Source organism: Ochotona princeps, chromosome 26 (assembly GCF_030435755.1).
Source record: "Ochotona princeps isolate mOchPri1 chromosome 26, mOchPri1.hap1, whole genome shotgun sequence".
Classification (NCBI taxonomy): Eukaryota; Metazoa; Chordata; class Mammalia; order Lagomorpha; family Ochotonidae; genus Ochotona; species Ochotona princeps.
The window spans coordinates 7,408,492-7,538,464 of NC_080857.1; the positions used below are offsets into that span (position 1 = coordinate 7,408,492).

A 129,973-nucleotide genomic window follows, 5' to 3' on the forward strand; every position below is an offset into this window, starting at 1 on the left:
CGCTGAGTGTAATCAAGGCTTGAACACAAGCCCTGGGGTATTGCAGCAGTGGCTGTGGTAGCCGAGACAGCCTCCAGATAAATCCAAGGCAGGGAGTGTATACTGCATGGAAACTGAGCAGAGCCATAAGTCACGATTCCTTACCGGATGGATGCCAGACAGGACTCCAGTTTCAAACTTACAAGTGGATTTCCGAAGTTTTCCACTTAATCTTTTCTGACCCTGGATAACAGGGGAACAGTACAGGCAAAGGGTTCAAGGTGGTTTCCGCGGGCTAAAACCTTGTCAGGTGGGAGAGGGAGACATGAGCGACTGTGCAAGGAGGAGAATCAGGGTTGGTGGAAGGTAGCCTTATCAAGAAGCCCACCGCAGAGGTTCATGGCCGCACAGTGCTTGGAGTAGGCATCCAGCCGGGCACGGAGTACCACATCCCACATCGGAGTACCTGGATTCAGTCCCTGGCTCAGCTTCCTGACTGCTGCTTCCTGCACGCAGACCCTGGGAAGCAGGGACAGTGGCTCACGCCAGTGTCCTGATGTCCCCTCTCCACCACCATCTTGCAGGAAGTGAGGGAAACGCAGAAGGTGAGTTAGTGTGTTTACTGATCCTGCGCCTGCAACCCCTCCGAGGTAACACACAGTCCGGGTATAATACGCAAAGTTTCCTGAGCCGAGCAGGGAGCAGCGGCCAGTTCCCAGCCTTCTCGCCTGGGCCACAGGTGGGAATGTCCCCAGGGTGACAGGCAGACGTGGAGATGTGGGCGAGAAAGCCACTGAAGAGTCATGTTTTAAAGAAGGTAGGGCCCGGGGAGAGTTGGGCACACACACCCTGGCCTCCCTTCTCCTCCCTGTGCGCCCCGGGCCCCAGCCCGCCCGCGCCCCCTGGCCACCCCTCGCACCCCGGGCCCCAGGCCCGCCCGCCCCCCTGGTCCCCCTTGCGCCCAGCACGCCCCGAGCCACGCGGCGCGCGCGTGACAGCCCCGCCCCGGCCCGCCCCCGGCCGGGCGCTCGCAGCCCCGCGCAGCAGGGCCGGGCTCGGCTCCCAGCGCCGCGGAGCACTCGGCCCTGGCAGACGCCCCGAGATTGTTGTGAGGAGTCGCGCCAGTGGGTGAGCGCCGTAATCTGAACCAGCTGCGTCCAGACCGAGGCCCCATTTGCATTGTTTAACATACTTCGAAAATGAAGTGTTCATTTTTAACATTCCTCCTCCAATTGGTTTAATGCTGAATTACTGAAGAGGGCTAAGCGAAACCAGGTGCCTGCGGCCAGGGCTTGCAGTGGCTCCCAGCAACCCCGGCGCGCTCCCCGAGTCCGCGCCGCCCGCCCGCCCGCCCGCCACTCGCTCGGCCCCTCTGGAATAGAAATTCCCGCGAGCCCCAGGGGCCCCGCGCAGGCCGCCGCGCCGCCGCTCCTCCGAGGGTCCCGCCGGGGAGAGCCCTCCAGACTCCGCGCCTTGGCCTCTCCGCGCGCGCCTCCGGACATGCCCGGCTTCGGAAGGTGAGCTCCGACCGCCGCGCTTTGCTTTGCTCCAGGGGTCTGGAAACTTTACTGCAAGACCTGACGGATTGGAAAAATAGCTGTGGCTGGGATTCAGGCAGTGTCAGGATATTGGAAAAGGCATTGGCTAGTGATGCAATGATACCGTTAATTATAAAAAGCTGCGTCTGTGTGATTCGCATCTTGAAGCCTTGTTGAGGGAGTGGGTGTTTTTCTCACACCGTTTCGGGACCGGGAGATTCTCAGGGCTTTGCATCTTCCTTCTTTGGGTAGGGGGCGGTGGGGGTGGTGGTAGTCAGGCAGCAACTTGGTGCGCCTTTTTAGACTTTTTAAAAACTATGTCTATATACATATAAATAAATTTGGGAGCCCAATTTCTAGTTCCCTAGAGATGATCTTGTGTATCAGCCGTTGCTCAAGCCGCCGGGCTCGCTGCTCGCCGCGGGAGTGCCTCTGCTCCGTGTCTGTGTGGGACCCTGGAGTTTCCAGCAGAGGTGCATGGGGGCTCCTCTCGGCTGCTTCTAGGGACACCGCAGTCACAGCGCAGTCACCCTGCAACCTGGACAGGCTTGATTTAGGTGGCATCTACGCTGTCCCTTCTGTGGACTCGTGAAGACATAGCTGCCATTGGCAAGCAAACTGCCTGTGCCCCAGTGTGTGTATGTGTGTGCGTGCGCACGCAAGCAGACCACTGAGATGTCTCCGTGTCGTCTTGGCCCCGGGATCAGACCTTGTCTGGCTGGAAGTTCTGAACTCTGCTGTCCTCCTTCTGTAGGGTGGCGTGCAAAACCAGTGATCTCACCTGCTTTACAAACCTCTTGGGACCACCCTTCCCGCCCCCGGGGTCCTGCTCTTGGTGCTTTTTTTTTTTTTTTTTTCTTTTTGGGTTTTTCCTGACAAGGTGCAGCTCTTGGTCCAATCGCAAGAACAGTGGTGTTGGCTATTTATTTCCTTTTTGGAAAACCTTCTCTGTGAGCCTGGAGCTGAGTTGGCCCCCAGCACCCAGCTGTAGCTCTTCCAGGAGGTCGGGCTTGCGAACTGGCCCCGGCCAGTCCCTGGGGCTGCTTCCAGCCAAGGGAGCAGGGAGAAAGGGGGAGACGCGGGGTTAGCATGCCTTTCCCACCAGCTCTCAAAGCCCACTGCATGCAGTCAGTCTGTTCTGTCTCCAACATAAACGAGACAGGATTTTATAACCCACCAAAAGGAAACTTCATGTGAAGAAACAGGAAAACATTGAAATTCATAATATACAGACTGGAAAATAAATTTGTTACTGTTCTTTCATTCCTTCCAGATAGAAATCTCACTTTTGCAAAAAAATCAAAAAGTCTTGGGATTTGGCTCTGCGCTCTATAAGGTCAAGGCTGTCTCCAGTCTTCTAGAACCTGGCTCATGCGGGAGTGTAGATGGGATGGAAGCCTGTGGGTGCGCCGTCTGTGTTTGGTTTGGTGGGGACCAGAAGCATGAATGGGCTTGCAACTCTCACTCAGCCTCAAGGCTCTGGTCCCTCTGGATGGCTCCTGACTCCAGTGTTTCAAGTACCCCCTCCCCGGGGTGCCAGCTCAGGCAGGCTGTATGTCTCAGACATGAGGAAGCTGTGTACTGTGGTAGAAATTCTTAGAGAGAGAGAGAGATTGCAGAGGGCCCTGGCTGCTTTTGGCAGACATAGGCCACTGAAGCCAACCAGGACCCAATCTACTGCCCCACTGAAAAAGTCTGTGATGTCACCTCCAGCAGGAAGTCTTCCCTGATTTGTCTGGTGGCAGTTCTACCTAGCTCTCTCAGCATCCAGTGGGCATTTCTGTCCGTGCCCTCCCTGGGATGTAGGCACATGATCCGTCCATGTGGCCCTGGAGCACAGTGGCCAGGTCCTGCTTTTGTAGCTCTCTGCCCAGTGTCCTTGGCTACAAGAGGTGCTTGCTTGGATCAGTCACCACTGACCCCAGCAGAAGTTATACTAGACAGCGTAGCATTTTGCATCTTAACCACTCTGAAGCAGCCAGCTCAGTGGTCACTAACAGCCAGCACTGTTTCCATCTTGTAAAACTAGAACTCTAGTCCCTGTACACAGAAGTTCCTGCCTTCTCTCTGCTGAGCTCCTGGCAGTCACCACTCTCCTCTCTCCACCTGCTCCACATACCATGTGAGGAGTCAGACAGTGCCCGCCGATGGCTGTGTGCTGCATGTGGCATAGCGTCCTCTGAGTTCCCTATGCGGTCGCCTGTGCCAGGATGTCCTGCCTCTTGAAGTCTGTGTCTTGTCCCCTCAGATGTGTAGACCACAGTTACCCTTCCCTCTGGCTGTGTGTTGGCCTTGCGGCCGTTGAGACTGTCTCTGCTTTCTGATCTTGGGAGCGTGTCCCTTGAGGTCAACTTGCTGGATTTCATGTTGCTTCCATGCTTAAGTTGGGGAGGACTCCTTCGTCTTTTCCGTAGTAGCTGCATTGTCTACCTACCCATCATCACATTAAAATGACAGTTTCTCTCCATTGTCTCCAACACTTGTCATCGTTGCATGACCATTGTAACAGGCACGAGGAGGTACAGGTTTATATTTTTCTGGCATATCAGTGGCCACGATCTCACTGGACGAAAGCCTGTGGATGAGACAGGGCAAGGGGACAGGCTTAGGGAGGGTTAGAGGCTTGGGACGGCCAGCACCAATGGCCCGTGGTTTCCAGACCACTCTGCCTACGGGATTTGTTCCTCTTCCATCTGCATGGGGTCTCTGCATGCTCCCCTCCATTGGAACTTGCTGGGGCAGCGTGTTCTGGCCATATCCAGAAGAACCGCACTGGGGGATTGGGCTGTCCCAGCCCACCCATGGTCATGAACATGGCCTGAGGGGTACAGCTCTGGCCAGGTCACACCTCTCTCCATTTTCCACTTTTCCTTTCACAGTATGAGGTGTGGTTTGAGAAGTTTGCCATGACCATTGCCAAGCAGAGGGGTTCAAAATGCAGAGAGATCTTGCATGAGGAATGGGCACTAACAACACATTGTGAAGCCGACAGTATGACTTTCAGACTTTTTGGTGGGAAGAGAGGAAGAAGTTAAACCCTTTATTTAAAATTTCATTCAACTCCTTACTGTAGCATATGAAGCCAGCAGAAGATAAGAGGCTGTGTGGGATGGTCAGGGTATCTGGAAGTCCCTTTGTCCTCCTGGGAGAGTGTCACCCCTCCCACGTGGTGACATTGCCACTGTAAAATCATGGCTCTCCTGACAGGGAAGCTTCCCCAGCCCTGAAGAAGCCATAGGACTCACATCTGATTTCTCGCTCTCTGCAGGATACTCACTGTCACTATTCTGGCGCTCTGGGTGCCCAGTCCCGGGAAGGCTCAGGTAAGCATTCTGTGGTTTTGGATTGTCTGGGGATCTGATCGGAAGCCAGGCCAGGGGACACCAACCTTGCTTGTGGGAGATCCAGGATGGCAGAGGCCGGGGGCCTTGGCAGGGTACCTAACCCGAGCCCTTGATTGTACAGAAATGACAGTGGTGTTTCAGACAGATGCAGACTTGGTCCAGGAGACACAATTTCTGAGTGGCAGGGCTCACAGCAGGACTCAGGATTTTGACTCCCAAATCCAAGGCTGTCTTAGTCAAGGTCATGGGCAGGTTGTGGGCACAGCAGCTAAGATGCTGGTTGGAACACCTGCACTCCTCACCCAAGTGCTTGGATGGGAGTCTGATTCCACAGCAGGCCTGGCTCAAGTTCTTGGATTCTTGCCACCAATGTGGGAGACCTGGGTGGAGTCCCTGATGCCCAGATTCAGCCTGGCTCAGCCCCCGCTGCAATGGGCATTTGGGGAATGAACCAGCTCTAAGTGATTTTTCTTACACGTTCAAACCAAGACATGATCTGGTATTTCTGGGCCATGATGTCCCCAGGCTGACTGCTGAAGATACTTGGTGGCTCTGTGTCTATTCCTACACATGTCCCCTACTGCAGCAGGGGTAGTAGGGTGGGGCACACTGAGTAATGCAGCTCTAGGGCTGGGAGTGCTCTTTGAAGGTTGGGGGCCCCAGGGAGGAGTGTGAAGGGGGTGGGTGGGCCTTGTTCAGGGCAAGGGTTTAGAAGCACCTGCAACAGCCTAGTCTTTGTAATGTGGTGGGAGAGGGAATCCAGGTGGGCCAGGCCCCTCCTGCAGGCTCAGGGTGCCCCACCCCATCTATGTCCCCAGTCTGAGGAAGCCACAAGAGGAGCCCCATGTCAGAGCAGCGCCAGGCTCTGGACAGGAGGGGACACCTTTCCCCCCATGCTGGGAGGCTGAAGCAGGTGCAGGTCATTGGAAATGGCAGGGCTCTTGGAAAGAGAAACGTGGGCTGTTAGTCCTCGGAGGACCCATAGAGCTGCCCCCTCCAGCCCGTGAGACACCTTTGAAGGCACTGAGTGGGGCTCAGATTGGGCAGCAGTCACAGGTGTGTGTGTGTGTGTGTGTGTGTGTGTGCTGTGGGTGGCCACGTTGCGCGTAGTAATACATTGAGTACTTACGCTGCTTAGAAGTGAAGACCATCATCCCATTTTATAGACAGGGAGGCTGAGGCATGGGAAAGTTCTGCAGAGGGTATGGATGAGAGCTGATTATGATGTCAGGTAACCCAGTGGACTTTTTAATAATTTGACAGGCAGTGAGAAAGACAGAGTGAGGGACAGTGCTTCCACACACTGGTTCACTGCCCGAATAGCCACAATGGCTGGAGCTGGCCTGGTCTACAGCTGGAAGCCAGGAGCTTCTTCCAAGTGCAGGAGCCCAAGCATGTGGGCCATCCTCTGCTGCTGCCCCAAGCACGTTAGCAGGAAGCTGGATTGGAAGTGGAGCAGCTGGTACTCAAACCAGTGCCCACAGGGGATACTGACGCCATGTTCCAGCTTTATCCACTGCATCGTGAGGCCTGGCACCCTGAGAGTGAGGACCTGTGATGCCCAGAGCCCTGGCCCTTCAGTGCAGTCTGTCCATTCCCAAAAAGAACGGACACCTGGAACATGTGGTGCCTGGATGTGGGCAGCATCACTTCTCCTGAGAAAGAATGAATAGCCTGAGGAGATGCAGCTATGTTCTGGGCTGTGAAGGCTCCATTCCCACATCTGTGTGCCCAGACTGCCTGGCTCCTGACGGATTAGCTTCCTGCTAATGCAGACTATGGGGGCAACAGACTGGCTCAAGTGCTCGGGTCCCTGCTGCCCACGTGGGAGCCCCGTATTGAGCTCCTGCCTCCCAGTGTGGGCCTCTGGGGAGTGAACCAGAGAGTGGTGGTTGTCCGTCTGCCCCTTCTAAACATCTTTTTCTAAAGATGATTTGTTGTATTTGAGAGAGGGAAAGAGAGTGAGGGAAATTAAGATAATGATCAATCAGTTGACTAATCTTTCATCCTCTGGTCCCCGAATGCCTGCGGTAGCAGATGGCCAGAGCTGGGCAGGAGCCAGGAGCTCCATCAGGGTCTCCCACATCGGTGGCAGGGCTCCACCTCCTGGGGCATTCCAGGTGCATGAATGTGGAACTGGGTCAGAAGTGGCACAGTCAGCACTCAAGCTCTGATAGGGGAGCCTGATGTGACAGCTGGTGGCTTGACCTGCCGTGCCACGATGCAGGCCCCTGCAAAAATCTCTTTTTGAAAAGTGATAAAAATGGGGAGTGAGGAGCAACGATGTGGAGGCTGGAGGGTGATGCTAAGGATGGAACGCCTGTAAGGGGAAAGTGTAAGAAGAGTCCGTGGGAGCTGTAGTGCGGAGTGGGGGTTTTAAACTCCATCCCCTGGATGCTCCGCCATGCAGCCCGGATGCTCTGGTAGCAGAGGACGGCAGGACATGGCGAACTGACCTTGCGTGTCTCCTCTCTCTTCTTTCCCACAGCAACAATGCACTAACGGCTTTGACCTGGACCGCCAGTCGGGACAGTGTTTAGGTAGGAGCCCACGCAGATCTCTCTCTGGGCTGGGGCGGGGGAGGGACAGGACTCAGGGCCAGCCTGTGGTGGCTGAGCAGGGGTCAGGTGTGTGCATTCTTTCCTCAGTTGTTCCATCTTGTCCAGTCCTTGATGGCCTTGCCCATGGCCACCCCGGCGACATGCAGGGATGGAAAGCAGAGGTGCCTTTCCCTCCTTTACCCGCTGAGCGCAGTGGGGGCTGGGAGAGCTGACCCCTGCCTGCAAGGGGCTCTCTGGCTGGTACTGCCACTGTACCATGATCACAGACTTGGTGGCTTGGTCAATACCCACATTAATGACCTCTTAGTTTCCTAGGCAGGGAGTTCAACCTGGGTGTACCACGCTGACCATAGCAGGTGTCAGCGTGGCTGTGTTGTTCTCTGGGGGAGAAACAGAGGCTCCACTGCCCCACTCACTCAGGGAAGCTTGGTGTGGCTGGAGCTGAGTCCCTCTTTTCTCACTGAGGATCCCTCCCAGCTTCCCCTCTTTCTTTGCTGGTGGTCCCCTGGTCCATCCTGAAAAAGACTCATAATGAATCAAATATACTTTGCATATCCACTCTCTTTTTCTTCCCCCTTGGAGCACCTCTCTGGCCAATCCTCTGCCGTGTCTGCTGCTTTTAAGGACTTGGATTCCTTAGGGCCCCCCAACCTCTGAATTGGTACAGGATAAGCTCCCCAGCTCCAGGGCAGCTGACTAACAACCTAAATTTAGACCGCTGCCTTCATTCCCCTTTGCCTTGTCACTTTAACCTACTCACAGGGAACAGGATGGTTTGGGTACACGTGTCTCCGGGGTGGGACTCAGCATGGCATGGGTTTCTTAGGCAGGAGGGCTGGTGGACAGAGCTTCTGTCAGGCCTCCTCTGCCCAGGAAGCAGCCTCTGAGGCTGGCCACTGGGCCCAGGTTTTGGAAGGGGCTCAGCTGCTGTTTGTCTCCCCCATCCCCCGCATGCCCCTGCCAAGCCAACATCATTTTCCCGGCACCACTGGGGACTGTAGGTGCTGCCTTGTGGGGCCCAGTGGATGCTGCCTTGAAAGCAAGGCTTTGGGAGCTCCTGTCTGTCACCTGTGGGTAGCAGGTGCTGACTGGCTGGCCTGGCGTGTCTTGAGGTCTTCCTCACGCATGGCTGTTGGTCTTTGGAGCTCCCTTGCCATGCACACGCATGTGTATGGCGTGTCTTTGGGGCCAGCTAACACAGGGTCCCCGTGTGTGGCCTCAGCAGATGTGGACGAATGCCGGACCATCCCCGAGGCGTGCCGCGGAGACATGATGTGTGTGAACCAGAATGGTGGCTACCTGTGCATCCCGCGGACGAACCCTGTGTACCGCGGGCCCTATTCCAACCCCTATTCCACGTCCTACTCGGGACCCTATCCAGCAGCTGCCCCACCTCTCTCAGCACCCAACTACCCCACGATTTCCAGGCCTCTCATCTGCCGCTTCGGGTACCAGATGGATGAAGGCAACCAGTGTGTGGGTGAGTAGCTGCCATCTTCCTTCCTCCCCGGGGTGTGACCTCAGCCCAGGGTGACACGTTCTTCCCATGGGCACCTGTCACCCTGATAGACTGTATTGCTGCTCCTGTCCCATCCCTCAGGTGCACTTTGCTGTGTCAGTCACAGCCCTCCAAAGGCCACTTGTCCTCTGTCTCCTGACTCCCCTCTGTATACTCAGAAACTACGCTCAGGCTTTTCCCAGTTAACCGACACTTGTGTCTGCTCAAACTTGGTACGTGAATTCTCTAGAGTTCTAGAAAGGGCCAGAGCTCCATCTTCCCCTCTCCCTTGCTTGATGTCCACCTGCAAAAGAAGCCTGGAAGGCCCAGGTCAACTGCCCTGGAAGGAAAGCTGGTTCTTTTGGTGGGAGTCAAAGTAGTTCTGATCAAAAGAGGTCGCTTTGATGGGAATTCACAGCAAGAGACCCCAGGAAGTGGCCAGGATGTACTAGCACCCACTGACCACTGTGGCCCTCGCTGTGGTCCCGTTGGCTGTGATCAAAGCCTTGTAGCCTTGAGTGGCATTGGGACATGTTCTCAATGAAGGCTGTGGCCTTTTTGGATCACATACTCCCATCTGCAAAGTCTCTCTGTGCTTGCATTCCCATTCTGTGCGTATCCTATTATCCGTATCATAACATCTGTGCGTATCCTGTGATACTCTACGGTTCAGAGCACAGAGCACTTACGAAAAATAGAAAATTTAAAAGAATTTGACAAAATAAATCTGAAGTTCTGTTATTTTCCTTCCTATAGCCCTAATCTTGGGGTGACCATTGGTTTGTCTCTGACTTCAGGGAGTATTTGTTGGTTTTAGGGTTCTGAGGGTTCTGCAGTAACCAGCAGGTAGAGACCATGTTAGCTACATCATGAGGCCCTCTTGTATAAATGTGTACTCACACTCACATGCATGTGGATGAGATGTAGAGCATAGGGAAGATCCATACACACACCCGGACCCCCAGGATCTGCTTGCACTAGTCTGCAGTGTGTGTGTGTGTGAGGGTGTAAGGGTGTGGAGAGTGAATGTGTGTGTATATGGGTGTGTGTGGATGAGAATGCGTGAGGGTGTGTATGGAAGAGTTGTGAGGCTGAGTGTGAGTGTGTAAGAATGCTGCGTGTGTGTGTGGGAGAATGTCTATGTGTGTGTGTGAATGGTGCTGGTTGGTGTTCACCCTGAACACAGATGCATGTGTGAAGGGCTGAGCGGATCTGGTTTGCCTGTAAGCCGCTGCAGCCTTGTGGGGCAGCAGGGACCATGGCCATTGTAAGTGGCAGGGGTTTTTCAGCCTGTTGGCCCTTAGCCTCTTAAGCCCCTGAGAGTGGCGAGTGATCCCACAGGCGGGAGGCAGGTCCAGCCCCACCTCTCCAAGTAGCATCCCCTTTCCCATCAGGTGGAAACCATCCCCAAAGATAATGTGGCTTAAGATGGGGTGGGGGTAGGGTAGAGGCACCACCCCTCCAGGGCTCAGGGCCTGGCACCCACACACCTTGGGTGCCAGGCTTTAGGGCAAGGCCTTGGGGGCTGGCAGGGCAGGCCATGCTGGCTGTCTCGGCCCTCCTGCTGGCTGCTTTTGCACAGCAGTTGGGAGCTGTTGCTGCCAAGCCTTCCCTCTTGCTAGGGTCCCCAGTGCCCTTGGCCATGAGGACATGTCTGGGACATCTATTCATACCCGCTCCCTGTGACGTCATGCCATCGAGGGCTCCGAACCTGTCCCCGAGGAGATGCCAGGCCTTCATAATGGCCCTTTTGTAATGAAAACACAGCCCAGGAACCCCGGGCGAGGACTGGCACTGGGCCGTCCATTGCAGAAATGCCCAGCGTTATGCTTTCACGAGTTGCAGCTCCTGCTGACTTCCCTCCGGCCCACCCCAGCTTCCTGCCCGGCCTGAGGAGGTCCCTCAGGGCATTGTGAGAGGGGCCCCAGGGGGCAGAGCGCAAGAGCAGGGGGCAGAGCTTTCACCCTGTTCTTCCAGGGACTGGGCTGGGATGGGAACAGGCCATGGGCAAGCAAGGCACCGAGGGGGCAGAAGAGAGCAGGGGAAGATGGGGCATGGGGGCATGCCAAGGGAAGCCAAGGAGGTGAGCCCCGAGGGGTCACTGCTCCCACAGGAGGGGGCCAGGCTGTCCCGGATGCAGCTCTGGGTGTGGTGTGGCAGCACCCTGTGAGCCCTGAGAGAGTTTGGGAAGCCTTGCTCCTCCCCCATTTCCTCCTCCAAGTTGAAGCCAACCCTCAGCAGTGACTGCAACAGCATTAATGGTGACTGCGGGGACTGTTTGATGGGAAGGGGGGGATGCGTCAATTACTGACCTTATTGTGTTGATTTAGTGCAAGGTGCCTCGTTCCTCGAACATGTCTCTTGTTCCTGCCGTAAGACCCCTTACAGCCCTCACCCTCTGGCTCCCTTCTGTCCCTTGAAATGAGCTTTCATATTACCAACCTTGTAGAGGAGTTGGGGTTTGTTTTAGTTAATTAATTATTTGAAAGGCAGGGCCTGGTGCAATGGTTCAGTGGTTAAATCCTTGCCTTGCATATGCCGAGATCCCATATGGGCGCCAGTTCGTGTCCTGCTGTTCCACTTCCCATCCAGCTCCCTGCTTGTGGCCTGGGAAAGCAAAGAAGGCCCAAACCCTTGGGACCCTACACCTGTGTGGGAGACTCTGGAAGAAGTTCCTGGCTCCTGCTTTGGCTTAGCTCAGCTCCGGGCATTGTGGCCACTTGGGGAGTGACCAGCGGATGGAAGATCTTTGTCTCTCCTTCTCTTTGTAAAGCTGTCTTTCAAATAAAAATAAACTTTTTTTTTTTTCAAAAAAGAAGCAGTTACCGAAAGAGAGAGAGCGAGTTTCTATTCTCTGAATTTCTTCCCAAATAATCACAGTAGCCAGTATTGGGCCAGGGCTGAGGCGAGGTGTGGGGAACTCCAGCTGGGTCTCCTATGAGGGTGCTTGGGCTATCCTTTGCTGCACGCCCAGGTGGATTAGCAAGGATCTAGATCAGGAATGGAGCAGCGTGGACGCAAACCAGTTCTGCAATATGGAATGCTAGCATTGCAGGTAACCCACTGTGCCACGTAGCTTGCCCCAAGGGTTGACTTTCTTGCTGCTTTCCAGCAGTAGAAATTGGGGGCCAACCTGTGCTTCCAGGGAACCTCAACAGAGAGGCACCACAGGAAGTTGCTGAGAAGAGCTGTCCTCAAATGCCAGTGTGTGGGGGACTCGCCAGGAGAAAGATTCCAACTCCAGGGACCTGGCGAGTCATCTCACAGGTGAGGTGGAGCCGCTGGCTTGGGGACCACACCTTGAGTAGTAGGTCCTGCTCCATCCAAGTCTCAGAACTGCACTTAAAGAGAAACAGAAGGCTTACTTTGTGTATGTAAGTCCTGAACTGCTTGAGCTTGTTAGTAGAACAAAACACACAAGGAAGGAATAATTTTTAAGTCTTGGGAGAGGCAGCATAGTGTGGCAGGGGGAGGGACCAGGTGAAAGGCAGGACTACCGTCTTTGGTGCTGCGTAGCTGTGTAGCACTCCTGGAGTTTCTTCCATCTTAAGACAAAGGGCTGGTCTCGCATCAGGAGTCTCACCCTGGGGTCAGTGGATGGAACTCCAGGGATCTCTCCAGGTCGCAGGCCACAAGCCACCAAACTCTTAGCAGCACGTGGGACAACCAAAGACTCAAATATTTACATCTGGCTTGCCAGCAGCGGCAGCTGTTTTGAAATACCTTGGTGGATTTTAAATGTTTTGAAATACCATTCATGCAAATCACAACCTCAGAATGTGGAAGGTACTAGATCTGCTGCCGAATTTTTGTTAATGTTTATTAAGTTAGTTAATTATCTGTTTGAAGCACACACAGAGAGAGAGAGAGAGAGAGATCTGGTTCATCTGCTGGTTCACTTCCCAGGTGTCATAATAGCAAGATCTGTGCCAAGCTAAAGGCAGGTGCCAGGAACTCCACCCTGAGCCATCACAAGGGTACCAGAGATTCAAGCACTTGGGTTATCTTTTCTGCCTTCCTGGGCACATCAGCAGGAAGCTGGATTACAAGTAGAGCAGCAGGGACCTGATCCCTGATGTGGGCTGCCAATGTGGGATGCGTGCATTGCACGCCTTGGCCTGCCAGGCTGCACCACAGCCCTGACCCCGTCTTGTTATTTGATGCACTGGGCAAGAGGCCTGCAAGAGCTTACCAAAATGCATACTAAGAGAAAACTCTGTAAAAGATTTTTTATGCACCAAAGTCAACTTCTGTTTTCATTGCATTCTTCATGACCTTTTTGAAGTTCCCTCGTGTGACTGTCTATCTGGGTGTAACTTTATGACTCGTTTTAAGAGGAAGTTTCCATAAATGTCTTTCAGTCAGCTTGACCTCCTGGGCCATCCTACGTGTTTTATTTTGGGCAGTGCACAGTGTTTTTTAAGGAAAGGGTCTAGGGACTCAGCAGTTAGCTTGGTAACACCTGCACCAATGGCCTCAGCTCTCTGCCCTGGGTAACCTGAGAATGTTCACAGCCCCTCCAGTCTTCAGGGAACATCACTTTTGTGTCCAGACAGTCTGGATTTCCTGTTAACTCTTTCTCACCTGGGTGGCCAGGGCCGTGGTCTCCTCTACGGGTATTTTAGTCCGCCTACATGCTCGGTGACATCTTCTGCTGGATGGACGCCAATTCCCCATTCATAAGGAGGTTCCTCCTACCCCAGCTGCAGTTGGCTTTGGTGGCTGGCTCGCAGCTTGATGAGGTCAGGGCAGCCATTGGCCTCTCCTGTGTTGGGTGGGGTCCCTCTGGTGGGACAAGGCCAGCCCTCGGTGCCTCTGTGCAGCTGGTCACTTCCCCATTGCCTAGCGTGGCAGTTTTCTCAATGACCTGTAAGTTGTTCTTGGTTCATGCTTCTTGGTATGGCCCTGTTCCTTTTTGTTATATTCCACTATGGAATCGGCCGGTTGTGTGGGAAAAGCAAGGGGCCAGGTGAAATGTGGATTTTTCACAGCAGGGCTGTCCAGCTCTGCTTCTACTGGTCCCAGCCCAGATACCGAGTTTCTGGGACTCCTGTGAGTAGCAGGCAGGGACAATGAGTGGCAGTCCCCTGCTCAACAGACCACATGGCCCTGTGCTTGCCAAGTTAGTGGGAGGGTGTGTTCAGGTGTATCTGTAAGAGGTGTATTGGGTCGGCCTTCTGTTCTGGTTGTAGATGCTTTTTTCCTGAACATGTATTTACTTGAAACACAGAGAGAGCAAGAATGAAGATCCTGCATCTGCTGGTACTCTAACCGAGACTGCAATATGGGAGCAGGGAAGTGGCTCCCAGCCATGACACTGGACACTGCCCAGTCCTGTTTTCAAGCATCCCTTTGGGAGTGGATTGACTGCGCAGCTAGGAGTGGGAGCACAGAGTTGCTTACACGGGCTCTGTGTTCCTGCAGCGGTTCCTCTGGCCCTCATCTGCATGTGACTGGGGACCCCAGGATATCCTGCCGCTCTACCCCACTCAGCCTTGATCTCAATGCAGAGTGATTTGGGAGGGAGGCCTTTGTGTTATCAGAAATGGTAGATAAGTAAAAAGACCTGGAGTTTTGTGGCACCAAGGGTTAAGTTTGTAATGCTAGCATCCTATAGTGGGTTGCTAGATGACATCCCAGCTATTCCCCTTCTGATCCGGCTTCTGCTGAGCAGCCTGGGGAGGCAGCACCAGCACCTGTTGTGGCCATTTGGGAAGTGAACCAGTAGGTGAAGATCCCTTTGTCTCTCTCTCTCTCACTCTGCCTTTCCAATAAATAAATTTCAAGAAGAAATCAATTAAAAAGACAATAGTAGTGAAAGGCATCTGACTGACAGAGGATCCTTACTCCCCAATCACTACAATTGACTGAAACCTTGGATTAGGAAGCGTACATGTTGTTGCCAGCAATGTAAGTCATGTGTGATGGGCCCAAGATGTCAACCTTGCTGTTAGGAGAAGAAAAGTAGCTCTTTAGTTTCCCAGAGACCTGGATTAGCACCACCCCAGCATTCACTGTTTATCCACAGCAGCTGGGGGAGTACTTAGCAGGTGACAATCAACAGGTGGGCAGCAGGCAGCTAGAGGGAAGGAAGGAGAGAGGAGGATGGAGGGAGGCGGAGTGGGTGCTGTTGAACATGTGCAAGTAAGGGGGAGCCTTCCTGCTTCTGTGTCTCATCCCTCACTTTCCTGCGCCCCCTGCTCCAGCCTTGCCTGGTGCCTGGTGCTGGGTCTGTGCCACACCCTGCATGGGGCCAGGGTCTATCAACTCCAGTGCTCAGCAGAGCTGCAGGGTGATGGAAAAGATGACTGGGGACACCTTCCAGGTTGAATGAACTTGCACGCATCCCTGGAAGGTGTGTCTTTTCATCCTCGGTAAGGACTTTGCTTCTCCGGGAGCTGAGAAAGCAGCTCCCGGGGGCCTGCCACCTGCCAGGGGCACCTCCTCACACAACTCCAGGGACTCCATTGAGTGGGACTGCATGTCATTGTCATCCCTGGAGTCCCGCCACCACCCCAAGACTGCTGTTATTGGATTTGGTGGAACACGCTGGAGGGGCGGAAAGAAGACATTCACAGGATTCCTTCCCCTTAGAGCGCCTTGGACGGCACACTGCATGTCCAGGATTGACCCTCCAGAGTGGCTGAGCCGGGCTAAAGGGGAGTTGGGGACAGCCAGGGCCCAGCCCAGGCCCCGTGGACTCCGGGGGATGACTGGAGCACTGTGGCTGGGGAAGCAGTGATTCCTGGCGGCAGGGGGCTGGGCGGGGGGGCGGTTGTAAGAGCTCTGTGACCTCCCTTCCAGCCCAGCCGGCTGCAGAGACCCAGCCAGAGTTGATTTATGAGCTGCACATATTTCACGGGTCTTTACAGGTCCCCGGGGACGCGGTGAGGTCAGACAGAGCAGCCTTTGCATCCGGAATGGAGATGAAATTGGCATCTTCTGCTGTTCCCAGGGGGTGGGGTGGGGAGTGGAGATAATGATTTGCGGGAGATTATGTGAAACAAATGCAAAGACTCAGCGATGCAAACACCCTGCTTCATGTCCTGTCATTTGTTTGCTGATTGCATCTGGGTGGAGTGAGGGGTTGGCCATCCATGCCCTGGAACCACTGGACCCACAAGCAAGCTTGAGGGACCGGGGTTGCTGGGGCAGCGGCTGAACTCAGAGCATGCTTAGCCGTGACCATTGCATGCCTTCCTGTGCGCACGCCGTAACTGCGACAGACATTTGGGTTTGTTTATCTAACGTCTTTCCACCCAGCAAGAGCGTCTCATTGTTGTGCTTCCAGTGTCTGCTAAAGATTTGTTCGCTGAACAGAGAAGCCACACGCGGTGGTGACTCCAATTAGGAGAGAAACAGATCATCACCCAGGTGCAGCTGTCCCATTGCTGGAATGGGCTTGCTCACTCACCGTTTGGGGGGTGGGTGGTCTGTGCACCCTGAGATCAATCAGACATCATCACTGTGATGAGGAGTGTCACAGTCCCAGTGGGGGTGGAGTGGGTTTGGGGGACACATGGAGCCCGGCAATCAGATGATGAGGTTCTAGGAGGAGTGGAACTGTGGTGACGTGGACACAGGATACCACTTGGGCCTAGCTACAGTGGCTGGAAAAGCTTCCAGGAGGCGAGGCCGGGCACATTTGTGCATCCATTTGACCACTTCTCTGTGTGGACAGACACTGCCAGATGCTGGGAGCACAGGGTCCCCACCTTCAGCATCTCCCAGATGAGTGGGTGTGAGCGGGGGTGGGGCAGAGAGCCCACCCATTTGTACTCAGCATCTCTCCACATGCTGGAGGGTGAGATATGACAGATGAGTGCAGGTGCTCCTGGTGCCTGCCGTGGGAATGGACAAGCTGACCTGAAAGTGTGGAATTGAGGAGGACGTTGGTCTTGAAGGTGGAGAAAGCCATCTGGATGGGCAGCAGTGTGAGCAAAGTTGCAGTTTTGCATGGCAGTTCCAGTTTGGGCGCTGCTCGGGTTGCCCACAGCCCATGTCAGTGCCAGAGGTCCTGGGGCTGCCTGGCTTGCAGCCTCCTGCTCGGGTGCATCCTGGGAGGCAGCAGGGCATGGCTCAAGTTGTTGGGTCCCTGCCACCCACGTGGGAATTCCCGGCTTCAGCCTGGTCCAGCCCTGCCAGTTGCGGGCATTCAAAGTGAACCGCTAGATACCTTTCACAAGCCAAGTTCCTGGAGTGATGAGGAATGCTGCTGGGAGCCCACTGCTGGTCACCTGCTTTGGACAACACCCCGCAGCTTGGCCACAGGCCGCAGGCAGGCAGATAGGCATGGGCTGAGTGAGGAGGCTGAGCAGGGGTCTGGGGCTGGGCCAGGCATTGATGGGGTTGTCATGTGAGTGCGATCTTAAGTGGGGGGCAGTGGCAGGTCTCCCCCTGTTGGGAGATTTCTGGGGTCTTGGCCTCACCTGAGCACAGCAATGAGCTCATGAGGGTGGGGATGCATCTCTGGTTTCTGCTCTTTCTGGGGTTCCCTTTTGTCATCTGTGCCAGAGGGGCCATGCTGCACTGTCTCCAGTTCCCTGCAGCCCAGACCACTCAGGACATGAAGATGCAGGGATGGCCCAGTGGGGGTTGGCTCCTGGGGTGGGGGTCTGTCTCGTCTGTGCATTAGGGGTGCTGGTCCCAGTCATCCTCTACGCTAGACACAGAGGTGGTACTTGAGTAAAGCCCCTATCTTGCCTCCCCCAGATAGGCGTGTGGGGAATGGTGATGGAGGTGGCCCTGGGCCAGATACCAGTGCCAGGGGCTTCAGGAATCTGGGGCTAACCCTGTGATACCTGGCGAGAATTTGTGGGCAGTCAGGATAGAACATAGGAGCCCCCTTAAGTTCACCAGCCTGCGGGACCCTGACAGTGCTGGGAGAGACCCCCGCTCCCTCCAGCAGAGTCTGTTTCCAGGACCAGTTTGAATCTTCTTCAGCCACAGAGAAGAGCACTGGCCAGGGAGCAGTGACTGGACCTGCAGTCCACTGGTTTCTCCCTGTGGGAGGTTGGATGCTGTGGTCACATCCTTGACCAACTGCCTTTGCTGTAAGAATTCCAGCTTGGACACCGCTTCTCACTCCCCCAAGGGCTCCCATATCCACCGCCTCAGTGAATTCTCAGGACAGCCCAGGAAAGCAGATACCATGGTATCTTTTTCTCTGTCTCAGAGAGTCCTTGGAAGGCCCTATGACTGCCCCATGTCCAAGAGTTTATCTGTGGTTGAGGCTGCCCAAAGCATTGGGCCTTGTCCACTATTGGATCCTCCTTGTTCCAGCAGTGCCCTGGGGATGCATGGGCCATGCTGGCTTGTCTTCTCTTTCTCAAAGTATCCCAGTCCCTTCCCTGCCCCAGGGCCTTGGCACATGCTGCCTCCTACCTGTGTTTGGAGCATCTGACTTGTTCTCAACTGTTTTCTGGTTTCTGCTCTGTTGAATTGTCACCTCCTGGATGGAGGAGGATTGCCCTATCTGGGCTTGGGGACACCACAGTTGCTCCCTGCTGCCAGCTTTCTCATTCTTGATTACAACCTGCAAGCATGTGTGAAACCATCTTCAGGGCTTTGCACAGGACCTGCTAAGGCTCTGATTCAGGTAGTCCGGGGAGTGGGAGCGGGGTCTGATGATGCTCCTGGCAGGGGCTGGGGACCACACCTCGTGGAAGACTGGCTGACAGCTCCCTTTTGTGTGCCTTTTGAAGATCTTAGCTGCCAACTTCAGAAAGCAGAGAGACTTGTCACTGTGTTCCCACACTGTGCCTGACGCTGTGCTGCAGCTGGATGAGTATCTGGGTACTAACTGCTCCGTAGACTTAGGCATCAGGGTCCCTGGTTCGGTACTGACCCTCGGTGTTCAGGCTTAGGATGTGCTGGGTCCAGGAGCCCCCACGGACACTGGACTTTGGGAATGTACAGGTCCCTTGTGGCATGTGGCAGAGTGTTTGTCTGTACCCCATGCCTCTCCTTGCAGCCTTTGGTCCTCTCCGGGCCTAGCAAGACCTCAAGGGATGGGAGGCAAGTAGTTGTTGTGCTGTGTTGTTTTAGGGAGGAGTGTCAGGTACAAGTTCAAAAATCATTCAGTCCAATGTTGACTGGCCTGGGTACATGGACCCCTCTGGAGTGGACATGAAAGCTCAGCCTGTCATCCTGCCCCAAGAAGGAGGGAGATCAGGTGTTCCTGGGAACTTTGGGAGCTATTTGGTCTGATCTCTCCACTCACTCTCTTCTTCCCTTCCCTTCCCTTCCCTTCCCTTCCCTTCCCTTCCCTTCCCTTCCTTTCTTTTCTCTTTCTCTTTTAAGATTTGTTTATTTTTATTGGAAAGTCAGATATACAGAGAGAAAGAGAAAGATCTTCCATTTGCTGGTTCACTCCCCAAGTGACTGCAATGGCTGGAGCTGAGCCGACCCGAAGCCAGGCTTCTTTGGAAGAAGTCGAAACTTCTTCCAGGTCTCCTACACATACAGGCTCCCAAGGCTTTGAGCCATCCTCGACTGCTTTCCCAGGCCCCAAGCAAGGAGCTGGATGTGGAGTGGAGCAGCTGGGACAGGAACCAGCGCCCATATGGGATATGATGCTTGGAGGTAGAGGATTAAACAGTTGAACCAACATGCCGGCCCTAGAACTGTTTTCTGACAATTATTATTATTATTTCTTGAAAGAGTTACACAGAAAGAAAGGAATAAACAGATTTTCCATCTGCTGGTTCACCCCCAGAAGGCCACAATGGCTACGGTTGGGCCAAATTGAAGCCAGGAGCCAGGAGCTTCATCCAGGTCTCCCTTGTGTGTGGCAGGGACCCAAGAACCTGCAACATCTCTTGCCTTTTCCACACACATTTGGTAGGGAGCTGGACTGAAAATGAATCAGCAGGACCCAAACTGGCTCCGCGTGGATGCCAGCATCATAGGCAGTGGCTTTCCCTGCTACACTACAGTGCCAGTAGGGCTATCCTTTTGAAGTGGGCTTGTGCCATGGCTTGGATTGCTTTAACCACACTCTGGTTTTGCAAGAATTCTGCCTGCTGTCTCAGTCCTCTTTGGAAGTCATTAAGCTCTGTTCTCTCCAAATTCAAGCTGAGCAAAAACTTGTAAATGTGGCTGTTCAGGCTCTCTCCTTCCCAAGATATAAAACCTGGGGTGGGGGGGCCCAGGGCTGCGGCAGACAGGCCACAAATGAGTTAATGGACTAGAAAGTCATTAAGACCACAGGAGAGGGTGCGGCTTGGCTTGAGCCTTCAGGAGGAAAGGCTTGCCAGGACCACATTCCAACGCAGGCGACTGACTGTGAAGAAGAGAGCGTGGGTTCTGGAATCAAGTCCAGGGAGCCACAGGCACGCTCGGGGTCTCATCCACCAAGACCCCCGGAGCAGCCAATGAGGGGTGCAAGAGGAGGGTGAGGCAGTGCAGTCCCCTCGGGAAGCCTGGAAAGCTGTCTGGAGGACGGGGGCAGGGGGTGGAGTTCATAGAATGTTCCAGACCTCTTATGGTCTGGCAGTTGTGGGGGGCTGGAATGCCCAAGATTGATGTGCTGGTGGGGTGTTGAGGGAAGCTGTGTCCTAGCCCTGTCTCCTCCACTCGCAGCTGGGCCTGCTTCCCCCAGAACTCCCTTGGCTTTCCCTCTCTGCCTGTCCTTGTCCACTGCTCTGCGTGCTGTAGGGACACAGGTCAGGTCAGCCTTGGCCCCACCTCCTAACATTGTGTTAACTGTCGCCGCCCTGCAGCGACACTAAAATGACGAGGAATATTCTTGTAGGTCTGGGAAAAATTGGCAAAAGCGGCTGCGTTTAAAACCTTTTCTCCACTGCTCCTGTCCCCGTCTGTCTAAATTTTGCTACCCGCTTCTTCGCCACCCTTCTTCCCATTTTCCACCACCCTTCTTCCCAGTTCTTCCCGTTTCTGTATCCCCCCATTCCCCATGTAAGAGCCACCAGAATGTCACGAACCAAAGAGACCTTTATTGCCGAAAGCGAGCTGCTTAAATATAGTTCTTCCACCAATCACTCTGCACGTGGTCCACGGGGCGCTATCTGATAGGCCAGCAATCGCAGCCAGGGAGAATTAGCCTATCCTTGTGACCTCCTGCCTGCCCACTGGCGGGACAAGTCCCGCCTCCTGGCACTCAGCCAGCCGCCATCTTGAAGCCCCTCATCCGTGTGGGGTCAGCTGCTCCCCACAGTTAACTTCAGCGCCTCTTTTAGACTCGGGCTCCAAATGCACCTCCACTGCGAGGGGATGGGATTTCAAGCTGTGAGTCAGCAGGGGACCTCACTCACTCTGTAGAAATACATGCAATCTCTTGTCCCTGGAGGAACCCTCCAAGGTTGGACACCCCTGGGAAGGCTGTTCCTCTTCTTGCTTCTCAAGGGTAATTGTCACCTCGGAGTGCATGCCTATTCCCTTCCCTTCCCTTCCCCCAGGCCTCAGTTATCTCAGGTCCCTTCCCCCTCCTGAGTCGCATACATGGTGGGCTCTTCAGAAATGTCATGAGAGACAAGGATTCAGAGAAAGCTATGTGTGGATTTCAAAAAATCTTTTTGGCACTCGAGTTGACTTGTCTTTCTTCCCACGCCTCCACGGACCATTTGAAGTCCCCTGGTATGCCAGGGTGGATGCCGGCCTGGTGGTGGGCCAACAGTCCAGGGAGGTTGGATAATAAGTGCTGGATGAACGGGAAGATGGAACTGTTTGGAAAGCAGCAGCAGGCTTCCCAGGGGGCCTGTGCACTCACCTTCCACACAGCCCAGCTACTGCACTTACAAGGGAAGGAGCCTTTTACTCTGGCTGACCACATCAGGTCAGCAGAAGAATCAAGATGGGAGGTACTCATTCTTAAACTCCTAGAGTTCAAGTTTGAAGACAATGACTTCTCCTGGCCAATCTTGAAGAAACTCTTCAACCATTTCTTCATGGTGTTCCCTTGGCCCTGCTCTGTGGCCACTTCTCACTCTGCCCCCAGAACCCGTGACCTCCTGTCCCCTTGTCCTTGGTCAGAGGTCTGGTTCTGCAGCAGTGAGCAAGGTCGTTTGGACAGAGCTGGGGTCCTTCCCGTGGGTCCAGAGCCACACAGCCCAGAGAGTGTGGCTGTGCAGACAGCTGGGTTGAGGTAAGCGGGGCTGTACAACTGTTCGCCATGGAAGGGTATTGACCCAGAAGCATGCGTGGGGGAGGAAGGGCACTCTGTGAGGCAGGCAGCCACCTTGGCTAGTCGGGAGAAGGTTCGCTGAGGATTGGCTCTGATATAGTCTCTTACCTCTTCTCTGGACCTGGGCTTCCTGCCTGGCCCCTGACTGGTAGGTGAGCCTAGCCATCGCCTGCTGCCTGCCAGGACATTAGCAGGGAACTGAATCAGAAAAGTAGAGCAGCTGAGCTTCAACCAGTGCTCCCGTTGCGGGGTATTGGTGTCACCAGCAGTGGCTCGATCCACTGCCCCTTAAGGTCAAATAGTTCTTCCCTCAGTCACAGGCTGTTAAGGCAATGGCTCCCTGGATCCTCCTTCTGGAGCTATCAGATGTTCCCATGTTTTGGGTGGAGAGGATTTGTCGAGTGCCTGGTCCGGTTCTCTGTGCTCTTTTATCCTACCCTGGGAGGAAAAAATAAAACACTCAGCAAAGACTGGTAGATGTATAGCCTTTATCATCTTCATATCCTCATCCCACATCAAAACGCTTCCTGTGTCTGCCCTTATTCCATGTCACTGTGGCAGTGCCTGGGTTTGGCTTGCTGCCTTCGCTCACAGAGCTCTCGGCCCGCTCTATCTCTGGCCCCTCTGTTGGTGCAGATCTTGGGAACAGCCAGGCTTTCCTTATCTACAAAGCAGAGGATTACAGCCCTGTGGGAGGATTTAGATGGGAGAATGTATACAAAGCATGGAACATTAGGTGGTGCTCAGCAAGTGACATGCATCACTCCCCAGAGCCATGCATTTTCCCAAACTTAGCTGGAGGCACGTTTGCCCTTGGGAAAAAAATTAGTCCTGTTGGTCACTTAAAAAGTATGTGACAGTTTCTGAGAACATGGCGTGAAATGACATTTCAGGGGTCCACGCCTGCCCTGTTGGTGGTGAAAGACAGTGTTAATTGACTGAAGAAAACTTTTCTGAAAATATATCACCTGGACCAAAAATCAGGCTGAGAGCTCAGAACTTGATGTCTGCCAGACAGTTTGGAGTCTGCCTTGCAGGTGTCCACTGGAGAAGCAAGCAGAGAAAGGCCTTGGGGCCAGAGGCAGGCTCTGTGAACCTGGCCCCCTCTCATCAGCTGTGTGACCTGGGACGGGTCTTGAACTCCCCAAGTCCATTCTCTGTGGAGTGGGAGAAGACAAGCCCTGCCCTGCCTGCCTCACAGGTGTGGTAGTGATGCCCTAGACTCTCTGGTTCCTGTACAACCCATGGTTCTTGTTTGTTCTCAGGGCGTTTTTGAAAAACCATCTGTTTTGAGGTCTTTCAGATTTGGGTTGTAGCTGTTGACTCATCTGCTTCAATAAACTGTGAACTGAGCTCTGCCATGTTTGCCCATTAGCTGGAGCCTGCACGTACGCCAGGAGCTAAGGGATCTCATTTCGTGAGAGCCAGCCCCGGGGCTGGGCATGCCTGTGGGAACAGCCATCGCCTCTCCACCACCGCGTCCCAGACCCCCTTCAAGTCCCAGGAGACGTGCTCATTGCACTTGATTCCTAAGGCTCCTGTGGATGTTGTTGTGGCTGAAGTCTATTCTTTGCTTTTGTGTCCTTGTCCACTGTGAGATGCGAGTATAGCAGTCTATTGATTAGTGATCTTGTCAGGAGAGAGTTGGGTGGTTTTAAGTTTGTTCACTAGTACAAAGAATGGTGTTCTGGGTTTTTCTTCTGGGTGACACACAGTTGGACTGTAAAGTGGTCATTTCAACTTCACAAAACTGTGGCTTGTTGCTTTCCAAACTAGTTCCATGAATGCACACACTTCTTGGGAGCGCAGAAGGGTTTGGTTTGGTCCACAAAGTCACAGACACGTTAGTATTGACGGACTTCTTAATTTTTGCCAAGCTGATGGCTGTAAAACGTTTCCCATTGTATTCTTGATTGCACCACACAGGTTACTAATAAAAAGTAATCATCTTTTAGCAAGGTTAAAGGAAATGTGTGTTGCCTGATTGTGTTTTGCTGCTGCTTCTTGTTTTTCACTGCAGTTTCTTTACTGGGGAGGACTGAGGTGTAGGGAAAATTGGGTAAACTCATTATTTCCAAATTTGCTATTTCTTCTTGTTGTTCCTGGGGAAAGGGGAGAGACAAAGGGGAAGCCACTCCTGACTTTCCACACGTCCCAGGATCCAAGAATAAGGAACTGCCACCTCATGTCAACCCGGAGTCTCAATGTGTACATATTTCGAGGGTGCTGTCCAAGTGGTTTGGATAGTTCTGAAATGCTGTCTATTTCACCGATCCAAGGATGATGTCACCCTTTCGATGTCCATTGGCTGACATAGTAAGCCTCAAGTCTCCATTCACTGAGATTTTTTGCTGTCATCATTTGATTGGAATAGTTTTCCAGTTTGTCCTGTTCTCCTTTTTCTGCTACAGAATCAAATGAGCTGCCATATTCTCCTTTTATAATAGGACCTGTGATCACTGCTCTAATTTTTTTAAAGATTTATTTTATTTTTATTGGAAAGGCAGATATACAGAGAGGAGGAGAGACAGAGAGCAAGATCTTCTTTCCGCTGGTTCACTCCCCAAGAGGCCGCAACGGCTGGAGCTCAGCCAATCCAAAACCAGGGGCTCTTCCAAGTCTCCCATACAGGCAGGGTCTCAAGGCTTTAGGGCATCCTCGACTGCTTTCCCAGGCCACAAGCAGGGAGCTGGATGGGAAGTGGTTCCGCCGGGATTACAAGTAGTGTCTATGGGATCCCGACACGTGCAAGGTGAGGACTTTAACCACTATGTTATCAAACCAGGCCCTGCTCTAATTTTTTAAGGCTTATTTTTTTTAAGATTTTTTTTTAATGTTTATTACAAAGTCAGATATACAGAGAGGAGGAGAGACAGAGAGGAAGATCTTCCGTCCGATGATTCACTCCCCAAGTGAGCCGCAACGGGCCGGTGCTGCGCCGATCCGATGCCAGGAGCCTGGAACCTCTTCCGGGTCTCCCACGCAGGTGCAGGGTCCCAATGCATTGGGCCGTCCTCGACTGCTTTCCCAGGCCACAAGCAGGGAGCTGGATGGGAAGTGGAGCTGCCGGAATTAGAACCGGCTCCCATATGGGATCCTGGGGCGTTCAAGGCGAGGACTTTAGCAGCTAGGCCATGCCGCCAGGCCCAAGGCTTATTTTTAAGGCCCGGTATAGTAGCCTAGTGACTATAGTTTTCACCTTGTATGCACTGGGATTCTGTTTAGGCACCGAGTTATGTCCCAGCTCCTCCACTTCCCATCCAGCTCCCTGCTTGTGACCTGGGAAAGCAGTCAAGGATGCCCTAAAGCCTTGAGACCCTGCCTGTATGGGAGACTCAGAAGAGAAAAAGCTCCAGGCTCCTGTCTTTGGATTGGCTCAGCTCTCGCCATTGTGCCACCTGGGGAGTGAACCAGCAGATGGAAGATCTTGCTTTCTGTATCTCCTTTTAATCGGTGCCCATATGGGATCCTGGCGCATGCAAGGTGAGGACTCCAGTCACTAGGCTACCGTGCTGGGCCATGTAAATTTAATTTTTTAAAATTTAATTTTAATATTATTTACATAGTTGAGAGGGATGTCCACCAATGTGGGCTTCCAATGGACAGGGTGGTCGAAGTGGATGGGGCAAAAGTTTCTTTTTTCTCCTGTGTTCGCAGGAGGGACCACTTTGCTGTCAAACTACCTTAGCACCCGGGGATGAGAGACAGTCATTTGATCACATCTTAGAGACCCCAAAGTGGAGAAGAGTGTTCTGAGGGTGCTATTTGTGTACTTGCAACTTACATGAGTTCTTTATATATCTATCTGCTAATCATTTTTAGTTGGATGGGTTGCAGATACCCTCTCCCAATTTGTAACTTAGATTTCCAGGATCTTTGTGATGTTTTTTGAGCACCAGATATTCCCAATTTTAATATAATGGAATTTACTTTTTCCTTTGTAATTGGTGTTGTTGTGGTAGCTTGTTTGGGAAATTCCATACCCTAAGATCATGAATGTGTTTTCTTACATTGGATTTTCTTTTTTTTTTTTAATTCATTAATTACATTGTATTATGTGACACAGTTTCATAGGTACTGGTATTCTCCCCACCTCTCCCCAAACCCTCCCACCATGGTGGATTCCTCCACCTTGTTGCATAACCATAGTTCCTTACATTGGATTTTCAAAGTTGTAAGGCTTTACTTTCCCATACAAATCTTGAATCTATTTGGAGTTTATTTGTACGTCTATGAGAAGTTTCACGGGCCAGTGACTTGCTGCTCTTTTACCATGGCTCTGGAATGCCTCCTTCTTCCCTGCCCAGTGTCCCCCACACTGCCCCATCTCCCTGTGTTCTCTCTTCTCTTTTGCTACCAGTGTGTGCGCTAGCAACTCTTGGTATTTGTTAGTACAACTTCCTAAGAAGTCGTGTTGTCTGATAGGTTTTTTCTCTCTGTGTGTGTCCTCGTTATTTTGGGGCCAGTTCCTTTAAAAAGGCCGGGGAGACTTTGGTTGTAATCGCTTATAATCTTTTAGAAAAGCAAATATTGCCAGAAACATACCACTTTTATCACTGTCAAAGAGCCATTTTTTGTTTTATATATCTCTTTTCTTTTTGCTGTTAACTTCACCAATTCTTGCTTTTTGCATTTTTATTTGTTTTCACCTTATTTGAAATCCAGAGAGACAGAAGGAGGGAGAAGAAGGAGGGGAGACAGAGAGAGAGAGAGAGAGATGTTGACTCACTTCTCAGAAGCCATCAGTAGCTGGGACTGGGCCATACTGAAGCCAGGAGCCCAGAACTCCATCCGGGTGCGGTGACATGAATGTGAGGCCAGAACTTACAGGGTTGCTTGAACACAAGCACTATGACACTACGATACACATGGTGGCACTTGATGTGAGAACCAGGACAGCCACCAAGCCACTAACAAGCGGGAAGGACATACAGTGTGGATGTGCCAGATGCACGTGATTCACAGACTGGGCAGGATAGAGTCTAAACTTCAGTATCATTTACTTCCAGAACGTTCCAGTTAGGCCATCTGCAACTGAAACTGTGGGTAGGGGATGGGGAGGACTGTATGTGGTGTAGTTGGTGATTAAATTAGTGATGAGTTTTCTACACATTTATGGAGATTTAGTTTGTATATTTGTTCCTTCTGACGTAATTCTATTTTCATCAGGGCATATGGTCTACGTGGACACTGATTCCCTGCTTGGAAAATTATTTCCTTGTTTTATTATCTTTGCTGTCTACACCCAGTACCAAGAAGGAAACAATTCCTGCTGACGTAATGAGTGACAGATGATAGCATGTTTAGGGAGCAGGCCTCCCAGCAGTTCCCTCTGCTGCTGATTGGCCAGTCCAGCCAGCCACGTGTATTCTGATATATGCTGGTCAATGAACAGGAGAGACAAGCTCCCCCCGACTGTGGTGCGTCCTCTCTTGGTCTGGGAAGCAGATACTTGCTGGAGGTGGGGATGAGGCTAGCGAGCCTGGAACTGTGGGACCATTAGGCGGACCTTAGATACAGCTCATCTAGACGGCGGAGTTCCCAGGGCACAATGGGGTTTCTTCGGTGGCCTGGAGGTGAGCATTTCCTCTCAAATGGGAGCAGGTGTCACAGAGAGCTCGGAGAGGTGGTGTTTTCTCCAGTGGGTTCTCCTACTGACTTCTCAGCCTCAAGCATGACACCTCCGTCTTAAAACAGGGCAACTGTGGTGAGGTACAGTACAGGTGAGGGTGCTGTAGGGCATCCTGCCCCATAGCAGAGGGCTGCGGTTTGAGTGTCAGCTCTGTTTCCCATTCCACTTGCCTACTTATGCTGTCTCTGGCAGGCAGCTGGGTCCCTGCCACCCGCGTGGGAGGCTCAGGGGGCCTTCCTGGCTCCTGGCTTTGGCCTGGTGCAGCACGTGCTGCTGTGCATATTCAGAAAGGAACCAGTGGAGGAAACATTGCTTTCCTTCCCTCCATCCCTCTCTATGCCTCCTTCACCCCAAATAAAATGAAAACAAGTAAAAAATTACAAACATATAAAAATCAGAGAGGCAGACACATACCCAGCTCGTGCCAGGCTGGTTGAGTTCCTAATCGACCTTTCTGTTCTATATGCTAATCAGCTCCACCTCATTTTGTCTTTTATAGTAACAGGGTGGCAACATCTTAGCTTTACCTAAGGGAATGTAGGCAGACATAAGCTTCAGACTGAGTTTTACTCATGAAGAATATTGGGAGACAAAAAAGGACAAAGACAAATCCGTTTGGCCAGTGCACACTAGTTCAGTGGAGGGATGAAAGATGCACACAGGAGCAATGGACCAGTCCTGATGTTGAGTTTTTTTCCTTGGAATTGACACTCACTGTGGCAGGTTGAGTAGGCAAAATGGGCAGTTAATGCCTGACTGTCCCTGGGTTCCTGGAGCGGCGTCTGAAGCAGATCGGGAGAGAGGCCCCAAGGGAGCTGTGGCAACTTTTATTTCCTTCCCCAGGCAGGAGGGTAGTGTCTACAGCTTACTGTGACAGTTATACATTGTAACACCTTTTGTAACAACCTTCATTGCTGGCCTTGTGTGATCCTAACACTATTCATTGGTACCTGCTCACAGCATGTCTCCAGTAGCCAGTGGGCACAGACACGGTGTAAATAACAGACCTGGGGAGTGTGCCCCTAATACTTCCAGACACAGTGTTGGGTTAGGAGCTTTCTGCCATTCTGGTGACCTCAGCACAACAAGCACCCTCATGTGGTGTGCAGACACAAACCCTGGGCCCATGGCAGCCTTGTGGCAGCCCCGTGGTACCTTTCCCTCCTGCGCCCTCCTAGGGGATCCCTAGCTCTGCACAAGCAGCAGGAGGGAGGACGGGCATCAGACAGCCCCTGGCCACATGTCATCCCTGTGTGCCAGCCTGTCTGGATGCGGGAGACCGAGAGCCAGGGCCACTGTGGTGCTGGTGAACCTAGCTTTCAATTCCTTCCTTTTCAATTCCTTTAGGAGGTGGGTGTCTCCCTCTTCCTCCTGTCCCTCCTTTCCTTCCTTTTCGTCCTCCTGGAGCTATATTCATCCTAGACCAAGGGCCAGCCTGTGGCTAGCTCTGTGTTAAGGACCTGAATGACCTGTGCAAAATTTCTTGTTTAAGTGCTGTCATTCATGCCTTTTACGGATGATGAAGCCAAGACTTTTAGAGGCTGAAATAATAATAATAATAATAAGTAAAACGTTTAAAACCTCACAGCTTAAAGTACAGGGCAATAGAATTTGAACTAGGTCTGGCTTAAAGCCTCTGTTCCCAAACAGCGGGGCTGCACTTTGAGCCAAGTGCCCAGGGGCCTGAAAAGCCCCATGTCGTCATCCAGCCGCCTTTGTTCTGCCCCGCCCCCCATATCCCTTCCCTGCCCTTTTCCACCTTTGTCTTTCCCCCCTATGCCCCTCTCATCCCAATTCTCTCCGTCCCCTGTTCCTTGGCAGGGATGGGGTTGCAGCAAGGGGTCTCCTGGGTGGGGTGGGATTGTAGGTCACAGCCTGAGTGTCACTTTGTGTAGGAACAGTTTATAAAGTCTGGAATGGTATTCAGTGAAGCAACAGGCCTGGAGCCACAGCTGCTGGTTTTGTAATTGTGGTGACATACACAGAACAGAAAGTTTCCCAGCTCAGCCATCTCTTAGGGAGAGGCTGCGTAGCACTGATTGCAGTCACATTGTTGCGAAACAGATCTGCAGAGCTTTTATGTCTTGGAAATCTGAAGCTCCACAGTGACTCCTGCCTCTCTCGGCCCCCAGGTCCTGGCCATCACCATGGGGCTTTCTTTGTTTCTGTGAATCTTTAGTTTCTTCAGGTACATGGAACTATATTCATCACTGGGCCATGTCACATGGCCAAATGTCCTCAGGAATCACCCATGATTACTGCCTATGACAGCCATCTGGTCACGCTTCCAACCTGCCCTAAGGCAAGGGGGGTGAGTTGACTCAAGTCCCACGAAGGTTTACCAGGTGGCAGTGGGTGAGTGTGGGCTGTGGAGCCGAGGTCAAGCTATGCCATATTGGATGCACTGCCTTCTTCATCCTGGTCTCAGGGTCCTTACCCATTATATGGGGACAGTGGTGCATGCAGCGAGCTTGGGCAGGTGATGCACATGGCAGGTGTGTGGCCCCGGTCATGCGTGGGGCTGTGTTCTCACTGGGTTAACCGCTCAAGCATGGCAGGCAGCTTGCCAGGGATACAGAAGGAAATAAGCTTCAGTCTCTGCTCCTTGTGTGCTGCGAGGAGGAACAGCCTGGAACAGGTGCTGGTGGGAGCCACTGCTTCCGGGGCTTTTGCATAGCTCCTTGTCCTGCTTCTGCGGAGGACAGCGCCATGGGTGGGGGAGCGCACGGGGGCTGGCCTGCCCCCTCGGAATGTTCAGGTCAGCCGCGCAACCTGACAGTGGCTTTTGTTCATCTTCTACTCAGATCCTGAGTGTGTGAGATGGGAGTGGGCTGTCCTCAGGGTGGACAATCCATCAAGTGCACACATGTACACACACACACACACACACACCCATCCAACTCCCACCTGGTGCTCATGACACTGACCGGGCTCTAGGCCCCATCTGCTCGCTACTGGTGGCCAATGCAGGTTTCTATAGGTGATGCCCGGAACAGGTAGCAAAGGCAGGGTGTGAGCCCGCTGGAAAGAAGGCAGGTTTGAATCTGGGTACAGGTTGCTGAGAGCCTCCTCTATGGGAAATGGTGATCAAGGATTGTGCAGAGAGCAGTTACTGCCTTCCTCCTCCTCAGACACAGAGAGAGAGGAATGTTAGTTAACCCTTGCACTCGCATGACTCCATGTAAATCCAAGAATGTCAAGACTTAAACGTTTGGGTCCTGGCTTTCCCACCAGGCGATTGTTTTGAAAGTTGAGGCCAGTAAGGCAGGCAACAGCTTAATCTGATGCACCACAATGTGAGCCCCAATCTTCACAACAATTCTTGAAGGAATGAGCCTTGGCAGCCTGTTTCCCTCATGAGAAAATTAACAGCCAGTGCAGGCATACCTTCCTAAAACAGCGGTTCAAGTCCTGGGTGCTCTGTTTCCAATTGGGTTCTCAGGATCTGGAGCTGAGCCAAGCCAAACTCCCTGGCGCTCCCACAAGGGTGACAGGATCCAAGCACTTGCTCCCAGGCACGTTAGCAGGGAGCGGGACAGGAAGTAGAGCAGCCAGAACTTGGACTGGTGCTTCAATGTGGGTCACCGACATTCCAAACAGCAGCTTAATACACTGCACCACAATGCCAGCACCTGCCTTAACTATATTCAAGTGTACGTTTCAGTAGTGTTAAGTAAACGCATACTGTTTCCCAGCCTCTGCTTCTTTCAAGCCCATTGAAGTCATCATCTAGGTTTCTGTGTCTGAGACTGTGTCTACTTGAGATGCCCATTTAAGTGAAATCCCAGAGCCTTTGTCTTCTGAGGACTGGCTTATTTCACATGGCACTGTGCCCTTCGGCTTAACCCTGTGTGGCACATGGCAGTACGCCCTTCCTCCAGGAGGGTGATGGTGCTGCGCCGTGTGGGAGCACATTTTGGCTGGCTGTCGGTTTGTTGGTAGACATTCAGGCTCCCTCTGCCTCTTGGCTGTTGTGGATAACAGCAACACTTTGCCAGAAGGATGCAAGCATCTCTTTGAAACCTTATTTTCCGTTGTTTCCTGTGTCTGCCCCAAAGTGGTTTTGCTGGATCGTGTGTAAGTCTGGATTTAGCACACCCTGATCCCTGGGGCACCCTGAGGCTGCCTGAACTAAGAGCCCTGCTTCTGTTTTGTTTACCAAGTTTCCCTACGAGCCTGTGTTTAGCCCTGGGTGAGACCAGCGGTTCTTGGTGTGTCTGCACGCCAGGAGCCTGTCTGCGTCCCTCCCTGCCCTGCCAATGGACCTGCTGTGAGCGGGTTCCTGGCTGCTCTCAGCATGTCCCAGTACATCCCAGTGACTGCAATGAGCAGGTGGGTAGAGGAATAACAGTTGCTGTGATGTCTTCTGGCTGAGTTTCCCCTGAACATCACTCTCGGGTTTAGGATGTGATCACTGACTTAACCTGGGGTTACCTAGGGTTCCTGGTGCCCAGGACACCCTCCCAGGTGGTCTCCAAACCAAGGGTGCAGGGCATGGTAGCAGCATGATGAGGAAAGTCTGTAAAGAAGAGGGGAATGAGGAAAGTGCCAGATGTGACTGAAAGGGTGCGAGGGAGAAGGAACCATGGGGCTTGACCTTGAAGAAGTCGTTGGTGACCTTTATGACAGACACTTGAGTGGAATGTGGGATCTGGAAGGCTGCTGGGGTAGAGTTGAGGAGAGTGGGGAGGCAGAATGGGGCGGTGACTGAAGGTGGCTACTGGGGGCAGGGGCAGCTGTGGCAGAGGAGGACAAAGAAACAGGTTGGTGGGACAGTAGGTAGCTTCGAGTTTTCCTCCACTCTGGCTGCCAGCACTCAAGGGCAAAGCTGAGTTTCAGAGTCCAGTTGAGTGAACACAGCCAGGCAGCCCCAGTCTGGCCCCAGTGATTTGATTTGATGGCAGTAACTTGGGAGAGGGGCTCACCTTACTGTGGCTTTTGATTTTTCTTATTTAAAAGGCAAATATTTGGACCCAGTATAATGGCTCAATTGGCTAATCCTCCTCTTGCAAGTGCCAGGATCTCATAAGGGTGCCGATTTGTATCCTGGCTGTTCTACTTCCCATCCAGCTCCCTGATTGTGGCCTGGGAAGTAGTAGAGGATGGCCCAGAGCCTTGGGACCCTGCACCCACATGGGGGACTTGGAAGAAGCTCCTGGCTCCTAGCTTCAGATTGGCTCAGCTCCAGCCTTTGTGGCCACTTGGGGAGTGAACCAGCGGACAGAAGAGCACTTTTTTTCTCTCTGTAAATCTGCCTTTCCAATAAAAATAAATAAATCTTTAAAAAAGAAACAGTAGTAGATTTTATGAGCTTCAGTCACAAATATTTGAGTTTATAAAAAGAAAGATTTATTTATTTATTTTAATTGAAAGGGCAGATTTTTCAGAGAGGAGAGATAGAAAGAGAGCTCTTCCATTCACTGGTTCACTCCCCAAATGATTGCAGTGGGCAAGTGGGCAGAGCTGAGCCAGTCTGAAGCCAGAAGTCAGGAGGTTCATCCGGGCCACTTACATGGGTGCAGGGGTCAAAGGACTTGAGCCATCCTGCACTATATTCTCAGGCTGTGAGCTGGGTCAGAAGTAGAGCAGCTGGGACTAGAACTGGTGCCCATATGGGATGGCAGCACTACAGGCAGAGGACTATCTTGTTATGCCATGGCACCGGCCACTTACTACAGAGTTAGGGCTGCTGTGAGGGGCTCCCTGAGGGAAAGGGCAGCTGTGAGTGTCTTCCTGGGGGAAGCAGTTCCTAAACCTGAGAGCCAATTCTCACGAGCCCCAGGGGGGTTGGGATATCATCTCTCATCTCTCTCTGCTTCCATCTCTCCCTTCCGCCTCCAGACTTGTCTCTTCATTTTTCTTTATCTTCACCCCATTCTGAGCCTTTTTCTCTTCCTCCAGACTGCCCATCCTGACACGCAGCTTCTCGGTGCTACCTACTCCAGTCAGACGCCTCTTGGCTCTGTGCCCTGCTATGTGCAGTTCTGTCTTCTTCCCTTCTCCCGGAGAACACACTGGGCTGTGGTGGCAAGGAGACCTCCAGTCATGGGTCCAGGGGTCCAGGGCCGATTGGGTGGTGTGCATTTAGATTTCACCTCTGGCCCTGACGTGATTACTGCAGCTGTCACCATCTCACCTAAATCCCAGGAGGGTTATGGAAACCACACTGCCATTCTTTAGAAACACATGACAGGTGTTGGATGCACTAATTTGGCTCACATCCCACAGGCCAGAGCTTACCCATGTGGTCTTCTGCTGGGAGAATACTTTCTGGGGGGTTGCAGCCTCTACCAAGTGGTCCTCGAGGCCAGGAGTGAGGAGCGTCCTACACATGGGCCATGCAGGGCCCAGAACATCTTGTGGTCTGGCCCTGCCAAGGCAAATGCAAGCAGGACTCAAAGTTCAATAAATCTATAGCAGGCTGGGTTTTATATATATATATATAAAGATTTTAATTGTTTGAAAAGCAGATTTAGAGATCAGGAGATAGACAGATCTTTCATCTGCTGGTTCACTCCCCAAATGGCAGTGGCCAGGACTGGGTCAGGTTGAAGCCAGGAGCCATACCTCCCATGTAGGTACAGGATCCCAAATGCTTGGTCCATTCTCTACTGCTTTCCCAAGCACATTAGGAAGCTAAGTTGGAAGTGGAGCAGCTGGGACTCAGCCGACACCTGTAAGGGATGCCAACACTGCAGGTTGCAGCTAAATATACTATACCACAACACCAGTCCTGTATATCAGGTCAATTTTTATCTATCTATCTATCTATCTATCTATCTATCTATCTATCTATCTTTGAAAGGCAGACTTGAAGAGAGAAGGAGAGAGAGAAAGATAGAGATCTTCCATCTGTTAGTTCCTTTCCCAAATGGCCACAGTGGCAGAGGCTGAGCTGATTGGGAGCCAGGAGCTTCTTCCAGGTCTCCCATGTAGGTAGCAGGGAACCAAGTGCTGGGGCCATCTTCTGCTGCTTTCCCAGATCATAAGGGAGCTAGGTTGGAAGTGGAGCAGCTGAGACATGAACCTGCACCCACATGGGAGTCCAGCGCCACAGGCAGAGGATTAGCCTTTACGCCATTGCACTGGCCTATGTATAGATGATATTTTGAATGTCCAAGTGGCTTTTGGTAGAAAACAGGTGACCATCCCAGCTATAGCTTCCTCTCCGCACTCTACTCAGAGAGCTCACCCTCCTGGGGCTGCCCCTGCTCTCCCCAGCATGGTGCTTGCTGTGTGGAACCGGGGCTTTGGGTGGCTCGTCTGTTCTCTACCAGGCTGTGAACAGATTTGGTCCCTGTGTTATTTAGAGTTCACGGCAGGTGAGTATTATGAGAAACCTGTACATGGATTTCAGATACTTTTTTGCACCAAAAAAATCCCCTTCTAATTTCCTTTCACGGACCTTTGCACCTTTGTGCAATAGTGTTGGCCCATGGTAACAAGTTCATAAACAGATGTGTGCTTGGTACTGGGACGCGAACACGGTGCCCCATCAGGGTCTGGATGCTCCGGCATGTCAGCCCGTGGGTTTGCCCCACACCAGATTCTGTCACCTCCCTCCCTCTGCTTTCTCCACTGGGAGATACGGGAGTCTGCCTATGGTCATGGGGGGCTAGGGAGATGAGGCAGCCCCCCATTCCACCAGCCAAGTAAACATGTAGTCCCTGAGAAGCCATTAATTGGGTCACTTATTTATTTTAGGCTCAAAGAGGGTGGAGGGAGGCTGGGCATGAGCCAGCCCCGGGGCTCAGGCTGTCAGTAGGTGGAGCCCTCCTGCCCTGAACCTCAGGGTCTGTGGCCGCCTTGTCGCTAGGAGGCGGTGTCACCCCAGACGGTCTGGGCTCTGGCCACTCCTGGGCGTCCACTTACCTCTTCTCACCTCCTCTGCTGTCACAGCCTTGACAGTTGTCCTCTGACAACCGGGGTCCTGCTAGAGGTGAGAGCTGGGAGCTCGGGGCCGTCCACGGTGGTGGGGCGGGGGTCTCAGCGGAGCCCCGTAGAGTGGACTAGCGTCTGGAAGACAACTGTGTCCTTATGACCGGCTGGCCTGCTTCTGGCCACTTTGATATGTTGAGAGAGCCACCTGCCTCCTCCCTTGTCCCAGGAGGCTTTGGGTTCAGGCAAGCTGCACTGGAGGGAGCACTGTGCCACTTACCTGCCAGCTCTCTGAGGGCAGGTGATGGTGGCTCCGACTTAGCGATAAGGAGGCCGCTCCACAGCAGAATGCCCGTGGCGTGTACACCCCCACCCTTGGGAGTTAGCAGAGGAGGGAGCAAGGGCCACTGACGGCACCTGCAGGTCATGCGCTGAGAGTAAGCCAGCAGGCCGGTGTTGGTTCTCCTGGGGATCCCTGGCAGGGGCGGATCTGCATACCTGGGATTCGCACAGCCAGCCCCAGGCTGTGGAGGCAGGCCCAGCCTGAGATCTAGCTTGAACTCCCCAGTTGTGCCGTGTGGAGATCTTGTTCCTGCTGAGTTTTAGGCCAGGAAGAAGGTGTGTATGTGAGTCTTCCCTCCTCTGGTGTTCCTCCCTCCTGCACTCAACTGCTTTCTCGTCTGGCATGTTGAACCCTCTGGGGAGGAAAGAGGAGCTGTAATTACCCTACCAGGCCAAGTGCCTCAGCAGGAATGTCTGTGTCAGACTCCAGCTCGTGTGTTGATGTGCTGCAGCTGCGGAGTGGAGCGCCTTCGTGGCCAGTGGAATTTACTTCAGTGGTTTTAGCATGCTGGGTTCTGCATAGGATACAAACGTGAACAAGGTGGGGCTGATATGGCGCCACCTACCATGCCAGCATCGCACATGGACACAGGTTCAAATCCTGCCTGCTCCACTTCTGATTCACCTCCCTGCAAATGGCAGAAGATGGGCCGAGTCCTTGGGCGCCACATGAGAGACCCGATGAAGCTCCTGGCCCCTGGCTTTGGCCTGACCAGTCCCTGCTGTTGTGACCACTGGGGGAGTGAACCAGCTGATGGGAGGTCTCTTTCCTTATGTAGCTCTGCCTTTCAAATAAAGGAAATACATCTTAAGGAAAAAAACAGCCTCCTGTGAATAAGGCCCATGTGCTGCTTTCAGAGAACTGGAGCCATGGCTGGGGCCTCCTGCAGCCCACTGTATGGTAACGGGGTGAACTGCTGTGAGCTCTGCCCTGCTGTGCTTGAAAAGGATGTGGGACACATGGTGTTGCCGAAGTGTATAAAGAAGACCGCACAACTTTGGAGGAGGAAAGCTGAGACGGCACAGCTGAGCCCCCAGCTGTTTGGGGGCTTTGGATGTTTCTGGAAGGTTGTGTGCAGTGAACTTCCAGGCCCTGGAGGTGGGCAGTAGAGCTGAAGTTAGTGCAGAGGTTTAAAAAACAGCAAGGCCCTGGGGGTTAGAGGCATCAGAATTGCCTGGCCTTGGTGGTGCTGGGAGGGTGGGGAGTGAGAGTGAGGCCCATGGGTGGCTGAAACTTGCAGCTCAGCATTCCTGGAAGATGGTGGTGCTGTGGACTGAAGGAGTGCTGGATGTGGGGGGCTGGAGTGGGGATAGGTAGGAGGGGCCGAGAAATCCCGACTGTGGTAGGATGGCAGAGATGGATGAAGGCCAGGATGTGTGTGAGGCTGGTTCGGCGAAGGCGAGGAGAGGGAGCCCGTTGGGAGCTGGGGACTCAAATAGGCCTCGGAGGGAAGGATTTACTTTGTATTGTCCAGAAGGCATTGACCTTGCTCAGAACTGCGGTGCTCTGTACCTCTCTTGTCGTCACTTTGGAGGATCTGTTTGTAAGAACTTGAAGAGTCCGGGACTTGAGTTCAGGTGCAGGGAACGGAACACCAGCCTGGGACCAGGTGGAGGGAGAGCTTTCCAGAGCACAAGTGCCAGGGCTCCAGATGCCCCTACAGTGGGCAGCTGCCCCTGCCGGGCAGGACAGCTGCACCTCAGCTGCACCTCAGCCCCAGGGGAGCACTCCTTGTGGGCTGGGCCGCACTGTCTCCTGTCAGCCTCCAGTATACGCAGCACCATCATGAGCAGGCTTTGTCCCCTAGAGGGAAGGGTCCAGCTCCACTGCCTGATGTCTGAACACTTCCATGCCCTCCTAAGCCATCTTGAACAGCTTCTGCAACCCGCAGCAGGCAGGCTGCATGGATCAGGATCAAACACACTTGGGCTCAGAGTGGCTCCTTGGCCAGCAGCGTTGGCATCACCTGAACGAGATCTGAGGGACCAGAGTGCCTCTCAGTCAGGTCTCCACTGACAGATGTGCGTGTGAAAATCCGAGAAGTCTTGCTGTGGCTCAGTGAGTTCCTGAGAGGGTTTGGCACTGGATACATTTACGTAATCTTCAAATAATATCACTTTTCCAGTATCAGCCCCAGACATTCAGGTTTAGACAGGCAGTTTTTGGATGGTTAGGTTGGGAAACAGCTGATTTATATACACTTAAACATCTTGGGGCCAGCAATGCGGTGCAGTGGGTTAAGCCGCCACTCATGACACCAGTATCCCCTATCAGCCAACTTGAATCCTGGCTGTTCTGCTTTCTCTCCAACTCCATGCTCATGTATCTGGGAAGACAGCAGATGATGGCCCAAGTACTTGGGCCCCTGCCACCCCCAGGGGAAACCAGGACAGAGTTCCAGGGTCCTGGCTTTGGTCTTGCCCGGGGCCAGCTGCTGAGGCCGTTTGGGAATGGAACAGTCTCTTTTTTCTGTTTCTTCCTCTCTCTCTGTTGCTTTGCCTTTCAAATAAGTAAATCTTTTTCTTTAAACAAACTATTCTGTGGATGAACAAACAACAAGAACTTTAGTAAATAGGAAGCAACTTTGAGCTGAGCATTCTTTGTTTTTCCGGCATAGTAACAACTGAAACTTTATGTCCTTAAGGAAGAAAATGCTGAGCATGGCAATGGCAGCTTTGTCTCCTTACGCTCGGGGCATCTAGACAACAGGGCATATCCTGCTGCCACCTGCCGTTTGTCTGCCAAGTGGAAATTGGATGCACTTAGCTAATGCATTGCTCTCTCTGAAAACAACGGGGGCCTCTGTTTACCAAGCACTCCCTGTGTGAAAACAGTTACCTGGAGGCCAGTGGGGTGTAGTAGGTTAAGGCACCGCCTGCAACACTGGCATCCCATGTGAGCACCTTCTAATTCATTTTCCTGCTACTGTGCCTGGGAAAGTAGCAGGCAATGGCCCCAAGTACTTGCACACCTGCCACCCCTGTGAGAGACCCAGATGAAGCTCCAGGCTCCTGGTAGCAGTCTGGCCCGGGCCTAGCTTCTTCCAGGTCTCCCAAAAGGATGCAGGGGCCCAAGGACTTGGGCCATCCTCTGCTGCTTTCCCAGATGCATTAGCAAGGATCTGAATTGGAAGTGGAGCAGCCAGGACTTGAACTGACTTTAGTTGCTACACCACAGCGCTGGACCCATTTGTCTCTAGATAAAATCGTAGCAAGATGGAGGCTTTTCCTAAGCTCCCAAATTATAAATAGGAGCATAGAATGTGTGGCAAGGTTAGGGCCTGAATTCCAACTGATCTCATCCAAGAGGCATGGATATTTTTGTTGGGAAGGTGACCCCTGTATTTGCTGTCTAATTAGAGGCACAAATTGAGTATGTCTGGCCTTCCGTGCTTGTTCTCAAGCATGGGGTAAGTACTGTAGTCATGAAGCCACCTGGTTGCTCACAATCACTCAGGACCATCACAAACACGCAGGGCAGATGTCCTGGGAATTCAACATGTAGTTTCTCCAGTCTCAGGCCTTTAAATAAGCAGATATTGGGGAGCTAATCCTGTGTAGTTTCCAGTCTGGGTTGGGCTTGTCTAACTACAAAATGGCACTGACCCAGCCAAGCAGCCAGCCCAAAATGGGCTTTGCTTCACGTGGAAATGGAGGAATGCGCCATTGTTATTTTCTTCTTTCTTATCAAGCCCCATTAGCTGGAGCAAGGAAGGAACAAAACCAGGCTGGGAAAACATGTTGTTTCACTGGGTAAAAATTTACTACAAAGGAAATAAGTTTTGCCATGTCCAAAAAAGGAAGAATGGCAGCCTGGAGAAGGTGTAGTGTTCCAAGGCCTTTGGAAGGCCCAGCAAGAATGTCCCTCCCTTTGGCTGGTGCTGTTCCTGTTGCAAGAACAGAGAGATTTGGCCAAGGTTATGGCTGCAGGCTCTCAAAGCCAACTGGTGCCTGTTGAGCCTGCTCACAGTACTGGAGTGAACATGATGTGGGAAAGAGGGAGGAATCCCAGACTAGGTTAAGGCTTCCTCTTCCTGGGAATTCTGTACACACCCACCGTTCACACCCTTACACGTGCATGTGCCTAGATCTGTTGGTCACAAATGGGTGCATGGTGCCAAAGTGGAAATGGACACCTCTTCCTGCCTCTCATCTCAGTCCACTAGTGTGTGGCAGAAGGTGGAGGACAAGTCCTTGGCTTTGGCTGTGGCTAAACCAGAAAACTATTGTAGGTCCGGAGTCCTGGGCTGTCATGTTGGAGTCTGGTGAAATCCAGAGTAGAGTTTCCAGAAGACAGGCACCAAAGATCCCTTATTGCCCACAGCTGTTACAAGGGAAGGACACAGTTGTCACTGGGAAGGGAGCTGAAATTTCCTGGGCACCCCTGTGTTTTGGGCAACAACGAAGGGACCCACACCTGTCTTCATTTTCCAGTACCCCTGGCAACCTATGTGGCTACTGCAGCAGCAGCTCCCACATGCAGGATAACGGAGCTGAGAAGCCAATGAACTCACTCGTTACTATCCAGTGGCTGAGGGCAGGAACCTGGGTTCACATGGGCTCAATTCCCAGTGTTCATCTTCTGTGCTCCTTTTTCTCATTGTGGAAGTTTCTGTCCTTCCCTCTTTCTTTCTCTTAGATTGTCGCTGGGAGAATAGCTCAGAGTGTGTTCACCCTAGGAGCATGAAGGAGCCCTTAGCATTTGCTGTTTTGTTCAGTGGTTAACGGCCATTTTATTCCCTTTAGAGCTCATGTTATGAAAACACAGTAATAGCAGAGAAACTGTATCATACATGAAAATGTATATTATAAAAAAATTGGATTTTAATATTTTTCGCTTCACCAAAATAAAATCATACTTTAAATTCCACAGTCTCATGAACTTTCTGCAGTGCCTGTACCTAGGAGATATATATATATATATATATATATATATATATATATATATATATATATATATATATTCAGATATGACTCAAGGCTGATAATGTGTGTGTGCTATTTGTATATAGATGTATTTATGCACATTTGTATCAATGCAGTATGTCTCATGCCCACTTACATGCAGGGGTTTTTGTGGAATAATGTCTGAGTTAATGCTAAGACCATGCCTGCAATGCTAGTTTTCTGTGGGGCAGAGAGGTGGGCTGTCTGGTGGGTTGTTCTAGGTGGGTATAGAACGGACACGGGCATTGATTGGGCTGCCCAGGTCAGTGGAGCTAAGCCTTGCATGCAGAGCGGTCCTTTCTGGGCAGGCATATTGCCAGGCTTCTCCAGGTTCCAACAAGTTCAGCGAGGGCTGCTTTCCTCCAAGTTGTTAGGGCACTAATTTTCCAGACAGCAGCTGGGCATTGCCCTGCCTGGAGAACAACCAGCTGTGATTGATAGGGCCGAATCCCTTGGGCAGCAGAACTCAGTATAGGCCACACTAGGGCTGCCCAGGTGCCCCTGGTGCCTGCTTCTCTCCTGGTGTAGGGAAGAAAGCCCTGTCAAAGAATATCCTTGGAATGGCTCTGTACCTGTCTCCTCTGTACTCTAAGTCAGATGTGTTGAGTAGAACAAGCTGGGCTGTGAGCCCCATGGGGAAGGACATGGTGTGGGTGTTCCCAGGTGGAGACCCGGCAGGTGTGAAGGCTGGCAGTGTAGCAGTGTGTGGAGTTGTTCTCACAGGGCACACAGCAATGTGCACTTGTCAGCTACTTGGCTGGGCAAACCCTGTCCAGGGAATTCAAGGCACTCACACATTCATTTGTTTGAAAACCACTGAGTATTGACGGTGGATGTGGCATTATGGCAGGTTTGCTGCAAGGACATGAGGATGGGAAACTTCCTGCGCAAAACTCCAGACTTAATGAGCTCTCAAAACACATGGTACATGGCCCATTGAATGAGCTAGTCAAGTTGAAGTTTAGTTTTCAAACAGATTTTAGTAGAAAGGGCTACACCGAGTTCCTTCTTTAGCTCAGCCAAAGTGTTGGAGGTTTTTTTGTTTTAACAAACTTCATAGATTTTTGTTTCTGGGCTCAGATGCTTCATGCATGCTTGTCTGCATCTGTGTCTATGTAGGAGAGTACATCAAAATGTTGGTGGGAAAAAGTCACCTTTAGGGGCAGGTATTTGGCCTAATGGTTAAAATATAGAGTCTCTTGTCCCTTGTTGTGCAGCCTGGGTTTTATACCTGCCTTTGGTTCCTGACCCCAGCTTCCTGCTATTGCAGACTTTGGGAGGTCACAGTGATGGCTCAAGGGACTGGGTCACTGCCACCCACATGGGAGAATCGAGTTGTGTTTCCAGCTGCTGGCTTTGGTCCAGCCCAGCCTTGGCTGTTGTGGACACTGGGGAGTGATGGTTCGAGTACTCGGGTCCCTGTCACCTATGTGGGATGCCTTGCTGAAGTTCCTGTTTCTGACTTCAGCCTGGACCAGCTCTAAGTTTTTAAGCATTTGGAGAATGAACCAATGAATGTATGGAATCTTTCTTTTTTCTCTCTCTCTCTGGTGCTCTGCCTTACAAATAAGTAAAATATGTATACAAAAAACAGTGAAAATTTAAAAAATAAGCTTGTGGGGGGGTCTGGTGTTGTGGTATATAGAGTTAGGCTGCCACTTGCCATGCCACGTCAGAGTACTTGGTTCAATCCCCAGCTATTCCCCTTCTGATTAGTTCTCTGCTAATGTATCTGGGAAGACAGCAGCCATCCAAAGGGGAGACCAGGATGGAGTCCCTGGCTCCAAGCTTTGGCCTGACACAGACATGGCTGGTGTAGAGCCATCTGAAGAGTAAACCAGTTCATGGAACATGAAGAAAGTGATACACACACAAATTATTTTTTTTGCACCAAAAATGAACTTGCCTTTTAATTCTGTCTGACATGAACTTTTTGAAGTCCCTTTGTGCTCATGGATCCACATTTGGGTCTTCTCTGTCTTTAGAGATCCGTTTGGTTCCTTGCATGTACTTGGTTTCTCCCTGAAGGACACACCGTGCATTGGACATGCTGCATGAACCGTGTGTCACACACACACACACACACACACACACACGGGCTATCACAGGCCCTCCAATATCTCTTCACTGGGGAACCCCTTGCCCCACATTTCCCCTCAAGGCAGGAAGAAAGAGCAGAAATTCCCAAGGCAAGGCTGTTCTCAGGGCACAATCGCCATCTGTCACTCCCTGCTGGGAACATGTCAACATGCGTTGGCTGATAGTGGCGTTATTTATTGTCACAGTCTTCAATACGAATTTGAGCGGGAGTGGCTGTGAGCCAAGCATTCTTTACCCGCTCCTGTGGGACACTTGGCCCAGTGGGCAGAGCTGGGGTGGAACAGGTCAAGGGCAGAGGCAGGAGTCCCTTGCAGGGCAGGCTGGGGCTGGCTCTTTGCTGGAGCCAGGTGCCTGTGGAGAGTGGTAACACCTGGCTCCCATGTGGGGCCCAGACACCCAACCACTCAGGGCAGGAGATGAGGATGCGGCAGTGCCATCAGTATGGGTGGTGGGAGGTTTCACATTGTCAGGTGTCCTTGATTTCGTGCAGGTATAGCATGCAGAACCCTATGCCACACAAGGCCATTGTCCTCAGGAGGCTTGGCGCTGGACCCTGGACAGCCCACACCTCCTGCAAAAGGGTCATCTGGGTGGCAGGTGACAATAGCCACAGTGTCCAGTGGTGGCAGCTGGAGGTGGAGTGGGACAGAGGCAGCCAGAACGCTATGCTCCCTGCTCAGCTGGCCCTGCCAGCTGCTCCCGATCCCGCTTGGTCCCAGAGGACGTGGCCTCTGTTATTCCTGCATGGAGAGTGTTTAGCATCGGCTTGGTGCTTGGTGCTGGTTAGCTCTGTGAGCTCCATTTTCCCATCTGGAAAGTGGAGGTCCTGAGCCCACCTTGCAGGGGATGATTGTGAAAATGAATGTATCAGAAGTGGTGTCAAGCGCACCACATGATAAGTTGCAACTTTGAATGTGACTTCCAGGAGCAGTGGGCCCTGCACTGGAGTTGGGGAGAAGATGAGGAGGAATAAGACTGAAGCAGGGATCAGGGTGGGGGGTCGGGCAGGTGAGGGCAGGACCCACAAAGTCAACAGGCGTGGGGGAAGGCCAGGCGGATCCGGAGCAGTCCTGAGACTAGGCTGGTGCATGGGTGTCTCATGACAATCTCTCCTGCTAGGTCACAGCAAGAGGCACCTGGAGGTCCTGGATGGGGAGCCTGGGTGCTCCGCCCTGAAGCGCAGGGCAAGGTGACAGGGAAGATGTATGCTTCAGTTTGAACACATTCTTAACAGTGACTGTGCCTTGTGCCTGCACTGCACGCCCTGGGAAATATGAGAGTTGTGAACACAGACCCAGCTCAAGTGCTGTACACCAAAGTTGGCTGCAGAGCAGTGGGAGATGATCCAGGCACAGACACCTCACCCCAGGAGTGCGGTGGGACTAGAGGGCTCCTTGGAGCTCTGGGAAGGGGCAGGAACCCAGGCTCTGAGATTCCCCTGGATGAATACAGCCCAGCAACTGGACTGCCAGCATCTATTGGCAGGGAGCACTCTTTTTACTGTTAAATGCTCCAGGAGGGGAGCTGGCATGGCAGCACAGCAGGTTAAATGGTTGCCTGCAATGCTACCATCTCATATAAGCACTGGTTCGAGTCTTGGTTGCTCCACTTTCCATAAAGCTCCCTACTAATGAAAATTGAAAGGCAGCAAATGACAGCCCAAGGACTTGGACCCCTGCCACCACATGGGAGACTTATCTAAGCTCCTGGTTCCTGGCTTTGGCCAGACCCAGCTCCATCTCTTGTGGTCATTTGGGAGATGAGCCAGCAGATGGATCTGTCTCTCCCCCCACCCCATCCCCTTCTCTCTGTAACTCTGTCATTGAAATTTAAAACAAAAATCAGTATTAAAAAAAACGTGCTCAGAGATGCTTATTATCCAGCACCTGCAGTAGATATTTACCAACCTTTGTTTAACACATGGATGTTTAACACATGGACTAGCAAGCCTAATACGACATGCCTTTGTCAATCAAATAATGGTTTCTGTCAAGATAATGGACTTCCAGAGTGTGATGGCATAGAACAGCCAAGGGACACTGAGAGCAGATGTTCCAGGCTTTCCCATCTCTCCTGATTCTGGTGATCTGAGCTGCCATGTCCCCTGCCATGGGAGGTTGGTGTCTCCTTAGATACAACCTAGTGACATCACCAACTGTCCACCAGCTGAGACAAGCAGGTGACTGGCACCTCTGGCAACTCGGAAGTTCTGGAAACATGTGGGTGATGTTCTCTGGCATGTTTATGTGTGTGTTTGTATTTCAGATGTGGACGAATGTGCAACTGATTCCCACCAGTGCAACCCCACCCAGATCTGCATCAACACTGAAGGAGGTTACACCTGCTCCTGCACAGACGGATACTGGCTGCTGGAAGGCCAGTGCTTAGGTACCAGCTGTCCAGGGCTCCCAGGCACTGGGAAGTGAATGGTTCCAGGCCTAGTGTGAGATGTGGGTATGGTTGGGTGGTGGTTGGTCGGGGGTAGGGGGGAGTCAAAAGCTATTGGGCTTATGGAAATCACCAGCCCTTTTAAATCAGTTGTTGCCATCACTGTCATATCATAGACTGGGAGAAATAGGCAAAGAATGCCCATTGACTGCTTTAGTCCCCCAAATGCCACAAAAGCTGGGATTTAGGCAAGCCCAAACCAGGAGCCAGTTCTGGTATCTTGTGTGGTTGGTGGGGACCCAGCAATGTATGTACGCCAGCCCCATGGCCTCCCATTAACAGGAGAGTGGAGACAGAAGCTGGGACCAGGAGCTGAGCTCAGGCACTTGTATGGGGCATCATGGCATCTCGGCCACTTTCTTCATGGCTAGGCCAGATGCCTGCCTCATCATCACAGTTCCTGGATGTGTATTTTAGGATCATATCCAGGCTTCCTGCCTGCCCTCAGGAAGTTTATCCTAAGCCGGGAAGGGATAGAGTGAGGATTATTCTGCCCGTTAGAAATCACAACGAAGAAAAATGAACACTTTGCCTTAGAAGGAAACGTTCCAAGTCTCACATGTGGACGAATAGGGCCAGACAGACAGCACCTCATCTTTGCCTCCCTCCGCCACCCCCTCTCCACGAGCTATGACCTCGCCTTTTCCTCCCAAGGAGTTGGTCATCAGCCCTTAAGGGTTTTGTCTCTCCCGGTTGGCATCATGATCCGATCTCTATTTTTGCTGGAGAGCTCTTCGCCTTTCCTCTCTTGTTTCGGGCTCTGCCAAATGAATGAATTCATATCTAGCTGTCACTTTGAGTTCTATTTCTAGGGTGTGACTTCTGTGCTGCATTTTCTTGGAAAAGCACTGCCAGTTTAAGTTGTCTAGGACACTAGTCTGTGGCTTGAATGTGAGTGCTAGAGGAGCAGAGAAGCAGATCCAAACAGCATCATGGAAACAAAAAATGAAAGGAGCCTCTCTCCATGCCTCTGTTGATTCAGACTGAGCTCGGGTGTGCCCTCAAGGCCTGGCTTGGCGTGCTTCTGCTTTCCAGACAGCATGGAAGAGCTGGTGTACACAGACATTGGAGAATATGACAACTGCAGTGCATTGAAGCAACCTCTACTCTCACAGAACCTTTTATACTACTGATTCAAGGAATTTACGATATAGAATTTCTTGGAGTCAGAAGGGATGTGGATCTTATGTCATCCAACTTTGATAGAGTTAGAGACTGGCTCAAAAAAAGCAGAGTGCTAGCTAGCCTGAAGATGGGTTGGTTCCATCTCTGGTCTCCTGTGTCTCTGGCCAGTCTTCACTTTCAGCACAGGCGGCACTAGAGAGACAGAGGCGACCAGACTACACTGGCTCCATTCTAGAGACTTTGAGGTTAGGAAACCCCTCCTGCCCTGGACATTCCTGTGCCTGGGAGGGGTTTTCTCTCCCACAGAGCCCTCACCTGGGGGGCGCTGCTCCCCACCGGTGCCATGGCGCACAGTCAGCTCACGCTACATGGCAGAAACGACCCTTCCTAGTTGTGGGTGAACCCATGATTTCCCCCGGCCAAACTCCTTTGTGTTCTAGAACACACATTTCATGGCCACCCACCACCCGCTCTACGTACTTAGGGAGGCATTGCTGCTTTTGCAAACAAACAAGGAGCATATGACCAACTGCACCCTGGGAAAAGCAGCAACCCAGTGGGCTGTCCAAGCTGGGACACCTCAGGGCTCAGGCGTTAGGCCGGAAGTGGCTGGAGCAGTGGTGGGTGTTTGACACAGCAGTTAAGAGATACTATTTGAGACACGCACATTTGCCCTGAGATGCCTGGTTGGAGCCCTGGCTCCTCCATTTCCAATCCGGCTTCCTGCTAAAGTGCACACTCTGGGAGACAGCAGGTGGTGGCCCAAGTAGCTCATCTCCTGTCACCCACGTGGAAGACCAGATGACTCCTGGCTTCAGTGTGGCCCGTCCCTGGCTGCTTGTGGGCATTTGGAGAGTGAATCAGCAAATGGATGTTCTCTCTCAATCTTTCCTTTCTCTCTCTCTCCTCTCTGCCTGTCATCTTTCAAATAAGATGACAATAAATAAATTAAAACTTTAGACAGAAGTAAGAGGACCTCAGGGGCATGGCACAGAATCAAGACAGAGACTGGGAAGCAAGGGGCCATCCTGGCACAGCCTTCAAGGGTCTGAGCTTCTCACCAGAGGCTGGGATGCCTGGGCCCTGGGGCCAGGGAACTGGGGTCCCAGGGAGAGCAACGTGGGCAGTTTGTGTGTGGGCAGCGGGGAGGGAAGGTAAATTAAGGATCAGTAACAAGCGCAGTCAGGTCAACTGGTCTCAGCAGGAGCCAGTTCAGGTGAGGACTTTGTCTCCCCCTGGAGGCCAGAGGTTCATTCAGGAGGCCCTACCGGAGGGGCGTGAATTCTGCCAGCCATTCAACTCAAGGAGTAGACAAGTGCTTTGCTGGCAATGCCAGGCACCTCGTGGATTGACTCACGTGTCCGCTAGGTCTTACTGTCCAGCTCTGCTAGAAGGGTGCTCTCACCCCCAAGGCTGCTGCTTCCCCTGGCAGGCCAACATGGCTCGGAGGATGCACATTTATCCAGGGTGTTCTGTCTGCTCTAGTGCAGGGAGGAGATGCAAGGTGAATGGCAGTGTCCTTGGGTTCCTGGACCCAGAGGCTCCGGACAGTGGTGCAGCCCGGTCGTCCTGGCCGGTGCTGCCTCTGGTTCCTGACCGCTGAGCACTTTTATTGTTAACAATGCTCGCGGGGAGCCACATATGGTGCTGTTGTGGCTTCTTCTGATATGTCAGGCTCACTTGTCCCTTCTCAGAGTGGTGAAAAGCCCATATAGAATCTTCTATTTACATTGTAAGAGTTGATGGAATCCAATGGCCCTGGGTTCCACTCAGGCATAAGTTCCACCTACAGCTGCCAACTTGCAAGAAGGGTCCGGGGTACCTCAGGGTTCAGAGAGGAAGGTGGAGAGCAGCCCTGAGACTTGGTGGGAGCTTCTTGGCACTGGATGCTCCTTCATTTCCCTGGGTGAGCCTGTTCTAGGAGAAGTGGGCACAGATGCCACGCTGGCTGTGGCATCGGTGAGATAGGAGGGGACCCGCCTCACCCTGCCTTGTGTTTCTGTTTGCAGACATTGATGAATGTCGCTATGGCTACTGCCAACAGCTCTGTGCAAATGTTCCTGGCTCCTATTCCTGTACGTGCAACCCTGGCTTTACCCTCAATGAAGACGGAAGGTCTTGCCAAGGTAGGTGACGTGCAAGATTGCTTGAACAGGCTGCCAAACCCTGAATGCAAAATGCCACCTTTGAGCTGTGCCCAGTTGCCTGTCACCGCCCAGCCATCCCCACTGCTTACAGAAAACTGACACCTGAGCTGGGAAACATCACAAGCAGTGCAGTGAGGACTGTTGAGAGTAGACCCATCACCTGGCCAGGGAACTTAGCGCTTCAAGGGCTTAATTCATCTGGCACCTCCTCCTACAGGTACTCTCCATTCTGGGCCAGGGGCCTGGTAACAAAGACCCCCAAAGAATGCCCAGCAGGTTCCAGAAGACAACAAAAGCATGCTCTGTTTCCACCGCAATCACTGATAAGCAAGAAAAACAAGAATCTGTGCCTGTTGCAGCTCCAGCTTCCTCCGCCCTCAGTTGGAAGGCTTCTGGTGCTCAGGAAGTGAATGAGGGACTTCACCCAAGGAATTAGTGCAAGTCCTGGCTCTGCCTCCCCTTCCTGCCCTGGTCCCTACCCTTGGGGCCCTGCTCTGGGCTTCCAGGCCCTGACAGTCACTAGGAGGTGCGGTGTGCAGGTTGCACTGGGGATGTAGAATGAGCGCCTTGTCTGGCGTCACCACCAGGTCACGCAGAGCCCCATTTCCTTGTCACATCACTTGAGCTCTGGCCAGTGGGCCGTCAGCCAGCTCATTGGAGGCTGTTTTGTCTCTATTAGCTTCATCAGATTGCAAATGCTGGGTAAACAGGAAGGCATCAGAGTGGCAGAACCAGAGCCAGGCCTTCTAGAGTCAGTTCTGCCCACCGTGCCAAGACATCTCTCAGCTGTGTGCCTGTTGCCAGCAGGGGCCATTTTCTCCTGAGAGCAGAGGCTGGTCACAGGGTAGGAGCTGGGCAAGGAAGCTGAAAGAACAGGGCCCTTCCTGCCCGCTGGAATAGGGAGCGGGCGCCTGGCTTCCCTGCCCTTGAGATACGTGGCTTAGAGCAGCTGCAAGCTTCTCAGTGCCCAGGCCAGCGGGTGGGACTGGCTGGCAGGTTCTCCCTGCAGGGTGGCACTGTGTGCCCAACACCTCCCGAGGAGCAGCTATGCGCAGCAGAGCCAAAGGGGATGAGTCTGTGACCTGGAGCAGGTGGCACACCTGGCAGTGCCAAGTACAGTGGTAGGATAAGGTGACAGCACACTCCCAGGCCTGAACATGGAGACCAGGCTCTGCAAATTTCGTCAGAGGGGCCCCTGGGCTGCAGAGCGTGAAGCCTTTGTCATCCTAATGCCTATTGCATGGGCTGGTCAAGGTCACAGGACAGCAGCAGCCTTGTGGGAAAAGACAGGCGGGAGTTATGGCTTTGCAGCTTCAGGAGATTGCCCAGCATGGCCACAGTCCTCTCCATAACCCACTTAGCCTGTGCAGTGAGGATGTGGTCCTGGAGCAGAGCTTGAATGTGAGATCCTATATAATCCGTGATGTGATTTAGATGAGAAACGGTCATGGTTCTTTGTTTATGGGAGTTGATGAGAGTGAGAGAAGAGCTGGTGGGGATGGCATGCAGCAGGTGTGGCCTGGACATCTTTGTGGGAGTAGACTAGCAGGTGGACATGCACACACATAAGCACTCTATAAAACTCATGGAAATGGGATGAAGAGATGTATTTATTTTGATTCCCCTTGAAAGTGAAGTCCGTGCATATACTATATGCTTTTTTTGTAATATTCATTTTCCATGAACTTTCTGCAGACCCCTTATTTGCCTGGATCTCAGATGTTTTGCAAGTGACACCTCTGGTTGAGCTCCATTTGATGCAATCATGGCAGGTGCCATCTCGACAGCATGTATCTGAGATGTTTTCCTTGGTCCCAGGGAGAACCTTGGGGCCGGAGCTCCTCGCCCAGTGCGTCCTGGGGTTGTGGATGCTGGGGCCCGTCTCATGGTGGTGGAGAGTCTGTGCCATGCCTGGCTGATGGCCAGCGGTGTGCTTTGGCTTTCTGCAGATGTGAATGAGTGTGCCACAGAGAACCCCTGCGTGCAAAGCTGCGTCAACACCTATGGCTCTTTCATCTGCCGCTGCGACCCGGGATATGAACTGGAGGATGATGGTGTTCGTTGCAGTGGTAATGAGCTTGCCGTTGGAGTCTCCTGCTGAGCTGGGGGACCCGGGGGGTGGGGGATGGCAAGGGCTTCCTGCACAGGTGTTTCCTCTCATTTCCTGGACACACATCCGGGTTGGGACATTTCCCAGTGTAAGAGGGTCCAAAGCACACAGAACAGAGGTGAACCACTCCCTGGGAGGGGAAAAGGGACGGGGAAGCCTCATGTTTCCTGTCATCTGATCCCTAATGCAAAAGTCAGCACAGCCACCTTCAGAGACCTGAGATGGAGTTGATGAGGGTAGAGAGGTGCTCCATTTGGCACGTTAAGTTGAGTTACCTGTCCTCACTGGCACTCAAGTCCTACTGACCCGGAAACCATGGCGTATCTCATCAGATAGGGCAGGTGGGGCGTGGGAGGAATGAGATCATGGACATATAAACACACACACTTTTGTGAACTTCTGAAATCTCTCCAGATGACCAGGGCCTAGCTCCAAGCCTGGCAGATCATCAGCTCACAATAAGTAGGGCCTGAAAATCCGTGAATGAAGGATTGAATGGCCAGTGCATGAAGTCATCATCGTTTGTTGTGCGAACATAGACGTGGTGGCTGGGTTGACCTTTCAGAAATTCCTTCCAAGCCCAAAGGACTGCAGGTCTCTCCCTGCACTTGTTTGCTGACTGTATTCAAATTTTCTTATTAACCACCTCTGTTTCCTCTGGAAAGTTCCATTTGAATTTCCTAGACAGTGAGAAAGCTGTTATGGGACTGGCAGCTCCTAGAGAAGAGGAAACACACTCCATTCCTGTTTGTCTCACTCACATCCCACACAGAGCTGTGGACCACTCCATCCGCTTCCCTTCCATTCCCACTGTATTTCTGCTTCCTTCTCTTTCCTTGTTTTCTGTAAACATGGAAGAAAACGTCCTTCCTCCACTTTGGGCATTGTTGGTGGTTGTGAATTGGAAGCATCCATGTTTTCTGCACCTCACTGGACTTTGCAGAGGAACTGGGCCACACTACAGCCAGGAAGTCTTGCTGTCTTACAGGGTAGCATTTCCTAAGCTGGGGTTTTGCAGTAACCGGATTGATCTCCAGAGAGTCCTAGGGACTCAACCCCCCAAAACAAAGGAGTACTTCTCTCTGAGACCTGGATATCCGGTACACACAGGCAACCACAGTGCCTTTAAATATCAGTCCAGGAGCAGAAACCAATGCCTTTGGGCAATGAGAACCAGCCAACTGCTTCTCAAAACTGGCCTCCCACCCCCCAGCATACTGCTGGGTACTCCAAGTCCAGTGTTGTGAGATGGATCAGTTCTTCCTCCAGACTCCCTGTGGAGCCACAGCCGGAGGGAGCCATCTGCAGGGGCCGCAAGCATGGGAAACTGCGTAGGCGCTGAGTGGGGCTGAGTTTAAATTGGAGCTTAACCCTGACCCACTATCCTGAGCCAAATCATTTCCTTTGTTTAAAAAAAATCCACTGACCAACCAGTGGATGCTTAGACAGATCGATGGACCGAAAGCAGCATTTCATCCGTCTTCCTGAAATGGAAGGATGCGAGGCTTCGGTTGCCTCCAGGAACCTGCGTCCTTGCTGGTCAGGCATGCACTTCAGCTGACTTGCTTTACACCTCTCCCCGCGGCGGTCGCTGGGATGCCCTTTTTCCTTAGGACCTTTCCTTCTGCTGGAGCTTGGTGAATAGGACTGGCTGGGAGGGAGGGTGTGTCTCTGGCTCTTCCTTCCTTCCTCCCTTCCTTGCTTCCTCTCCAGGGCAGACACAGCTGTGTTATCACAGCTGGTGTGGCAGCAGACTGCTCCTGGTCCTCCACATCTCTCAGGGATTTGCTGAGCTGAGCCCAACCTGTAAACCATGGTGGGGTTTCAGTGTCCAGCCAGAACAGGGTGGAGCCACAGCCCTTCAGGGGCAGGTGGGTGGGGCCCTATCAGCCCCTCCCTGCCCAGTGGGAGACACTGGCCCTCTCCCTGCTTGGGGCATTTCCCCAGTCCCTGGACTGCCGGCATCCTCCCTTCCCTACCCTGTTACTCCTGAGCACTGTTTACTCAGGGAGACGCTGTAGCATCCTGCTCTGTGTGTGAGACCCAGAGGTGGGCCGGCTGGGTTCACGCTCCAGATTTTCCACTTACTGGTTGTCATTGAATTTGGGCAAGTGACCTAACCCTCTGCAAGCTTCTACTTTCCTTCTGTAAGCTGTGGACATGGGAATAGCACCTGTCCCACAGTGCTGAGGTGGGGTTGAGAGATGAGGCCCAGAGAGCATTTACCCTGGTGCTTGGCCCGCAGGGAGCCTCCAGAGTTGACAAGTGTCACTGCCACTCCGTGTGTCATCAGACCCTCTGCTGTGACAGGCTGGGGTGGGGACCTGGGCCTCTTACAGCTTTCTGGGGGAGTTGGAGGATGAATGAGAGATAGATTCCACCTGTGCACGCCTCCAAATGGCAAATCAGTATGCTGCTTCTGCTGGTCCATCACCCAATGCCTAAAGATGCCTGATAGGAAACAGGGAGAAGTGTTCTTTCCCAGACATCACACGGGGAAGCAGGCTCGTGTGCGAGCCGAGCCACCAGTGGTCTGTTAGTGCAAGAGAGCAATCCAAGGACACATCACATGGGGAAACGAGGGAGAACAAGCTTTTGGGAAACAACAAATGCAAGAAAAACATGTTTTCTTTGGCTTGCTTGCCGAATGAGGCTCAAACAAGGGCTCTCTTGCCAAACTCTGCGTGTGGGGCGGGGATGTCTTTGCTAGAAGGCTTGCTTCTGCATCAACTGTCACAGCCCATGGGGACCACCGCAATTCCCCAGCTCTGCAGCCAGAGGGGTCCTGGTCCAGGCTCGTGAAAGGCACTGCCTCTGTGGGCCTGTCTGAGCTGGCAGGTCGCAGGGAGAGAGTTTGTCTTTCAAGGAAGGTTTTACTGCAGTAACTTTTTTTTTTAAATACAACTGACAGCCCCTCCTCAGCCTTCTGGGTGCGTCCCCTTTTTTTCTACGGGATTCCAGAAACTCTTTTGTTTCTTAACTTGGGGAGATGGGAATCTGCTACAATTTGTGGGTCCTGGGGAAGAGCTCTAGAGGCAAACAGCTGTCAGGTGCCTGACAGCTCCCAGGTGGGGGTGGACTCACTTGCACGGCAAAAGGACTCCGTTGGGAGCAACTGATGTGACTGGGCAGGGCTGGTGGGAGCTTTGTGCAGCTGGATTTAGGCTCCATGAAATGTCTTAGTAATTAGAGCTGTGTTCAGTAGGGAGTGAGCTTCCCACCAGTGGCAAGGCTCAAGGAGTGAATTAGGGCCAGTGCTGTGAGTGCAGTGGATTAAGCCACCACCTGTAACACCACCATCCTATGCAGGCACTAGTTTATGTCCTGGTTGCTCCACTTCTCATCCAATTCCCGGCTAATACACCTGGGAAAGCAGTGCATAAAAAAGCAGTGAACTCATGTGGGTGACCAGGAAGAAGCTGCAGGTTTCTGACTTGGGCTCAGCCCAGTTCTGGTAATTGTGGCCATTTGGGAAGTGAACCAGCAGATGAAATCTCTCTTTCTGACCCCACCTTTCAAATAAACAAATAAATATTTTTTAAAAAGAAGTAAATTAGTAACTTGTTGACAGCAAAGCTATTGTTTGTGTCTGGAGAGCACACAGTTAGCGTAGCTGGCTGCTAGTCTCCTGTTCTTGGTAGTTGTAAACAGCAAGTGTAACCTTGTCACCCCCCAGATATGGACGAGTGCAGCTTCTCTGAGTTCCTCTGCCAACATGAGTGTGTGAACCAGCCTGGCACATACTTCTGCTCCTGCCCCACAGGCTACATCCTGCTGGACGACAACCGAAGCTGCCAAGGTAAGGCTGTCCTGGAGGGCTTGGCTGGGGGAAGTGCAAGGTGGTGCTAAGGGCCATGTGGGTGTCCTCACTGACAAATCCTGTGCCAGGGATGAGGTGGGAGTGGATGCTGGCGGTGCTGGGAAAAACAGGATACCTGGGGTGGTGCCTTCCCCACTGTGACCTGCCTCTTAGCCAGGACCTGGCCGCTGCCACTATGGTCATGAACTCTGCACGTACAGGTGGCCACCTCTAAGGGTCAGTTCCTGCCTTTACAGGCTTGTCTCTGTGGCCCCTCCATGGTCTGCTCCAGACACAGCCATGTGATCCTGGCTCAGGAGTCAGAGGCCAGGCTGTCTCAGGCAGCCTGCAGGGCAGCTGGCTCAGCCTTCCTCTATTGATAGATCTATTGATCTATCCTGCTTGTTTTCTATTTGTCTCCACATGTGCAGAGAATGGATGCTCAGGAGACCTCCTGCATCTGACTCTGTGTCCTGCAAGGGCCAGGACAAAGGGGCTAGGCTTCTCCTGATAGGTTGCTTGGCCTGATTGACAGCTGTATACTCCAATCACTGTGGGATCAGTGCAGAGGTAATGGGGCCTATTTTCAGCCTCTGTGAGCCTGCCTGGCCCCCAAACTAAGTGAGAATTCTCCCTAGCAGTGCTGGGCAATAGGAATACTGCACGAGCTACCAAGGTGAACCAGCAAAGTTATGTTTTCTGGCAGCCACACTGAGTAAAACTAAGCAAGTAAAGTTCCATATAATGCCATATTTTATTTAATGCAATGTGATCTAAGAGATTATCATTTCAGCACATACTGAATATAAAAATGATTGAGGTGGTTCACATTCGTTCAGAGCTGTATACATCTGGTGTGTGTGTTGTCTGCTTACAGCACATTGCAGTTTGGACTTACTCACTATAGGTGGCCACATGTGGCCACTTGCTCCTGAGTAAGACTGGGGCAGGCCTGCCCTGGCCCCTGCTCCTAGCGCTGGGCTTAGCAGAGCACTGCCTCACTCCAGCTTCTCGTCTGCCCTGCATTTCAGACATCAACGAGTGTGAGCACAGGAACCACACGTGCACCTTGCAGCAGACCTGCTATAACTTGCAGGGGGGCTTCAAGTGCATCGACCCCATCCGCTGCGAGGAGCCTTACCTGCGCATCAGCGACAAGTAGGTCATGCTGTCCCTGAGGGAAAGGGACGTGTGGGTGAGGGGCCTGCTTCAGGAGGCTGGCAGAGCCTGAGTGTACCTGCCGGGGGACCCAGGAGGCCTCGCGTAACTCCTACCATACGCCCAGCTGCTCTGCGCCATGCCTCCCCAGTGCCATGGCTGAAGGCAGAGCCTCTAGAAACTGACCCAAAGAAACTGGCACGTTCCTTCTCTGCCCTTTAACAGTCATTCTGGATAACATAGGGACTTGCCTTGCTGGGCCTCCCTTGCTGGGGGGATGTTGCTGGATGCAGGTTCAGGGCCCATGAGCTTGGGTGGGTAACAAGCTCCCAGGTGAAATGCAGGCTTCTGGTTTCCTGGGACCACTTAAGCATCAAGGAGCTCAAGTGTTTGCTGAAAAGTTCTCAATACCTAGGAGTGTTGAGCTCGGCTCTGATCAAGATTCTGACCTTCCAGTGGGCAACATTTTATGAAATCATCAGGTGGCACATGTTAGCATTGAGAAGATTAAAGTAGAAACAGCCTTCACAGGGTGCAGGCACCAGCATTGTGGTTTTGTGTCCTTGGCAGCCTAGAAGTTTCTTTTCATTTTCTTTCAGCCCCTGTTGATCTATCCTGCTTTGTTTTCCATTTGTCTCCACATGTGCACACACATGCATACAAACACAACATACACATATTCACACACAGGATCATGAGTATATACAGGCAAGCACATGTGTGCACACACAGTTTCTGCACCCCTCAGGCACTAGCCCCATGCAGCACCAGGCTTTCCCCTGGGAGGGATGGGCTGCAATGTATGTGCTGTCCTACCCTCTCCAGACCCAGCATCTGACAGGGGAGTTCCTGGCTTCCACTGTGGTCCCCACTAGGATTAGAAGCCAGCAGGCCAGGGGCACAGTGGGAAAGGCGCCTGGCCCATGGTGCCTGAGCAGCCCGACTCTGCCTTCTGCTTGAAAGGGCCTTTGTGGTGAGACAGAGCTGCAGGCTGCTTCGCCAGCATCCATTCCCAATTCTCTCTGGTTAGCTGGGTTTCCGACTGTAGCCTTGTGGTCCTGCCAGGCTGAACAGAACTTGCTGTATCTCCGCCCTGGCACCCCTGGCCACACTGCTCTGTGCGCATGAGCCTGCTGCCATATGGAAGGCATCTTCCCATGTCTGTGAGGCCAAACCTGCCCCATCCTGTGATGGTGGCTTCTGTGCCACTTCCCCCGGCTCTGGGTGATCTGCTTCAGCTGGGAACCATCACTCTCTTCTCCAGAATTCTTTTAGGAAACAGCTCTTTCCACGTGACACATGACATTTTAATGTGGCCATCTTGATGAAGCCTTTAAAAGTGAACCGTCAGGCGCTGTCTTTATTCAGTTGTTCAGTGTCACTTGAGCTCCCACTGTGTGATCAGTGCTATGATCCTTGCTCTTCTCTCCCCCAGAGCAATGTATCTATTCATTTAAAAGGCAGAGTGACAGGGAGGGATGTAGAGAAAGAGATCTCCCATCCAGCAGTGTGTTTTCCCAAATGGCTGCAGTGGCCTCAGTTGAACTGGAACAAAGCCAAAGACTTGGAACTGTATCCTGGTCTCCCATATGAGTGGCACTCTGAGTCATCTTCCACCACTTTCTCCAGTGCATTAGCAGAAAGCTGGATCGGAAATGGGGTGCTTGGAAGCAACCGCTGGGCTCTCACACGGTCTCCTCCTTTCCCCCAGTCGCTGCATGTGTCCTGCCGAGAACCCTGGCTGCCGGGACCAGCCCTTCACCATCCTGTTTCGGGACATGGATGTGGTGTCGGGACGCTCTGTTCCTGCCGACATCTTCCAGATGCAAGCTACCACGCGCTACCCAGGGGCCTATTACATTTTCCAGATCAAGTCTGGCAATGAGGGCAGAGAATTCTACATGCGGGTAAGAGATTGGGGGAGCTGGACTGTTTGTCTTTAGCGATGACCTTGTGTTGTGTCACCTGGGAACCTAGTTATGGGTAAGAGTACAGGTACAAGGGACAAGCTTGAGAAGAGAAGCCTGGAGGGGGTGGCAAGTAGGAGTTCCAGGTTCTGCTTGCCATCACTGTCTGTGTGGCCTTGTGCGAGATACCTGTAACCCTGAAGACCCCTGGCCTGTGAAATGAGAACTTGGGCCACACTGCAATTGTAGGTCCCTTTTGTTCCAAAAAGGCTGTGGGAGAGGCCTTCACACCTCCCTTGCCCATCCATTAGGCCAGTATTTATCAGGTTCTAGAAAATAAGGATACAGGGTTGGAGAACTGCCCCTTAGCTCCACCTTCATGGTGCCCTGTCGACCCTGGCTTGCACAGGTGACCTCTGCCCTCTTTCTCCAGTGCAGTGGCCACGGTGCTGTTTAAGTCACAGTTCAATGAGATGGAAAATTGGGCTCTCCCTTGGTGCTGGTCCCGTTCCCAGTGCTCAGTGCATGGCTCCTGCCTTAGCTCGCGCAGGTACAGAGCATGCTTATCACGATAGGAAGTGTGATTAGGCTGCACTTGTTTTGGGGTGCGAGCAAGATCATAAGGTTTATTAAGGAGTCTTTATTAACCAAGCTTGGTAATAATAGAGCACACTAGAAATAGCAAATCACACATCCATACAGCAATCCAGCCAATCATAATCCAACCAAACATAACCCCAAGAGGAACAAATGCTCATTATCCTTAAGTCCATCTGTGAAGCTGAAGACCTATGTCTCAGCTTCCCCAACGATATAAGAGACGTGCAACGAGAAACGTGGACACACTTACAAAGCTGCAGACATTCGCCTTTCCCTGGCTTCTCTGCTCACCTCTCCTGGAATTCCTGATACTACACAACCCAGAAACAACATTGTTATATCCATGGTCCCATCTAAGCAGTACATGGGGACCATGCTCAGGGGATTACCTGTCCTGGGTCAGCCAAGAGTCAAGGTGCCAGAGTAACGGAAGCACCTGGCCAGAAAGAGAGTGAACCCCTGCTTCACAGGCCTTTTAAAGGGGCTTGTAAGGGGAGTGGTTATACAACAATGCAATACCATCCCCTCTCCGATGATAGGTGAGTCACAGGTGGGCAGGAGCGAATACCTAAGTGGGGAGGGGGAGTGACTGAGGATGGAATTAACATTTCATTGCTGTTAGGACCCACCTTCAGGACAGAGGGTAGGGGATACAGCCACATTTCACTTACCCACCGTCGATGGGTGCTGGCTATCACTAGCTGAACCCCATAACACGCTGACTCACCACTAGGATGCAACATGTCTAAGCACAACATGCTCACTGTCTTGCAAAGTGCAGGCAGGTATCACTCACTGCCCTGCTGTGTGTCACTCAGCTCCTTTTCCGGCTGCCCCAGGAGTGGTCACACCTCCCTAGAGACACCATTCAGTGTGAATGCAGCCGCTTAATCTCCCAGCATCAGATCCCTCCCAGAGCACGGTCCAGAGTTGGGGTGCTGCTGTGTCTAGCTCAAGATGGCACAGAAGTGTCCACTCAAGGTTCTGCAGGGCAGGCATCTGAAGTTGGATTCCCTGGGCTGGAGTCTGGGCATGGGCAGGGCCACACGCCCTGCCAGGCTATGGAGGAGGAGCCAATCCTTGCCTCCCCCTGCCCTGGTGGCTGCTGGCATCTTGTGAACATGCTCACACCCCTTGAATCTGCCTCCTTGTCTGTGTGCAGCAAGTCTCCCTTGCTTCCTTCACACAGTGACACTGGTGGCTTGGGTTAGGGTCCATCCGCATAATCCAGGACACTTCTGCAAAGACCCTGGCTCCACACGAGGCAGTACTTACAGGTTCTGAGGATTAGGCACCTGGGCATGTCTGGGGAAGGGTAGTATCACTAAGCCAACAACACCCCAGGAGCCTGCATTTCCAGTAGGTACTGCCTGTGATCCTCCAGGGTCACTGTGCGGAGGCCGTTGGATGTTTCTCCCTTTTCCCAAGAGGTTAGTCCAAGGATAGAGAACCACGTGTTGGAGCTCTCGAGGACCCCTCTGCACTTTTCCAGATTTTGCCTCTGCCATAGAGATGCACTAAACACAGGACAGAGTTGGAAGCAAGGTTAGAAATTACCCCAGGGACAGATAGGTCCAGAGCCACGGGAGGACTCTCCCAGGGAGGTCCCTTGTAGTGAGTGGTTGGATGTGGGCTCTGGGGCCAGGCCTGCTTTGCTCCACACCCTGGGATGTCCTAACCTGTGACCTTGGTCTCAGCACCTGCCCTCTTGGAGTCACTCACTTCCTCATTGCTCCAGGAAGAGACAATAACCATGTTTACTGTGGGATCATCTGCTTGATGCCATGTCTGCCACATAGCAGGGCATCTTATCAACCAGGTGACGTTCAGTGGGGCTGAGACAGCCAAGAGCTTCCCTTTCCTCCTCTGCTGGCCCAAACCCAGGCATGCCTTTCTCTTGCTGCTGGCTGCCTTATTCTGCCGTGGTGTCAGTGGACATGTCAGCCTCTCAGTCCATGGCAAGGCTTCCCAAACCCCTCACGGTAGGGGTGGGGAGGGGCAAGGTCAGCTTCTCCATGGCCCTCCTCTTCCACTCCCAGCCATGGCACTGACTTCAGCCCCAGCAGAGTTGGGGATGGGCTGAGGAGGGCAAGGGACTCTACTGCCACCATTGGAAACAGGCGTTGATGCCATCTCGGGGGCAGAAGCCCAGATAGATGCTGTCACTTTCATAGGAGTGTTGGGCAGATTTGTCCGATAACCTGGCACTGAGCCTCCCTGACGTGGGTGGTAGGGCTTCTGCATGACCATCTCTACCCAAAGCCTCTTTTCAGAACCATGTCCCACACAGAGTCTCCATGGTGGTGGTGGGTCTCATTGTACTCTCCCAGATGGCCCTGACACAGGACACCTGTCTCCACTCCCAGCAGCTCTTCTGCTCACTGCTCATGGGATCACCATCTCTAGACTTCTTCAAGAGAGCCCAGTAGCACTCTCTGTGACCTTGAACCCCAGGGGACCTGCATCTGTGAACAATTCTCTTGAAACTCCTTCTGCTTGCTCACAGGGGTGATAGGCACATCTGATAGTGGGTATATAGACTGGAGGTGGGGGAAACAGCTGGTTTTAGGTTCTGCCTTGTAATAGGTGTGTGGTGCCTACACCTAGCATATAGCAGCAGGAGCCAGTCGTGGGGGGGCCCAGAACACATCCAGGTGCCTACTGGATACTGGTCCTCTGGTCTGCACAGTAGCCCTAGGCTGGAGGATCACTTTAGCATCCCAGTTGGACAAAAAAAGCACTGCTCCCAGAGACTATGCAGCCTGCCCCTGCCCTCACCATAGTTAGTGCCAGAGCAGGATTCAAACCCAGGCAATCTGGACCAACACCTGTTCTCTCACGCTGCTCTCTAGAATGGAGGATAGTTTGAGCCTTTCTGCTAGCCTTGGGGTCTCAGCACGCCCTGGGCTAACAAGAAAGGTCTCTGTAACAGTAGAGAGTATTCAATGAACGTTGCCACCGTTAGAAAGATGTTATTATGGCTGCCACCACCACTGCTGTGGTTATGGGATCCTGAGCTCTTGTGCCTTGGAGAAGCTGGGAGAGCTACCCAGAGTGCTAGATCACTGAGGACTTTTGCTGTCTGACTGTGAGATTCACTGTTTATTACAAGTGTTTGTGTAGAGCTGATCTCACCCAGCAGGCAGACCATACTCACCCACACATGGACGTAGCATGTGTATGCATGTGCACACCTCAGCTGTACACACATGCATGCATGCTGCCACACATATACACACATACGTACACACACTTATCACAAGCCATGTTGTCTGTCTCACATCAGTCCATGGACAGAGGACAGCTGATGGGCTTTGGCCAGGTAGCTCAGGGATACAATTAGGACCAGAAGAAGGAGCAGGGTCATGGGGGTTGACTGTTTACCTTGTGACACACACAGATCAGGTGGAGGGCCCAGGGAAGCTGACTTGCTATGGCCTGACTGCTTGCCCTGTGCCAGACATTGCCACCCTGTGTGGTGAATCAGAGCAAATGCAAGTATGTTTGGGGGAGCAGGGCTGAGAAGAGAGATACCTGCTAGGCTGCTTGTAGCTGCCTCTCACCCAGGCTTTGAGCATCCAGGTGCATTCTTTTGTTATCATCATTGCTACAGCACAGGGCATGTGGTCTGAGCTGGGCACTGTGGGTTCAAGGAGAGAAGAGGCAACATAGCAAGTGTAACACAATGTGATGGTTTGCAAACCAAGTGTGTGCCCTGGGACTGTAAAGAAGACTCACCCTAGAGCGTGCTGCTGAGCAGCAGGGTTTCTGTGGTCTATGCTATTTTCATGGCTTTGTGTTGTATTCTCAGCTCATCTGTGTCGGGTGATGAGGACTGTTGAGTATGAAATGTTTGGAGGGGTCTCACCAAATGCCTGACACCCTAACTGCCACCACCACCTTCATCATCACAGCCACCACTAACCTCCTCCCCCTCACTTCCTACCCATGGCCACCAAGGACCAGGGACTCTTAGGAGATCTGTGCCAGACTGTGCCCTGCAAACCTAATGGGTGGGCAGTGGTTGCCATCTGCTCTTCTGGTGGGCACTGAACCCTGCTTGGTGCTTATAGATGTGCCACCCTTCTTTCCTTCTTAAAAAGAAAAAAAGATTTATTTTCATTGGAAAGACAGGGATTCCATCTACTGTTTCACTCCCCAAATAGCCATAATGGCCAGAGCTGAGCTGGTCCACCCAGACACCAGGAGAATATTCTGGGTCTTTTATGTGAGTGCAGGGTCCCAAGGCTTTGGGCCATTCTCTGCTGCTTTCCCAGGCACATTAGTGGGGAGCTGAGTTGAGAGTGAGGCGGCTGAAACATGAACTGGTGCCCATATGGGATGCTGGTGCCGCGGGCAGAGGCTTGACTCACTGGGCCTTTCTCAGACCCAGCAGAGACTGGACTCCATGACCTCTCAGGTGCCTTTCCACAGTTTACAAGGAAAGCCCAAAGGAGCAACCTGGAAGTCACCACTTGCTCCATTCTCCCTTCCAGACCCCAAGAAGATCCCCTTCCAGTGTGCTGCCTTCAATTTAGGAACCCCAACCCTCAGCTTTTGTTCCTTTATGCGCACAGTGAAAGCTAGCCAGGGTTGCAGATGTCAATGCCAGGGCAGGGTTACAGGGGAGGTGGGAGGAGAGTGCTCCCCTATGAGGCTGTGCCCTCTGAAGTCCTGGCCCTGGGCCTGAGGTTGTGCAAGGGCTGACAAGGAAGTCCCAGCTATCGCCCGCATGAGCAAGTGCCAGTTACGCCAGCGCTGACGGGAATGGATGGAGCCACTGCCAAGAGGAAATGGGCCAGCTGTCAGCTGCCCATTGCCCAGTGCCCAGTGCCCAGTGCAAGAGGACAGGGTGGTTCCATTCTTGGTCTGCACCTGTCTGCCCACCAGCCTGCCCTGCCTTCAGGCCTGTCCTAGTTCTTAGGGGTGTTCAGAGCTTTGTGGGGTACCCTGCCTTTATGGAGACAGGTGTAACCTTCAGTTCATCTAGCCCCTTGACTGAACAGGAGCCCCATGCATCTTGTGGAAGCCTTTGTCTTGTATTGTTTCTGTTACAGGTGCCCTCTAGCCACCTTCGGCTGCCTGCTGTACCACCCACTACATCTACCCTCTGGGTCTGGGCTGGCGATAACAGAACTTTCATCATTCTGCTCTGTTGTTATGCTGTGACAAAAGCCTAGGGCTCAGTGCCAGCTGGAAATACCAGATGGAAGCCCTCAGCTCTGCCAGAATCTCTGAGTGACCCCAAGCCATTGCTTAATCTCTCTGGGCCTTAATTTAGTTATTTATAAAATGGAGGACTCATGAGACAGACCACAGAATAGCCCTCAGAGCAGCTGGAGTCCCTCACCAGGGTCCTGAGCCTTTATATTGACACTTAGCACTTTTCCTTCTTAAAAGATTCATCTTTTTTATTTGAAAGGCAGAGTTAGAGAGAGAGGGAGGAGAGAGAGAGCTTCCATCTGCTGGTTCACTCCCCAGATGGCTGCAACAGCTGGGGCTGGGCCAGGCTGAACCAGGAGTCTGGGGTTTCTTCCTATTCTCCCATAGGAATGGCCGGGACTCAAGCCCTTGGGCCATCTTCTGTTGTTTCCCAAACCATTAGCAGGGAGCTGGATTGGTGCCCATATGGAATACTGGCATTCTGGACAGCGGTTTTACCCACTGTGCCCAACATTAGCCCAGGCATTTTGTAATTTCCGACGTATACACGAATCAATCCAGGGTTGTGCTACCCTGCAGCTCCTGGCTCAGGCTATCCTAGGTGGAGCCCGAGCTCCTCTACTTGTCGTGACACTTATATTGCTGGCCCGGAGTCCACACTTGGAGTAGCGAGGCTGGTCAGGGTTTTTATGGGGAGTAAATAAGCAGATGTGCATCATGGCTGGAAGGATACGTCAGCCTGGTGGCTGCTCAGCATTGTCAGGTCTCTCTGCGTGCCTCCTTGCAAGTTTCAGAAACAGTCCATGGAGGAGCAAAGTTCACATGGGCAATTAGATCCACGGTGAGGGCTCACGGAACACAGTGGCTATCTGTGTGCTGCAGGCTGCTGTGTAAGGGCCCTTCCCAAGTGTCCTCCACAGATAGACTGACCTGGAAAACCTTGGATCGGGCCCCTGTGAGTGTGAGGATTTCAAAAGTTGCCTGGGTGCATCTGATGCCTCATGTTTGGAGTTGCCAGTCTGGTCCAGTTTAGAGGTGTGGCACCAAGAGGTATAGGAAGAGCCTTGTCACGCAGTAAGTTCCGCTAATTGCTCACTCATTCATCTAAGATACAAGGTGGTTCTTTGGTGTCTACAGAGGACTGGTTCTAGGACCCTGCAGATAGCAGTTCTTTAGGATGCTTAAGTCCCCTATATAAAATAGTGTAGTATTGATGTCAGCGTTGTAGCATACCAAGTTAAGCTTCTGCTTGGGTGCTGGCATCCATGTGGGCATATGTTTGAGTCCCAGCTGCTCCAGTTCCAATCCAGCTCCCTGCTAATGCACCTGGGAAAGCAGCAGAGGATGGCCCAAGTCCTTGGGTCCCTGCACCCATAAGAGAGGCCCAGAAGAATCTCCTGGCTCCTGGCTTCATCATTTAGGAAGTGAACCAACAGATGGAGGTTTCTCTCTCTAACTCTGCCTTTCGCATAAATAAAATTAATCTTAAAAAGGTCCAATATTTTAACAGAACCTGTGCTCTGCTTCCTGGCGTATTTCACATCACCTCTAGATGACGTGTATGGCCTCACGTAGTGGGTGTATGTTGTGAACAGATGTTCTGCTGTATTGGTTAAGGATCAATGACAAGAAAAACAGTCCGCACATATTCAGGTTGGGTGGAGTTGGTTTCTGAATCATTTTAACTTGTGGTTGACTGAATTGGTGTATGTGGAACTCATGGGTGTGGGGTCCTGATCCTGACTGTACCCCTCAAACACCTGCTATGTTCCAGGTACCTGGTGGGGTCCTGGGGGCATTCACTGAGGAGCCTGACCTTGACCTTGATCCCTTATGGGGCTCATGACTAGCCAGGCACAGAGGAGATAGGCAGTTACACGCAGTTCAAAACCTTTTAGTTCTTCACAAGGGCAGAGGGGCTGGGGGACCAGGGTTAGACTGGGGGATTGCTTATTTGGAAGTGATTTTTTAGGTTGGCAGGAAAGAGCCAGGGGGCGAGTGGGCAAAGCTGGGGTAGGAGTGTGGCACAACTGAGGCAACAGGCGGGCAGTTGGTGGAGGTGGGGGTGCTGTCAGCCAGGCCTGGTACTCCCATCGGGCCATCTCTCACTGCTGTCCCCTGGATCTGTCCACAGCAAACGGGCCCCATCAGCGCCACCCTGGTGATGACACGTCCCATCAAAGGCCCCCGGGACATCGAGCTGGACTTGGAAATGATCACTGTCAACACCGTCATCAACTTCCGAGGCAGCTCCGTGATCCGACTGCGCATCTACGTGTCGCAGTACCCATTCTGAGCCCCCGGCGGCGGGAGCCTCTGACACTGCCCCTCGCCAGCACCCAGGGACAGCAGGAGAGGGAATGAGAGGGAGGAGGAGGGCGAGGCAGACTCATTGAGCGTGTCCCCGAGGATTCAGTCTCCCCACCCCTGCCTGCACCATCGCAGACCTGTCACCCCGAAGGACACCCCCATCCTCAGTTGCTCTGACACAGTTGCCCACAAGTATTGTCCTTGACCCTGTGTGGGAGGTCCCCAGTGACCTCTACACCCATATTTTTCAAAGAAAAGAGATGAAGTTGGCTGGGGTTTGAGTCTGCGTTCGAAGACTGTGAACAGCCCGCTCTTCCCCTCTGCCAGGCCTGCTTGTTCCTCTCGCTGTGTGGCTGCTTTGCAAGTGCCTGCTGGGCCATGCTGGGCCATGCTGGGCCATGCTGGGCCACGCTGGGCCACGCTGGGTCATGCTGGTTATAGCTAACTGCCTTCTCGCTCATACTGAGAAGCCAATGCAGTAAACCACAGCAGGATGGAAGAGTCACTTTCAAAGCCATGCCTGATATTTTCTGCCATCAAAGAAGTTTGACTTGTCGTTAAATGTGTATAGCTGTTTAATCCTTTCTGTTTTGAGTAATTTTTAAAGTAAGTGGTAGCATTCTTTAAAAGGCTTCAACACATATTATGTTCTGTCTTCCCACACCCCCATCTGCTCTTCATTTTACCCCAATGTTTTCTTGGCCACCCGTCCCTCCACAGCCCCATCATGCTTTTTTTTAAAAAAGAATTTTATCTAACTGGGTTGGAAGGCAAAGGTCTCCAAACCAATTAAATATTTGAAGAGATCTTGTGTTTGTTTTATTTTGACACCCCAATGGGTTCCATATATGTGGGTTGGTTCTTGCTCTGATTAAACCTGCTTATTGTGGCCTGGCATGGAAGGCTCCTCCTGGGGCACAAAGGCTTGAGTGGTGGGCAGAGGATGGGGATGGCCGAGAGGGTAGGAGGAGCTTCAGTTCCAAGGTCTGTTTCACTCAACCTGAAAGAAGCCTCTTTGGGGGTTAATCTGAGTACTGTCCTGAAACACAAGTGTATTTGTGTTCCTCTAAACCCAGGCTCTGGGGGATACATAGGAGAGCTAGTAGAACTTTGAAGAGGAAGAAGTGGATTCCTTGGGACCCTCTTCCAGAGACCCTAATATTATTGGTCTTAGGCAAGGCCTATACATCAGCATTTTCAAAAACTAAAAAACTACTCAGCCCTGGCTGTTGTGACCACTTTTTAAAAGATTTATTTATTAGTTTTATTGGAAAGTCAGATATACAAAGAGAAAGAGAAACAGACAGAAAGATCTTTCGTCCACTGGTTCACTCCCCAAATAGCTGCAACAGCTGGAGCTGAGCTGATTCAAAGCCAGGAACCAGGAGCTTCTGGGTCTCCCATGAGGTTGCAGGATGCCAAGACTTTGTGCCTTCTTCATTGCTTTCCTAGGCTACAAGCAGGGAACTGGATGGGAAGTGGAGCAGCCAGGATACGAACTGGCACCCATATGGGATCCCAGTGCATGCAAGGCAAGGACTTTAGCAGCTAGGCTATTGCACCAGGCCCTGTTGTTGCCATTTAAGGAGTGAACCAGTGGATGGAAGATATCTCTCCACCTATACCTGCACTCTCCTCTTGTAACTCTCACTTTCAAGTATGTATAAATCTTATTTTTAAAAAAACTCATAAGTTGCCAAAGTTGAGAATTCCTTATTATACATTGCATTCACTTTTTTTTTTTTTTTTTTTGCTCTAATGAACTTCCTGAGACAGGCTACTTAGAGAAGAGCTTTATGTTGGCTCAGGGCTATGGTCAAGGGCCATCTGGTGATGATCTTCTCGTTGGCCAAACCTCAAGGCAGCACAGGGCATCTCTTGACTCATGCGTGTCTGTGTCTGCTCCAGCCTCTCCCGCTCTTCTGATGCCGTTGACCGGCATCCAGTGCTGGGGACTGCACCCTAACAACCTTATCTAAAATCAACCCCTCATTGATGTGCCTCCTGTAAATACCATATCTGGGCTAAGCTTTACTCTCTTAGCTCATAGTGGAAATATTTTTGTTGTTGTTAGATTTATTTATTTATTTGGAAGGCATGGGGAGAAACACAGTTACCTATCACCTACTTGTTGAAGTCCCTTCCATATCCAGGGCTAGCCAGGCTGAAGCCAGGAACCAGAGCCTCCATCCAGGTTTCCCATTTGAGAAGCTGAGATTCAAGTACCTGGCCCACCATCTGTTGCCTCCCAAGGGCATTAGCAGGAAGCTGAATTGGAAGTGGAGTAGTGGGGACTTGAACTGGCACTCTGGTATGGCATGGGGACAGTCTAAGCCATGGTCTAATCCGTTGTGCTACATCCCCTGCTCTCACAACAGCAATTAAATGCCAACCTGGGTTTCAGGGAACAAACTATGTTTAAAGTGTGGCATAAGCTCTAGAAAGAGCAGTGGATAGAAAGGGCCTGTGTCCTGAGTGCTCTGCCCTCCACGTCTTTTCAGTTCATCGTTGGATTCATTGTCCCTTTCCTGAGTAGGGAGTCTGGATTTCCCTCAAGCCGAGGAACCCCAGGCAAAGGCACAGGGAATGTTTCAGGTCTCAGATTGGAGAACAGGTCAGGACAGCAGCTTGCCGTCCTGGCTTGAGGTTTCAGACACTGACAGCATGGTGCCATCTCCCTGATCTGTCTGTGAAGCGATATGGACAGGGAGTTCAAAAAGTTCATGATAAAACAAAAGTGTATGAGTTTACTTTGGTAGAAAAGAAATTTGGGGCCCGGTGGCATGGCCTAGCGGCTAAAGTCCTCGCCTTGAACGCACCGGGATCCCATGTGGGCGCCGGTTCTAATCCCGGCAGCTCTACGTCCCATCCAGCTCCCTGCTTGTGGCCTGGGAAAGCAGTCAAGGATGGCCCAAAGCTTTGGGACTCTGCACCCACGTGGGACACCAGGAAGAGGTTCCAGGTTCCCGGCTTCGGATCGGCGCAGCACCGGCGCAGCACCGGCCTTTGTGTTAACTTTGGGAGTGAATCATCGGACAGAAGATCTTCCTCTCTGTCTCTCCTCTCTGTATATCTGACTTTGTAATAAAAATAAATATATAGGGGCCCGGCGGCTGGCCTAGCGGCTAAAGTCCTCGCCTTGAAAGCCCCGGGCTCCCATATGGGCGCCGGTTCTAATCCCGGCAGCTCCACTTCCCATCCAGCTCCCTGCTTGTGGCCTGGGAAGGCAGTCGAGGACGGCCCAATGCATTGGGACACTGCACCCGCGTGGGAGACCTGGAAGAGGTTCCAGGTTCCCGGCTTCGGATTGGCGCGCATCGGCCCGTTGTGGTCACTTGGGGAGTGAATCATCGGACGGAAGATCTTCCTCTCTGTCTCTCCTCCTCTCTGTATATCTGGCTGTAATAAAATGAATAAATCTTTAAAAAATATATATATATATATATAAAAGAAATTTTATTTATTTATTTCAAAGTGTAATAGAGACCCCATTTGCTGGTCTGCTCTCCAAGTGGCTGAAACAGCCAGGTCTGGGTCCAAAGCCAGGAGCCAGGAACTGCAGCCTGGTCTCCTATATAGGTAGGTGGCAGAGGCTTGAGTCCTTAGGCCATCTCCAGCTTCCTTCCCAGGAGCATCAGCAGGAAACCGGGTGGGAAGTGGAGCAGCCAGGACGGAAATCAGCATTTTTGATACGGGATGCTGTGTGTCACAGGTGGTGGCTTGATCTGTGTGCCATGATGCTGAGGCTGCAAAGCAAGCCTGGAAATCCACACTTAGGTTTTTCGTGATACATGTTTCCCATGTGTTCTCCTAACTTTGCCATAACCAATGCGGAGCACATGCAAAGCACACGCAGTGGTGGTTGTGCCGGTTCAGCCATGACGTCAGCAGCAAGCCCTCCCTCGGAAGGCTCTGCCCCAAGCAGAGAGGTGATTTCCTGCAGGCCTTCCAAGGGGTGAGCTGGGCTGGGGTTTCCTGGCGTGGGGAGGTGGAGGCGTGGGAACGGGGTGTGGAGTGGAGATGCTGGGTACTCCTGGGAGCTCAGAACCGCAGGGCTCCAGGTTTCCTTTCACTGCCGGAGCAGGAGCCTGGTCTCGGTAGTTTGAGGCCCCGAGGGGTTCCAACGTGCCACACTTGGAATCAACCCCCTCCTCAGGGCTGGGTGTTTTATGGGTTCGTGTCAAAATGCAACTTGCTGCTTCTAAGAAACAGGCCCGGAGAGACTCTTTAAAAGCAGGCTCGGAGGGCTTCTCGGCCCACGGTTTGCTCTTTCAAAACATGGTCTGGAGAGGCCAGCCTGAGTGAATCAGAAGCATGTGGGATCAATTTACCTTCAAACACACTGGGGCCTCAGGACTCAAGGCGAAGGGTGTCCTGTAAAGCCATGCCCCTGCAGCCAGGCAGAGAGGTTGCATGGATTCCCAGAACCCTGAAAACTTTGTGCCTGAGCCACACCTGGGGAACCCACAGGTGCTATCATTTCAATTGTTTTTCTTTTTTAAAAATTTATTTTTTATTTGAAAGGTGGAGTTACAGAGAAAAAGGGGGAGAGACAGAGATCTTTTATCTGCTGGTTCACACTCCAGACGGCCACCATGGTTTGAAGACAGGAATCAAGAGCTTCTTCCAGGTCTCCCATGTGGGTGCAGGGCCCAAGCGTTTGGACCATCTTCTGTTGCTTTCCCAGATGCATTAGCAGGGAGCTGGATCAGAAGTGCAACAGTTGGGGCTCCAATTGGTACCCATATGGAATGCAGGCGCCGCAGGTGGAGGTTTAGACTGATGCACTCAGCCCCTGTTTTGATTCTTTTTACAAGATTAGATTGGTGTTAGGTTTTAAACGCACTTAAAGTTCTTTGGTTCTTACGCATCAGCTAATTCCTGTAGCCAAGTCCTCTTTTCGCGAATGGTTTAATGTGGAATACCAGACACGATGAGATACTAGGAGGTCCTTTTATTTCAATGGGGTAGGAACGGGAGCCGGGACAGGGGGCAGTAAGGGGAACATCTCCTGCCATGGTGGCAGGATGAGGTCTTCCAAGGCAGGGGACAAGATGGAGAAGGCCAGGGGAAGAGACAGATAAATAGGGAAGGAGAGAGAGGGGGGAATAGAAGAGACAGGCTGTGGGCGGACCCCAGGGACTGGTGGCCAAAATTAGCTGAGCGTTAGGTAGGTGGGTGAAGACTAGAGGGAGGGGCCGCAGAGACTGGGGGCTGGGGTTCTCAGGTAAGAGGCCTTGAGATTACATTTCATTGGTGGATAATCAGAACAACGCGAATTTCACCGGCAGTGGGAAGGAGAAGCAGGAATTGGTACAGGGTCTAGCATGGGATGTTAGAATCGCTTCTCACAGGCTGGGGCCAGCCTGCCTGTGAGTCTTGCTCTGTGCCCCAAAGTGGAGGCTAGCCGGACCGACTGTTCCTTAATCTCTAAGGTGTCTAAGCTCCCCAGCCCTGGTCCCAAGCTCGTCTGCCCCAGGGTCCCTGAATTGGACTGTTCCGTGCTGTCCCAGAGAAGGAAGGAGACTGCTGGAAGAGACGCAGCAGCAAGAGCCAACACCTGCCAACATCCTAGAGGTGCACCTGGCCTTCCGTGTTCCAGACCCATGAAAACGTCCCTTCAGTTGTTTCTCATTCGAAAGTTTTGTAATTCCTTGAAACGTGCTTTGGGGAGGACTGCCAGCTTGCCCATTAAACTGTCATTTTAGAGGCTCTTGGTTTGCCAATCCTAACACTTTCTAACTGGCACTAACTCTGCCTATCTGTGGCCTCTCAGGCTTGGGTGACATGCTTAGAAGTTTTCCTAGGTAACAGTTTTGGCTGTTATTTGTCCAGATGGTAAAAATATTGAAGGACGCCTGATGACTTTGTTTTTGGCGGTTTCTGTGGGTTGGGGCGGCCTGTGTGTTAACTGTAACGTGCATGCGCTCTGTATGCTGAACCAACAGGGTCCCCCAGGGGGCGGTGACATCGGGGTGCTGTCTCTCACTTGCAGGATGAAGCCCTGCTCGTGATTGCTGTGCTTCAGGACCTATGTCGCTTGAGCCGTTGCTGGTTCCAGAGAGACACACACCAGGGCCCAGAGATAACAAATTTTTCCCGTGGTACAAACAGGCTGGGAGAGAAACAAGAGTAACAAGGCCAGAGTTGTGTTAGCAGTGTAAACAAAATTGTTTCACTTAGGTGTTCATCCCTGTGAAGACATACCTATCTCCTGGCATCAAAGTTCTTAGGAACACCCACAGACATATGTTTGACATTTAGAACACAGGCTGCTGCTCAGAATTATTAAACACCCATTGCTTCTTGTCCTTTGGCTAAGATCAAGTGCAGAATTATTAAACACCCTTCAGGGGAACACAAAATGGATGTGAGGTAAGGGCTATAGCTTGGATGCACATTGCGTGTTCTTGGAAATGCACTGTTTCCAAGGGGAAAGAGAAGCGAACATTTAAGGAGGCTGTTTGTTATCTTGGAATTGGCCAGTGCTCAGCTGCTACAAACAAATACACACATTGTTTTGGGGTTTGAAAGTTTTGTTCTCAGATTTCTTAATCCCTTTATTTAACAGATGGTTAATATCTTCATTAGAATCCCTGAGGGCAACTAAAAAATGTTTAAAACAAAAAAAATCATCAAGAGGCTCCAAGACAAGGGAGTGAGTACATAGGGCAAGATTTATTCTAAGGGGGCTTTTTTTAGGGGAATGACACCCCTTTACTTAGAATCTCTGACCTGCTCATGGTTCCCAACAGTGAACTGTAGCCAGCAGCCATCAGAAACATAAAAAGGAGAAGAGAGATAGCAGCCCAGGCATGAGCTATTAACACTGACATCATGAGTGTTCTACCCAAAAGGAGAGTAACATGTGAACAGGCTGTGACTAATGCACATTTATCAGGAATTTGGAATATTCAGGAGCAATAGTGCAAAAATGAAGGTGGGGAGGGTGGTTATACCCAGATATAAACATGCAGATCACACGGGTACCTCTTGGTGAGGAGTTGAGAAATCATGTTGACTTAAAGCCAGAGTCCTCAAGTGGCTTGATTCCACTTAAAAGTGGCTTTTGTTTAGAAAGGATTTTTTTCTAATTTTCATTTTCCAACCTACTCAGAAGGAATTTGACATTGCAAAACTGGCTCGTATCCCAGGATGACTATTATACCCCCTTTAAAACATGCATTTGGAGTTTTTCCCGAGAATTCAGGCACACACCCTTGCTGAAACCAAACTGTGGCATTTGCAGATTCCTTAGCTCTTTACGGTGATTCGGCTGCCTCTCTTGTTTTAGCCTTGTCTTCTTGTTCTGGTTTCCTGTTTTAAAGATTCCCAGTGGAGAGTCCTGCCTTGAGACTGACATTTCATCCCAGCGGTTTGTCAATCCTTCTGAGTGGCAGCTCGGCCAACCAATAGAACGGCTGCTAGTTGATTGTGCTGAGGCTCAGACTTTTCAATTAAATCATCGTTAGGGGAAATCCTTGCAGCTCAGAGTTTGTGCGTGTCTCAGGCAAATGAAGGCTCCCCGGCTTCCTGCTGGTTTTCCTGTTGGAATTTTGGCATATATTCTTTTCTTGAGGACTTAGTTACCATTTTAAATAAATTGCTCCAGCCTTTCATCACAAAAGCGAAGCTGGGAGCTGCGCGGGAAGCAGAGCATCTGGGACATGAACTGTTGTCTATATGGGATCCTAATGCATGCAAGGGAAAGATTTAGTCACTGGGCCATCATGCCGGACCCTAGATATTTTCTTAAAACTCATGACTGACACCCTCTCCACCCACAGACCAAAGTTCACACATCTGAACAGGCCTGGCCAAGCCTTCCATTAGTTTCCTGCCCAAACGGCTGTGGCGGTTAGGCATGGGCCAGGCCCAAGCCAGGAGTTGACAACATCATCTGGGTCTCCTACCAGAGTGCAAGGGCCCAAATACTTGGGCCATCTTCCACTGTCTTCCCAGACATCAGCAGGCAGCTGGATCAGAAGTGCAGCAATGGGGACCCAAAGCAACAGCACTTGTATGGGATGGTGGCGTCATGTCACAACACTGGCCCCAAAAGAAAAATTGCATTTCAAGCTTTCTTCCTTTAATTTTTTTTCCTTAAAGTATAACTTAAATTTAGTGCAATGCATGGGTCTCAGTTATACAGCTGGACACAGACTGCTGAATCTGAGTGTAAGACACATAAGTGGGGGTGGTGTGAAGATGGGCAGCAGGTTTGGGCTGAAGGCTGAATTTTCGGGGAGGGGAGGTTCTGTGAATGGGCAGATTGGGGGCCACCCGGGACATAAGAAGCAGCCGTGGGGGCCAGCCAGCCATTACGGGTCAGAGTCCACCTCTGGGTGTATGGGGACCTGGAATTCTCTCTCAGATCACTGGGGTGGTCCCTAATTTCTTTGTTTTGGCTGGGTTTGCCTTTGTGTTCTTGATTACTTGGGACATGCAAGGGTTAGAAATCTCTCAGGAGAGTTGGGGAGATGTGGAATGTGCCCATGAAGGTTTGCTGAGACCCACTCTCTGCCCTGCACGGCCAGATGTGCTCCTGAAAGCCGTGTCCCTTCTTCCACTCACATTTATTAGGTCAATAAATGGGCTCAGCCGGAGGTTGGCATCCATTTTTTCCCAAAGGACACTGCACTTAATGAAATGGACAGAATTTCTCCTGGCCAGAGCACCTAGGATGACGTGAAGCGAAGGGAGCGCTTATAGTCAGCCAGACTAGACGTCTTGGGCCTTTTTCCAGTTTTCTCGGCTGAGTGACCTAGGGTGAATCTCTTGGCGTTTCCAGCCTTGAATGCTTTCTCTTCTCTCTCTTTGGAATCTGTAGAAAATATAACACTGAATCCTGTATTCACTCAAGCCCTCCCCAAATATTTTTTTTCAGTTCTTACCCTGGATCTGGCTGTGACATGCTCAGTGGCTCCTGCTCTGGGCTCCTGCTCTGGTCCTTAGTCAGACAGCTGTCACTCACACTGATTCCCAAGTCTTACCTGCGGGTTTCACACCATGTTGGCAGGGCATGGCTCAAGTGCTTTTATGGGAATTTTGTTCTGGCTCTGACAATTGGGTGTACCAGTGTCAGGCTGCTGCGGTGGACATACCGTTGGCATTGGAGCTGAGTGTTCTGGGATTTGAGTTCCAGCTCTGCTGCTCACTTGTTTGTGACCTGGTCTTGGAGCCTCACTTTTCTTTTTTTCTTTTTTATGATTTTTAAAATAATTTGTTATTTATAAATTATGCTTGATGGTGTTTACATAGTTCACTAGGGTGAGAAGGATTGAGGTCAGGGGAAAAGTAGGTGAGAGACCATTGTTTCCAAAATTTCTTTTTCTTCCTTCTGTATCTGGGAGAAAGCAGAAGACAAATGGAGAAACTGCACCCAGGCTCCCAAGCACCCCAGTACCTGGGGATGGGTAATGGCTACCCAATGTCAATCCAGGGTCTCCAATGCGGAGCATGCTTTGAGGGATCTGAAATGTTGTCAATATCATTGTTCCAAAGATAAGGAAATCTTTCCAAGGTTTATTGGCTGACACTGTCTACCTTAGAGTCTCCATTCGCCCAGGTATTTGCTGCTGTTGCTTGGCTGGTGTGATTGTCCAATTTGTTCTGCCCTCCTTCCTTTGCTATGGCACCAGATGTCCTCTGCAGATCCCAGTGCCAGCCTCACTTTTCTGTTCAGTGGGGATGAGAATTCTCACTTCCCCTGGATGTTTTGAGAATTTGAAAAAAAAACCCACACATTTATTTACTTATTTGCCTTTAAAAAATGTATTTGAAAGGCAGAGTTATCGAAAAAGAGACAGAGATCTTCCACCCTCTGGTTCACTCCCCAGATGGCAGCAATGGCCCAGGGCTGGACCAGGCCAAAGCTAGAAGCCAGGAGCTTCATCCAAGTCTCCCATGTAGGTGGCAGGGACCCAAGTACTTAGACCATCTTTTGCTGCCTTCCCAGGCACATGAGCAGGGAACTGCAACGGAAGCAGTTGCGGTTTGAACTGGCTCCCTTGAGGGACACTAGCATCACAGGTGGTAGCTTAGTACACTGCACTACAACATCAACCTCTGGTTTGAGATTCAGATGATGATGTTTGGGAGTTGTTTGGTGTCTCTGTTTTCTATTATCCTGACAAGCAGCCATTGCCCCTACTTCCTTCTTTACCATCTGGGCCACAGTCATGTGTGTGATCACTTCCTGGCACTTGGAGAACCCAAGGGGCTCCACTCCCCTCAGTTTGCACTCAGCACTTTTCTTCTGCACGTCTCTGCATTTCATGTCTTCCAGACTTGTAGTTGGGCCTGTCTTGTCTCCACGGTCCACAAACCAGGAATATGGTCCTTGAATCATTTTTACTCTTTTAGCATGCTACCACGGCAGGAAGGGTCTAGAAATTATGCCCTGGGGATCAATTGCCAGTGCACAATGAGGACTCTGAGGTTGGGGCAAGGGGGCGGGCCAGCTTCAGGCAGGGGTTGAGTTGGTGGCAGCCTGGCAGGCAGGTCTCTTGATCTCACTGTGGTCTAGTTTCTTTCCCCGAAGCCACAGAAGCTTTTCCCTAGACCACAGAGTCATTCCCCCAAACCACAGTCTTTCCAGCCCAAAGCCGTGTTAACGGTGTGTGTCTCCAGTAATGGGAAAGCTATTGGCAGAATCTAGAGACCTCTCCTTGTTCTTTGGTCTGAAGGGATGGTCCCTAAGCCAGGACAGCCGAGGAACTTTCCGCAGGAATCCAGAGAAGGAAACTCAAGTACTGGGAAATGTGCAAAGCCCTTTCACCTTCAGGGTCACCTCTGACTCCTAACTCTGCACATTTTTTAACTTGTCTAGTACACAGACCATCTTACCACCCCACAGGCACCACCCTGTGGACCCTGACACAAGACTCCACCTCCTGCTTGAGTTCTACAAAAACCAGATGAGCTACAAGTGCAGAGCCCTGAAGAACATCCTCCCCAAATTCATCCCAGAATGTGACCTGCTATCGAAATAGGGATTTTGCACAGGTGTCTATACTGAAATAGGGTGATCCCTAAATCCTATGCCAAATATCCTTACAAGAAGAGAAGACTTGCAGAGAGGAAGATGATCCGGTGCCGATGGTGACAGAACTGCAGGGATGCCGCTGAAAGCCAGTGAGCATCAAGTACCTCCAGGAGTCACCTGAAACTGGGAAAAAAAACAGGGAAAAACTTGAACCTAATGCTTTTTGGGGAGGGGCCATGGTCCTGCTCACATCCTGACTGGGTTTCTGTCTTCCAAGTGGTGAGACAAGATATTTCTGTTGTTTTAAGCTCCCCGGTTTGTGGTGCACCACAGCAGCCTTATTGGAACAAGTCCATCCTATTATCCTTTGGATGTGTAGTCAGCTTTCCTAAGGATCTGAGAGTGGAGAATGAACCAGAGAGAAATCTATGTGTCAGCTCTCCAACCCTGCTCATCCACACTGCCTCTTCTGCCAGCTAGCCCTCCTCTTCCCAGCTCCATCTGTTCTTTATCCCTTCTTCCTGTGGTGTCCTAAAATCCTCAAGTCGTCTTTTGTGCAGAAACGCTAAGCCCCAACACACTTCCCTGCCCACCATGAAGGTCTAACCCCTCCAGATGCTCAGCAGCCCAAGAACAGCCTTGCAGAAGCTCCCTCCCGGGAGGGCAATGTAGACTTTAGTATCTGCCCTGCTCCTCTTCATGAAGGGTCTATACCTGCATCACTTCCTGACCGCCAAGCCCCAGGAGGCAATGGTGTAGGCCAGGCCAGCCCTTCCTGAGAAGGGAGGGTTACACTGGGGAGGTTGAGAGGAAGCTGCAGAAAATTGGACCCTTCTTCATGTCTGGATGCTGCCCTGGATACTTTGGGACAGTACTAAAGGACAATCGGAGGTTGTGTCACCTTGAAGAACATTCCAGAAGACCACGGTCAGCCTCTTTCAGAGCTTTGGGCAGTGGATGGGGCTCCACCCCGTACCAGGGTGCTGCTCCTAGTCCCTTCTCCATCTTTGCTGCAGCTTCCTGCTGGTGCATCCTGGGAGGCAGTAGAGATGGCTCAACTACCAGGGTCCCTGCCATCCCCGCAGAAGAGCTCCCAGCTTTGATCTGGCTCATCACCTGCTGCGTTTGAGGAGTGAATCAAAGGATGGAAGAAATCTCTGTTTCCATCTGTGTTCCTTTTAAGTAAATTCCAAAAAGTCAATGGAAGTTATGTTCTGTTGGCTTGTTCTTTGCCATCTTTGAACAAGGATCCTATGTGTTTTGTTTTGTCCCCCTCCTCTGTGTGTGCCCTTCCCCTCTGGATCTTCTTCCTGCTCCTCTTCCCTTCTGTGTCTATATGTGCAGAGCTTTAAAGTCCTATCGCGTTTATTATTCCGTTTTTTTTAAAGATGTATATACTACTAAGACCTATTTCAACTTTTATAGGAAGCAGGGAAAACTAAGACCATAAGTAAAACAAGATGCCCAAGATCACCCAGCGACAGAGCTTGCCCTATACCTCAGACCACAATGTCCTTTCTGTAAACTCGAAAGCCTTCTTCGAGTGCCTGTGGGCTGCAGCCTGCAGTCTGGAAAAATCCATTTAATTTTGACCAAACGTCTTGATAGAGCTAGAGCTCTGGATACTTAAGTTCGACTTCATTTTGAAACTACTCTGTGTTTTAAAAACAGATACCAGCCTAATTTTAAAGTAAAGTTATTAATCGGTTTCAAGAATTCTGTATTTTGACTCTGGCTTTAGAGAAATGTTCATACTAAGTTACATGAATATTTTGAAATTCAGTCTTTCCTGGTTTTTTTTTTATTCAATAAAACTTTGCACAAACAAAGCATCCCACAGGAGAAACTTGCGCCAGATCCCAGAAGTTTAACACATTTGCTTGAGATATTAGAGTTCATGGCCTCTTGTGCTTGTTAAACCAAAAAATGTAAGCCCATAGAAATGATTTTTAATAAACTAGGAGTGGTGCAAGGTCAGGCTGAATTCTGGGCAATCATAGCACTCCAACAACCTTTTGGATCACAGATTTTGTATGTACTTGTGCACGTGTGTATATGTGTATATGCTTGTATGTATAATATTTTTAAGCAGTCCAGGCAGGTTTCAATGAGGGGAAATATGAACTCTTCAGTTTTGACTCAATTCCAACCTCTTTTTGTTGAGTTTCACAGAAATATTGAAAAAAAAAAAAGCTTTTCTGATTCTGACATTGACTTTCCACTTTTTTAAAGATTTATTTTATTCTATTCTATTTTTTATTGGAAAGGCAGATATGCAAAGAGAAGGAGATACAGAGAAATAAAGATCTGCTATTGCTGGATCACTTCCCAAGTGGCCACAATGACTGGAGCTGTGCTGATCCAGGAGCCAGGAGCTTCTTCCGGGTCTCCTACGTGAGTGCAGGATCCCAATGCTTTGGGCTATCCTCCACTGTTTTCCCAGGCCACAAACAGGAAGCTGGATGGAGCAGCCAGGACCAGAACCTATGCCCAAATGGATACCAGCATATGCAAAGTGAGGATTTAGCCACTAGGCTCTTGTGCTGGGTCCCAACTTTCCACTTGTAATCACTTTCTTGGGTCTATCATTTGATGAATCAGCCACCTGTCAATGATTCTTGGGATTCAGAATAAACACCTCCTGGGGACTAATTATAGGTACCAGTCACTGTGTTGTTCACTTTGCACACAGGATATCAGTTAACCCTCATGTCTACCACCTTCCCCACCACCTCCATCGCAGATACCCTTTTGTCTGGGTTATAATCAAAGCCAGCTAGCTGGTCTCTTCACTTTCACCTCTGCCTGCCCTTTCTCCTTATCGTCTATTCTCAAACCAAAAATTGAAGTCATCCCGAAAAATGCTAATCAGTTCCTCAACTTCAGACCTGCCATGGGTGTCTCAGCCTAGTCAGAGCATAGCAGGTGTCATCACAGCGACCCATGTTATCTCCAGCCCCCTGGGCTCCTCTGCCCTGTCTTTCTGGCCTCCTCTTTCTCTTGCTCTTACTCTAGTTGTTCTGACCTCACACTTTTCTTAGACATACCAGGCTAGTGTCTTTCAGGTAGTTCAGTGGCCAAGTGAAGGCTGAAGCATACTGTTACTAGTGTCAAGAGAGCAGAGTGGGAGAGGATGTGTTTGAAGAAAAATATACAAGTGATTTATTGACTGGGGAAGACAAAATATTCAAAGTCCAGGATAACCCTTCCACTCCAGGCCCTCCAGCAATCTTTGCTGTAGAAAATTGGCCCAAAGTGAATTTTCATTAAAAAATTAAGGTCAAATTTAGACCCAAAGCATTTCTTTTCTCCATAGTCGGTGCCTGCTGTTGGGTGAGGGTTCATGTCTACCCGCTGGATAGTGTGAAGGGCCAAGATCTTTGTGTGTAGCCATCTAGTGCCTGTGATAAGTTTATCGAACTGCCAAATGAGCATTGACACGCCAAAGCTAAGGCTATCCTGGAAAAGGGATCATTTTGAGAAATACTTGTCACAAAGCCTTTAAAGCAATTTTAGTCACTTAATGACTATTAAAAGTGAAGTTCTGGCCACTTTTTGTTTCAGTATCAAGCTCTCCCAAGCACCAAGTTTTACTTGATAATGACTCAGGATTCTCATGGGCACTGTCAGTGGCCACACCCTACCGTGTTATGATGGGGTGTGCAGGTCTGTTTGCTGCGCCTCTGAGTGGCTCCAGGCAAGTCCTTATGTCTTTTTCCTATAACTTTATCTGGACAGCTAGAATGGGACAAAGAAGTCACAGCTGGGCAGTTTGCTCCCTAAGAGTTTTGTGGGTGTGGCAGCCGTTGTGGTGCTTTGATGCAGAGCTAAGCTTCCATGCTGATCATGAGTGAAAGGGCTCTTCGCTGATTTTTTTTAAAACCTCTGTCTTTTCCATCCTGATACTGTTATGACAGTGTCCAGCCACTCCTGGAGTTAGAAGGCTTGTTAATCTTTTAGTGTACTCCGGTCATTTTTCACACGAGTACATAGATCTAGAGAGGAGAAAGACCTTTCCAAGACCACCCTAAGGCCCTAGTTATTTCATTGGTGGTGATGGGAAAAAGGACATCAACCCTTGCCCGTTCCCAGAATGATTAGTGCATCCCACCCCCTCCTACCCAGTAGACTGGCCATTGTAAGAAAGCAGATATGAATATGCAGGCGACAGATGAAAATGAGGCAGGTGATATACGGGGGGTGCCAGGAAAGAGGATAAGGCAAGGTCAAGATCAAGGGGTTTTCCAAGTAGACTTTGAGAGCAGTCTAGATTTGTCTAGACCTTTCACTGGCCTTCTCAGGACAGTCCTCACCCTGTGCATTTTCTTCTAGCTATCGTATGCCAAGACTAGCCTATTTACCTGGCCCTTCCAAAAAGTGCCTTAGCTTGAAGTGGTTTTCTGATACCCATCCTGTCCCACAAGCACCAGCACTGTGGTTTGGGTCGTTAGCATCTAGTTAAGCAGCAGTCCTGATTAGTAAAAAGTTGCTTCATGTTTGTTCCCATAATTGTTCCAGAATGTCTGTGGCACAATTTTAGTCAAACAGACATGTGGAGAGGCCTTTTATTCCTGAGACTGTTTCTCAAAACCCATCCAGGGGAATCCCTTCTGTCCCCTCGCCTAATTTGCAGAATTGTCCCTGGAAGCCATCCCACAGTGACAACAGGAAAGAGATTGAGGACAAAGCTTTGATAATGCAGAGCAAAGGAGGGGAAGGAAAAAACAGAAAGGTTGAGTTGCCCACTCAGTAACTCTGAGAAGTGGCCTCTGGCGTTGGGCTTCTTTTTGATGGATCTAGTCAGTTCTCCATGGTAATGGAACAAAGCTTCCCCAAGCCAAGTGGCCTGTGAACTGCAATAAGGGCAGGGTTTAACAGGCAAGGCTTGCATCAACTCCTAAAGTGTCAGCAGGGGAAGCTCAACCAGGGCTGGACGTAGTCCTTGCAAGAGGGTGCTGTCACATACCTGGACCAGCGATGCTGGCTCACTCAGATGGGGGGCTCACGGCCCTATTGCTTTCACCTGGGCCTCCTCACGTGGCCTCCTCACGTGGCCTCCACAGACTGCTTGGGCTTCCTCAGGGCCAGTGGCTGGATTCTAAGAGATCTAAGTAGAAATTGTGTCCCCTTGTGTGTACTGGCTTGGCTGTCCCACAGCATTGTTCCACTGTACCTCCTGGGCCGACCAGTCACTGCAGTTTGCCTACACCCATTTTAAGGACACAGATTGCAGCTTTTGGCGGGAGGAATCTATTTCTGCAATTAGAACAGAATCCCTGAGACTGGTTACCTTGTGGAAAGTCCAAAGCCATGGCAGCAGCATCTGCTTTGCATCTGAGAGGGTCTTCCTGCTGTGCCGCTCCATGTCAGAGGGCATCCCATGTGAGACTGAGCAAGTGTGCCAGCCCACTGTGTCCTCCTTCCCTTTCATCTATTCTTGTTCGTTCCCCAGATGGTCACAGTGACTGGGGCTGAGCCAAAGTCAGGAGCCAAAAGCTTCTTCCATTCTCCCACATGGGTGGCAGCAGTCCAAGTATTTGGACCATCTTTAGCTATTTTCCCTAGCCTTGAGCAAAGAGCTACATTAGAAATGGAGCAGTTGGGTCTCCAACCAGTGTCCATATGGTTCTGGCATCACAGACAGCAGTTTTACATGCTATGCTACAATGCTGGTACCAACACATCAATTTGTTTTAAACTGCTTATTATTTACTTGAAACAACAACTGAGGTTGTTGGTTGGAGGAGGTGGAAAGCAAGAGATCTTCCACTTACTAGCTTACTTCCCAAATGGTCACACTGGCAGGAGCTGGGCCAGACCAAAGCCAAGAGCCAGGAACTCCATCCATGTCTCCCGTGTGTGTGCTGGGGCCCAAGAACGGGGGCCGTCTTCTGCAGCTTTCCCAGGTGCATTGGTGGGAAACTGGATCAAACGCAGAACAGTCAAGGTGCAAACCCGAGCTCGTATGTGATGACAGCATCACATGTAGTGGCTTACTGTGCTGGGGCACAATACTAGCCCCAAATCTGTGAATTTTAGTATTAAATTTACAACACATGACATTATCATTAACAAAGACTACAGAAAGAATTTTTAAAATATTGTGGGCATGTCTTAAACCACCATCCCATTGAAGCCATTTTTTTATGTTTATGGGCATCCGGATTGTATTTTCTGTTATTTGTATCCAAAGGCCTCTTTATTGGCACTGTTAGTGTCATCTCAGCTATGGGTACAGCAGAATCTCAAATTAACAGCTCGTATAGCTGCCAGCTTCCCTCCACTGGTTCATTTCCCAAATGGCTGCAACAGCCAGAGCTCAGCCAGGCTAAAGCCAGGAGCCTTTCTGTGCTTTTTTGGGGTGGTAGCATTCAAACCTGTACTCTGATATGAGATGCTGGCATTGCAAAGAGATCTGAGAGAGAAAGAAACCCACTCCCATCTACTGATTCACTATCCAAATTCCGCAATAGCCAGAGCTGGATAGGGTAGCAGCCAAGAACACAATCCCATTAGCCCCAGTGGGTGGCAGGAGTCCAGTTCCTTGAGCCATCACTGTTGTTTCCCAGGGTCTGCCTTGCCAGGCAGCTGGTGTCAAAAGCCCCAGACAGTGCCGTAGGACCCATGCACTCCAGTGTGGGGTTCAGTCTTCCTGTTTGTTCTACCCCTAGTTCTAGCAGAATTCTGAATGGGAGATAAATGAACGGAGGCAGAGCTGTAATCAGGCATGGTACATGGGCGGTCTACTCCAGGCTGAAAGCTATTGGCCCTCGTGTCTTTTTTTTTTTTCTAATGATTTTATATATTTAAAAGACAGAGTGACAGAGATAAAGGGAGGCACAGAGAGGAAAAGAAAGAGATCTTTTATCTACTGGGTCACTCCACAGATTGTCCCAGTGGTCAGGGTTGGGCAGGTATTATATGCTTGGCCTAAGCCTCCATACCACAGTGCCAGCAGTCAGCCCCATGCCTCTTGATAAGGGAGCTGAAAGAACTTTTGAGTTTTTTTTGTTGTTGTTGTTCAGACTTAATTCTCTTCCTTCCCCATCAGCAAGGGCCAAGGCTTGCCATCAGACATTTGATACGCTCTTTCTAGCTCTGATGACCTTTCTAGGGACAAAGGAAGGAAAAAAGAAATCCTTTATCTTTTGCATCTTCCTGTCCCAGAATGAGGTCTAACATTACTGGCTCTTTACAAGGGCCCACTCTGTTCTCAGTGCTCTGCTGGGTGTTGCAGTCATTATGCTGTAAGTGCAGGTCTAAGAGCCGGGAAAAAGAAACAGAAATTGAACAGAGCCATAGGTGTCTGTTTAAAATGAAGCGCTACACCAGCTAGGACAGCCTGGGAAAGCAAAGGAAAGTGAAGATGAGTGTGTACCCTCAGTATATCAGGGTGCTTCGCCACCCAAAAGCACCCAAAAGGTATGGCAGCAGATCCCTTGATAACTGCGCCAAGGCAAGCAACTCAGGGATGCTCAACCACAGACCACTCCCCCCCTCCCCCCGCAAGAAATCTATGCCTGTGTGTAGCCAGGCTGGGAAATAGAAGCTATGCCAGCCAGGAATGGGCACAGGGGGCTCCTGCCACATAGACGTTAACCATTAAAGAAGTCCTTAGGGAATCAGGTGTGGGCTGCAGCTGTGAGGGACTGGAGACCGAGAAGCTGGTGGGGATGTACAAGTGTACAGCAGCAAGAAGCAAGAGAAGCTGCAGGGGAGAGCTGAGCTTGTCTCAGCTGCTTCTGGTCCTGCGCTTTCTGACACCTGCTGGTTCATATCCTGTCTATGTCCCATTGCTTCCGTGTCCGAGTTAGGGTAGGACTGGAACACTGTCCCCCAGCCTTCCACTAGATCTAATTTGAGCGACTCCTTACAACCATCAGAACTCTGTCAGGAACAAGTCACAGACTGACAGAGGAGACATTTAGTGCGGCATCAAGGGGATGCTTGAAACACCTGCCCCCTTGGGCTCAAGTCCTCCATCTGCTCCCAATTCCAACTTCCTGCTTGGGTCACTACCACCGATGTGGGAGACGTGGATTTAGTTTCAGGCTTCTGCCTTTAGACTGGCCTGATCCTAGATACTGCAGGCATTTGGGGAGTGAATAATTGGACAAAAGAATCTCTCTTTTCTTGCCTCCCACCCTTTCCTCACCTTTCACCCTTTCCACACTTTTCCCTCTTTCTTTAAAAAAAAATACAATTTTGAAAAATTTACGTGAATACAGAAAGAGATGGGATTCCAATGGGTCTTGGGCAATGAATTGGGGTTTACGCAATGACATCACCTGTGTTTGGCCTTGGCCCACACAGTCTGTGGTTTAGTGAAAGCAACTTGGGCTTTAGAATCATACCCAGCCCTGGGTTTCAAATCTCAACTTTGTGATCGCTTTGTGATCTTGGAAAAGTTACTTCTGGGTGAAATTTACATAACTAAACATGAATTCCTGCAAGGTTGCTGCAAGCATTAAAATAAATCTGTGTAGAACCATTAGCACGTTGTTTGGCATTCACTAGGTCCATGGAGAATAACAGCTCTCAACCTTTCAAAGGACGTTGGCACACATTTGGACCGGGAAAAGGAAGTAGTTTTTAACTCTGTTCCCAGAATCATAGGATTGATTTTGATGGAAGGAGTTTCTCTTTCTGAACTTCATATTTGCAGTATATGTGTAGGGGTGCACACAGGCATGTTTCTTTGGCAAGGTCGCTGTTGGCTCCTCTTCCTCTCTCTCCTGCCGACATTGTATTTGCTCTTGTTCTCAGATGAGCATTGTTATTTATCAGGCCCACAGCCTGAGATGAACAGGGGTGATGAGTTGGATCAGAGAGCCAAGCATGTTCATGTTTTGCAGGAAACGCCAAATTATTTCCTGAGGGAATGTTTTTTAGGAATAGAAGGGGAAGCTTTGCTGGCCCTCCAAGACCCCAGCCTGTCCCTTGAGTGCTGTCATCTTGCAAAGTGATACCATGACCTTGAAAAGCCACTTTGTAAAGCTGCTGCCCAGCTGTGCTGGAAATGAACTACATTGTTTATTTGTTTGTTTGTTTTCCTTCTGGTAAATGTAGCCCACATCAAGTAGGAAATGGATTATAGACCTCCCACATGTCCTCAAAAAATATTCCAATATCATCTGTTCCCTTATAAACTGTAAGGGTGGGGGAAGCCAATGAAAGACAAAAGACAGGCAGTGGTGAAGAAAGAAGGAATGTCTGAAAAAGTAGGATTATAAGCATGTTTCGGGTCCCCCCCATGCCTCTAATTAACACAGGAACTAATACATACTCTAACAAACTAAGCATGCAACTGTCTTAAAAGTATGCCTGTGGATTTTTGGTTCATCTGCCAGCCACATTTCTTTGTGAATTCTCCTTATGGATCTGGAACAGATTTAAAGAAAGGGGAGGAAAGCTTTGGCTTCCCAATCTGTCTAGGGATTTTGCTGGGCGCATGAGTTTTCCTATTACTGAGATGAAAGCAAAAATTACAAATGATGGACTTCACATTTTATTTCCCAGAGTGATTCTGAGTGGTATTTACAATCATTCCTATTCCAAAGTAGACTTCTGAAGAGTTTATAAGTCTTTGGTCTGCTGTGATGAATGTTTAGATTTTACACCTACACTAAAGGACAGAAAATATTAAGTGAAATGTAAGAGGCTGAATCCTCTTGCCTAGCTTTGACCCCACGAATGGACCAAGTGATGTGGGGAAGAGGGAAGATTCCTGGGCACAGTGATCTGGTACTCTAGGGCCACACAGTTGGGAGTCAGAGCCTCTGTGCCACTCCAGCCCAGAAAACCATGATTGCAAGAGATGCCAAGTAACTATTGCTGTGTAACAAACATTCCCCAAATGCCATGGTTGGATAAAGCAGTCACCATCTGTTATTGTTCTCTGTGGGTAGTGGAGGATTATTAACTGATCTGGGCTTGGCCCTGTCTGCCAGAACGCTCTCCCTGGAGTCTCTCATTTCTGGGTCTAACGGTCTGGCCCAGGCAAGGCTTCTAGTGTTGGTTAGAAGCACAATAAAGGGAGAAGAAATACGTGAAGCTACTTAAAATGTAAGCTCAGAACTTACTCATTATTTCTTTCACATCCTCATATTGACCCCAACAAGTCACATGGCCAAACGCATTCAAATGCTAGGGAAATACACATCTGCAGTGAAGGACACTTGGAATTTGCGGCAAAAGGCCTGGGATAGAATGGGGGAAGAAGCTCTGAGGCCACAGAGAGGAAGGGGTGTGCTGTGCATGTGCAGCAGACTTTGACAGTCCAGCCGTTCTGTGATATTGATCATGGGTCTTTGTGTTCTTAAATGCTCAATATTCCTCCTAACCTTCCTAAGCGCCCTGGCTCTCCCCAGGAATCCTCATTATCTCTTACCTTCCTGGGTGGACACTTTTTTTTTCCCAGGGCACAGTGTTCTGGCCATGAGACACAAATGTCTGGGCCCCAAAACAATTCTGTTTCTTATTCTGTATGAATAGACAGGCACCCTATTGTCTCCTTCCTGGGAACCAGACAGAGCCTTCCTCTTCAAGAGAGATGGACTTAGGAAGGGGGAAAAGAGACACGTTTCTCCTCTGAACAGAGAAAAGTCAGTTCTGCAGCTGCAAACATGGAGGGCGACCAATTCGCCCTCTCTTGGAGGAGCTCTCTACCATGCTGTGATTTTTTTTTTAAATCCATATCTAGGGGCCCAGCGGCGTGGCCTAGTGGCAAAAATCCTCACCTTGAACGCCCCGGGATCCCATATGGGCGCCAGTTCTAATCCCGGCAGCTCCGCTTCCCATCCAGCTCCCTGCTTGTGGCCTGGGAAAGAGTCGAGGACGGCCCAATGCTTTGGGACCCTGCACCCGCGTGGGAGACCCGGAAGAGGTTCCTGGTTCCTGGCTTTGGATCGGCGCAGCACCGGCCCGTTGTGGCTCACTTGGGGAGTGAATCATCGGATGGAAGATCTTCCTCTCTGTCTCTCCTCCTCTCTGTATATCTGACTTTGTAATAAACTGAATAAATCTTAAAAAAAAAAATCCATATCTAGTTTCCATAAATAATCCCAGCACCTTTACCAGTGGAAGGGAAGGGAAGTACAACCCACGCAGTCTGTCTGTTGGGCAGCCGAGAGCATCCACAGCGTATGAGACAGGCTCAGCCACAGAAACAGACTTACTGGAGTCTGAGGAGGAATAATAGCTCACAGAATCTGTGGAGAGGGCTGGTAAAGGCCTGGAAGTGAGACTGCAGGATCAGAGAAGTCACTAGCTAGTCCTAAAGCCACAACGTAGGTGGACTTGTAGGGTCAAACCTTGTGGTGAGGTTTAGTAAGGGCATCCATGACATTGTTGTCAATTTCTCTTTGAAGCAGGAACCTGGAACTGCACCTGTTCTGTTGGGACACTGAAAAGATATTTGTTCTACAAGTGAGTGAATGAATGACTGGCTGTGGGCTTTTTTAAAAAATGTTCTTTTAAGGCAGAGAACAGGAAAGAAAAACATTTGGGAGAGGGAAGACAGAACTCTGTTTACCAGCTCCTTTGTATGCATGTGACCAATCATATTTGTGAAATTATTTGACAAGCATTCTAGGAACTCCTGTTCTTTTGAAGATAGGGTTTCACTCATTCAACAAATATCTGAGCACCTTGCATGTATCACCTGTATGCTGCAGGCTCAGGAAACAGAGGTACATCGGAACTCCTGCCCAGGGGAACTCACAGAATGAGTTTAGTGGGAAGAGGGAAATGAAACAAACAACTATAGCTTAGTTAGTATAGGTACTATAATAAGGGCACCTGTGAATTAGAGAGGGAACACTAAGAAAGTTTGCCCGATTTAATCAGAGGTGGGCGCTGTGCGGCTTCATCTCCCAGGAAAGACAATGCTGAGGCTGAATGGGGGACAGTGTGCCGGCTGATGCTTACAAAAAAGAGTAGAGTAAACAGTAAATGAAGTTTGACAATTAAGGAGACTGCAATTAATTTAGGTGGTCAAAAACTTGTAGTGAGGGGCTGGGACTGGAGTATAGTAGGCTGAGCCTCTACCTGTGATGCCAGCATCTCATATAGGCGCCAGTTCGTGTCTTGGCTGGTCTACTTGCCTTCCAACTCCCTGCTCATGGCCTGGAAAAGCCACAGACATTGGCTTAAAGCCTTACAACCCTACACCTGTATGAGAGACCCAGAAGAAGTTCTGGTTTCTGGCTTTGGACCCAGCTATTTGAGAAGTGAACCAGCAGATGGATGCTCTTTCTCTCTGTCTCTCCTTCTTTCTGTAAATCTGCCTTTCCAAGAAAAATAAATAAATATATTTTTTAAAAAATCCAACATAGTGGATGGTAACAGGGCTAAGACCAGAGTGGGCAGGCGTGGGTTGAGTCACAAAGTGTTGCATTAAATGAAGAAAGAATGTATAGAGATAAGGAATCAGGATTACTGAGTTGCCTATAAAATGAAAAGAATCACTATAGATTAAATCTAAGCAGTGCATTGTGTCAACCACAATACATTCCCCCATCCCCCAGATCTACCTCAAATAATACGAGACTGGTAACATTACAAAAGCTCACTCATGATACAACAACAGTTCTTTTATGGGAAGACGTTAAACACAAGAGCGCCAAGAAGGGCGTACAATGTCCTTCATTCATCTCAACAGCAGCCTTGCCTCTGAGAACCAAGCAGCAAGGAGGCCTCTGCAAGAAAAACACCAGGAGGGCTTGCACAGTTTCACAAAATCCGTGTCTACCAGCAGAGTGGACTGTTCTCTGGAAGAAACTGAGCAACAATTCCAGGAGCTTCTGCTCTTGAAATTTCTTTAAACTGTATTTATTTATTTTTATTTGATAGGTAGAGCAATAGAAAGAGAGAGAAGGGAGAGACATCTTCCATCCACTCATTCAGTTCCCAAATGCCCACAGCAGTTGGAGCTGAGCCAGGCCAAAGCTGGCAGGCAGGAGGCCCATCTGGCTGCCCACGTGGGTGGCAGGGACTTGAAGCACTCGAGCCATCAGCTGCTGCCTCCCAGGGTGTATAATGGTACAAATCTGGGTCAGAAGTGGGACTCGATTCCAAGCACTTCAATAGCGGATGTGCGTCTCAACCAGAGCTGAACACTGTGCCACAACACTCATCTCTTTCTTTTGAAATTTCTGCACTGGTGGAGAGGCTGTTGAAGTGTTTCAGCTAGAAAAGCAAGGACCCAGTTCCACCCACAGTTGCTGAGCTTTTGTGCACGCATCCATTTGTCAGGGAGCATAGTCGAGTGAGACTTCAGTGTCCTACACTAGGTTGGGTACCGCACACAAGTAAACGATAGACAAATATCCTGTCTTATCTTCACGCAGTTTTAAAGCACAGGAACCTGGAAATCTAACCAATGAAGCAGTCTCCTTAAAGGTCAAATGAGACCGAGTACTATATAGGTAGTGCTAAACACACTCACACGTATGTATGTATATACATACAGCATATATAAAGTCTTTAAGACTTTAAAGACATATAGAAATAATATATGCATATTTAGACAACGACCAATGGTTGGCGGAGTCTCAAATCTCAACTCTAAAACGAGGAAAAGAACAACCTCATCACTGTGGCCAGGATTAAATGACTCATAGGAAAGCTTTGTGTCAACAGCACAGAAGTCTGCAAACATTGGTGATAAGTTAACGAAGGTGAATGTTTTGAGAACTTCAAGCATCTATCAGAAACCCTCATGTCCAAGGATGGTGACAGGCACTTCTCAAGAGAAGCGTTCTAGGGTCCCATGCACGTGGAGAATGTGGTATGGAAGGACCACGTGGTTCCTGGGGCTGCCAAGAGCCTGGTGTGCCCTGTGGCTCTTGGGGAAGGCAAACATGCCATGTCTTTGTCCCCAGATTAATGCAACTTGGGGCTCTGTCCCCGCCCTCGCTGCAGCATAGATAGAGCCTGGAGACAGACAGAACTCACTCTGGCAAAGACTGCCCTGCAGCAAGAAAAGTATGAGCCTTCCCTCCTTCACTCCATCCGACAGTCTTTCCGCCTCTCCGAAGACGAGCTGTTCAGGTGATAATCTAGAAGTGTACCTGAAGGATATAGTTACTAAAGTGGGGGGTCAGCCAAGGTCTTGCCAGGGTTAGGTGGGGAATTCCAGCATAGAAGAGCTGGGATGCAAGAGGAGGGGGAACCTGTTATATTCCTTCCAAGGCACAATCTGATAGCAAGGTGGTAGCAGGTGTCAAGCTCCAAAGTAAAGAGACTCAGGCTGACTCTAGAACTTTCTAGTTAGACTTTCTAGAAAACTTCAAAAGGTCAAACAGCAACACAACACAACTTCTGCACTTTGAAGAAAAAGTTGAGGAGCTTCTCTGGTAACAAAGACTACTCCTCCCTGGCCAGTTCAGACAGACTCACCAGGTCACAGCTATCTGCCACCCCGGTCTCCCTTCTGATTCCTTCAGCACAAGTTGAACAGAAACCCAGGGCCTACCCAGGCGGGAGCGCCAAGGACGCAAGTGCAGCTAAGCTCACGGACGCGTGGCCTCAGTATGCACCTCCGGATGGGCGGGTAGCGTGAGGCGATAGGGGGCGGGGCCTACCTGGCGGGGGCGGGGCCGTGGACGCTGCAGCGCCGGGGGCGCCGAAGGCCTCGTTCCCGCCAGCGGCCAGCGCCGAACGCCCGCTCCCTGGAGCAGGTAACCGGCGGTGGCCTCGAGGCGCCGCCTCAGCGCGCCGGGGTGAGGAGAGGGCGCCGGCGGAGCGGAGCGGCGTGGCCCCCGGGGAGCTCTGCCGCAAAGGTGCGTTTTTTCTCGCGGGCCTCGAGCCGCCGGGCCGGGGTCTGGACTGTGTGTGTGTGGCGGGCGTGAGAGAACACAGCCCTGGCCGCCCCCGGCCTCGCGGGACGGCGGCCGCCCGCACTGTGTGTGTGTCCTGGCCTTGAACTAGTTTCTTCGAACGTCGCCCGGTCGGGGGTCCGCCTGCTGTCCCCGCGTCTCCTCAGCGACACCTGTCTCGTCGAGGCTGAGGGAGGGTTGGAGGGCTGTCGAGCGTCCGTGGGCGGTGGGCTGGCCCGGTGTGGGGCGACCCCAGGCTCGCGCCCCTCAAGGCAGCTCCCGGGGGGGGGTTCTGGCTTTCGCCGAAGGGACGCGGACCTCTCCACGGCGGGGTGCAGGGCAAGCCCGGGAGTTTTATCCAGGGTAGTTCTGAAACGTGTCAAGATGTCACGTTCCCACGGCTTCTGCAAACCACCACCTACACAGCTAGGTTTTAGGTTGACCTCCTCTTCTTTCGGGGCCGGGGTGGCAGTGGGGTCCATTTCCAGCTCTGCAGTGGTTTCCTTCATGGCAAGGGACCGCGGACGACCTGAGGGGCATAGTGTGTACCCCATAGACGTCCTAGATGCCCGGGTGTGGCACAGGCAGGTGCCAAGCCAGAGACCCCTATTCCCTTAGAATCGCTAAAATGTGGCATGTGGTGTGGCATTGCTTTCGTAATTAAAACGTTTTCGGATTCTCCTGGAGACAGATAACAGTGTTATGTGTTAAGATTGTAAAAAGAAAAAAAAAAGTAGCCTGGAAAATATTGGGAATTAAACCAGAACAGTAACAAAATCCCATTTACTCATTTAATATTGTGATGTGCGACTTCATGGTTTCTGGCAGGAAATGTTCATATTGTTTGTCTGAGAGCAGGGAGCCCAGGTGACCTGCCTTTTATCACCTGTGTTTTGTTGTTTTTGCTAATGGATGAGTTACTTCATATGTTGGGGAAAGAAACTTTGTGAAAGTTTATCCTGTGCAACCCCTCTGAGAACATTTTTCTCAAGTGTGTCTTGTGTTTTATTGGTTCCAACTGAATAGTAATGGTGTGTGAATAAAACTGATGAGCTGAGAGATTAATTCAGGTTGAGAGAAAATGAGCTGGAAATTCTTGTGGCTCATTTGGCAGCGTTGTCTGCTTGGCAATTAGAAATACTGCTGTCTGATTTTTCTGAAGTTCCTGTCAGAGCTGCCAGAAGCACAGTGGACTTGGGGCAGTGAATCCTGTCAGGGTGTAAGAGATCATCCAAGTAAGCGTAGAGGAAGAGCTAGGACAGGAACTGCCAGTATTTAGTGGTGGCGAGAGAAAGCTAGAGAGACCAAGGAGGAATGTTCCAGAAGGAAGAGGAAGACTAGGAACAGACCATAACAGAAGCCAGGGAAGGAGTTTTGTTTTACAAATTTATTTATTTGAAAGGCAGAGTGGCACACACAGAGACGGAACACTATTGATTGATTGATTTTGTATCTGTGGGTTCCCTACCCCAGATGGTTGCCATTGTCAGGGCTGGTACAGTCATGCCATCTGGGCCTCCCATATGGGTGGCAGGGGCACCTGCCATCACCTGGTGCCTGCGTAGGTGCAATAGCAGGGAGCTGGCTCAGAAACAGAACAGCCAAGACTGGACCTGGCTCGCAGTATGGGCTAGAGAAAGTCGACATTGCAAGTGGCAGCTTAGCCCACTGTATGGTACTGCTGGTCTGGAGGGGGATTTTAATGAGGAGAGAAGTCTAGGAGCGCAGTGAGGAACTTAGGGTCTGCTCAGGAGTGTTGACGTTGGTAGTTAGGAGGTGGTCAGTGGCTTCAGCACACTCGAGTGGCAAATTCCAAGTGTGAGCAGATGAAGACCTGATGTGTAGAATCCTTGTTTTTGAGGAGAGCTGGCAGGGTGATAGGTCGGGGGAGTTGATAATGAGACTGCCAGCTGTGTAGGGATTACAGAACTCCTTTAGGCTGAAGGGAGTCTCGTTGCCCAGCAGTTCCCCTCTCAGGGTGAATGAGCAGGAACAGAGAGAAGTGGCTGAGCATATAGAACTATTGATAATAGAATCTTTCATCTCCCTCTGTCCCAACTGTAACTACTTACTTTAGTGGTGTCAGGATGTGTTGGGTTCAGGTGTTACCAGCATTCACGTCACAAGTGTAAACTGTGCTGGGCTGTGTCTGCCCTGTGTTCCAGTGCCTGCCAGCTTCCAGCTTGTGCCCAAGTCACGTGATTTCTTTCATGACCGTGTCAGGGACTCTTCTAAAGACCTCATTCAGGGATTTTGACTAAATCCAAATCAAGGCACAGCTCTGTTAGGACCTTCACTTCCATTGTTACGCAGTCAAGGGACAGTGATCTTAGGTGAAAGTTGCTGGGTTTCACTTCAGGCTTCACTGACAGCTTCTTTTTAATTCTATAGTTCAGGCAGGTGGCTTAGTGGCTGTTTGCCTTGGGGATGTGAGAGGAATGATTAATGAGCATCTGGAACTGTCTTACTTTGGTGGTGGAAGTGTAAATTGGTGCATTTTAGAAAATGTTTTGGCCATATCTATTAAGATAAAACATGCCTAAGCTACATCTGAATATGTACTCAAAAAAGTTATGGAACATGTGAGCTAGTATGACAGAAACCCCATTAGTTATATGATTAGTGGCTGCTTAGGGATGGAAAGAAGGAGGAATGAGTTAAAGGGACAAGAGGCTGCAGAGAATGGTGGACATGTTCATTTTGTTCATTGTAGTAGATTCTCTCACTGGTGTATACATCCGTTGTACTCATTTGATTGTATGTTTTAAGTATGTACAACTCAGGACTGGCATGGTGGCAGGGCAGGCGTAGGCTCTACCTGAGATGTTGACATCTTGTGTGGGTGCCGGTTAAATCCCAGCTGCTCCACTTCTGATCCAGCCCCTTCAGGTGCATCTGGACCCCTGGACCCACGTGAGAGATCTAAAGGAGGCTCCTGGCTCCTGGCTCCTGGCGTGAGCCTGACCCAGCCCTGGCCATTGCAGCCATCTGGGGAATGAACCAGCAGACAAGACATCATCCCTCTGTTTCTCCTGCTTTTTCTGTAAGTCTTGCTTGCAAACAAAAATGAGAAAATATGCAGCTTATCGTAAGTCAGTTATATCTCATCATTGATGCATATTTGATTCCTTTAAATATTGTAGTTATCTCATCATGCAAAGATATTATGAGTACTTTTGTTTTTTTTCCATAAAGTTTTCTGTGTTTCTCAGATTTTTAACCTCAACCATGTATTTCCCTAATTCTTAATTGAGAAATTATTTCTTATGTATAAAATAGTACTTCTGATGCATCTCTGGGTTTGCATAATACAAAAAATAACTCTGTACCCAACTCATGTTTGGGGAGCAGCACAGATTTTGAAGCTTCTTTGTATATTCCCTTTGATTATGCCTTGTTTCACTTTTCTTGATTTTCTGTATAGTCTTACCATATACCTAAGCATTCCTAAACACAATGTGTTGTTCAGTTTTACCTCTTTGAGGGTGCTATGTAAATGTAATTATATGATTTTTACACTTGATCTTGCCCAAAAACCCGAGAAGCAATAATTATATGATTTTTATGACTTATGCATATACTAATTTGTATTATTTCTCCATGTTGATGTGTTATAATTTGTTTTTCCATTCTGTGACTTTCCTAGTATTTTTCCATCATTGTCTTGGTGGATGTTTTCAGTGTTCATTTTAAAGAGTTTTTACTTTTTGTTGTTGGAAGTTGTTTTTATTGTTCTAATCCACATCTCTGTGTCCATGTGCAGGGATTTCCCAGGCTTTTCCCTAAGCTAGGAGTCCAGTTGTAGGTTTTAAGCTTTGCTGGATAACGCTGAGTTGTTTCATGAAGTGGTTGTCCAGGTCTATGCCTTCCCGAGGTGTATGCAAGGGGCAAGTTGGAGCAACCCTTACATTGAAGACATCTAAGAATGCTATATTTAAGAAATTAAAAATAGGAATCAAATTGCCAAGATATAACAGAATACTGAAAGTATGAGAGACTAAAGGAACTTTCAGAAATATATATTTATTAATTTGAAAGACAGAGTCACAGAGAGAGGGGAAGAGACAGAGAGTTTCCACCTGCAGGTTCATTTCCCAGTTGGTCACAGCTGCCATGGTTGAGCCAAGCTGAAACTAGTAACCAGGAGCTTCCTCTGGGTCTCCACATGGGTGCACAGACCCAAACACTTGGGCTGCCTTCTGCCATCCCAGGTTCATTAGCAGGGAGCCAGATAGAAAGCAGAACATCCAGGACTTGAGCTGGCACCCATATGGGATGCTGGCACTGCAGGTGCCAGCTTAACGTGCTACGCCACAGCACCAGCCCCAACTAAAGGAACTTACAAGTCTATTTCTCTGAGAGTGCTTACTAACCTGGGGTCTTGATAGGTTTGACTAGAAATTTGGTGAATTTGTGGTAGTCTAAGGATGGTTGAAAGTTAACCCAAGGCTCATTTAAGGTACCCTGATGAGAAACTTCTTTATGTCTAGTTCTGGGATGTCGTGGGGCTGCCTTGTATTGAAAGTTCACTTTGCCTCCTTCAAGGGTCTGTAAGGACACTTGCTTTGTGCCAGGTAAAGTGGGTGGGAAAAGCCTGCCCTTGGGAAGCTGTGACCACTGAGGAGAGCAAGTGGCTGGGAGTTCACACCAGTTTCAAGATGTGAGTCTTCTTAAAAGTCGTATTTTCTTTTTTTTTTAAAGGTTGGCCATTGTGGTGAAGTAGGTTAAGCTGTTGCTTGGGACTCCAGCATCCCCTATCCGATTGCCTGGGTTTAAGTCCTGCAGTCACTTCCAGTTCAGCTTCCTGGTAGTGCATACCAAAGGGCCAGCAGATGGTGTCTCAAGTGCTTGGACTCTTGTGCCCAGTGTGGGGCACCACTGCCTCCCGGCTTGGACCTAGGCCAGCTCCAAGTTGTTGAACACATCTGTGGAGTGACCCAACAGATGCAAGAGCTCGCTCTCACTCTCTCTTTTTCTGTGTTGCTCTGCCAATCAAAATAAATAAAAATAATCTTCTGTGAAAAGGAAGGAGCTCAGCAACATTTTTAAAAAACTATATTTATATTTGTATTTATATACCATGATATTTCTTCAAGGTGTCTAATCGGTGCCGCTTCATCTACCCTCATGAAGGTGTGCAGTCATCATGACTGATTCAAAAGCATTGTTGTCACACGGGGGATCCAGCCGACAGCCCAACCCCCTGGCCCTACTCCCCATTTCCCCCTTGCTGGGTAGCACACAGTGTGTATGCGGGAGTGTTGTGGTTTCAAGGCTTACCATGTCCATACCTTGTTGCTTGTTGTGGTTGGATGTACAGTAATGTACTGTATGGATATAACCATGTTTGTTTTCCATTCGTTGCTTGATGGACGTTTGGGCTAGTTCCATTTGCGCTCTTCTGAGCAACATCACTGTGAACCTTTGTGTACAGGCTTCTGTGTGGAGATGTGTTTCCCAGGCTCAGCTGCATTGGCTTAGCCCTGGATTCTGAGTTCCAGGACAGCTGTGAGGCTTCTGAGGGGCTGCTCAGGTGTTTTCCAAAGCAACTGCGTTTTCTGCACCCCCAGCCTCATGTGAAGGTTCCACTCTGCCCGCAGCCTTACCAACATTCAATCTTTTTAACGAGTGTCTGTAGAGCTCATTGTCATTTTGATTGGATTTTCCTAATATTCAGTGATATTGCACACCTTTCCCTGTGTTCTTTGGCCATCTGTCTTCTTTGAAGAAACATGTTTGAATTCTTTGTCCAGGTTTTTTTTAAAAAATTTATTTATTTTCATTGGAAAGTCAGATATACAGAGAGGAGGAGAGGCAGAGAGGAACTTCTTCTGTACACTGATACACTCCCCAAGTGGCCGCAAAGGCTGAAGCCAAGCCAATCTGAAGCCAGGAGCCTCCTCGGGATCTCCCACATGGGTGAAGGGTCCCAAGGCTTTGGGCCGTCCTTGACTGTTTTCCCAGGCCACAAGCAGAGAGCTGGATGGGAAGCAGGGCTGCCAGGATACAAACCAGCACCCATACAGAATCCTGGCACGTACAGAGCAAGGACTTTTGCAGCTAACCTACCTGCTAGGCTCTTTGTCCAGTTTTAAATAGGTTATTTGTCAATTCTTGGATCTGCAATGAGCTGCTAAGCAAAAGCAAACCTCTGGATGAGTGTATTTCAATTTTGGCTTGATAAAGATCTTGTCAGTAAAGTTTTATGGTAACTCAATAATTTATTATTGAAAACTTATTGTCTAGCTGCACAAGGAAGTAAAACATGCTGAACAACAATCAGCAGAAATAATAAATAACGGAGAATAAATATGCAAAAGGTTGAATTATCGGACGTAGGTGGTAAAACATTCTTCTTATGCTGTAGTGTAAATTAAAGACAGTATTTCAAGGTGTCCTCACAAAATTCATGGAAAATGTGTAATGTGGATTTCTAAAAAGGAGTTTACACTTACCTTATGACTTCTAATTTCATGAGCTTTTTGAAGTTTCTTATATATCTGAAAGCATATGTATTTCCTAACTGTAGTTAAAGCTATTTGTAACTTTTGAAATATGCAGTAATTAAAAAAAAAGTTTGTTAAGTTTAACCGAAGTGTGAGCAATTAAGTGTAGCCTGAGAGAGCATACGTGAACTGGTGGGTCGGAAAGAGTCATTCGGAGTACAGTTGGGGGCAGGCTTTTGTCCTAGCTGTTAGAATGCCAAGCCCTCCACTGGAGTGCCTGGGCCAGCTCCGGTTCCTGCACTAGTGTCCTGAAAGACAGTATCCATTGTTGATGTGCTGAAACTCCTGCCTGCCTCCTGGGGAGTGAAGCAACAGATGGAAGATCTTTTTCTCTGTCTCTCCTTCTCTCCGTAAATCTGCCTTTCCAATGAAAATAAATAGATCTTCCTTTTAGATTTGGAATTTATTTCAAACTAATTCAAAGAACAGGGTGAGTGGCAATTTTAGATTGTAAATTTATTATTTTTTAAAAAGATCTATTTATTTATTTGAAAGACAGAGTTAGAAGATAAGAGAGATTCTGCATCTTATAGTTCATTCTGCAAATAGCCAAAATGGTCAAGACTGGGCCAGGCCAAACTAGGCGCCAGGAGCTTTGTCTGGGTCTTCCACGTGATTTCGGGGACCCAAGCACTTGGGTCCTCTTCCCTCTGCTCACTCAGATGCACTAGCTGTTGAACTAGTGCCATGTGGGATGCAGCTTTCTTGACTTAACCTACTGTGCCATAATGCTGACCACAATACTATGATTTATTTGCTGATCTCTAATGACACTAAGCATGGTCAGCTTAACTTGTCTTCTGTTCTGCCAACAGGTTCCTAATAAAGCTGGAAGTTTGTATCTTTTGTTGAATATTGGAAACTGAATGTAATGGCAGCAGAATTTATAAAGAGTTGCTGTAGAGGGTGCTTCTACGGCGAAACCGAAAAACACAGCTGTGAGTTTTATTTTGACTTCAATAAACATTTATTGAGATCCTTCTTTGCTTTTGGAATTTTGTCATGGAGATATTTCCTGATTTCCTTATTTCCACAAGGAGACTGAAGCATAGGTAAACTAGCTAAGTATCCAGAACTCCACATACCCTGGAGAGCAGGAAGGGGCACATTCCATCCCAGACACACCCTGGAACGGCTCCAAAAGGAAGACGTTTGCCCTGGGATCTGGGAAGCATTTATCCAAGTTGAATGGAAAAAAGGAAGAAAGAAAATGTGAGGCGAACATGAGCATTATATCTGGATGGTATGGTATTAGCAAAGGCAGGGAGAGAGAAAGAAGTGTGTTTGGGCAGAGTATTACTCTGGCCAGTGTTTGATTTATGTACAATGTATTTATTATTTTTTTTTAAAGATTTATTCATTTTATTACAGCCAGATATACACAGAGGAGGAGAGACAGAGAGGAAGATCTTCCATCCGATGATTCACTCCCCAAGTGAGCCGCAACGGGCCGGTGTGCGCCGATCCGAAGCCGGGAACCAGGAACCTCTTCCGGGTCTCCCACGCGGGTGCAGTGTCCCAATGCATTGGGCCGTCCTCGACTGCTTTCCCAGGCCACAAGCAGGGAGCTGGATGGGAAGTGGAGCTGCCGGGACTAGAACCAGCAGGGCCCATATGGGATCCCGGGGCTTTCAAGGCGAGGACTTTAGCCGCTAGGCCACGCCGCCGGGCCCCAATGTATTTATTATTATATTATTATTATTATTATTATTATTATTATTATTAAGGCAGATTTTTCAGAGAGAAGGAGAGACATAAAGAAAGATTCTCCATCCAGTGATCCACACCCCAAGTGACCACAACAGCTGGAACTGAGCCCATCCAAAGCCAGAAGACCCCTCTGGGTCTCCCATGAGGGTGCAGGATCCCAAGGCCTTGAGCCTTCCTCAACTGCTTTCCTAGGCCACAAGCAGGGAACTGGAAGGGATGGCAAGTGGAGCAGCCAGGACATGAACTGGCACCCACATGGGATCCCAGAGCATGCAAGGCAAGGACCCCAGCTACTAGGCTACTGTGCCGGGCCCTACAATGTATTTTAAAATGTTATTATGAATAAATAACCAAAGGGGAAGAGACCCGTGACTTTATCTAACCATGATTGTCAAGGACTCCTGGAGATGTCTCTAATGCGTGTCTCCCTGAGCTCTTAAGGCAATGACTAGAATATTATTTTTCTCTGAACTTTCTTTGTATTAATGTAGAGCAGAGCTTTGAGAGTTTCTGTTCTATCTAAATATGAAGATTTCTTTTTTTTAAGATTTAATTTTTTTTTATCAGAAAGTTAGATATACAAAGAGGAGGAGAGAGAGAGAGGAAGATCTTCCATCCGCTGATTGACTATCCAAGTTTTGCTGCAACGGCTGGAGCTGAGCCCATCCAAAGCCAGGAGCTTCTTCTGGGTCTCCCACATGGGTGCAGGGTCCCAAGGCTTTGGACTGTCCTCAACTGCTTACCCAGGCCACAAGCAGGGAGCTGGATGGGAAGTGGAGCAGCCAGGACACGAGTCAGTGCCCAAATAGGGTCCTGGCATGTGCAAGGCGAGGACTTTATCCACTAGGCTATTGCACTGGACCTGAAAATTTCTTTTTTATATGAAGATATATAAAAAAGTAACATATAGATTCCTAAAAATTAGTAGTTACAGTTCATTGAATCTACAGATAATGCTGCGTATAGTTTAACGTTAACTCCAGGTGTCCCTTATCACCCCATCTGAGGTAATGCAGCTTAGAAATCCCATATAATTCTAGTGAATGGATAAAATAAGTCATGAAAGCCAGGACAGGGTGAGTGAGTGTTGCATGTCTAGGGTCAGTGTGCATTTTATTTCATGATTTGGTAGAGGCCTGTGTAGATTTGGAGCACTTCATATATTTAAAACCCATGTTAATATTTAAAACCCATGTTAACCAGTCTTGTTCACCACAAGAATTGCCTATAGATAGTATCTTTACATAACTAGATTTTCCTTGACAGCGTTGTGGCATTAACCACAAAATAGATTTATTTTCCATCCGTAAATTGTGTGGGAGCAAGACTCCTTAAAGGCCTCTTTTATCGTTAGGATAAGTTAATATGCTTTGGCAGTAGCAGGTTAACTGCTGCAAACCTAACTGCACAAACTTAAAGTAGATTCTGGGGGTGCCTGGCAGGACCAAAGGGTAGTTTACATTCCAGTAATGTCTTTTAAAATGATTAAATAAGTACCTCAGTGTTTTAGGCTGAGATTATTATATGTCATATCTGGATCTGTTTGTGATTCCCTCCCCCCATTTTGTTTGCAGCATCTGGAGAAAGAGACTTGAAAGCAGCAGTCTCAAACAGCCCCAGCCCCGGTGTCTGCGTCCACCCTCTGACTTGTGCTTCTGCGAAGCCTCAGCTGGGCTGCACTGAGGATTATCTGCTTTCCAAATTACCATGTGACGGCAAAGAAGTGCCCTTTGTGGTGCCAAGGTTTAAGTTATCTTACATTCAGCCCAGGACACAAGGAACCCTTTCACATCTGGAAGGCCTTGAAGGTAAGCAGCACCTTGCAAGAATTAAAATAAAACAGGTAGCATTTGCATGCTGTTTTGCTCCTTTATACCTTTCGTATAGGATATATACAAAATGAAATACTTTGCTTTTTGTGTGTTTTGTTTTTGTCAGTAGGGAACTTAGTGCACAGTGTTTCTGAAAAATCTCATTGTGAAGTTGGCTCATGAAGCAACACCTCTCTGTATGAGTTTGACCTCATTTAAAGGGTAATATCCCAGGTGTTCCTCACATATGTAGAAAGAGTGTAATAAAGGAATTATTCTGTATTTGATCACCAATACAAGATGCGTAGTTCTTATCTACAGTTTTCTAAAAGGCAGTGCGATGAGAACTAAGGAAACAATCCCTGCTTTCCTTCCTCCTCCCCCACGCTCAATGGATTCACTGTCTGAATGCGGCACATGTTGTAGAGGCCAATCAGCTAGTGGAGATAATATGAATATGTAGTTCTTTTCTTTTTAAAAATATTATTCCATTTGAACACTGCCAGTCCAAATAACTTTTTTTTCCTTAAACTTTTATTAGAAAAGTGTCAAACACATAGAAAGGTGAAAAGAACTAAGCAGTGACTACCTATGCATCCAACTAAACAAATTCTACCATTAACATTGGACTCATTGATTTGTCATATATGTACCCGCCTTTCCATTCTTCTATCCATCATTAATCCACTTTTTTGGCAGGAGAAGGAATTCATTTTAGAGTAAATTGAAAACAATGGTCTTACCCATTTTCCTGTAGCCCTTGACCCTTAGTACCTTAATCAACTATGTAAGATTATTTTAAAAATAATAATAAAGAAAGAAAAAGAAGAAGAAAAAAGTAATGAGTCGTCTTTGATGCTACTATCTTGAAGGATTTCTTTTTTATTATTATTTTTTTTATTACAAAGTCAGATATACAGAGAGGAGAGACAGAGAGGAAGATCTTCCGACCGATGATTCATCCGCCAAGTGAGCCGCAACGGCCGGTGCCGTACCGATCCGAAGCCAGGAACCAGGAACTTCTTTCCGGGTCTCCCACGTGGGTGCAGGGTCCCAAAGCTTTGGGCCGTCCTCGACTGCTTTCCCAGGCCACAAGCAGGGAGCTGGATGGGAAGTGGAGCAGCCAGAATTAGAACTGGTGCCCATATGGGATCCTGACGCATTCAAGGCGAGGACTTTAGCCACTAGGCCACGCCGCCGGGCCCGAAGGATTTCTTAATACTGCTAAGTACTTTCTCATTACCACAAAGACTTGTAGCAGTGCTTGTATGTTAACTGACTTAACTACTAGCTTATAGGACATACAAGGTAGTGGCTGTTTGGTATCCTAACATGACTATTCACTTTGACAGGAATTTGATTCAGTCCTACTTTTCAGCCATGAGAGTCTTACTCAGTTATGAGATATAATAAACAGAGAAAATACACAAAACAGAAATATGTAGCTCAGTGATTTATTAGCAGTTCTGTAAATGTGTTCTCTTTTTTAGGTATCAAAGGAATGTGATTTAGTATTATTCGAAATAAAAATATTTTCGTTTGTATCAAATATGCAGTTGTGTGTTGGCTAATAACTTGGGGAAAAGAGCTTTGTAAAACTTTAGAAACATTCGCTTTTAGGTTCTGCCAGGGCATCCTTTGACGACCGGAAGACAGCACTTTCCAATTCACTCCAGCATGGTGCCGCCTACGATGTTTACAACCCCTTCTACATGCACCAGCACGTGTCACCTGACCTCAGCCGGCGCTTCCCTCCCCATTCAGACGCCGTGAGGCTGTACGGATCAGGTGCGAAAAACTGTGTGCGTGCGACACTCTGCTGTGTGTTTTTCTTCAACAAATTTAGAAGTCAGGTTAAGTTAAAGTCCCTGGAAGAAATTTTTCTTCCTGTTAAAAGCAATGGATAAAAAAGAGAAAATCAAGCTTTGTAACGTTGTGACAAACATTATGACTTCTCTGTGGTATTTTATTTGATAAAAAAATTAAAAGTTGTTGTTGCAGTTGTTCTAACTCATACCGGTTGTTGACCTTGTTTCATGGCTTCTCGATTATGGAAATGTGTGTAGTAATGGAGTACTGGGGTCCACCATATCCAGATGTGGGGGTATAATGCAACATTCATTCCTGCTTCCAGGCGAAAAATGGATTCCTGGTGAAACTGTTGGAAATATGTAGACAATGGGATGCTGGACTGTCTGACATTGTCTGTACCAGCAATGTCAGGGTACACTTAAATAAGAGACTGATGGAATTGTGATTCATTATGAAGGACTATACCATTGTAGTAAAATGGGGAAAATCTGTTGGGGGGTGGGAGTTTGGGGGGGAATCCCAGTCTATACAAAATTGTACCACATAATTCAAAAATTCAAAATATATATATATATATATAATATATATGAAAGTTAATGAGGTATCTATTGGTAGTTCCAAATTCTATTTTCTTTTTTCCCTTTTTTGAATGAATTTTTGTTTACGCATTATTTTGTATACATTTAGCAATCATCTAGTAACTTCTACAACAGATATTTTTATAGTATGTATATTCAATGTGTATTTCTGCTGATGTCAGTAAAAGAGTAGATTTAAAAAACCCATGATGTGATTAGAAATATGAGCGAAGAAAACACAGAAAATGCTTGAATGATTATAGAACTTTTGTAGTGTTGTATTTGAGACTGTATATACTATGTATAGTGTACCATTTATCTGGGTATTTTGAAAAGGATGGAAGATTGAATTAAAATATGTTTATTTTGGTGCCAGAAAGCTTAAATATGCGTTGTTTTTTTTTTCATGATACTCATTTACCACAAACTTTCTGAAGATCTCTCATGTATATATGTATATATATTTAAAATTTTTTTGTACCAAAATAACTGTATCTCAGTTTTCTTTGTTTTAAATTTTTTTATTTTTGAATTTGATGCAATTCCATAGAGTCTGGGATTTCCACTCCCCCGACTGATTTTCCCCATATTGTTACAGTAGTATAGTCCTTCATAAGGAGTTATAGTTCCATCAGTCTGTTATTTAAGTGTGCCCTGACATTGTTGGTACAGACAATGTCAAACAGTCCATCATTCCATTGTCTAGATATGTCCAACAGTTTCACTGGGAGTCCATCTTTGATTTGGAAATAGGGATGCATGTTGCATTATGTCTTCACATCTGGATATGGTAGTCTCTATTACTCCTTCACTATACATTCCAATTTGCATAATGGTTCCCTTATATTAAAGAGAACATGTGGTATTTCTTTTTGTGATTGACTTATTTCACTGAGCATAATGCTCTCTAGTTGGGGCCATCTAGTTCCAAATGGTATAATTTCATTCTTTTTAATGGCTCAATAATATTCCATGGAGTAGATACACCACAGTTTCCTTAACCACTCTCTTTGGAGAGGCACCTGGATTGCTTCCATGTCTTTGCTATTGTAGATGTGCTGCTATAAATATAGGATTAAAGATCCCCTTCTTATATGCAGTTTTAATTTCCTTTGGGTATATTCCTAGGAGTGAGATAGCTGGGTCTCGTTTTTATTTTCTAAGAACATTTTAAATGCCATATGTCACTGATTAATAAAATTTTCAGTATTTTTAAGGTTTTGCTACACAGAACTATCTCAGTCACTAAATTCAGGCAGAATTCAGTGGTTTTTTTTTTTCCCTAACTGTAAATACTTTTCATTTCCCATTGTAGTTTGTGATTTAAGGGCCAGCAAGCTTCCTAGTCCCTCTGGGCTAAGCAAATCTATGTTTGATCTTACAAGTGCTTCTCAACGATTCATTCAGGTAAGCGTGCACATTTGTCAGAAATCTGTAAACTGCATTAGGAATATGTATATTTCTTCTTTTTCTAAATTTTTATTTAAATGATGTTTACATAGTTGATCGGGGTGGGAAGGATCAAGGTCAAGTAAAAGTGCGTGTGATCATTGTTTCCAAGTTTTCCGTTTCATTTTCCTGTATCTTTACATTTCTCTGTTGGTATCCACTCAGGAATCTTGAGGCAGTTGTAATTTAAAATAGTGTAGTTACAAGTGCATGTTAATATAGCTGTCCTTATTGAACATGATCAGCTAGTTATTAAAAATAATGCTTTTATGGTGATGTAGACTTTATTCACTAATATTAAAACAGTATATTTTTAAAATGAGATTGAGAGGTTTTTTTATTTTTTAAAAATGGTTCTTTCTTTACTCAAATAAATTGCCTGTTTTAAACTAGAACATAGAAAAGCAAAGTAAAAGATTAATTATATTCCTGTCGGTGAGAGTTGAAACACTATGAAAATGTTGTGACGCTTGGTGGATTGTAATCCTTGTTTTTTTTCCATGTGAATATATACACAAATGCTTTAGAAAGTGGAGATGTCACTGCCTTCCCTTTCGGGTGGGGATCACGAGTCCTTTGTCCTCGCTGCCCTCTCCACAGGGACACCTGAGCAAGCCCCTGTCCTCATTCCTGCCACTCCCTGGGCTCGACCCTAATTGGGACCAAGGGCCTAGCCCCATGCTTACTCTGAAAACCGAGTGTCAGAGATGCCTCCTCTTCTTTTTGTTTTACTATTATAATTATTACCTATTTCCTTGTAATAGAAAATAAAGTTTGTACTTGGACTTAAAAAAAAAAAAAAGAAACTGGAGATGTACTCAAGTATTCTTAGTGATGCCTAGAGTTGTTTTCTAGACCCAATTCTTTAACGCACATCAGGATTATTTGAGAACTTTGGAACTGCAGGTTACAGTCTTTAAGCCGCAGCATATCTGAGCTGGCAGCCCTGTGCCAGGCCTGAGTTCACGTTTCTACCACACTCCCAGGTGGACCATGCTGCTTCACAGGTGTTTGAGAAATAAATATGGCACATCCAGATATATTCTGATTTTCACTGATAGTTCAAAGTATGAACTTAAGCAGTGATCTCTTTCTCCTTGTTATAAAATCAAGCAAAAAAATAACATTTTCCCAGTAATATACTGAAGATCTTTCTAATGATGCACACAGAAAGCTCTTTGTCCCTGGATTGTATCCTACCAGTAGCTCTGTCAGAATGGTTAGCATGCACTTTGTTACGAGGTGGATGCTGGGGCTTAAATGTAAAAATCCTTGAAGTTTGCTATGTAATTTCTGATTAAAGAATTTCATTTGTAGAGATGTGACTCATTATCCAGTGTACCCAGTAGTACTTCTTCAAGAAAGAATTCTCAAGGGAGTAACAGAAGCCTGGGTAATATTATTTTTATACTCTCAAAGGCATTATTTCTAGTTGATTATAATTTGAAAGCTTTATGAATTTTAGGATATTTCAAACAGGCTTATAACTCTAACAAGCCACATGTTAACGATTGAGGAGCAGAGCAGTTTTAGGAGGGGTGTGCAAAGAAATCTTCCTTTCTGAGGAGTAACCGACCTTTGTGTCCTACCTAGTAAGGTATATGGTAGTCCAAGCTGGCTTTTTCTTGTCTGTTCTAAGCTTTCCTTATTGTTCTCTCTCTCTCTGATCTAATTTTGGGGGCTCTGGAGCGACCCTGATGGTCATTGCAAGAGAGGGTGGGGAGCCAAAGTTGGAGCTATGTAAGGACCAGAAAAAGCTCCTCTCCAAAGTCCTGAAGGAAGTTGACTGTTCTTCTGTTTCTGAGGCCTGCTCAGGGCTCCTCGCTGTTGTTCTGATGTCATTAGACCCTGTGAAGAAGAATCTGGGCTGCTTCCATCGCATTTGGAAGATCCGATAGGGAATGGTTGACCTCAGAGTTCTCGGCCTACGAGGGCACTCCAATTCGCTGTGGTCTCTTTGGTGGCTGGATATAGTCCTTGGTGCCCATACTGATAGTCCTTGGTGAGGATCCGGGAGTCTCCGGGGTTGGGATACAAGCCTCCTCCTTTCCTCATGCTCCACTCTGGAGTCCCCTCCTGCTCTGTTCAAGCTTTAGTTTTAAAGTATATTAGTTAGGGACTTGCCAGAAGTATATTGCTAAGGGCTGCATACATGTTATTTGGGAAGGTTTTTCTCAAGTTGTATCTTAAATCCTGCAGATAGATATTTTGAGTTAAAATCTTAAACCACATCAGCTTTATATAATGTGTCTTCATCCAATTAAACTATTGGAAGCATAGTGTTGTTAAATAAGGAACTTTGAAAAATAATTGCAGCATTTTTCATTGTACTGTTCTCAAAGCTTAATTGCAGTAGACCCATTGGATGACATTTCATACCTCTTTATCCTTTCACAATTCAGATACAATTACTCTATCAGGAGATGAAAGAGATTTGGGAAAATTGAATGTGAAATTGTCTTATAATTCTTCAGTAGAGCAGATATGGATCACAATTTTACAGGTAAATTGGTTAATACCAACTGTTATTACATAATTAAATATTTAGACCTTATAACCTCTGCTGTTGTACTCTTCTGAGGAATGGGCCAATACAAAATTTGAAATATTAGATTCTGTAAAGAAAATAGTATTCAGTAAAGTCTCTAACAAAATCCGTTAATAAATGGGAATGTGTGTATTTCAAACCTCTAGAGGAAAGCTGCTGTAACATTGTAACCTAGAGTATCTAATTTATTTTAATGTAAATTAAATACAAAAATCATAGACTCAGGTTTGTTTTTATAATTTTTACCTAAACTCACTTACTCAAGAAATACAGCGCTCTTATCGTCAGTCCTTAATAAAATCTAAGCTATATTTGGTATGTTTTAGTGCAGAGACCTAAGTTGGCCTTCTAGTTGTGGCGATGCTCCTACAGTGTCTGTGAAAGGAACACTAACATTGCCCAAGCCAGTGCACTTCAAGTCTTCAGCCAAGCAAGGGGCACATGTAAGTGGCTGCTTCTGTTTGGATGTGTTTCCTGTTTTCCCACATTCATCATTTAACATTCATGAAAAGAAGTAAAATAAGAAAGTGGGGCTTTTTGGGAGGTGTGGGGAGTCTGTGAAATATGTGTCCTTGCTCCTGAAAGACAATTTTGAAATATTGGATATGTCATTGTCCAATATTAAAATTCAGTTTAATTAGACATTTTAATTGTTCAGATATATAAATAGTACCTAAGAAAGAAACCTCTGTTTCTTTTATATGAGAGGAAAATAAATGTCTACCATTTTTGTTTTCCTGCCCACTTTGTCTTTGAAAAATAGTTTTGCAATTGCAATTAATTTATTTTAAATACTTCTAATTGGTATAACTTAAGAAGTTCACCTGAGTTAGGTTTTGTAGATTATAGTTTTCATACTGGGTATTTGTTCATTTTTATCTTTTGATGTGGTTCAAAGGTAGTGTTTTGCTATGTACATGAGAAAGTATATTATAAAGACACATATTTAAAAATAAGGTAATACAAATAAGTAATAAATGCAAAAAACTTGCTATTAACTTTTGAAGTGTAGCATTAAAACACAAAGTAACACAAGCACACAGAAATATTCTTGGTAGGGTTAGCATGAGGGACAATGACAGAATGCTTGCAGTGCTTTAATCAGAGTGCATGGGTTCAAGTTGTTGAAGAGATCTCTGTTGTGGCAAATGTGAAGCAAATCAGCACACTGTCTAATCCATATGACCATTAAATATTTTATGTATAATGTTTCTTATGTGCTCTTATGGTTTGAAACTCTGAAAGGAAAAATTGGGCCTGGCACAATAGCCTAGTGGCTAATGTCCCATCTTGCATGCACCGGGATCCCCAATGGGTGCCAGTTCAAATCCTGGATGCTCCACTTCCCATCCAACTCCCTGCTTGTGGCCTGGGAAAGCAGTAGATGGCCCAAAGCTTTGGGACCTGTATGGGAGACACGGAACACGCTCCTGGCTTCTGATTCGCTCAGTTTCAGCTGTTGCAGCCAGTTGGGGAGTGAACCAGAGGATAGAAGATGTTTCTCTGTAAATCTGACTTTCCATAAAAAAAGAAAAAGAATAAAAGAAGAAATTCAGTGTTTGGCTGGCTACCAGAAAAACAGCTTTGACTGTACAGACATTTTTAGTAACAGTAAAACTTACAGTACAGTATTCAAAATATTTGTTAATTGCACAGGCATCATACCTTTTCAAAGGGAAACTCCTTAGAAGAAAGGTACAGAACAATGGAAAAAAATGAGAGGCCAGTGTTATCGTGCGATGGGATAAACCCCCATCTAGGATGCTGGCATTCATGTGAGTACCAGTTAAGTCTTGGCTGCTCCACTTCAGATCCAGACAAATGTAAATGTGCCTGGGAAAGCAATTTCCAATTAAAAGGGTAATTTGTGGAATTAAGAAAACTGCTATTCAGTATAAACTCTGGGAAAAACAAGTCATGATCATTGTCATTTTACTTTTTATTTTAAGACACGAGAAAATTAAATATGTTGTTGACAAATCAGCCTTCTCTTTTCTTATTTGTGCATTTTCTGGTTTTGGCCTTTTTTTTTTAAAGGCTATTGAATTTATGGAAACTTTTGTATTTGCTATCAAACTCCAAAGTCTACAAACTGTGAAGCTTGTGTTTAGGATTCAGACTCAGACTCCCAGGAAGAAAACCATTGGCGAATGCTCCCTGTCACTCAGAACGCTTAGCACGCAAGAAATGGATTACTCGTTGGATATAACACCACCTTCAAAAGTTTCTGTAAGTGATATAGGATGCCATGTGAAAAATGTTTCATCTTTGTAAAATTATCTAAAGGTTGGGATTTTGGTATGTTGGAGAATGACTTGAAGACTATGGAAAGCTCTCAGAAGGCAGTAATAATGTCATTAAAAATAACATTATAGAAATGATTGGTTAAAGGAATGAGCCATTTCCCTGCCTTCACTGGAAAATAACCTCAGAGTGACCTTCTCCCAGCACACTCTTTTAGCCATTGTTATTAACCTCAAAGTATGAAAATCTTTAAATTATTAAATTATTTTCTTTTGCAGTATATTCTTGGTAACTGATAACTTAGGAGAAACAAGGATTTAGGAGAATCATGCACTCCAGAGCCAAAGACTGTCCTGCACTGGATGCAGAAAGCCGTTTTCCTTACGGCTAAGTTGCCAGCTGGGACACCCCTAGCATGTTGCAATGCCTGGGCTTGATGCTCACCCTCAACAATTCCAGCTTCCTGCTAGCACTGACCCTGAGAACAGACAGACTAGCCCCAGTAGCAGGGTCCCTGCCACCCATGTGGGAATCCTGGGTTGAGTTCTCAGCTCCTGGCTCCTGTGTGGCTCAGCCCTAGTCATTAGGGCCGTTTGGGAAGTGAACCAGTGAGTGGGAAGAAACTCTGTCCATCTGTCTCTCAAATTAATTAATTCATTAAATTGTGAGTAAACAAAGTTTTCAACTAAAGAAATGTTGAATGTTTTAGCAGATAGATATGTTTACCTTGTTTGGATGTTATATTATGTGTACATGTATTAAAACACAACATAGTATCCTATATATAATTTTGTGTGTCAGGAAATTTTGAATGTTTTTAGGAAGATTATTTCTTTAGGTAAACAATGCATGGTAGAGTTAAGACTCTGGAACCAGACTGCTTCCTGACTCCCTGACGACTGGGCTGTATGCACTTGGACAGCTCTTCGCTGTCTGACCAGCGAGGTAGGCATGACCAGAACTCAGGCTCAGAGCTTGGTGTGAGCAGTGGGCACTCAGCAGTGGTGAGGTCAGTTGGCCAGTGAGTTCGTAATAGGTCAAATTTTCTGAGTAAAATATAAATACTACATATGTTGATAATCATATATATTTGACCATTTCAGTGTTTCTGACATTATTATAAATGTTGTCCTGACATGAGAGCTGTATAATTATCAGGAATTCATAAATAACTCAAAGATAGGGTTCAGGTAGTGGTTTCCAGAAAATGTCAGGTCTCATAAATCAGTCAGCTGTGCAGCTAATGCTTTTTTCCAAAAAACTTCAGCAGTAAACACTTCAACAAGTTTATGAGCAGATATGCAACCTAATCATTTTTAAAAGTTTTTTTGAATATTATTTATTTGAGAAACAGAGGGAATTAGATGTAAAGGATGTGAGACAAGAGATCCCATCCACTGGTTCACTTCACAAGCTCCTACAGAATCTGAGACTAGGCCAGGCTGAAACAGGGAGCCAGGAGCTCTGCCCAGGTAGATCCCCCACACAGATGGCAGGAACCTGGCTACATGAACCATCACGAGATGCCCTCCAGGGTACACATTAGGAGGAAGCTGGAATGAAGAATGGAGCCGAGGCTGAGATCCAGGTGCTCAGCTATAGAAAGTGTCTCCGCTGGCATCTTAGCCACTAGGTCAAATGCCTTCTCCCAGTTGTGGTTTTTGAAATAAAGAAATATACAGTACATTAACATCACCCATAGTCACCCTACCATGCAGTAGAATACCTGAATGTCTTGCTCCTATCTAGCTATGACTTAACAACCTTTCCCCACCCTGCTTTATCCCCTTCTGTCCCCCTGTCTCTGGTAACCACCTTTGTACTTTTAACTTCTGTGAGATTATTGATTTTTTTATTCCACTTTTCTTCCTGTGCTTGGCTTATTTCACTAATATTGACCTGGTCCAGTATAATCTATGCTGTCACAAACGGCAAGACTTAATTTTTGTTATTATTGGTAGAGTAGTACTCCAGTGTCTATGTGTACCATGTTTCCTTTATCAGTGGAGGGACATTTAGGCTGTTGTAAACGTGGGAGTGCAGATGTCTTCTATAGAGTGATTCCATTTCCCTTGGATTTATATCCTGTGGTGGGATTAAATGACAACAGACTGTTTTTCCCTAGTTATGCTTGACATTTTGTTGTTGATTATTCCAGGAATAATTTAGAAAAAAATGACACGTTATTGTATTTTATGTCTTCCCATAGTTTTGTGCTTACTAAGTATAGTCAGTATGTTAGTGCTGATAGGAATTTAATGTTTTGATTATCGTGAGATTAAAAACCATCCCGAATAGTTTTTCATGATCTGAATTAATGTCGTGGGATATAAATTAAATTTGTAAAGTAACATTAGCAGGTAGGAAGTGAAAAACCCATTCTGAAATGCTTCTCTGTTTACAAGTGTGAACTCTACAATTGTACCACCTTTAGATGTTTCATAAATGAATTATGAGCACAAACCCATAATAAAAAATAAAAATTTTTCATTCATCAGTTCCTTTGTGTTTTGATAAAATAAGTAACTTCTTTTTCAAGCAGAAAGAAACTTTTGTTAAGTTATCAAACATTTTATTTTGTGTATGGCTACCACATTATTTCCTTTGAGTTGTTATTTCATTCTCATTCTGAGTAAGACAAAAGCAATAAATTTACCTAGATTTAAAAGTAGCAATCTTTGCCAAAAATAAACAAAATTGACCATCATTTTAGACTCTTTCAAGGGAAAACTTACCTGCAGAGTTGAAATTCTGCTTTTTAAGCTGTTCACCTTTTATTATTTGTCTCCTGATGCCTTATGGCATGACCAGTTTTAAAATACAAAATCATGTTTTATGAAAATATGTAATAAGCTTTGTTTTTCAGTAAGCTATTAGCTAATTATTGTGGGATACTGAGTAATTATCAAAAATAAACCCCTCCAGAAAGTCATTCATCTATTTTATAACTTTATTAGAATCAGTACTACAAAAGACCTTTTTGTCCATTATACTGACTCTTACTTAGTAAGATATGTAAACACCATGTTCTTGCTTTATTGCCAGTCTTACACTTTTCAACACATCAACAGTAATGTTTTTGTATTTGGACAGCTTTGTGCTGCTTTTATTTTTCGTTCAAGACTCTTGGAATAAATGTGAATAGACTGACTTGTGTTGAATTTCACAGACAGAAGAGCATTTTGCTTCTACAATTGGTCCGCAGTACTAAAGAGTAAATCTTGCTTCTTTCTCTCTCTGTTTGTCTTTTTTTATGCGCTGATTGCCTCAGATTCTCTGACCTTTTCCTTACAGTTTATTTCCTCGTGACTTTGGTGAACATCTTTCTTGCCAGTTTCCTTCAGCTGGCTGCCATTGAACACAGCAATCCAACTTTTAATCCATAAATCTGTCTCTGACTTTGACAATACCGACTCTCATTTCTATAATTAGAAGAAATCGTGATTCATATTTATAGCATTTTTACATTTCTTATATTGCTTTAAAAATAATTCAATCAGCTATGCTTAATTATGCTTAATTATTTTGAGAGTAAATTCTTTTGGGATCATTTGAGTGGTATTTTTTTCCAGTAATACTTCTTAGAAGTTTTACTTGTTTCCAATTTAAATTGACTTCTGGTATCACTGATTTTGAAGATGCAGTGTGCATGTGACTTTTATGTTTATAATCTGTGCAAGTGAAGCACCTCAAATGTTGGAATCTGAGACAGTTATTTACTTACTTTTCATATTTCTTTATTTGGAGGTCAGAGAGAGCGATCATCTGCTGGATTACTCTCCAAATGGGTACACTGGCTAAGGAGTGGGTCAGACCGCCCTCTTCCCCGTGGGTGACAGGGCCTAACCTGCTGACTCGCAGGGATGCGAGTGTCACACACAGCATCCTAAAGGCTGGGCCCCATGTCCACCCTGCGTTTGTCTTCTGAACCATCTCTTGTGACTTTGGGTGACAGTAGAAAGGACAACACTTTCAGAATCTCTAACCGAAACTTAATCCCCTATTACCAAATGACACTTTTTTGATATGCAGGTTTGCCATGCAGAACTTCAAGTGGGGACTTGTTTTCAAGCAGTAAATAGCAGAATTCAGTTACAGATTCTTGAGGCACAGTACCTTCCCAGCTCATCCACACCTTTAGCTTTGAGTAAGTATGTCTGGTGCAAAGTAAAATGTTTAGAAGGTGTTAGTGATGCAAGATTTTCCTGCAATGGAGATTAAAACCTTAATTTTATTATTTAACTTAAATATTAATTTTCAAATACTTTATCATGTTTCTAATTTTGGCCATGTACACATCTTAATTTCCTGTCTCTTGGTTCCTACTCGGTTCATCAGTTCATACAAGGTGAATGTCCAGAGGACTCTCACATGTGCTTCACCAGCCTCGTTGATATTCTCTGCCTGTCTAAGCCTTTTGTTGGATGCTCTGCTAACCAGCAACTTAATTTTTTTAAAACCTGCAAATGTCAAAAAAAGAAAAAGAGAAAGGAAGAAAGAAGGAAAGGAAGGAAGGGAGAGAGACAGAAAGAAAGAGAAAAAGAAAGAGAGAGAGAAAAAGAAACAGAAGAAAGAGAGAGAGAAAAAAAGAAAGAAAGAAAAAGAGAAAGAAAGAAAGGAAAAAAAAAAGACTGACTCTTTCCTTCCTGGCCTTTTGGACACAACCAGGGTCTGTGATAATTTAGTTGTGTTGACCTGGTTCCCATGGAGACCCCAAGCCGGAGATCTGAGGTCAGTCCTGCCCCAAGAAGTAGGAATAGAGTAGGAATATTCTCATTTTCTGCTGAAAGGAAGGGACTGCCTGGGGTCAGACAAGAGCAGTTTACATCCACCGTGACTTGAAAGACTGAAAATGGATGAACTGAGCATTCAACCAAATCAGCTAGAAAAACGGCAAACACAAGGAAAAGTGATGAAGGCTTTTAGAGCTGAAATTAGAATTGTTAAGTATGGAATCAAGGACAAGAGACATAGTCCATAAAGCCAAGGCTTTTTCTTTGAGGGGACCATGATACATAAATCTGTAGTACATGGATTAAGCAAGAAAACAAATGCGCTGAACAAGGAGAAGGTTACCCTTTCAGAAGACATTTGATGATGCATAAGATGTTAGAATGTATCACGACATGAGTTTCTTTTGATATCTATTCAAAACAAATTATAAGGAAGTCACTCAAGAAAGGAAATAATCTGAATTAAAGAGGAAACATTAAAAGGTTAAAAAAAGCTGCCTGTAATAAAAGCACTAAGCTGAGATGATTTTACCGGCAGATTCTACCAGACTTTCAAGGAACATATAATTCCCATTTTATATATATTCTTGATACCAAAAATATGTGTGAGCTGTAGACTAACAACACAGAAAATACACTTTGGAATAAATCCCCAGGATGATAAAGTTCACTCTGGGAAACAGGGACAAACAGTAGAATAGATGCGGGTTGTTACATTACCGAGTATCTTCCCTTAATCCAAGCAATGAATCAGCATTTCCAGCAATCTCTACTGGACCGCCTGTAAAGTCCACAGGTATCACTCCACGGCTGCCTCCTTTCTGAGAGTTCCTTCCTTGCCTTCTTGCTGCCCTGGCAACCTCAACTGTCACCTGACCTCACAGCAGTCAGACTGCACCTCCTGCGTGAAAACACGTCTTGTGATCAGTTTTCAGTGCTTTTATGGTTTGAAAGTTTGTCATTGTTACCTATGGAAGATTGGTTCACACAAGCTGGCGTATCTTTGCTGGAAGCTCTGCATCTCAAATTTATGAAAATAATAGATTTTTTCTGGTGGGCATGGGCTTATAAGTGCTGGAGTCCTAAGCAAAGAATTTTATCTGCACACAGTTGAGAAATATCTTTTGCTATCCCAAGGGTTGGCACTCACTGTGTGTCCTCCTCGATGTGTGTCCCTTTGCTGCTGGTTGTTGTTTATTCTTACAGCTTTACTCTTCTGTGGCATTCAGCTCAGAGGGGGATTGAATTCACTTGAGGCCATAGTAGTTAATAAGAGGGTTACTTTTTCTTTAATAGTGAATTTATATTTTACCTTCATATGACATTTTAATAAAATTATATAAATCAACTTCTTGTTTTTAGGTTTTTTTGTCAAGGTGGGAATGTTTAGCTCAGGAGAGTTAATTTATAAGAAGAAGACGCGCTTACTAAAAGCCTCTAATGGAAGAGTAAAATGGGGAGAAACTATGATTTTTCCACTTCTACAGAACGAAAAAGATATTGTTTTTCTCATTAAGCTTTACAGTCGAAGCTCTGTAAGAAGAAAACACTTTGTGGGCCAGGTTAGTATGGAGTTTTTGTTTAGAATTGTTTCATGTATTTTTCTGTACATTTAAACAATTGGTCTTCAAAGCAAACACAGGATAAAACTGAATATGATTGAAATATAATTCTTCAGACCCAGCGCAATGGCCTAGTGGCTAAATCCTCACATTGCAAGTGCTGAGATCCCAAATGAGTACCAGTTCATGTCCTAGCTGCTTTGCTTCCCATCCAGCTCCCTGCTTATGACCTGGGAAAGCAGTAGAGGATGGCTCAAAGCCTTGGTCCACTGCACCCACGTGGGAGACCCAGAGGAGACTGCTGGTTCCTGGCTTCAGATTGGCTTAGCTCCAGCCATTGTAGCCTTTTGGGAAGTGAACCAGGAGATGGAAGATCTTTCTGTCTCTCCTTCTCTCTATAAATCTGATCTGCTTTTCCAATAATAATAAAATGAATCTTTTTTCTAAAGGAAAAAAATATACAATTCTTCAGGATTTGAAAGTAGAAATCAGCGTTGATTTGAATATTAAACTGCTGATTCATTCCATGGGGATGCTGTGGACCTAAGTGTTTAAATCAAGTTTCTTAAAGCTTTGAATGTCAAATTTACTTTAGTGTTTCAGAAAGTGTTATGTAAAGTGCCATAAATGATAAGTATTTTTTCTTTTTTTAAAATCTTTTTAAAGATTTATTTATTTATATAAACTACTGAATATTTTCCATTAGCATGAACTGAACTGTTACCATTGCTCAAGTTAAATAATGCACTGTGTTTTTTTAAAAAACAGATTTGGATAAGTGAAGACAGTAATAACACTGAAGCTGTGAACCAGTGGAAAGAGACAATTACAAATCCAGAAATGGTTGTTATCAAGTGGCACAAATTAAATTCCAGCTGAAGACCTCATGGAGTGATGTGGTGAAGAACTTGACATGAGTTCAGTCTCTGCCAGAGGAAAAGACATGTCAATTCTTGTATTTATAGTGTATGATGGGGTTTGATAGAAAAATATATTAAAAACAATACATTTTATCAGATAGCCAAAGTGAAGCAAGTATTTTAAAATGGTATGAAAACTGATAATCAAAAAAAGGATGGTGTTAAGGAAAATGAAATAAGTTATAAAGCCTGGAAGTAAATGAGTCCCAGATAGTTTTTTCTCCATCATGGTTTTGCTTTTGTTTTTTAAGCTTTGCCTAAACCTTCACAGCCTGCTCCGTCAAGCCTCTGCATTCTTAGAACTCTGGGCGATTTCAGCACTACCCTGGTACTGGGTCTGTGGAACAGCTCTCAGCTCGACCGTCTACTTCCTGCTATATGTATTTTTTTTCTCAGCAAAAATGAATTGAACCATTTCAACTATTTTCTCCACTTGGAGAAAGCTGTGTTGTACTTTATATTTTTATTACAATGCATAGGCGATTGCGTAGCCGCTTGGCAAGCTGTTTGTCAGGAATAGAAAGTTGTGTTTTGACAAGCATAAATAAAACCTCCAGAAGGCTGAAACTCACAGATCCAGCATATGTACATCATGCTGCTTCCTTTCTTCAAATATTTGACATTTTGTTTTATTTGGAATTGAAATAATACTATCATCCATGTGGTCCCTCCTAGTTAGCATTATTAAATGAGCTGAAGTGGGAAGTTCAATATTTTATGATAATCACTTCCTTATTTTTGTTATTAGTAGCTTAAATATCGACTGCATGTTCCACAATGCATCATGTTATTTCTCACATGTTTTTCTTGCTCATACCTACAAATGCTGTGCAGCAAATATTTTCTTTTGCAGTTTTCTTTCGGGGAGTTATTATGCCTTAGTATATAGGGATAATTTCAGCTTAACTGGCCGCAGAAGGTGGAAGTGAAAATAATAGCTTTTTGAAGAAATAAATCGCATCATCCATAATCATAGAAATTTGCTTCATTTTTGCTAATAAGTAAACAAAGTATTCTTAGTCTTCCGTTTTTCTTCCTTTGTTACTTAGTCCCACTCATGGCAAGAGATAACGATATTTTAGCCCAGAAATACACATTGCTATTAACTAAGCTGACTTTTTCAGGTCTATGCATCTCATTAAAAAATTGCCAAAGAAACCTTGGGATCTTGTTTTCCTAGATGCTGTTTCCTTTAGATACACAGTGTGCATGTTTTACTCCTCTTTTGCTTCTGTCACCCAGATTTTATGGGAGTTTGGTGTTTCCTATGGTGTGCCGAGGAAAGTACCAGCTCCAATGTTTGTTATAGTGGGAACACTTTCTAATGGCCTCATTGCGTAAGCTGTAATAGTCCAAGTTAAATTTCAAATACTTGAAGTTCTGGCTGAAATACTGAGAGAATTATGGGACTGAGGCCATGTGAAATATGTACATTTTGAAGTAGATTTAAGATTTTAAGTTATTAAAAAGGATTAATGTAGCTTTCCAAAATTGAGTTCTATTTTGTGGATGATCTGTCTTAAGGTGAGTGCTGCCAACGTTTTTGGTAATTTCAGAATAGAAAGAACATTTTTAGAGTTAGTACTGCTTAATTTTAAATGTTTTGGCTATAAAAAAACTGATCTCTGAAAGAGTGGTTATCATTAATAACTGTATTCACAGGATTCTGATAATGGCAGCAGATATCTGGAAGGAAAGAGATAAAAAAAATGATTCTGTGCTAACCTGAATCACCAAGTGAGGAACATGTTCTCATACGTGTTATCAATGTCTAGTCATTATTGATCTGATTCTCACACTGTGAAATTCATTTCTGGAGCATCATCCTTCGGTTTCTGAGGAAGGAGGATACTAAAAATATCTTCCCATCATGGTAGGAATAGGTTTATTTTTTCAGAAATAAATTTGGTTTACTGAAGCTGTAAATTGTCTCATTTCAACTTAATTTGTAGATCTTTCATTTATCTTGCTTGCACAAGGTGTGAATTCCTAGTATGAGTGTGTCCTGCAAAGGCCCTTGTTTGGGAAGCTTGTTCCTTGAAGCAATGAGACCTGCTGGGAGGTCCTCAAGTCGCTGGGGAGCGGCCCTTGAAAGGGACTAAGTTCTGATGGGATCCCTGGGCTCTTCTGAGGGTGGTTGTGCTAAGATTGAACCTGCCCCTGTGTGACCCCTGGGCTTCATGTTTTGTGACACAGTCTCTTCCTCCCACATGTGCTGCTGCTGTCGTGGTGCCGTCTGCCTTGAGATCGCCACAGGAGGCAAGTGGGGCTAGCATCCATCCCCTGAGTCACCAGAGCCATGAGCTAAGCGACCCTCCTTATCAAGTGTGCCTCTTCAGGGACTTGTTACAGTATGTACAGTAAGCCATCGTTGTTTGCACTGAGATTTTTAGGGAACTAAAAAATATTTGAGGTATGAAGAAAATGCTTTAAAAAGTCAAGTAAAGAAAAGATTAAATGCAGCTGAAAGAACCATGAAAGATTTGGTAGATCTTTGACTCAAAACAAGTAAGACCAAACAGATTGGTTACACTTTTACTCATATCTAACTAACCTACCCAGTAATCTTCATTTTCCTTGTCAGCTGACTCACTGTGAAAACAATTGAGTTCATACTCCTCTTTAATCCATCTGCTCCTTTCTTTACTCTCAGTAGATCTTGTTTCATAATCACAAAGAGTGCCACACATTCCTTTAGTACCTTTCACCCTGTCCACAAGCATGTTGTAAGGAGTGCTGGTGAAGAGTCCAACCCTCCACACACGTGGTTGACCCTCAGGAAGTCACCTCCCACCAATACCGCCTCGTTAATGTAAACTCAGGTGAGGATGAAAGGGGTTTGTTGTGAGTGATGGAAGACGCTTCACCATGCCTCTCCAGAGTTGTTTCAAGGGACAAATAAGACAAAAGACTCTCCTATTTCTCTCCTCATTAAAGTCGGAATAGTAGGTATTCCATGCCAGGAGCCAAAGATGAATATTGACAGATTATTTATATCAATGTCACACCCTGCAAGTCTGATCTGTGTTCACGACTATGTTCAGAAATGCATATCCCTACTAGATTCTGAACCCACGTGCTTCTCCAACTGCACTGTAACGTCACCCTGTCATTTGGAGCACCGTGCTCGCTCCGTGTTAGCCTGCTGCTGCTCTTGCATTCTGCTTCAATCCTTTCTCCATCAAGCAGGTTCATGTAATATGTGAACCTGACCGTCACACTTTAGACCCCATTGCTTAGTGTGTAGGCCAAGGTCTTTAACATGGGTTTATAAGGCCTTTGTTGGGGAGGAAAAACATAGCTGCCTCTTTCATCCAAAGGGAGCCTTTGGGATAAACCAATGAGTGACCGACAGACAGGAGAAAAAAACACGATGTTTATAAACATTTACATGCAGGAGCGTCACAGAAATGCTCAAATGGAAGAGGTAATCAGCCTTGGGGGCTTTTAAAAAAATTTATTTTTTAAAATTTTATTTATTTGTTTGCTTATTTATTTTGGAAAGGCAGATTTACAGAGAGAAGGAGATACAGAAAGATCTTTCATGCATTGGTTCACTCTCAAAGCGGCCACAGCGGCCAGACCTGAGCTGATCAGGAGCCAGGGCTTCTTCCAGGTCTCTCACATCGGTGCTGGGTCCCAAGGCTTTGAGCCATCGTCTGCTGCTTTCCCAGGCCACAAATGTTTCTAGAATGTTTTTATGTACACTTACAGAACTCCTCTATTAACTAAAATAGGAATACATTAACAAATCACTTGGCTTGGAAGGAAAAGTCTTTGAATTTTATGTAACCTAGAGATGTAATTGCTTTAAAAACAATCCAAAAACCGGTTTCATATCAGGATTATTTGTGTGTGAAATGAATCAGTGCGGTAGACAGACCATATGAAAATCATACCCAGGCCACACACCAAGGAGTGATGGATTATTCTGAATTTCTCAATCTTTTTTTCTTCATGAATACCATTGCCCTAGGAATGAGGAAAGTAACCAGCTATATTATTCAATTTTTAGGGTCAGGACTGTGGAAGCTCTTCATGCTTTGGTCTTTGGGTTTCCCTGGAAGGTGACAGAAGGGTGGACACTGGGTCTAGCCTTCAGGCTGCCGGTCATTATGTCCATATTCCTCCCATCTCAGTGTGCCTGGGTGCCAGTGCTGGCTCCAGCACCTGACTCCAGCTTCCTGCAAATGCAGACGCTGGGAGTCGGCAGATGGTACTGAACATAGTTAAGGTTCCTGTCGCTCGTGTGGAAGATCTGGACTGAGTGCCTGGTGCCTGGCTTTGCCGGGCCGTGCACCAGCCATTGCAGGCGTTTGGCAAATGAACCTGTTGGTGGGAGTGTACACTTTGTTTCTCTCTCTCCCTCTCCCATCCTGTCGTTAAGTAGAGAAGAGGTCATTGCTTAAAGGAATTGCTGTTGTTGACTTTAGATAAGAAGAGAATGGCTTTTTTTGTACTGCGGGTTATTTTTAGAGTACCTTGAAAGGCGAAGAGAGGAAGGGAGAAAGAGATTCCTCTGCCTGTCCATTGTCTTTTAGGATTAGAAAAAGGACATATATTTCTTGAAAATTAGAAGAACAAGCAATTAATGGGGTTTGAAGAGTGATGGAAATGTGATCATGTTCATTTCTTTTCCCAGTTCAGAAAAAAATTAATAATAATAAACTCCATGGAATAAAAAAAGAGGAAAAGTTTTCCCTTTCTTCATCTAGAATAAAGTTGCAGAAACAACAAATGGTGGGCCTTTTGGAATGAAGGGCAGGATCTGCTTGTTGTGCCTGACATTATCTCTGTAGAGCAGCCAAGATGTCACAGGTGCCTGCTCCCTTATAAAACTCAAATTTGAAACCAGCTTTTCTACTGATTTCTTTAAGATTTATTTTTATTTATTTATTTTTAGTGGAAATGCAGATATACAGAGAGAAAGATCTTCTGTCCGCTGGTTCACTCCCCAAGTGGTCACAATAGCCAGAGCTAAGCTGATCCGAAGCCAGGAGCCAGGAACTTCTTCCAGATCTCCCATGCAGGTGCAGAGTCCCAAGGCTTTGGGTCATCCTCTACTGCTTTCCCAGGTCAAAAGCAGGGAGCTGGATGGGAAGTAGAGTAGCCAGGACACAAACTGGTGCTCATATGGAATCCTGGCTGATGACTTAGCCACCAGGCTATCACGCTGGGCCTTTTGTAGTGATTTTTTACCTGCGTGTGTGAGATAAAATAGTAATGCTTGACCTTTTTTCTTTCCTAGTGTAACTGAAGGGTATAATATACTTCCATCATTGATAGACACAGTGACAGTAATTTGCATCCAGGTTGTTAATATTTAAAAACTCTTCCTATATCCCTCCTTGTGGAATGAGTGAATTATACAGACCATATGAAAATCACACACATACCATATAGGTAGTTCATACCTTAATGGTGACATATATTTTGAATTTCTTGGTCAGTTTTTCCTCATGAATATTAATGCCCATAAATATTTTCTGTGTCTTGGAAATGAGGAAAATGAACTGGCCATATTTATTTGATTTCTAAGATCAGGATGTGGAAAGATTTTAATCTTTTGGTCTTTGAGCCACATTTGGAAAATACTGGTTTTGTCCAAATTATTTCTTTGTAAAGTGGAAATGTTTATTCTTTTCAGGACCCCGTGTGGCTGCATCTGCTAGGTAGCCCTAAGACAGTACACGAACTGGATTGCCTTGGAGAAGTGCAGTGAGATCATCTTGCGGACAGCAGGATTACTCAGGGTGGCTTCCCCTGACTGAAGAAGTCCCTGAGTGCACGGTCTGGCCCCACAGCTTTGCAAGGCTTGGCTTTTAGTTTCATCAAGATGCTAATGAATTCAGGGAATTAGCTCAGCTAACAAAACTTTCCCAAGACTGATGTACAAACTATAATACAAGTTTACTAATTTATACAAGGGAGGTAGTTTCATAAATGATTAAAAAACATTTATATCAGCTTTTATAGCACCCCTATTACATGTCAGGGCATGGAATTGAATTTTAGAAGCCAGGCAGCTGTTTAGAGAGTGTGAAATGAAAGCCAGGAGAGGTGGATTACAGGCTGTGGTGGGCCAGTATCCCATCTTGCCCAAGCAGGAATCTCCTGAGATTCTTGCCATCCTCTTTGTCTTGGGGAGTGCAGACCCATGTTGCTTAGGCTCCCCCTTTTTTCAAAGATTTATTTAATGTTTTTGGAAAGTCAGATATACAGAGAGGAGAAGAGACAGAGAGGAAGATCTTCCATCCGTTGATTCTCTCCCCAAGTGGCTGCAACAGCCAGACTTGAGCCGATCCGAAGTCAGGAGCCCAGAGCCTCTTCCAGGTCTCCCACGTGGATGCAGGATCCCAATGCTTTGGGACGACCTCGACTGCTTTCCCAGACCACAAGCAGGGAGCTGGATGGGAAGTGGAGCAGCCGGGATTAGAACCAGCACCCATGTGGGATCCAGGCATGCAAGGTGAGAACTTGAGCCGCTAGGCTGCTGTGCTGGGCCACATTTTTGACCTCCCCTTATGCTGTATTTCATTCTAACCAGCCTTTACCTGTTAACAGAGACTGGCCAGGCAACTGATCAGTTAGTTGATGAGATTTCAGCTTGCTAAGTTATAATTGTATTTATGTAAAGTATTTTATGTCTCCTGGACATTATAGCAGGTCATTATAAATGCAGTTTTAGGAATGTTCTTAATGTTAGATGTCTGTCTGCAGTCTCAGGTTTATAACTTTTGATCTGTCAATAGCATTTGAAGTATGTGGTGCTATTTATAGTTCCTTCTTTACTGCTTTTTCTTCAGTCTCAGAAGCCTTGGGATGGGGGACATGAGGTGTTCCTTTATTATTGCATTAGCTGTAATGGAAAATGCAGCATTGTCACTCAGAAGAGACACTGCGGCTGTTGGGTTGCTGGGCATTCCCCCACAAGGCCAGGTGGAGATGCAGGACAGAACGCTTCGTGCTGTGTCTGAGATCTCAGGTCATCATCACAGTCCTGGAGTCTGCAGGCCAAGGGTATGTCGGTGTGGTGTGCAGCTGCAGCCAAGAGTCACAGTGATCTGTTCTCCGAAGGCGGAGAGGAAGATGCCTGACATAAAGCACCTAGGTACGTCTTCATGTCCTCCTCATATCCTCCAGCAAGATTTCTGTTTTTATTGTACGCTCATTCGATAGTGATGGAAGTGGCCATTTGTTAGAATCTGGTGCCTTAATCTTCTGAACTAAAGTGATACTTTATTCTTTTTCTGCCTTAGAAAGAAAACAATGAGAAACAGATTTTCCATACCAGCATGGTGTACAGCTATTTTGAAAGGAATGTTGTCTAGTACCAATATTCTCTGTACTGTTGATTTTTTTTTAGACTTTCCTCATTAGGAGATTCCTAATGGTCATAACATTACCTAAAGCTCAGGAAAGGGACTCCTTCTCCCATGTCTGTCTTTCCTGCTTCTGCAAGAGTGGTAGTGCGACAGAGGTTACCTAACAGCAGCTTATTACCCACATGTTTAACCAGCATGACCCGGTTTGTCATCCATCAGTGTATCACAGTAGTGTTAGCTAGAGAAAGTTACAAGTTCTCACAGCTAAAGATCCTGGGGAATTTGCTTTTTCTGAGCTAAAGCTTTCTACTTACTGTCTCTTTGTCACAGTTACAGAAACTGTGGTAATGTCTTTGAGGGTGTCACCATATAGTGCTTATTAAAAACACCTGGAAATTATATGCTAGGAAACGCTGCATCTGTGAGAGTTTAAATAATTTGGTCATAAAGTGAAATAAAAATGAAGAAAGCAGAAACAGATAAAAATTACTTTGTTTCCAGAAACAGAAAAATTCAAGAGGAAAGCATTGTTTTCCACCAGTAACCAATGGGTCATGTCCATTTTAGGACGTGAACTTTGTGCCTGTACCCAAAGAAGATAATAAGCACATGAGACATGACTTGTCTTAAATAAATAAATGACTTAAAATTAATATAGGCTTGACATAGCTTCCAGGTCCATCAATATGTATGTTAGATGTCTGTTAAATATGGCCTCCAGAGGAGACTGTATTTTTTTCTGCTTCATAATTAATTCTGTTTAGTTGATATCTTTTTCAACTTTAGTACCATGCCAAGCTCCTGCTGGTGAGTAAAATTCTTAGATTTCCATTTACTCAGCATGAATTTATATAATGCTTCATGTGCATGTGGGTGAGAGAGTGACGGGGAAAAACTCGTAGCTGATTTTTGTGTTACTGAATGACCATTGCTCTTTGGAAATCTCCAGATTGACCTTGACTCCAGTTTAGTGGCAACAGTAATGTTAAGTAAGACGAATCGATTGCATGGCAGAAACTTTTGAAGTAGTCTGGCCTGAGAAAAGGAGAAATAAGCTGATGATATGTAAGCTCATGTCTTGGGGAGCACTATTTCTTCTCTCAGAATACTCTGATGAAGTCTCAGTAGCTGGTGTCCTTAACTCTAATCTTGGAGTTGGTATGTGGTCTTGGCCCTCAGGTTGGTGCTTCCAATGTTTTACTTTGCCTGAGACACTTCTGTCAGGTTCAGTTCTCTCTCTTTCTCCTCCTGGTCTCCCAGTTCATCTACATAATTTGTATGCATTTTGACAGTCTCACCTTGTAGTCAATTCTTCCAGGAAACCTTCTGTGCTAGTATTCTCGTGTGTGTGTGTGTGTGTGTGTGTGTGTGTGTGTGTGTCCTGTTGGGATTCACTGCCTCTGTCTCTCCGCAAACATATATAGTCCTTTATTGCAAAATGACATTTTAGTCACTGACAGACTGTAATATATGACAATGGTCCCATAAACTTATATTGCCTGGTGACATCATAACTACATGTTAGGAAAGCCAATAATGCAATTGCAGTTCCGTGGCAGTCAGCAGGGAAAATCCTGCTTGCTGAAGAATAGTTATCTTTCCATTCCATTCTATTCAGCTTTCAACTGACTGGCTGAAACCCACCCATGTTATGAAAGACAATCTTCTTTATCTAAAGTTTATCAATTTAAATGTTAATTTTTGGAATAAGCATTGTAAGTACAGTATGTTGAGCTTCCAGTCTGGGAAGTGAACCAGTACATGGAAGTTTCTCTCTCTGTCACTCTGCCTTTCAAATAAATAAATAAATAAGGCAGTGGAGGACGGCCCAAAGCCTTGGGACCCTGCACCCATGTGGGAGATCAGGAAGAAGCTCCTGGCTCCTGGCTTCAGATCGGATTTGTGTCAGCCAAGGCAGTCACTTGAGGAGTGAACCAGGAAGCAGAAGATCTTTTTCTCTGTCTTTCCTTCTCTGTAAATCTACCTTTCCAATAAAAATAAATAAATCTGAAAAAAGAAATCAATGGGATGAATCATTTCATTTTAACCTTTCTAGTGTAGTGACTGGAACAAGTTAACTTTCTGCTATTGAAACAAACCTTTCTTCCTGGAATTTCCCGCTGTGAATGTAGAGGCTTCTAAACAATATAAAGCATTGATTAGTGGAGGATTTTACTGCTAGCTCTTTGTGTACATAGAAAGAAAAAAAAAAGAGTAAGAGGTTTTGACTAGCAGGGATGTGAAGTCACAGTGATATATAGCACCACTCTACCGCCTGTCACACTAACCAACCCAGATTCATGAGTAAATATGTTGTATATTTAAGTGTTGCTTTTTCAGCCCAGTTAAGCTAGCTATGAACTAATCAGCTTCTCTTAACCTTGCCTGTATATGACTTAGAGCTCTTTTTTCTTCCAGGAAAGATTAATCTCCAGTGCTGTGTACCAAGGCCACCCGACACACAAGGGAGCTTTCTTGTTTTTCACAGTGATGATGGGGGAGAAGGATGGATCTGGGTGTGTGCTCAGAGATCTTCAAGGCCCAACTCATGAGTCACAGTTGAATTTTCAGAATTATCTCAGGCTTCTGCTTTCTCCTTTTCCTGCAGGTGCTTGCATAGCTGTTTAATTTTCCCACATAATATCTCAAGATCCATTTGGAATAAGCACTTCTAAATATACAGTAAAGCTGTTTTTAAGGACGTATTTGGAGACTGTGCTATAATCTCCTTCAATACCACGTTGCCCATTTTTAATACTTCTAACCACAAAGAATTTCTTAAGTTAATATCTAACCCAGTTATCTCTGAAGCAGATTTTCTCAACTTTGGCAGTATTGACATTTGGGGCTGGAGACTTCTCTTGTTGGCAGGGAGCGGAAAGGGACTGGCCTGTGCATTGTGAGATATTTAGCAGCATCCCCCTTCCTGTACTCAGACACCAGTAGCACCCTGTCCCCAGTTATAACTACCACAAAGGTCAGTAAGTATCTCTGAATGTTCCCCAGGGAGCAAAACTGCCTCTGTTTGAGAACTTCTACTCTCAAACAACATAGAATACTAGAGAAAGACCTTAACAAATTTCCAAGTTTTGTTTTCTCCTTTTTCACATGTCTATGATGCACTGACGGTCTCATGACTCCTTAGTCACAGAGATGAGATTGAAACTTGAGTTTCCTAATTTCCTGGTTTTTTGTTCTACCACCCCATGCTTTCTTGGCTTAAGATAGTTTCACTGTAAGGAGTGATTTGAACAGCCACCCTGAGACTGACCCCCTATCCTGGACTCAGTGCCACCTTGGATGCCTATTTACCCAGAACTGCCATAAATCCCCTAGGTCTCGGCCCCCTTAAGGCCCACTTGCCTAAGTAAGGTTCGTGACCTTCAGGTTTAAACTGTGAGGCTTTTATCCCTGGTGTCCATCTACAGCCACATCTGCCGATCCCTGACCCCGCACTCCCTGCACCCACTAAGAGACTATGAAAGGACCTCTTCCCTTTGTTTTCTGTCTTCTCTCTGTTCTGTCTCTCTCTCTCTCTCTCTCTCTCTCTCTCTCTCTCCCCCCCCCCCGCTCTTCTCTCTCTCCCCTCTCTGCTCTTCTCTCTCTCCCCTCACTTTCTCCCTGCCCCACAGCCACTTCCTCTGCTTGAAATAAAGGCTTCTCATCTGGCTCACACTCATTGTGTCTGGCGTCTTGGGTTTGTGGCAGAAAGCTAACATTCACTTCCCATTTATAAGCTGAAATTGTGTACTAACCTGCTCCACAATTTGAACACAAAGTATGTTTTTCTTCTTAAACATCTACGTGCACATTCTGTTTTGAATTGTTGTCCCAGAAACAACAGCAAGATGAGGATTTGTGAAAAAGTGGTTGACTAGAAAGTGTTCTCGGGAGAAACTAGTAGGAGTGAAAAACCAGACCAGAGAAAGAACCAGACCACGCAGGACGCAGTGCCAGGCAAGCTTCCAAGAAGTCATGTTAGCTCAAAGGAGGGCTCGGAGACTGTGCATTTTGGATCTCAGAGTTGTCCAGTTCAGGTGCAAACGAGTAAACCAAGTGTTTCTCTTTCCTGCCCGCCAATCACTTCGATGCTCTTGCCACGGGTAGTGGGGTTAGTTGTTGGTTCTTTGTTGTGGGGTCTGCTGGCTTCTTGGATGCTACCCCCTAGATAGCAGTAGCATTCCTGGGTTCTCACTCCCTTTCCCCACCTGATTATGACAAAGTGTTTGATTCCTGGAACTCAGAATCACCTCACTGAGAGCCACCTGTTTAAGGGTTACTCCGGGGGAGGTGTAGATTCCCAGGAACTTCCTGCTGCTGGGCAATGTGCTCTTTTCTCCCAGAAAGCAGCCCTCTGGCCGGGAGACAGTTGCTGGCTTGAGGTGGGGGAGTGAAAGCACACCTGGTTTCTGATGGCTCCCAGAGGGTGCAAGTGGAGTGCTGACCCATCGGCTGCCTGTATATACTGCCTTCATTTTTCTTTCTCTGAGAAGGAGAAAGCTATCTGATACGGAGTCAGGCTTTTGTTTTGTTTTGTTTTTTAAGAGCTTTTACTGAACTGATTCAGTTACATCCTGCACCTGAATGATTAAAAAAAAAAAAAAGAAGTGTTTGTGCGTACTTTGGGTTATTAGAATGATCCAACCTGAGAGAAATACTTGATCTGGGATCTGATCACTGAAGAAGTAGAGCGTGTGAAGATCTAGGCAGAGAAGAACATGGAAAATCCCTAAGATGAGGAAGAGAGTGATGTGTTTAAGGAATTGAAGGGAAGTTGGTTTCAGTGGCTGGTGCATAGAGATTGAGGCAAGAGAAAAAGTGGCAGGAGGGGAAGTTGGAGAAGTTCAAGACACAGTAGGGATCACAGTATAGTAGGTGGCCACATGACACATTCTTCTCTAACCCTAAATGCAATGGGAAGCCACCAAGGAAACCATCATGTTCCTTATCCTAATTTCAGATACTGAATGATAACTGTTGTTCCAGTAAGGAGAACCATCAGAGAAATCAAACTGGGCAGTGATCTGTTCAACACATGCCAATAGCTTTGGATAGGTGGTAACATTGTAATACTGCAAGGAAATGTGATTAGTTGAGATCAACTTGAGAAACACAATCAACTTGACAAGCTGGCAGGATGGGAGAGTGAATGAAAGAGGACCAGGGAAGATTCCCAAAGTTTTGATTTATGCTCGTGGGGAGGAGAAGGTTAGCCACAGTAAGGGAAGGGTTCAAGATT

The 129,973-nt window shown here is 48.0% G+C and overlaps 2 protein-coding genes across 2 annotated transcripts; both read left to right on the forward strand.

Moving 5' to 3' along the window:
- Positions 1–980: 980 nt before the first annotated feature.
- Positions 981–66,536, forward strand: FBLN5 (fibulin 5). Its single transcript, XM_004584338.4, has 11 exons — positions 981–1,496; positions 4,786–4,840; positions 7,350–7,401; positions 8,648–8,902; positions 45,229–45,351; positions 48,546–48,662; positions 50,633–50,752; positions 54,470–54,592; positions 55,624–55,750; positions 57,462–57,657; positions 65,555–66,536. The coding sequence occupies exons 1-11, from the start codon at positions 1,480–1,482 to the stop codon at positions 65,714–65,716; spliced, it is 1,347 nt and encodes a 448-aa protein (XP_004584395.1). The 5' UTR covers positions 981–1,479; the 3' UTR covers positions 65,717–66,536.
- A 27,938-nt stretch (positions 66,537–94,474) lies between these two features.
- Positions 94,475–117,446, forward strand: TC2N (tandem C2 domains, nuclear). The gene is made up of 12 exons (XM_004584560.3): positions 94,475–94,579; positions 98,858–98,980; positions 101,327–101,560; positions 103,184–103,351; positions 105,269–105,360; positions 106,720–106,795; positions 107,805–107,905; positions 108,277–108,393; positions 109,988–110,179; positions 114,227–114,341; positions 116,290–116,489; positions 117,258–117,446. Exons 2-12 carry the CDS (start codon positions 98,914–98,916, stop codon positions 117,366–117,368), a joined length of 1,473 nt encoding a protein of 490 aa, XP_004584617.2. The 5' UTR covers positions 94,475–94,579; positions 98,858–98,913; the 3' UTR covers positions 117,369–117,446.
- Positions 117,447–129,973: the final 12,527 nt, after the last annotated feature.

Bases quoted from the DNA above. Each gene is read 5' to 3' on its own strand.
- FBLN5 (XM_004584338.4), top strand. The intron at 50,753-54,469 runs GTAATGAGCTTG...GTCACCCCCCAG, and splicing joins TGATGGTGTTCGTTGCAGTG to ATATGGACGAGTGCAGCTTC. The intron at 57,658-65,554 runs GTAAGAGATTGG...ATCTGTCCACAG, and splicing joins GCAGAGAATTCTACATGCGG to CAAACGGGCCCCATCAGCGC.
- TC2N (XM_004584560.3), top strand. From the start codon at position 98,914: ATGGCAGCAGAATTTATAAAGAGTTGCTGTAGAGGGTGCTTCTACGGC. The intron at 105,361-106,719 runs GTAAGCGTGCAC...TTTCATTTGTAG, and splicing joins CTTCTCAACGATTCATTCAG to AGATGTGACTCATTATCCAG. The intron at 116,490-117,257 runs GTTAGTATGGAG...TTTAAAAAACAG, and splicing joins GAAAACACTTTGTGGGCCAG to ATTTGGATAAGTGAAGACAG.